The sequence below is a fragment of the Cygnus olor genome, chromosome 2, assembly GCF_009769625.2.
Source record: "Cygnus olor isolate bCygOlo1 chromosome 2, bCygOlo1.pri.v2, whole genome shotgun sequence".
NCBI classification, from domain to species: domain Eukaryota; kingdom Metazoa; phylum Chordata; class Aves; order Anseriformes; family Anatidae; genus Cygnus; species Cygnus olor.
This window is the reverse complement of record NC_049170.1, coordinates 148,686,891-148,826,481: the sequence shown is the minus strand read 5'-3', so window position 1 is coordinate 148,826,481 and position 139,591 is coordinate 148,686,891. Positions and strand designations below refer to the sequence as shown.

At 46.5% G+C, this 139,591-nt stretch overlaps 4 protein-coding genes and 3 long non-coding RNA genes across 34 annotated transcripts; 4 read left to right on the top strand and 3 right to left on the bottom strand.

Moving 5' to 3' along the window:
• Positions 1-924: 924 nt before the first annotated feature.
• On the top strand, positions 925-4,631 carry LOC121064875. The gene is made up of 3 exons (XR_005816746.1): positions 925-1,347; positions 2,510-2,818; positions 2,943-4,631. It is a non-coding gene; the product is annotated as an uncharacterized LOC121064875 (long non-coding RNA).
• A 19,624-nt stretch (positions 4,632-24,255) lies between these two features.
• Positions 24,256-49,555, top strand: FBXO32 (F-box protein 32). Its single transcript, XM_040547053.1, has 9 exons — positions 24,256-24,542; positions 27,789-27,901; positions 29,625-29,674; positions 30,370-30,462; positions 37,322-37,415; positions 38,290-38,474; positions 42,188-42,370; positions 43,538-43,681; positions 44,394-49,555. Exons 1-9 carry the CDS (start codon positions 24,427-24,429, stop codon positions 44,481-44,483), a joined length of 1,068 nt encoding a protein of 355 aa, XP_040402987.1. The 5' UTR covers positions 24,256-24,426; the 3' UTR covers positions 44,484-49,555.
• Positions 49,556-58,377: 8,822 nt separating this feature from the next.
• Positions 58,378-67,974, bottom strand: NTAQ1 (N-terminal glutamine amidase 1). 3 transcript variants are annotated; one of them, XM_040547050.1, is made up of 7 exons: positions 67,839-67,974; positions 67,527-67,626; positions 66,713-66,763; positions 65,268-65,416; positions 64,776-64,900; positions 63,644-63,718; positions 58,378-58,678 (listed from the first exon to the last, which is right to left on the bottom strand). In XM_040547050.1, exons 1-7 carry the CDS (start codon positions 67,913-67,915, stop codon positions 58,545-58,547), a joined length of 711 nt encoding a protein of 236 aa, XP_040402984.1. In that variant the 5' UTR covers positions 67,916-67,974; the 3' UTR covers positions 58,378-58,544. The 3 variants fall into 3 exon arrangements, with proteins under 3 accessions (XP_040402984.1, XP_040402985.1, XP_040402986.1); XM_040547051.1 differs by lacking the exon at positions 63,644-63,718; XM_040547052.1 differs by lacking the exon at positions 58,378-58,678 and having other exon boundaries at positions 63,644-63,978.
• Positions 67,975-68,022: 48 nt separating this feature from the next.
• ATAD2 (ATPase family AAA domain containing 2) lies at positions 68,023-100,741 on the top strand. 3 transcript variants are annotated; one of them, XM_040547049.1, is made up of 29 exons: positions 68,344-68,478; positions 69,408-69,699; positions 71,921-72,063; positions 72,553-72,599; positions 73,729-73,882; positions 74,954-75,032; positions 76,508-76,586; positions 78,756-78,866; positions 79,584-79,695; positions 80,519-80,644; positions 80,851-80,953; positions 81,174-81,289; positions 82,270-82,444; positions 82,823-82,911; positions 83,240-83,399; positions 84,262-84,352; positions 84,773-85,087; positions 86,396-86,522; positions 87,971-88,154; positions 89,711-89,896; positions 91,133-91,262; positions 91,398-91,594; positions 92,845-93,004; positions 93,363-93,476; positions 93,573-93,722; positions 94,789-95,043; positions 95,726-95,856; positions 97,559-97,687; positions 99,112-100,741. In XM_040547049.1, exons 3-29 carry the CDS (start codon positions 71,972-71,974, stop codon positions 99,151-99,153), a joined length of 3,654 nt encoding a protein of 1,217 aa, XP_040402983.1. In that variant the 5' UTR covers positions 68,344-68,478; positions 69,408-69,699; positions 71,921-71,971; the 3' UTR covers positions 99,154-100,741. The 3 variants fall into 3 exon arrangements, with proteins under 3 accessions (XP_040402982.1, XP_040402980.1, XP_040402983.1); XM_040547048.1 differs by lacking the exon at positions 69,408-69,699 and having other exon boundaries at positions 68,023-68,478; positions 93,573-93,662; XM_040547046.1 differs by lacking the exon at positions 69,408-69,699 and having other exon boundaries at positions 68,023-68,478.
• LOC121064873 lies at positions 75,546-92,832 on the bottom strand. The gene is made up of 3 exons (XR_005816745.1): positions 91,611-92,832; positions 77,990-77,993; positions 75,546-75,557 (listed from the first exon to the last, which is right to left on the bottom strand). It is a non-coding gene; the product is annotated as an uncharacterized LOC121064873 (long non-coding RNA).
• A 4,186-nt stretch (positions 100,742-104,927) lies between the features above and the next one.
• ZHX1 (zinc fingers and homeoboxes 1) lies at positions 104,928-132,369 on the top strand. 24 transcript variants are annotated; one of them, XM_040547033.1, is made up of 9 exons: positions 105,684-105,791; positions 113,737-113,873; positions 113,953-115,524; positions 115,733-115,875; positions 116,799-117,042; positions 117,120-117,404; positions 120,589-120,715; positions 121,883-121,919; positions 122,287-127,368. In XM_040547033.1, exon 9 carries the CDS (start codon positions 122,503-122,505, stop codon positions 125,128-125,130), a length of 2,628 nt encoding a protein of 875 aa, XP_040402967.1. In that variant the 5' UTR covers positions 105,684-105,791; positions 113,737-113,873; positions 113,953-115,524; positions 115,733-115,875; positions 116,799-117,042; positions 117,120-117,404; positions 120,589-120,715; positions 121,883-121,919; positions 122,287-122,502; the 3' UTR covers positions 125,131-127,368. The 24 variants fall into 24 exon arrangements, 17 of the variants coding, with proteins under 17 accessions (XP_040402960.1, XP_040402963.1, XP_040402964.1 ...); XM_040547036.1 differs by having other exon boundaries at positions 113,737-115,524; positions 116,880-117,042; XM_040547032.1 differs by having other exon boundaries at positions 113,737-115,524; positions 121,174-121,919.
• Positions 131,754-137,614, bottom strand: LOC121064870. The gene is made up of 2 exons (XR_005816744.1): positions 133,416-137,614; positions 131,754-132,982 (listed from the first exon to the last, which is right to left on the bottom strand). It is a non-coding gene; the product is annotated as an uncharacterized LOC121064870 (long non-coding RNA).
• Positions 137,615-139,591: the final 1,977 nt, after the last annotated feature.

The following is a 139,591-nucleotide window of genomic DNA, read 5'->3' as shown; positions in this document are numbered from 1 at the left end:
AGACCCGTTTCCAAGAAAAGCAAGGAGCAGCACATCTCGAGCGGTCCTGGGCCTCGAGGTGCATACCTCGTGGTGCTTGCCAATGCAAGGCATCCCCACAGCTGCCGGGGGCAAGCGATGGGGTAAAGTACTGCTGGAGGTGGGGAAAGGGGGCAGAATCTGCTCCACTTCTTCACCTGTTCAGGAAGATATCTGTAACCCATCCTCTTATATCCCATCTTCCCATATCTAGTCTTCTTCAGCTTATTTCTCGGACCTGATGAATAAGCCATGTTCCACCACACCTCCCTAAAGCAGACACACTGGGTCAAAGCAGAGGCACGTTGCTTTCCTCAGCTCAACCACAGCCTTAAGGACCAGTTTTGTCCAGGTCTTGGCTCCTTGCTGAGGTTTCTCCCTGCTCTTGGGCACCTTCTTAGGCCAAAATTCATAGCAGATGTGCTCTGCAGGTGCCCTGAGGTGGCAACGACTGCCCAGGACAGCAGGGAACAACACCGAGGACTCGACTCCTTTTAAAGGTGTTTTCAAGCTGATGGGATGCTCCTGGTCCGGAAAAACAGCTGAAACCAACCTGAGCCTTCGTGCTGAGTCCTGATACCTTTCTGCAGGAGCAGGGGGACAGCAGGGGAACATGTCCAGTTCAGAGGAGCGGCGAGCAAACTGTGTGGAGGCTTCTGCAATGTGCAGCTTGGCCATGAACCCTCGGTGCTGGGAAAGCGCGCAGTTTTATCCAGCTTAACAGCCAGCTCTGGAATTAATAGGGTCGATTAAACCGTTTTGATGTGCATGGTATGTGGAAATAAGGGCCCGGTTCCCAGGGGTTTCCAATGAAAATGAAGATGTTAACCACAGCAGATGTGACATCAGCTGACAGGGGTGAGGAAAGCGGCTGGAAGGCAAGAGGCAAATATGTACCAAGGGGGCAAAACGGGCAGCTCCGGGGTGAGTCAAAGTCACCATGCACTTGCTGGATCTGTTTTGATGCCGAAATGACGTGGACCCTGGCACTAGGCGGATCGAAAGCAAAGGAAATACGCCTGCTTTATGTTGTTATGACACATATATTTCCCCCCAAATGACATTAAAGAGTACCAGAGGCTCAAACATTGTTCTGTTTATCTGTTCCCCGGGTAGGGCTCTTACTCTTAGAGACAGCCTCAACACTGCAGAGCGTGGCCCTGTCAGGAAAATTCTGCCTTTGGCACGAGGAGCATTAGCAATTGTGACACGGGAAGCCAGCCCAGGGGGTCAGGGCATGAGTGGCCATTGCCCACTGCCACCTGCCAGAGACACGCAAAGCGCTGAGCCGCTGGAGGAGACGCCGCTGCTGCGCGCTCAGGTTCACAGGTAGGATGCCGATGGCAGAGGACAACTCCTGCTGCTGCCATTGCCAGGTGTTTTCCCGGGGTTCATCCTGGGCAAAAGGCTGGAAGGTCTCTTTGTCACCCAGGCTGTGCCTATGGGGCCTCCAGCTGTGGGCTTCAGGCCACGCTTCAGACCTTGGGTCATCCCTTCAGAGGATCTTGCAGCTGGATTAACCATTAATGGGATCCCACATTTCCCCACCCACAGCATGAACAAACACATGCTCGTGCAAGGAGTACACACGTGGGCAGGGCATCCTAAGGAGAAGAATCCCAGCAGCTTAACTGGGCACCAGGTCAAGCCTTGAACCAGCACATGGTTTAGTGCTGGGGCTCGGTAGGTCAGGTGGATGGTTGGACTTGATGATCTTGAAGGTCTTGTCCAACCTAAACGATTCTACGAAAACAGAGAGGCCGTACAAATGTTCTTCAAGACACTATTTTTTTTAATGGAGCAATCGTCCTTTTTGTAATATAGCAATCCTTGGGCTTGAGAGGTGCTAGCTGAAGGCTTCTAGCTGAGATACCCTGTTTAGGGCCTACAAGAGTTGTCTTTTTGCTCATTGTAACTTCAAACAAATGCCAGTAAAAGGAGTCTGTTGTCTGTTGCTTCTCCAGTCATACAGGGCTCTGGAAGTTTTCTCAGGAGAAAAACGCCCAGTGAAAGAAGGGGTGCTTGCAGAGTGAAATGCAACTGACAGAGAAGCCAAAAGCGTGTTCGCCCTTCCAAGCTTGATCTTATGTTTTTAAAGGCAGGAAACATGACGTGTACAGTTAATCACAGTTAATTCAAGCTGAGAGTCCATTTTTTTTTGTGATGGCAACGTAAAATACACTGGTTCTTACCCCAAAGATCTTGCAATAGACTCAGAGCAGAGGACACAGTTGATCCTCAGAGCATCATCAGCTGGAGTTTGAGAGCTTCCAGCTCATGCATTAGGCAAGAGCAACACCTTACACCTTAACCTGGGTAACCAAAGTACACTGAAGCCAAAACTCAGCTCTTCCCAGTGGCTCCCTGAGCTAGAGCTCTTCCCACAGATGAGCACAAAAACGGGATCAGACAAGAGCCAGGAGCGCAGGGAAGCACAGCATGTGGGGCAGCCAGACATCAGCTGTCTAACACCAACCTCCTCTCTCCCCAGGTGACCCACAGCTACCCTAAGGAAGGACACGGCTACCCTAAAACACACCTAGGATAAGAGATTTTTTGCTGCTTTTCGACATCCAGATTTTCCCCCTCCCCAAGAAAGGGTTGGGACAATTCCTGGAACTGGGAAAAAAAAATGGGAATGTAAATCTTTTCTGCTTTTAAAAACACGTCTTACAGTGAGTGAGGAACGCTCAGCCAGCCCAGGGCTCTCTGATTTCCAGGAACAAACTATAAAAGCCATTTAGGTTGTCCGGAAATAACTTTGACATTTCCCTTTCATATTTCCAAGGCAAATTCAAAGGTAAGGTGACAGGTAGTGCAGATAGATGTTCCTAGGCTTGTCAGGCAGGGAAGGGAAACGCAGCTGGGGAAGTGATTACACGAATCCATAGGGTTTTGCCTTTATCATATTTCCTCGGTTCTAGGACACGTTTTTCCTCTGCTGCTCTGTGGCTGGACTACTGCGAATACGTGCATTTTCATGTAAATACAACAGAGCACTTGGGGCTGCAGGATGTTGGCGAGCTCACCTCGATCAGGAGAAAATCCCTCGCCCAGGTTTCAGCAGAAATCTGCAGACACGGCCAGCAGAATCACGCTGCCAGGCTCAGCGGGATATGCACTTGCAGACAGCGTGAGTCACTTGCCCTGGAGCCGTAGGAGCAGAGAACATCTGAAGATCTAGATCAGATTGGTGAATCAGCAGCATCTGAAACAGTTTAAGAGGTTAAGCCTATTTATAGGCAAATGAGGGTAATTTTCATCGCTGAAGGGATTGGATTTTTCTTCTTAATAAATTCATAATTAACCATAGGGAGGAGAATACTGAGATCTGTACTAGTTAACTGCTCACAGAGCGGAGGAGGTTTGCCCAAGACAGGGATGGAGACAAAGGAACCAGAAACTCGAGAGCATTATTCTCACTTTCTTGCTTTTTATCCACCCACGGGATTAGATTATGCTTTCAGGACAGTACAAAGCATCCCTTTGGAGCCAAACATTAATCCCAGTGTCTGGTACACCAGTGGGACTCCCCTGACATCCATTTCTTAATCTATTTTATATTTTACTCCTATTATCACTACTAGTGGATGTGAGATTTAATTTGTCAGTGTACAGCAGCAGAGTTAGGTGGCATCATCAGTCAAGTGAGAAGGAATGGGACTTGCTGAGTGATCATGGACAAAATACGTTACTTCTTTCGTGTCTCTGTTGCCATGAGATTAAAATAAGGATGCTACCAACCCCACAGAGGCATTGCGAAGGAATCCATAGAGCCTGAAAAATGCCATCTCTTGTAAACTGCCAAAGGCATCTGCTGTACAGTCCCACTGCAGCTATTTGCTGTTTAGGAAGTAATCACACCTACAGAAAGAGTGCTGTGCTCTTACACGAGCATAATGATGAACTAAAACGAACTGATAATCTGCTGGATAAAGGCAAAGAGTCATAAAATGAATAGAGGTCTGATTTTGAGTGAGACTGTCAAAAATAAAAAAATAAATAAAACATTTAATGCTCCTTTAACGACCACCAATGTTAAAAAAAAAGCTTTTCTAAATAGCAGAGCTGAAGTTAGACCCCACCTCCTTTCATTACAATGCATTTTAGTACAGTGCTTTTCACAGAAATCAGGAATGGATTGAGCATGGAGTTACAGACCCTCCAGGAGAAGAACGGGCTGTATGGAAAGGACACGAACACGTGCAGCATCTGCAGGGGGACCATGCCTCGGCAGTAGGAACAGTGTTACTTAAGCAGGGGCTCTCCTGCCTGGAGGCAGTCTCTCAAGGAAACCAAAAGTCTCCCACCAGGTACCTGGATATGAAAACCTTCCCTTTGAGGTCATCTGAAACCTTTTTTAAAAATACAGAGTAACTTGTATGGAGCACTCCATAAACCTGTTTCATTTCCAAGTCTGCAATTGCAGGTCATGCCAAAACACCATATTTCCATAGCATACACTACTACATCCACGTACACAGGACCAGATCTTTGCTTTTTTCTTGAAAAAAAAAAAAAAAATCAGTTCTTTCAATGTTTTGCACCAGCCTTCCTGAGACGCCTTCCTATAACCTCCCCTCAGCATCTGTTTTATTTTAAAAGGATAAAAATGCATCAAAGTCTCACACATTCTTGACACTTTCAAGGTTATCCAATTACATTATTTATAAGAATTCATCTCTCCCCCCTTTCTTTTTTGGTAGTTTTCATTTCATATCATCAGTGGCAAGGACAGAGACCTGCAGGATGTGTTGTTTTTAAAAACCATTTTATTTTGTCTGTTCTGTGATGAAATCTGCCTGCAAATGGTGGATTGCGAGGATGTTTGGGCACCTGCCATCGCTCTATTAACTTTAAGCTGATTCTAGGAACTGGCAGTACTTGACTCTCCAGTTCCAAAGTAGCATTTGTGAACTGCAGGAGTCCTTCAACCTTGTCTTCCAAGCACCGCTCCCAAGGTCTCACCACCTGCCTTGGTAAGCTCAGCGCATCCTGAAATCTTAAAACCAGCATGAGGCATCTCCATACTTTGGGCTCTACGTGCCTGTCTTGGCGCAAAAAGGGACACTGAGTGGGGATGCCCCAGAGGGCACTGAAAAGGTTCAACAGCATTCACTTCGTCCACGTTTGCCCACGTCAAAAATTCATCATTTATCTCCTGGAGTTTGATGTGACAGCAGATGGGTGAAATGCAGCAAATCAGACTCAGGGTGCTGGTTAAGATTTCCAGGAGCAGCGTGGATCTCCGGGGTGCTCCGTGGCTTCTCACACCTTCCCAAAAGCAGCTCTGCTCAGCGTGTTTCAAGAGAGGCAAGCAAACCAATTAACTCCGTATGAAAATCCTGGCCTCGGTCTGTTATGCTGAGATCTTCTTGATAACAGCACTCCCTGGAGTGAGCAAAGAGCTTCCCTTGTTTTCTCTCAGTCCAAATTCAAGCAAACTTTTGCTGACCTCTTCATTTTGGCCATTCGATTTCAATGGGAAATGGACTACCCCGGGATCTTTGACCTCAAGCCTTGTATATTTTCTCTAATATTCTTTTATCTTCACTAAATAACATGTAGTAATATTTTAAGCTAATGTGTCTCTTCACAGGGTCACATGCAGTTCAGCGAGCATCTTGCATCAGAAGATTTCTCCAGATCCCTGTTGTTTCCTTTATGTTTTTCTAAACAGGTCAGGTACTGACTTGCTGTTGCTTAAGGGAGCAAGCGGAGCCCTTCTAGCTGACGGGTTGCTACATCCAAAATAACGAAAGGAAAACCGTATGTAAACCATACTTTCTGGGAATAAACTGTGCTATATTTACGAGGTCAGGAGAGTACAAGCGACCCCACATGTCCCTGTGTGACTGCCCAAGTTTCTGCATAGCAGGAGAGAACGGGTCACGCAGATGTAGTTACAGCAGTTGAAAGGGGATGCGGAGGAGATGAGGAAACGCCACCAGATTTACAGCAACAGGTGGTTCCCCACGGCACCCACAAGGGACAAGCGAAGCGGGGCGCCGCGGGGCACTCAGCGCTCCCCTTCCAAGGAGCCCGCGCGGCACGAGGTGGGTCAGTGCCTGGGGACATGGGGCACCAGGAAAAGTAACCAGAGGAACTGGCACCAGCAACATCAGCCCTTTCCTAGGATTGGTCCTGCAAGGAGTTTTGGAGAAACCCAATCCTGCGATAAGGGCTGGAGCTTAGGACTTTGGAAACATGGGTTTAGGCACCTGCTGTCCCAGACTGTGTGACTATCAACAAACCATTTGGCCATGGTGCCCAGATCCCAGCGAGTGCTTAAATACCTTTGTAGATGTGGGCGTTGGTGTCTCAGTTCTCCTGTTTCCTTTCCATGCCGGGGGGAAAATATCTCTTCCCTACCTCGCACATTGGAGAAGACAAACACATTCGGGAGTGCCAATGCTGTTTGAAATGATGCCCTTATTTTTGGGTGGTGCAGCTGTGAGCCTGCTCGACTCAGAAGAAATGACCCATCCCTGTGTTTCCATCCCAGCGTGGGTGTCCCACATGACCCTGCAAGCTCCTGGCCAGCAGAGGACAAGTCACGCAGAGGCAGTGACAGAAACCCAAGCAGAGCACTGCAGTCCAGAGGAGATTATCAAGCACTAGGCAGCTATGGGAGTGAACTCCTAGCAGGTGAAGAAGAAAACAAATAGCACAAGGTCTGAAACACAGTCCCTAGGAATGCTAGGAGAGGTTTTCCATAGACATTTCAGACAGCTTTAGGTAAAGGAAAGGGGTGTCAGGAGCTCCGAGGCATCTTGTGGACACCAACTTGATTCTGCACCATCCCGCCCCTCACACGGGCACTGAGACATCAAGTGCACATGAAATACCACACAGCTCTGGGTCATATTTTACTTCCAGTTTGTGCTCTTGAGTCTGTCCAAGAGAAGGAAGAGAGGGATTTTTACATACCAGGCTTACTTAGTTACACTGCTGCTATGCAGCTGGGGCTTTCAGCAGCTAAGGCCAGATGCAGCCAGGCCCTTCCTAGTCCCACTGACCTTTTCCCATCAATGACTAACATCAGGCCTGTCTGTACGAGCAGAGAGCAAACAAGTCCACAACGGCAGTTCCTTGGCAGGGACTTAGTTTATCTTTCAGTGCCATGTTTAATAACACTGGATGGCACTTATCAGAATAGATTTTCCAGCAAGTGGCATACCAAAGCCTTGATGAAATCAGGCCTTCTGTCTGATGTCAATCACCCACCCTTTGCCAGTTCAAAAGTGCTATCTGTGCTGGAAAAGCAAGACCCAAGGAGCACTTAGCCCTGAGGCGCACAGGTAAATCTGGCCTAGCAAAACACTGTCATAAAAAGAAGTCATCAGTCCGTAGACTTCTACCTGTTCTTTTACACTTTGTTTGAAATAACACCTAGCTACTGCATGTGTTTCCACGAGTCTTCATATCTTTTTGACGAGGAGGTGGAATATTTAATACAGGTGGAATATGTACCTAGGCACGGGTGTCTATCAAGGTGCAACCAGGTCAAAGTGCATCCACCACATATTTTGCAGACATTCCCCAGCCTTTACAATAGATTGACCCAAACAACTGATTGCAAATATGCGAAGATTTTAGGGCAAAGCTAAATTCTCAGTGCATGGCCCGAGCCTATCCTTGCTAAATATGCAAAAATGGACATTGTTCTCACCCTAGATTAGGTTATAGCTTTGGTTCTTGTTGTTCCCTTGCGTCAATAGGAATTATGTTCTCTGGCATCTGCATTAGGCCCATTTGCACCAGTCCCCGATGGCTACAGAGCTGCAAGTTCTGCTTGTGGGTGGCGACTTTGCCTCCTAGTCTTTTGTTTTCAAAATGCAGCTGCAGAGGAGAGGAACGTGGCATCATTACTGCTATGAAAGGTCTTTTCATCCTCTGTGGTTTCCGGGTTAGAGCTATGTTGGCTGAGGATTCCTCCCCCAGGGTGGAGGAGTAATGGAAATGCAGCCTAAAACAGGATCAGGAGGAAGATGTGAAAAGGAGTGCAAACGTACCATGTATGAGTCAGTGCCACAAGAAATCACTATCCCGCCTTCCTTCTAGCGACATAAAGTCAAGATCACACCTCCTCTTGGTACAGTAAAGCTGTTCCCACACAGAGAGAAGGCAGCGTGTGTTGTTCATCATCTTAAAAAGGACTCGTGTCCTGATTGAAAGTTTAATAGTGGGAAAATGTTTTCAGGTCAGTAGCATTGCAGCTTCAGAGAAGAGCAGGGAAAGCAAGCATGACATTCTGCATTCATTATCTTCTATAAAATGATATGGACTGGGTGCTGAGGCCAAATCCTCTGCATGTGCAAATCAACAAAGCCTCGTTGATGCTAAACTGAGGTTAAACGGACTAACTCCATCGGATGAGCTGGCTTTTGTCAACAAAAGCACTTCTAGTACCATGAGAGATCTCTCATGACATGTGATGTTTTTTAATTTTCATTAACAGCCTCACCTCGAACTGTTCTGAAGAATTTAACTAGTTTTAGCACAAGGAGTAGGCAAATTTCTCAAGACTCCCAGGTCGTACAGAGGCAGCTTGGGGCTATCAGTGGCTGAAGCTCAGACCAGAGCCCACAGGTTTTCCAAGGCAGATGCCAAGTCTATTGTAGCGGGGAGTATTTGTCCCCTGGAAAGAACCAGGACCCAAGCGAGAAAGGTCTTCTTGTCTTAGGTAAGTGTGAATATGGCAAAGCAGAGTCAAGCCCCAAATTTCCCAGAGGTCCAGGTGACTGGTGAGGCTGAGGGCCAATATGCAAAGAGGTGATTTCATTACCATTTGGGACCTGACGAGCAGGCTTCTACCTGAGGCAGAAGTGGGATGTAAGGAGGCAGGAGGGAGCACAGCTACATGGGGTGGGACTGCCGCACAGACATGACCACAGGGCAAACTCCCAGCCCCATTTCAGCTCCTCCTGGTGAAGTTTAGCAAGCCCTTCCTCTCCCAAGGAGCTAGGGGTGGTCAAGGAGCGGAGCTGATAACCCAGGCAGAGCCTGATGGACCTTCCAGCGGGACACCTGAGGACACATCATGCTCTTCACTGGCACACCACCTCTCAAGAGAAGCCCTGACACCAGGTGAAGAGCAGCAGCATGCCACACCGCCTGCTCACCCATCACGTGGCAGAGGGAGCAATGCCCCAGCCGTGCAGGGCTGAGCCTGCTCACAGGCCGCCTCGTAGGCCCGGGGGCACGTTGCATTCTTCTGCCATTAGTGCCGCTCGTCCGACTGCTCCCAGCTGCCTGCCACGGCCACACCAAGCACTGCAGAGCCAGCCCTCCTGCCAGCAGCAGTTCTGGGGGACACAGGAGGAGCTCTCCTAGGAGAGAAGATGTGCATAGAGGTGGTGGGCCACAGGTGTCACCCACCACCAGAGTGGACAGGCGGGTTTGGAGATGACCTCCTTGAAGGATGTGCAAGAGGAGGATGCCTTGGTCTCCCTGCAGGCTTAAGTGTCCTACCAACCTGGGAAGGGTCTTCCTGGGGGTCTGGATGGCACCCTGAGGACCCCAAGATGGGGGAGGTTGAGACCAGGCCCAGGAGAGTGGCCTGGGCCATTCCTATACCCTGGACAGCCATTTCCCAACCAGCTCCTCTGAGGTGTCCATGCAGTTGTAAACATGCACAGGAAGAAGGGACACCTCTGTCACCCCCTGGATCATCAGGATGTGGCCAAAGGCAGGTCCTGAGCCACAGTGGGTGCACATCTCTTATTCTGGGGGGCTGTGACGTGGCACACTGTATTACAAAAAGCCTCTGTGCAATTTCTCTTGGTGTCTCTTCTCTGCTGTGTTCAGTTTATAAGCACGACGACTTTTTTCCCAAATACTGGGCTGACAAACTCTGCTGGCACCCAAGGCTCAGGCTAAATTCCAGCCTTTTCCTGGATGTTCCCAAATAAAAATCGTGCTTCCAAGGACACATGCGCATCTTACTCTCTCCAACAAACTTGCATGTCTGTGTCTGTGGCGCCTGGTGAGCTGCTGATAAGGCACGAGGAGGAGCAGGAGGCAGGGCATTCTCTGTCCACGTTGGCTTATGTGAAAGCAGACCTTGCTTCAAATACAGTCAGGAAGCAGCAAATGTAAGATGCCATTCGTCACTCTTCAGAGCAGATTTTCACTGGAGAGGCCCCACTCTCATTTACAATAAATTGCCTCATAATATGGGGGTGATATATGCCGTTCTCGAAGTATAAATTATATTTACATCCACTTTATGGTCTCCTCACAGTGTTAAAGTGTAGTAATGTGACTGTGGGGTAAGTGATAGTGATTACTTGTCCACATGGGGAAATTCATCAGAATAACTCTGTGCATGAAGAAGAGTCTTCTCTTCAAAAAAAAATTGCTAAATATTCTGTCTTCTTAATGTGGAAAAAAAAAAAAAACCACATTCCCATCTCAGATTTGATCTGCAGGCATTGTTTCCCTTGACCAGAACACTGTGCAGATATGTGCTGTATCTCCCTCTGAAATGGGGTCAGGAATTATGAATCTCTTCTATAACTGACATTTTTATTCACAGTATTCATCCCGAGATCCCGAGCAGAGAGCAGAAAGCTATTCCATCAGAAGCAATTTAAGCTGTGAATGAGGATAAATTTGTCCTGTTTGCTTTTTTGGTTTGCTTTTCAAGCATCCAGAGAATATATTTCTTCCTATTATATGCTATTTTTCAAGGGTGGTTTTACTTACAGTCCAAAACGAGTATTGTGAAATCAACTGTTAAATTTAGATCTTCAGGCTGTTTTCATCAGAACAAAAACACGGGGATTTGTAGCTGTCAGCTTCCCTAAAACTGATTCATACAGAAAGACCGGATCCTGAGCTCGGTTACCTTAAGGTGGTTTCTAGTGATATAGAGCCACAGGCATAAGATCAAGGTCCCTCTGGACCTCAGGACGAGAGATCTTTTGAGCATTTGAGATCAGGAGAGGTAATTGGGAGTGAGCCATTTCGGCGGTTTCTCGGTGTTAGCTTCCTGCAGAAACTTTTGAAAGAAGAAAACATTTCTGGTTTCTCATTTTTCTTTCTATTTTGGGATACTGCTTGTGCTACAGTAGAAGATTTCTAGCTCTGAGAGCCAAATTCTGCCATTAGATCTGCAGGGCATTTTATCTGGGGGAAAGAGAAAGTTGGCTGGAGCACTAAAGGGGAGACCAGCAGGATTCCTCCACACCCCAAATCCTGGTCTCAGTGGATCCACGACATTTGTGTGCTTGGGATAATGTTGTAGTCTGCCTGAGCCAGGGGCAGTTCTGGTACCACCTGCAGCACTAACACAAGCTGTGACTGCATGTGCTAGGGGCTAACTTCTCCCATGCATTGTCTGATGACTTTTGGGGCCAGATTGCTTAACATGATAAATTACAGCCAATTACCTTATTATTATGGATTGGTTGTTTTTGTCCAACATGCCAGGGAGATGAACACTACATATCACGATGCCTCTGATGTTCACAATTAAGTTTTCTGAGAAGAGATGTCCATCTGGTTCACTGGTAAAAGTGACATCTTTTATCGCTTCCCAGCAGAGGGAATCAACCACTTACTGGGTGGGCTCCTGTACTCAGAACTGGGCTTTAGTCTTGGAATTTACTCCGAGAAATAAATCATGGGTTGAAATTCTGGTTTCTGCCAGTTGGAGTTTTTATCCTTCTCTGGTAGTCCAGCAAACCAGATCGATGGTCTCAGTGACACTGTGTCAGTTTAACTGCAGGAATAATGTTGCACCAGCTTTTAAGTGCAGCCTCATTTTATGCTGTTTTGAATGTCCTTTACATGAGGTTAGTTTGTCCCAGCCATGACGCTGTACATCAGCTCCATGTTGCGTTTCCTAGGGGGTACAAAAGAAAAAAAAATGCTATCAGACTGGCTGCTGCTGCTGGACTGTATAGGATAAAGTAAATTAAATCCATGTGAGATATCCATGTGCATATATCCAGTTAGTCAGAAAAACAGGTTTAGATGTAAAGGGGCATAATTCCAGAGCTGACTTTTTCACGTATGTGTTAAACATTACAGAACCTGTAGTTAATGCATTTATGCTGCCAACTCTTTGAGACATTTCATGGGTAAAGACCAAAACCCCCCTGGAGATGGAAAAATGTATATAAGGAGAGTCCTTAGTGCTGGTGAACCACAGAAGACCTTCTGTGGCCGTGAAGACAAACCATAGAAAAGGACAGAAAAGCAGAGCAACAAAAATGCCATAAAGTCGATTTTAACCTTTTCCTGCCGGAAACATTGCAGACAGCCCTCTTGCCTGCCAATAGAGGATGTCCCTTTTTTCTTTTTCCTTTCTTCAGTTAAAGATAGAAACATTTGTACATTGTATGGACAGTCAGAACAAGACCAAGCTACAGCTGGGGGAAAAAGAGGTGGAGTCATTGCATTTGGGAGGCCATGTCCTCTTCTGCCCTTTGTGCTTTCCATGCCTGGGGAACAGGGGGATATTTTTGGAATATTATTCTAAATAACAGGGAGGGGCTATCAGGTTTCACTTCATCTGTTGGTTCAGGTCTGCAGTGCCAGTCAAGCTGTAACTGTAAATTATAAAACGGACTTCTACATGGCGAGGAGGAAAGGAAGGGACAATGCCCTCTGCACCCGGGGCATACCTGTGGCGATCTGTGTTTTCACCACTAAGCCCGTGTTCCTGCAATTACTGCCTGCCTACGACTTATTTATTTGAAGCCTATTATGTCAGCTTAGTCAGATCAGCACTGTAATGCTCTGCTCTCCGTAGCTCAGCCCCTGGGGGAGAGAAAATGGGTTCCTCTTTCTAGAGGGAACCGTAGTCTTTCTGACAGCACTCAGTGGCACACAATCTGTGGTACAACTGACATCATCTAAACCCTAAAGTCTTTAGCAACGTCCCCTGCAGACCCCATGCACCCCAGTACAGGAGGATCAACAGGGAGCATGACTGACCCCCCATGTCCCTCCTCTCTGAGAATCGCTTCCATCTGCTCTTTCCATTCTGTCCCCTCTCCATAGCCTACAAATCTTTCAGCAAATCCATTTTTACACCAACTTCCGCTGCCAAAACAGCTGATTATTGTTCGGCCTGAACATGTAGGAAGGATGTCCCGGAGATGCACTGAGCATCTCTGTTTATATCCAGATAAGGCTGGGGATCTGGGGAGGGGATGGCTTTGAAGATCCGTCAAGATAAGGGAGTTGAGTGGTATATCCCCAGTTGACTTTTCTTGAGAAACATGTCTGAGTGTAATCCCACACAAACCCCAGCATCAGGAAGGGTGGAAATGGGATAAATGGGATCAACTGTTCTCATGGTTTCAGCTATTCCCACAAGCTTGCAGCTACAGTGAAACCACACCAGAAGATAAAGTGGCTTCCGACTCTGGTGATAGTAAAGATTGGGGGCTGATCTTGGGCCTGAAGATTTTAAGTTGAATTTACCTTCTCTTTCTCCCTCCAGCTCAAATATTTTCTTCAAAAGACAGCAGGAAGGCCTGTTCCAAAAATATTGTGAAATCGGTTTTATGGGAAAAGTTATAAATTTACTTTCTGGCTTCCAGGATTGTATATTGTGTACACTGTTACAATGCCCTAATTTAACTGGAAGAGTTATACCCAGGTATGATCACACAGCCTGCTTCTATAGTCAGCGATAGCTGCTTTGTACAAGGTGAGCACCTGGAAACTGGAGGAAAAGGCTGGGCTCAGGTAGTTTAAGGTAAGCAATTGCCTTCTCATGCATTTTTACAGCTTAGAGACCTAAAAACTTGTCTGTTCAGTCAGCTGTCACCTGTTCAAGGTTTCCTGTGCTATGCACACTACCTTAAACAAAAATTATTTTCCATGGACACACAACAAGACCTCAGTCAGGCTCCGTGTGTCATTATCCTCCCCCAGCAGAGCTAACGTCCTTCCCATAATGGGCATGGCTAAATGGACTTACACACACACCCCCTTCCAAAAAACTTTCCAAGTTTTTCTCCGTGAAGTTAACCTTGGTTGCGTTATCTGGAATTAATTTTGCCGCAGCGCTCGCTGGACATTCAGCAGAAATATGAATGAGCTCTTGCACCAGTTTCACATTCGATGGAATAGCTGATGGCTCAGCTTGGACCTAGAAGCATTTCCCTCCCCCGTGCTCCAGCTGGTGCACTTACAGTGGCCACACTTGAAAAGCCAGCACACCCTGCGCAGCGTTCAACAATAAATAGCACGGTATCTGCTGGGAAGTGCTCCGTGCTTGGCCACCAGATCTGCCTCCTGACAAGAGGGCTGGAGGAAGGAGACTACCAAGCAAGAAACTTTGTTCAAACCACCGCGGTGCTTCAAGTTAGGGTATTCCTTAGGGACACGGGCTGCAAATTTAAGAACAAAACCTTCTCCGCTAATATCAGTGGGAGAGTCGCCAGCAGCAGCTGCAGAGGCCACGTTAGCCGTTCTGGCAGCAGCAGAGTCTGGTTTGCACGCTCAGATACTGCTGCTCTGTCCCACCTAGGCTGGGAAAAACCTGCGGTGTGTTAGAGTAGAAGAGCCTTAAAATTAAATGCAAACTTAGGGAGACTCACTTTCTTGATGCAATATGGGTGGGAAATCACATTGGAGAGTTTAGCTCTGAAAAAAAAGGCAAGTCCTGCTGCTGGCGATCTGCAATCCAAAGACCAGGCTGGGACAGGCTCACCGACAGACTCCTTCCAGTGCATGGCTGAAGTTTAACAATTTCCTGCCTGCGAGCGGAGCCAAGGTGGCCCTCCCTGAGCACACTTCTGACCCTAGCGAAAGGCAAGACAATTTGACCGAGTTTAAGGAGTTTAAGGCAGGTTGCATCACCCTGCAGCCGGTGCACATGAAGAGCGTGGAGCCACTGTGTTGCTGCAGCTCTCATCGTGCACGCGGACTTGTTAAGCTCAGCTCAGCTGCCAAAAAGCCAAAGAAAGGGTCTGTCTTGGGCCCGGTGATGCATTTTGGATCAGGGGGCAGAATTTTCTCCTGAACTGGCCTATAGACCTAACACAACAGCTCACATATCTTACCACATGCCAAAGTGGGATGACAGGTAACTGTTTTTTCCCTTTAGGATGGATGTGTGGTGGCTGAGTAGAGCACCTAACTGTTTTTGCAGAGCTCAAAGACTCTTAATCCACACGAGCTCTTGCCAAATATATACATAAATATATATATATATATATATATATATATATGTCCCAGCCATGCAGGTGGCCTGCTTGGGCTTCTGAATTATGATCCTGCTGAGTCTGCTGAGTTACGCAGCCCCGTATCTCGGTTTTACTATGGCAGGGATTCGTTATTTTTCCATCAGCTCCAAGCACCTGGATCCCTGCCAAAGTCTAAAGGGGCCTTTTTGTGACTTCAAGGGATTGGTACAGCTTGTACCTCTATCTTTGGGAAAGGAACCAGCGATACTCTCCAAAACATGCTTCAGCCCATTGCCAAGTGTTGAGATGAGCAACTCAGCACAAGGTTGCGTTGTTACGTTTTTAACCCTGATTAAGAGAGGTGGCTTGCCTTTTGGATGGGAAAACCCTCAGAGCAAGTTGCATTTTTTACTGCACAGTTTTAAATATAGTTTAAAATATGGATGAAGCCACTCAATAGATATTTATAAAGATAGGTTTTATTTTGCTTAGATCTTCCTTTTGTTTTACAAGAAGAAGACTGCCTCTTTTCCAGCTAAAACTGGAAAAAGAGGAAACTACAACCAAAGAAAAATGGACTCCAACTCCTGATTTCATTTGTCCTGTTGCAGGTACCAGTGCGGTCCCTCGTCCTTGTAGCTACCAGCTCTGGGCTGATGGAAAACACCTTGGAGAGTATCACTCTTGTGCCGCCTCTGAGCTGCTTCCCTTCTTACAGCATCTTCTAGGGGCTGGGCTCCCACTACCTGGAGAAAGACTGTGAGAGCCTACAAGTGTAGTAGCTGCCCATCATCATTTCGGCACAGTGTGTGCTGAAAATCCCATCCTTGTAATAACAAAGATGCTGCTGTGACTCCTTGGCACTTTCTCTGCAAATCCACTTGCTTCCTGGAAAAATCAGGCATGCTTTATTCCATTCCTGGCCAAGAAAGCCCAGATGCTTTATTGCTTCATTCCCGTGCTGCCTTCAGTTTGTTCTTGCTTTCATGTGAAAACAGTGTGACACGTGGGAACCCGAAGTCGATACTGTTTGTTTCCTCTATAAAGTCACTTCTTGGTGAGAAAGTTAAAGGTTACAACCAGTGAGTGGCTGCTGACTCCGGGGGTTATTCCTATAAAGCCAACCAACACTGATTTTTATTTCTGTTTATCTGAAGCTTGCAGAACACTACACGCCATGTAAACATCACAAGGCAGCAAGGGGGAAGCTGAAGGGAAGGACTGACCGCTGTGATTACGTCTGCACACAGCAAAGAGAAGCACAGAAGGAGAATTAAAAACTGTGGTTGCTGAGCTACAAACTCTTTGCCTCTGCTGGAGCTACAGCAAGCCTGATGGGGTGAAGCCAAAGCCCTGAAGAGATGGCTTCATGTTATCTGCTGGAAGGGACACGCTCAGAGGCTCCGTGGTCTTCAGCAGTAGGGCTGATCAGAAAACAGCATTTCTCTTTCACACAGCTGGTCATCAAAAAAGGAAAAGGTTATAAAAATGTCTTACTTGTATGGATTTAGATGAAGAGCACTGGCAGTAAAATTGCCTGTGGGCATTGATAGGCAGGGCAAGGGAAAGGAGCCAAACCGATCTCGTGTCTCCTCCCTCTGAAAGGTGCTGGGCAGGAGTGGTGGCCGGTCAGCCCAGCACCGCACTCTGCCCTGCTCAGCACCTCCTGGGAGCAAAGTGGAGAACTTGTCGCCTGTGCCAGGGCACTTAGATCCCTGCAGTCCTGGATCTCAAAATCACGGGCAGCCTCTCCATAACAAGAAGGCCTGGCACAAGGACATCTCCCCGCGGGACTGCCAGTGCCAAGTACTCAAAAAACAGAGTTTAGTCTTAAATAAACATACATATATATATATATATATATGCATATATATATATTATTGGCTTCTTGTCCAAAGCACTGAGTGTTTTGCATTTGCCTTTTGCATTTTGAGTCATGGGTGAACACACAGGACGAACCTTGCAGCATCTCCCTGAAACTGTCAGGGCTGCAAATGTGCATTCTGGTTTAAACCAAACGCTGAGCTTCTCACCCCAAAACCATGCTCCAGAAACTGGGGCTGTCAAAAAGCAAGCCAGCTATCACAAGACTTACGATAAAAATCAGAAAGCAGGCAGTCGCCCTCCCAGCCAAGCATTCTTCGTGGCTGCAAGTAGCCAGCTGAATCCCAGCTATGTGGCTTCAGAGACAGGAATCAGTACCTCCTACTGCACAGCAGCAGACCTTAACTATACGAACCCAAGAAGGCTGCTCTGCTGTCCCTCCTCACCAGCATCAGTGCACAGCACCACAGAGAGCAGCAGTACATGCACAGCACCCGTCAGATGCTCAAGAAACAGAAAACGAGGCTGAAAGATTGAAAGCGTAAGTCTTAGATGTGAAGGATAAAGAATAGATAGTGATGGGTAAAAAATGACCCAAAAAATGGTAATTACGATTCTTCTCCTTGCCTGGTCCAAGTTCAAGCACATGGGCCAAGTGGCCCTGTTCAGTTAGAGATGTGTTTGGGAGAGGTCCCACGCGAAGCCACAGCGCTATTCCTGGCCACACTCTGGTCGAGCTACGCAGGCAAAGAATGTGTGCTTCAGGAATGCAGCTGGACAGGCTGTGTTTAGGAAAAGTTGTGCATCCTACCAACAGTCAGAATCGGAAATCTCTAATAACAACGCTCCCCTACTCACGGGAGCTTTTATATGGCAAATTGTCCCGCTGCCCTTCGCAGTCTGCTCCCATGGCTGTGTCAGTCGCTGGCCACCCACCAGAGCCTGCCGGCCCCAGGCAGCTTGGTACCACGCTCCCCATCAGGCAGTGATGCTCCTTGCACCCCACTGATGCTGTCGGGATCATGTTTAGGTAAGCAAAATACAGAGTGACCCAGGCCGGAGCCTGCTGCAGACGTGGAGGCGAGCATCCCGAGAAAATTTTGTGGGTTCTCTATGGAGACCAAGCAGTCAAGGCTTTGGCTTTTGTGGAAAGCAGCTGTTGATGCAGAGCAGAGCTGTCTTTGTAAGGAAAAATGAGGTGTCTTGTCAAATGGGTAGTTCTGGGTTAGCCTTTGTGTTAGAAACGCACAAGAGGCAAGAGGATCAGCAAAGGGACATGGTCAAATCCAGCCAGGAACGACTTCCTGATCTGCTTCCCCTGCGGTGGCATTTATAGCACAACCATGAAATCTGCATTTGCTTAACGCTGGTGAGAAAAACAACTCCTTCCCGAGCCTGTGGGATGGGGTAGATGTGCAGTGTGGTCCGGCAGGAAGGGCTTACCCTCAGGTTGCCCCGCCACCGTGTCGAAGGGAGGCTCAGAGCGGGCAGCGTGCCCGATGGGCAGGGCTGCAACCCCCTGGCACCTTCCCAGACCTTGCCTGGGTCCACCTTCGGAAAGTGCCCTGCCTCCGCGCAATGGAAACAGCTGCGTTCTCCGGGCTGCGGGGCAGACAGAAGGGTGGAAATTTCACACTCTGTTCCCTCCGTCTGTGTCCTCACCTTCCTTGTAAGACAGTAAGAGGTTGTCCATCCTTGGCAGCAGGCTTTGCCCTTGAACAGTGCCATCCTTCTGCCTCTGAAGGCTTTAGGAGGCAGGAAAATGAAAACACAAGGAAGGTTCAAAATTGAATAGCCAGTGGTAACAGGCAGCCAGAGAAAAAGAGCAGTGGGCAAAAAGAGGAGAATCTGGGTCACCAAGCTGGGCCCCCTGAGACTGCAGGCAACCAGGCAGCAATGCACAGAGGGCCACCTAACATCAACCCCAAAAGCCACAGCAAACACCACAGCGTGCCAGTAACAGCCCTCAGCCCCATTGCAGAGCCGCAGCGTGATGTGCCACAAGGGCAGGAGAGACGAAGGGCATGGCCACTGCGTGATGTCCCCCGGGTAATTACAGGAGATTATTGGTTATGCTAGGAAGTCAGCCATGACCCACACTACAAAGCCAGCCCAAACCAACCCCGCTACTGACTCGATTTTCGTAGGTGTGAGGGGTGCAGCACCCTGGGAGCTCAGCACCTTTGGATGCCCTTTGCTCCCCGAGCGTCTGCGGTGCAGCCCCAGCAGCTGACCCAGTGGCTGCTGTGGGGCTTTGCTGCCCCACAGAGAAACCAGCTTCCTTCAGGACCGTCACCGAGGCTCGGTGCAGGCACTGCTGGCTGTTTGCCACCCCAGTGCTCCGCTTCTGCTCTTTTCCCTTGTGGGAGTGGATGTCAAGCACTAACAGCTCCTGGCTACAAAACCCTGGGCCGAACCCAGCGGGAGGAGGCGGAGACACCCTCTGAGATGGAAAAGGTGTATTTTCCGTGAAATCAAATCACTCCTGCCATTAGCTGCCTTGTGCCCAACTTGCAACCAGCAAGCAAGAATTCCTGGGTACCCTTCTAATTCCTTCTACAAGGCACATGCCCCTGGGGCTCTGCCTCTTCCCAGCCAGTTTGCTGACATTGTTTGCTGCTGGCCGGTTTCAGACAGCACCCTGCTGCTTGTCCTGCCTGCGTGGGGAACTGCCAGTACTTCTGTGGCTTTCTCCTCCGTGTTATCTGTCCTAGCCACATCACTCTGTGTTGCGGGGTACGTTTCTTTCAACTGAGGTAAATCAAGGGCATTGTTTTGTTGGTGGTGGTGGTTTTGTTTTGTTTTGTTTTTGTTTTCTGAATGCTGCTTACTTTGGAGTTTTCTCACCAAAGCTGCTTGCAGGTGTTTGCCCAGGATGCTGTGCTGTTCGCTGCCCTCTGGTTCCTAAAGAGCCTCTGCTCCCACTTCACAGCAGGGTGGGCTTCTCCCGAGGAGATGGAGAACCTTGCGCTTGAGTCCTCTCTAGAGATGCACACCAACAGCCCTCTCGCCCCAAAATCCACCACCAAGACCCCATTCAGCAGGTGGAAGTCTTCAGCCCAAAGGTGACAAAGGTAACATTTGGCACCCAAATCCCACCGGGAGCCAATTCCCCCAGCCTTTCAGCATCCTCAGCTTGGCCACCTCCTTCTGCCAGGCTGTGCAAGCATCACAGGATGCACCCGGTGACTCGCTGGGGAAAACCAGTGCTGATCCCAGCTGCCGAGGGTGAGCAATGCCCAGCACCTCCTCCCAGGCTGCCTGACTGCTGCCACCAAGGAGGCTGGATCCTGCACTGCCGGAGCTGCCGGCTGCCAACCTGATGAGTACACAAGGTCTGACGGTCACGGGACAGGCAGGCGGGAACTGCAGTGACTTCATCCCTGCTGTGACCTCGCTCACCCTTTGACGGGCCTTCACCACGTCGTTAACTCTTTCTCTTTGCGGAGCGAGGTGTCACGAGACTCGTGCCTGGTATGAGGATTCATTCCCACCAGGTAATGCTTTGAAGATGAGAACTGCATGTGCTGCCTGCCGAGCACCACGGGCGTTATGTCCGACCTGTGCTCTGCCCACCTCACAGGCAGGACTCAGCGCCCCGCGGGGAGGAAGGTTTGTGCAGCTGCCGAGGCTTGTCCCAGCCCTCGGGAAGCAACCAAGGCTGCCTCAGCCCCCGGTGAGGTGGCTGTCCCCAGCTCCCAAGGAAAAACCGGCTCCCGTGGAGCATCCCTGTGGCATAGGCCTGTGAGATACTAAGACAATTAGGGGACGGGAGCACCTCTCCTATGAGGACAGGCTGAGAGAGCTGGGCCTGTTTAGCCTGGAAAAGAGAAGAGTGAGGGGAGACCTCCCCAATGCATATAAATATCTGAGAAGACGGTGTCGAGAGGATAGAGCCGGTCTCTTTTCAGCTGTGCCCAGCGACAGGATGAGAGGCAACGGGCACCAAATTGAAGCACAGGAGGTTCTGGCTGAATACGAGGGGCCACTTCTGTACTGTGAGGTGACAGAGCGCTGGGACAGGCTGCCCAGACAAGTTGCGGAGTCTCCTTCTCTGGAGAGAAACCCCGCCTGGATGCCATCCTGCACAACGTGCTCCAGGTGATCCTGCTTGGCTGGGGGGTAGGACCAGATGAAATTCAGACGTCCCTGCCAACCTAGGCCATTCTGTGACTCTGTGACTCCGTGAGACAAGCTCCTGCCACGGCCAGATGAGTCAGCCCTGGATGGCCTCCAGGCCAGTCCCTCTGGAGAAATGTCTACCAGGACCTGCATGTGGAGAGTTTTTTCAGGCAGTCGTGAGGTGCCTGTGCAGCCAAAAACAAGTTCCTCACCTCTCCCCATCGGGTGGTGGGAGCAGCCTGAGCTTGTGGCGTGGGCAGGATCCCGCAACACACACCAGGCCCTCACCTGTATGCCACGAACCCCTCGCTTTTCCTGGGGGAGCAGCACTTCACATTGCGAGAGGGTTTGCTGCCCAGTCTGCTGTGAAAGAGGGTTCCTGGTTTCAGTTCAGACATGATTACCCTGCTCGTGACAGGATTGCCACATCAGCGATTCCCCCAAAGCCCACTTACCTGCGGGAACTCGACTGACTCATGGCCAACAGTCAAGTGCCTGCTGCACTTCTGCAAAACAATGCTGCTGGGTTTTGTCACACACTGCCCTCGCGCAATATCCTCATGTGCTGCCTCGGTGCCAATCTCCTCTCTTGGAGCTGATCTCTAGTGTTAGCTCGGCCCTGTGGTGTCTGTAGGTGCTGACTGTGTACCCACAGGTACAAGTTGAGGTGCCACTGTGGGGAAGTCCTTGCCAGGTGCCCCCAGGCTGTGCAGTTAAAGGTTTAAGTTAGAGGTTTTTGGGGTGTGTGATCTCTAGGAGGAGGTGTAAGAGGCTGCTTTGATGCTATAAGGAGACACAGAGAGAGGGAGCTGGGACGGTTCAGCCTGGAGTAGAGGAGGCTCAGGGGGGGATCTCATCAATATGTACAAATACCTGAAGGGAGGGTGCAAAGAGAAGAGCCAGGCTCTTTTCAGCGGTGCCCAGTGCCAGGACAAGAGGCAATGGGCACAAACCGGCACACAGGAGGCTCCCTCTGAACACCAGGCAGCACTTCTATGTGCTGGGGCCAGGAGGAGGACGCTCTCCTTTCAAGGCTGGATGTCCCCGTTTCCAGCCTCTAATGCCATTTCTCAGATCTGTAAGCACGGAGCCATCATCAGTTACAAATGTACAAGCTCTAGACAAAACCTAAGCCCTGCACACCAACGTCCAGAGGACCAAAGGCAGAGTTGTAGTGCCTGAGCTACCTGTTGTAGGTTATCACCCTGGACCACAATGGCTTTTAAAAGAGACAAGACAAATCAGTCTGTGTCTGCTTTCCCGAGCACCCATTGCTCTCTCCGTCCCTTCCTGCAGACTGAACCTGACCTGCAGTGCAGATGCCAAGTGACCCTCATTAAAAGGATGAAGGTATGTCCAGTGGCATGGATCCAAACTGCCTGAACATTATCCGGGCAGGACGCGGACACTGCAGGCACTGGAGCACACGGACATGGTCCCACTGTTAGGAGCTGTCCTTGTCCCAAGTGGGCTCAGCCCCTGCAGCCTTCATCCCCCCAGGGCTGCCTTGCAGATGGAGGGCAGTATTGCCTGCAATGCTGCTATCACAACTTTGCTCAATTGTCAAAGGCACAGGATGCTTAAATCACACAAGAAACCCACTCAAAAATTATTTTGCAGCTCCAAGCACTCTTGTGGCCTAAACGATATCCCCTTTCACACATAAAAAATAGCTGGCACTGCCCATAAGGAAAGGGTTTTGCTGCCCCAGAGAGCTCAGTCCAGTGTCCTCGCACTTGACTTTTAGTTTCTGCCTGTGCTCTGGCTTGCCGCAGCTCTTGAGCGCTTTCTGCCCTGCTGTGCCGGTGCGAGCAGCGTGCAGATGCTGCAGGCATCCAGCACCACTCACGACCTGCACAGCCTCCTCAGGGCTTCAATGCTGTTATCTGCATCTTCACTGAGGGTGAATGCACAGCACCGGCACTAGCAAGTGCCAGATGCCCATGGCAGTGAGCAGCACAGCCAGGGAGCGTGGGCAGTGCAGGCTGGATTAGGGCAGCTGATCCTCCCCAGCCCACGTGCCTGTTGCTCACTCATTCCCTCAGCCCAAGGAGCAGAGCATCGGCCCTGTCCCCACCGCCACGAAATCCCTGTGTGGAGACGGGTGCAGCACAGCACCAGGCAGCTCCATTGCAATACCTGTACGAAGTGCCCTGCGTCTGCAAAACGAGCTGTGGTGCCTGTCAGTGCACCACCACGCATGGGCTTGAGTGCAAGGCGGCAATTTTTAATGTTCCATAACGCCTCTGCTAACAAGTACCCAATGAGCTGTGTTTATAGATGTCCGTACATATTGTCATATATAATCTTGGGTTTTGAATATTTGTGTTATGAATATTCACCTATATAGTATTATATAAACAGCTGTATATAAAACATACGTGCATAAAATATACATAAATAAAATATAATGTGATGATACAAAATACAGACGTAAGAAACATACAGTTAGAAAACATTCTGTATATAATTTTCTCTGTGAGGCTACACCTCGAGTGCTGTGTTCAGTTTTGGGCCCCTTGGTACAAGAAGGACATCGAGGCCCTGGAGCGTGCCCAGAGCAGGGCTACGAAGCTGGTGAAGGGCCTGGAGCACAAGTCCTGTGAGGGGTGGCTGAGGGAGCTGGGGGTGTTTGGTCCGGAGGAGGCTCAGGGGAGACCTCATTGCTCTCTGCAACTGCCTGAAAGGAAGCTGTGGGGTGCTGGGGGTCGGCCTCTTCTCACAGGGAACCAGTGATAGGACCAGAGGGAATGGCCTCAAGTTGTGCCAGGGGAGGTTCAGGTTGGAAATGAGGAGACATTTCTTCTCAGAAAGAGCAGTCAGGCATTGGGACGGGTTGCCCAGGGAGGTGGTGGCGTCACCGTCCCTGGGGGTGTTCAAGGAGAGGTTGGACGTGGTGCTTAGGGACGTGGTTCAGTGGGTGACATTGGTGGCAGGGGGATGGTTGGACCAGATGATCTCGGAGGGCTTCCCCAACCCCCACGACCCCGCCCCTATGCGCACGACACGAAGGGGGCGGGGCGTTGAGGCGAGTGGGCGGGGCCTGCGGGAGCAGGGGGCGTGTCTCGGCGCGGCGCTGGCCCCGCCCCCGGGAGGGGCGTTGCCCATAAACACGGCCACGTGCGGCGGTGGCGGGGGGGGGGGCCGGGCCAGCGCCGCGCTTCCGGCAACACGGCGCGCGCCGCCCATAAAGAGCGCCCGGCGCCGCCGCCGCGCTCGCAGCCGGACCCGGACCCCGACGGCCCCGAGCCCGATCCCGGCAGCTCCCCGCCGGCACGACCCGGTCCCACCCGACCCGATCCCCGCCGCCATGCCGTTCCTGGGGCAGGACTGGCGCTCCCCCGGGCAGAGCTGGGTGAAGACGGCCGACGGCTGGACGCGCTTCCTCGACGAGAAGAGCGGCGGCTTCGTCGGCGACATCAGCAGGTACCGGCACCGGCCGTGGTCCCGGCCCCGGTCCCGGTGTGGGTCCCGATCCCGGCCCCAGCCGCCGCCAGGGGGCGCTGGGTGCGGGGCGCCGCCGTTACGGCCCCCGGGGGGACCGGGGGGAGGACCCCAAAATGGACGGCGGCGGCGATTTGGGGTTGCCGCAGGGTCACCGGGGTCCGGGGGTTGGATATGGGGTGGGGAACCGGGGGCTCGACCCGTCGCCCTTCGGCGGAAAGCCCCCCTCGGTCGCCTGGGGGGCTCGGTTAGGGCGCTGCGGGCTGGGGGGGGGGGGGGGGTGTATTTGGGGCTGGGTTTCGTCCTGGAGCCGCTCGGAGAGGTGCTGAGCCGCACCTGGGGCTGTCGGAGCTTCCCCTTCTCCTAAAACCCCACCGGAGCCGCGCAGGCTCCCGGCTTCATCACATGCTGTAAGGCAGCCCTGAGTCACCAGGCAGCGTCCTGCAGCACGGGAAACAAATAACCCCTAAAGCCGCAGCCTGGCTGCCCCGGTGCTGGGGCCGGGGGGGCAAAGCGGCCCCGGGTCCCCTGGGGCTGTACCTGCCGGGCTGGGGCAGGGGGCTGCACTGACACCCGAGGCTTGTCTCATACAGAAACAGAGCTGCAAAGCCCCCCGTAACGCCTCTCTGAGGCACGCTGTAATTTGGAAGTAGCCCGAGCAGCAGCAGCCTTTTATTGCTCAGCCTGCGCGAAGAAAATGTCAAAACGTTCGCTGCCCCCTTGGCTCTGGGATTTTGCCCTTAAGGGAGTGCCACTGAAAATCTCCTGGCTCTGTGCTGCCTTCGCTGGGGAGCTCTGGAGGTAACCTGCCCTCCCCTCCCTCCTTCTCCGGCAGCAAGCGCTTCCTTAGGCTTCCCGGCTCCCCAGCTGGAGAAGTATGATGTGTCTGAAGCCATAAATCTTCCCCCAGATTATGAAGAGCTTGCCTTATGTGCGGCTTGATTAATCTGACTGCAGAGGGACTAAAACCCCCGGGATGGTTTAAGCGCTGTAACACTGCGTGGTTCAGGGCAGGAAGCCTCGGCAGCGGTATGGGTGTAACGATCCCTGGTCAGATCGCCCCTGTCAAAACCAGCCTTTTCCTGCAGAGCTACGTCTTGTTTTCAGCTCTTCCCAGCGAGGTCTGGGCTTGTTGGCTGCTAGGGGACAGGAATGTACATGACAGTGGCTTGGAGCGGAGGGGGATTTGCTGTGAGCCGCGGATGAGATCCTGTTGTGCAAGGAGGCTTACGCGGCGGTTCTTTATCTTTCCCTCCTTTGTGCAAGCTCTAAATCAAGTTTAGAATGCAAAACATCTATTTTGTAAATAGGTAGAAAAATGTCTGGCTGGCAGGAGTTAGCGCGTTGGGAGTACTGAGGTTTGGCCTGGGTTTAGGCATCTTCCTCAGTAAAAAAAAAAAAAAAGTGAGGAGGGTCCTGGACCGAGGTCCCGGTGCCTGACCGTTCAACCCGTCAGGGCTCCTTGGAGAACAATATGGAAATCTGTCAATACATAAACAGGGGAATAATCTGCCTCCCATGCTGGAATCCGTCCACCGCTGCTGTTATGAAGGCTTCGGGTTACAGAGTCATTCAGTAGGAAGTCAACAGCCCAGGGTGTGCTGTTGACATGTCAGATTTAAAGCAGATCCCTCGCGCTCCTAGGCTTGGGTTCTGCCGCTGCGCTGGGCACGTTAGTCTGGCCCACTACCGATTTTCGTGCAGCTTTGATAAAGCAGGAGCTTGAACTTCTCAAAAATGTTTTTGACTGCCGTGTTCTGCTGCCTGGTTTTGGTCCCCAGCATGAAGCAGCGTAGACAGGGGAAGCGAGCAGCCGAGATGTTTTGCTCACATCTAGCTTCTGGCCCTGGGGACTGCCCAGTTCAGCTGGTAAGAAGTGTCCAGTTCCCCAGGCTGTGAGCGTTGCCCACCTGCATTTCTGTTTCCCTGTCCGTAGTGGTGGTGTGACCCTGCTGACAGCCACCGACCTCCCTCTCCCGGCTGCAGGCTTGGGCTGGCGATCAGGTTTAGCAGCGGGGAGAAGCGAGGAGCCTTGTCCTGCAGGTTTCATTCCTTTGCAGGAGCCTGTGCTGAGTAGCTGTCAGGTGTGAGCAAGGCTGTGTGGTGCTTCTTTCTTTTGAGGCTAAAGAGTGTAAACAAGAGGGCTGCGGAGGAAGCAGCCTGGCTGCGTAGGGGTCCTTGTGGCTGCAGCACAGGAAGCTCAGCGCCGTGAGCAGCGGCGGGTTGCAGCAGCAGCCAGAGCTCCAGGGGTGTCCCGGGCTAGTGCTGCCACAGGTGAGGTGCCTGGGACCCTTCTTTTTTGATTTTGGGTCTGTAGGCAGCCGTCCCATCCTTTGCAAGCTGCTAGAGCAGCTCTTTTTCATCTCCCAGGTGTATTGCTTGTTTTTTTGCAGCACCTGTGGGGCATCCCTGCGCCCCCGGTGTGTGGGGGGGCTCTGGTGGGGGACCAGAGCTGGAGCCAAGAGCTCCTGGACGGTGCTGCCTTCCCCTGCACACCCCAGGCTCTGCGCTGCGGCTGCCCAAGGACTTCTCGGTTTCACATCGCTGCTCGGATCTGCTGATCTGCAGGCCTGCAGAATGCGGCGATCTCGACGCACTCGTTTAGCCTTTCATTGCCCTCAAAGAAAATAAGTGGTTACAGCTCCCTTTGCTAATGATAAAGCAAAGCTCCAGCAAATACAGAAGATGGAGTCTTAGATGAGAGATCCTAGCTGTTAATTTGTACAGTCACTGCTCTGTGGGCTTTGGAAAGCCACCAGTTAAGTCTGAACCTCAGCTGAGCTTTTCCTGTAAGCTTGAAAGCAGAATGTTTTGTAGGGACTCTGTTAATACTTTGTGTGTGAGTATGTGTCGTCAGATGTCTAAATATGTCCTGGCAGAGAAATCTGTCTCAGGGATCTACCACCTACAGTAGGAGGAAGTGATGTTACTTAAGCACAGAAACAGGTTAAAGAGGAAAAAAATGCTGCCCAACAGTGTCCCAGCCCTGATGTGCTCTGCCTGCTCCTGGCTGTTATTTGTGTTTTCTCCAGCAGAGATGGGGCGCTGGAGACTCATTTAAAAATAACATTATCGGATGCAAAACCTGCGTGCCGCCTCTAGAATGGTCTGCAGTGAGGTAGCTTCAGGATTTGTAATGAAAACCTGTGTATTTTCTCTCCTTGCAGGAAGCATAGTATTCAGCAGACAGCAGAAATAAATAGAATCCTTGCTTTGTATCATTCACAGCTTTTGTAAAAAGGAAGATCACAACAAAGAGAATCTCTTCAACAGCCTCAACTATGATGTTGCTGCCAAGAAGAGGAAAAAGGACCTGCTGAATAACAAAGCCAAGATTCAGTGTAAGATGTCTGCTTGGGCATTTTTTTAAACTAAGTTGTTGCAGGGGGAGAATGGAAAATGCTTCAGATCTATGGGTTTTTTGGATGGTGCTTGAGAAGTCTTCCAAACTATCTCAAAGGGCTTTGCGCCCATGTTTGACTTAAGTAGAGAACTTGGATACAGCTTAATGTGAAGATTTATGCCCCTGTTAGTAATCCCTGCTCTGAGGAGTTGTACTTGTTGTGTTCAAATTTTTGTCATTTGTATTTGTCAGAAGGAGGGTAATTTTTTCCTATGGTACATTCAAATGAACCAGTTCCAGTTTTTCCCCCTGTAGACTTCCTCGTGCACAACAGGCTAAATTTATTTTTCCTTCCATATGCACGCAGAGCTCTAATCGACATTACTGGAGGCTATAAGCCTGACCGTGAGCTTTGATCGTATCTCTGCGCACAGAGCGCGTGAAAAATGAACTGAGGCTTCAGCTTGCTCAAAACAACGGGAGGCTGGAGATCTTTCTGTGCACAGCGGGCGGCCGGGGTCTCAGATGGCACCCTGGGGGATAACGTGGGGGATCCTGCAGGGACCGCAAGTCCTGCGTTGGTCCGATTGCGAGATAGGTACTGGAGTTAGTGAAGGCTCCAAATGTAAACACGCACAGAGGAAATGAGTTACCATTCCCACACTAGTATTAGCTCACTGTGGATCCCCCAGGATTTTGGAAGCAGATGCCAAAAGCTGGCCCCTCTGTGCATTCGGTTCTCTGTGTGAACAAACAAATGTTACCATGACAGTTTTTGGCTGGATTCTGCTGTGACCTACTCGTTTAAAAGGGCTTGATGCAGGATCTGCATGCCTGCAGCCGAGGCTGGGTTTGTCCTTGGGCTCTCAGTACCAGGCAGACGTACATCACTGTGTCCTTAGGTGGAAAAGGATTCCAGGAGCACAGTGTGTCCTTCAAGGCAAGGAGTCTTGTAGGATGGAGTGTTCTTATTCGTATTACCTGTTGAATTGCCAGCGTGTGGTGAAAGAAGGGTCAAGAGCCCATGTGAAAGTTGGGAGGGAGAAGGGCTGAGCCACATAACTGCTGTTACAGTGAGGACTTTCCTGCAAACTGAGTGAGCAGCATGTGGTGGGTACAGGGAAGCTATTTTGGGGGACGGATGGGACAACTCCTATTTCTGAGGGAAGGGAGGGGCAATTAGAAATAGGATAATTTTGGTCCCAAATAGGTTTTTCTTTTTTAGCAAGTTAGCTGCAAGCATAAGCATGCTCCTCTGAGCCTGACCTCACTGCTAAAAGCTCTCTCCCACATGCCTGATGTCTCATGACATTTTTGCTCAACTTCAATTTTGACATTCAATCCCAAGCCTGTATCCAAGGTAATGAATAGTTAATAAAATCAATAACAACAAAACCTGGCTGTCAGCCACGCTTTGTTTGGTACCAAAGAAGAGGAGGTGCTATGGTATATCTGTAGCTGGCAGATTAAACATTTACAGTCTTGAGCTCTGTCACTGAAACATAAACCCTTTTTAAGGCTCAGGGCTGTCGTCTCAAATGAAGGAGTATGGAAACAAAGCAGCTCAGTAAGTTGCTAGTTTTGGTTTCAAGTTGAGCAGTGTAAACAAAAAAAAAAAAACTCCCTTTGTGATAAAAGGGCAGCGAGCGTTGCGAGCAGAACAGAGATGCAGCCCTCTGCAGAGCAGAAGATTAACTGAGCAAAATGTGTTTTTTAAACAGATTTCCACCAAGAGAAGTGGATCTATGTTCATAAGGGGAGCACAAAAGAGGTGAGTGCAACCGTAGGTTGTCTGTTCCCTTTTGCACTGTTTTTCCACACGGTGGAAGATAGCGAGCTGATATAAATCAGCAGAAGCTCTTAAGAGATAAGTGGAAGATCTGGCTTGTGGTTGGAATTGCAGTAATGATTTTAAGCCCTAATCAGGGAGCCAGGGCTTGCTGTGCAAGGCTCTATACATGTGTTTAAAATATGACTTGTTTGCTTCCCTCGGTTTAAAAAAAAAGCCATTTGCGGACCAAGCCATAATACTGTTCTTGGCCTTCACCCAGCACAGTCCTAACATGGAAAATCGTTGGAATTCATCACAACGGCTCGCTTGGGCTCGTGGAGGGAAGCGGCTGCATGAAACCACCCTCTGTGAACTTGGGCTGTATGTTGAGCCCCAGGAATGTCAGACTCCTTCTCCCTCGTAAATTCTGGAGGGATGGATCTGAGCTATCTAAGGGTCATGAATAGAGCTCGTGTCACTTTTGGGAAAATACCATAACCTACATTGAACCGTGCCCACTCTTGACGTCAGTAAGCGCGGCTCCATAGGAGATGGGACTGCCTCCTCTGGCTGTGAGCGAGTCCCATGCTTTGTACCCATGAGCTTGCTAAATTGAGTTCCCCTGGGTCACGTCTTCCTGATGCTGTCTGGATTTTTGTCTGCCAAAACATGACCCAGACTGTTTTTTTTCTTAGCGCCATGGTTACTGCACCTTGGGAGAAGCCTTCAACAGGCTTGACTTCTCCAGTGCTATCCTGGACTCCAGGAGATTCAACTATGTCGTGAGGGTGAGTGAAAGGCCAGGGCTTATCTTGCTGTGGTGGTGGGGAGGGTTCTGAACCGAGCATCAGTCGCTTGATGGGAAGCACCAGCAAGGAAGAGGTGCATGTAAGGATGTTGGGCCTTGCTATGTCAAGCATTTGATGGAAGATGTGTGGATAGACCCCAAAACCACTGCTCAGATCTGTTGAGATGGAGAGAGGGATGTGGTAGTGATGTAAAAGGTGGTTGGGCTGTCCTTATTCCAGCATTCCTAGTAACTTTCAAATATGTTATAGTGAACAGTTGATAGTTTCAGGTAATACATAATTTCAGTTGTGTATGAAATTCGTGTTGGAGAAATAAAAACAAGTTGTTGTTTCTAATTACTGTATTTTAAGTCCTGCTTCCAAATGCAGTTCCTATAGTCCCAGGAGGAGCATGGACTCTGCAGAGGCCACAGAGCAGTGGGGACCTCTTTGCACAGGAGGCTGAGATACCTGCAAGCATGAGTGCTGAGGGGGGGTGGCATCCTGTGAAGTGATAAAGGAGAGACTTCGGGGAGCTGAGTCTTTTGGGAATAAGAAGATGGGCTGAGCCTCACAGAAGTTGAAATGAAGGACTCAGGGATCATGGTTGCTCTTAATCCTGTGTGAGTGGCAGCAGTTTCAGTGGGTGAAGCATTCTGTTAGCACTGATGCTTTCAGTTGGTGGGAGTTGTCAGCCCCAGGTTTCTGCCTAGGTTCCTCATAATCTGACTTATCGTAACAGATCAGGGCTTCTCATTTCCCTCTGGGTTACCAAGAAATGGTGGTGTTCTGGGGTATCCCCTAACCTGAGGGCTGCAGATGGTTGTATGTTTATGCACATGTGATCTGCAAATTGATCTCAAATTTCAGAACGCTTATCAAATCTTGGAATTTAATAAGCTTAAAAAAAACATGTTATTAGCTTGAGGCTGTTTATAAACAGCTCCTTTTTACATTTTGTCAGCTGTTAATCACTGGTGAGGCACCAGCTGTTTAGGTTTTAGGTTCTGAAGCAAGCAGCAGTGGTATTGCTTTCCCTTTGAGTCAAGTGTCCTGAAAAGTCAGGAAGAAATGATCTGAGCAAGTTCACTTTAGTTCACCTCTTGGTTAGGTGACCAGGAGCCTGTGAAAACCCTGTCACCCTGGGAAGGGTACAGGCACTGGGGGGTGCTTACCCACTCACAGTGCAGGAAGGAAAATGGTAATTCCTTGGGTGAAGTGCCACGGTGGTGGTAAGGAGTGGGGACGATGCCAGAGGAAAAGCAGGATACAAGTCCATTGAAATTCAGGCTTCCACAGCTCTGTGAGTCCTGGGACAGCTTGTTTTCCTGCTTGCACAGAGAAGGTGGTTGCCAGGACAGATATTCACTGTTTTCTGATACTGAATATATACACCACCATGTCATCCTTAGGGCAGTTAGTTTGTGCCAAGGCAATAACCCTTTGGTTAAATATAAAGAAGGAAAAATAAAACATGTATTTGGTGCTCCAAGGATTACCTTGTTTTTTTTTACCTTATGACCATGAAAAACTCTGGAGACTTGTGCTAAGTCCAGCCTTAGGTCAGGCTCTGCCATGTGATGGGCTCCTGCTGCTCACACAATGTGACAGTTATCTCACACAGGGCTGAAGTGACTGGGCAGGAGGCCCATGAAATTTCTTAAAGAGCTAACTCAAATTTCAGTGTAGTTGGTGTGGCCTGGTGGGATGCTCAGGCTGACTTCTTTCTTCATTTTTCCTATGAGGACTTTTTCGTAAAAGCATACCGAACCTGCCACGTGTCCCAAATATCAGTGTTCTGTATGGAAGTCAACTTGTATCCATGCTTCTACAAATTGAGCTTCTAAGGATACAGCATTACAGAGAAGTATGAAGCTTTCTAATTGAGGCTGACTTGTGGTTTGGCAGATTAAAGAGATATTAAACCTGGTACCATGGATCAAATATAAAACTGACTTCTTAAATGAAGGGGTTGTATCGGCCAAGTCTCTGGTGAATAGTAGCTCATAAAATGCCTGATGTGCCAGATTCACTCATGAAAAGCTCTGCCTAGATGTGAATTCTGTTTATGGGTCTCTGCAAATTGCAGGCCTCCTAGAGCACACAGATGAGCAATCTGTCACATGGAAAATGCCTTGAATATTGGCAGGCAGAATTTTTTTCCCTTCCCTCCCTCTCCTTGTTCTCTTTGGTTCCACCCGTTGCTCAGAGGATCTGATTAATGTCACAGTATTTACTTCATCAAGCAAATGCTTTCCAAGGAGGGAAGCTGAGTTGGAATGAGGATGAGGATGCCCACAGAGAAAGAAGGGAGAGAAACAGCTACAGACCTGGGACTCTGCTGGCTATACCCAAACTTTCTCTGTAGGGAAATAAGATACATTACTGCTGTTAACACAGGCTTTCAGGCTGACCATCAGCTTCCTCTTGCCTTTCTCAAAGCATTCCCCTATGAATGTCTCTGAACATAAGTGGTGTGTTTTCAGTACTGATTTTTTTGTTGTACAGAAGTCTAAGATATTCCCGGATTAAGTTCTTAGTTCCTAACAGTGCACTGATGTGTTACAAAATGGGCTCTTTCAGGTGAGGTGGAAGTGTAAGCTCTGGAAAGCTTGTCAGGCTGTTTTTCATGGTCAGGTGCCATCAGCTGTAGCTGGTGAGTTCATGTAACTGAAGGAGGAGAAATCTTCCAACATCAATCTTGTCTTGACAGTGCCGATAAAGTACTGGAAGAGTAAGTACAGGTAGTAGCACCATGACCTGTTCCTGGCTTGACTGTTTGAATTATACCCTCTACATAGACATTACAGGAAAATGTTCCCTTTTTAGAGCTCATAAGGAAGGTGCTTGATTGATCCAGAAGATCTGAACTTTTTCATATTGAAGCAGTCCTGATTTCTCTGCTCTTGCAGAATTAACAAAGACTGGAAGTGTTCCTGTGAGCGTATGCAACATAAGCAGAGACAAGAGTGCCTGCAGCCCAGAAGTTGTTGGTTCTCCTCTGGGAACACTCTGTTCAGATGACAGTGAGGCTTCGCAGGCTGTTTTCCTTCAGAAAGATTTGTCATATGATGGTTGTGTAGTAATGTCTCAAGGGAAGGTGCTGTTTCTGATCATAAAAGCTTAGGTCAGGTTAAGCTGCATGGGCACAGCTCTTGGAATAACATGATCTAGACAGCATGCAGCCTGTTAAAGTAGTCTCTTAAATTTGTTTCTTCTTAAGTTTTTATAGCCCTTAGCTCCAGGAGTCCTGGATTTATGCTGTGCTGAAAGAATATCAGCTCAATGCTGCCTCATGGAGATCTGTCAGCACCTGCACTGTAAATCATTATAACTCGCCCTGCTGTTGTTCTACCTCCCAGCTTACAACCAATGTGACATTTCAGCCACAAAAAGTGAAGGGCTGTGAGAACTGGGGGTGACAGGAGGAAACTTTCATTGCAGTAAGCTTCTCCAAGCAGCTCAGGTGTGAGGAGCCCCAGCCCTGAGGAGCTGGGGGGGGGATCCCACAGGATGCAGTCCTCCTTACCTACGGCAGGTGTTTGGGGCATTCCAGTGGGGATTTACACTCCAGCAGCTTGAGGCTTGTGATTTTTAACCATTGCTAAGCATTGCTGGGTTTGAGGCCAAGTTACACCCTCCTCAGTGCAGTGCAGGCCTGCAGAGGCCTTTCTGTCTCTGTGGGCCATTTGGGGCTGGATTGCCTGCACCAGGAGTATGGCAGAAGTTACCAGCTGGCTGTGGGGTGCCTGTAAGTGATGTGCACAGTGATGAGTACAGAACACCACAGTTTTGGGGCCCTTGTTCCCTGCCCTGTGTCACTTGTTTCCTTTTTTCTCTCCTTCCTGTGGGGAGGAAGGCCTGTTGTGCTCCCCGAGCTATGTGGCTCACTGCACTGACTGTTAGTAGGGTTTGAGCAGGAAACCCCATCCTCTTGGTGTGGGGAGGAGAGCAGGCTCTTGCCCTGCTGTGGAAGCTGCTGTTTCCTGCCAGCTCTGGAATGACCTGCTGCATCTCTTGCCTTTTCTCCTTGGCTGTTGCATACCCCTGAGAGTAAACAAAATAGTGGCAAGGTGACAGGAAGGGTTTTCTGGGGAAGCTGACAGCCCACCTTTTTCAACTTCTGAGGATTTGAGGAATTAGGATCTAATGCCCTCTTTTCAGGAGGGGTTACAGACTCCCAGCTCCAATTAAAATCAGCTGGAATGCAATTACTTAGTGTTTTTGAAAAGCAGGCCTTTTAAAATTGCTCTTAACCTTTCCCTTTGTGCTCTCCCCACCATCTGTCCCTCTCAGCTGAGCGTGGGCTGGACTTAATGCAACAGCATCATAACATGCTTACAGTTCTCCACTGTTTTTACCCTACTCAGCATTAATCTGAACCCATCAGTCTGCTTTTAGTCTGTATTATGCAAGCGACAACATTGATTTGTATCAGGCTGTAGACCCAAATTTGGCAGTCCATTAAATGAGGCTGTACTCTGGGGCTGTGCCAGTGCTAAAAGACCCTCAATTCACTGCAGTGTGTGGGGCATGGATGGGTCAGAGCCCGGCTGAACCGTATCCCTTACCTGTTTTACATGTATTATATGAGGACAGAGGAATAAAAATGCCTTTTGGTTTGGAGGGCAAGCCAGCGGTCGCTGGGGAGTGGAGTAGTCCTAGAACTATTCACAACATAGTTTTCATATGGAATTTCATCCTGTGTTTATTGCTGCAGGGGAAGGGAGGTGACACGTGACATCAGAGCTGGTTCACTGAACATAAATTGAACCTTGATAAACACAGGCAAGGCAAATTTGAGTCTGTCTAGCTTAATTCTGTACCAATTTAGTGTTCTTCAAGGAACTGAGATTTTTATCTTTGGTCCTCGTAAAGAATGGCTCTGGCTTTTCTAGCTCTTACAGTGTTGCATTACGTGATACTTATCACTGGGTATATTTTAGTGTTTTCAGTGATGGGCACAGCTTCGCTAACACCCAGCCTGGAGGAAGCTGTCCCTGTGCCAGTTCCTGAGCAGTGCAGTCTGGAGGCAGCAGTTGTTTGTGCACAAGAGCTGATCTGTGTGCGTGTGTGCCTAATGTACAGATGGAGTCTGGCAAGTTGATCATGAGAATCAAAGGTCTGGAGGCTAAATAGGTTAATGTAAGCAGAGTATCGCAGGTTACTTCGGGATGCTGTTTCTTCTACTTCCTGCAGTATTTCAAGAAATGAGGAAAAGATTTAAGACTTCACAAGCATCTTGCAGACTGCCTTGTTTTTAAGAGTATCTGGGGTCTTCATTTTGCTGAGAGGCATCAGTGTGCCATCTTGTTATGTGCACCAAACACTATCCAGCTCTCCTGTATCTTGTTTCTACAAATGAGGCAAGAAAACAGGCAGCCTGCCCTTCACAGAAGTTAGTGTGAGCCTTTTTCCTCACTTTCTTTCAGTCACGCGAGGTGTAAGATATTCATGGAATGTAAACTCAAAGCCATCTGATGATGGCGTTGGCCTGGAAATTAAACTGAAGAAGGCAACTTCACTCTCAGCAACCTCACTGCTTCTAACTGGCAGTCACACGCCTGTGCCTGAGATGAGCAGAATGGGCAAACGACTGCAATAATTCTTCTCCCCAAGCTCTCTGCTTCATGGCAGGCTGACGGTAACTTTATGGATGCATTCCTGTCATTCTTAAAATGGGGCGAACAGTTCAGCTCATGACTTATCAAGTCTTATCAAAAAACATCTTAGTTACTTGACACAAGTAGTTGCACCTTCTCTGTACTCTCGGCAGTGCCAGCAATGGGATACCGTAGCTCCAGACGATAAAGGATTAATAAGCTAGTCATGTGGTAATGTGTTGATTGATTTGTAGCATAAAAGGTTTTTCCTTTCCCTTCTAAATTAAAACAGAAGGCTATGTACATCCAAAACAAATGGAACGACATGTGGACAGCCTGTATTTATATAATGCTGGGGGAAGGGAGGAAGGCTTGGAAGATCACAAGCCACATGTTCTGCAGAACATGACCCATAGGAAACTTCCACGACTCTTCTTGCACCAGTAGAGAGCCCAGGCAGGAGAGGGCATCTGTCCCAGGGGAAACGCTTCCTTCAGCAACTGCAGCCCAAGTCCAGCATTCAGCTAGTACACGAGTCAGGCGATCGGCGACAGGAAGCAAATCGCAATCGAAAGTAAAAGTGAGATTTCCCTGGTTCGACGGGGAGTAAACAGGACGAACAGGGAAAGGTGGATGGCTTGGGATTGTTACAGCTGCAAGAACTGCACAGAGGGGAAGAAATGTTGAGGGAATAGGGGGTTGTTAGAGGTGGGGGGAGGGATGGTTTGGTTTTAATACAGCCCTTAACCTTTCCATCGTGGTGACAGTGCTCTGACAAAGCCCATACAACCAAGGCGTTTGACGTAAATTGCAGGGTCTGATTCTCATTACTGCCCCATCAATAACATCCCCATCCAAACCAGCGCTCGCTTGCGTTCCCTCATGACACTGCTTGTTTATGCCCCAGCGAAGGACGGTGACGTCTACCGTTCATTGTTCCTCGGTGTGAATAGATGCTGTCAGTCTGAGCGCTGCCCTGTGGTTTCCCTGCATCTCTGAGCCATGAAAACAAATTTTTCTCCCGAGTATCATTAGAAGGCCTTTTTTTTTTCCCCACCCCTTTCTATGTGGATTTAATCATTTCTCCTCTGCTCTTTTTCTCCCCCCCGTGCATTAGTTTGCTGCCGTTCCATCTACCTTTTATTTTCATGCAGCAAACAAGTGCCCGGACTGTTTTGCTGTGTCATGTGACGGGAGTTAAGATTAGAAAGGTATCTCTGCTCTCTAAGGCTTGCCACTTCTATTTTTACCCACAGCTGCTGGAGCTGATAGCGAAGTCTCAGCTGACGTCACTGAGTGGCATTGCCCAGAAAAACTACATGAACATTTTGGAAAAAGTGGTGCAGAAAGGTAAGAAATGGAAACGAAGCGGGGGAGGAGGAGTTGGAATTAATGCGATGTACTCAGCATGAATGACATCCTCAGGAATACCCAGTGTAAGATGGGGGAAGAGGGGCCACCCCTGTTTATTCCTGTAGTTCAGTTCCACTTTCCTTTTTGTCAGTGAAGGACTATGTAGAGTGGGGGGAGTGGGAAGAAATCTCCATATTTTGGTAGGTATCTGGGAGGCAATTTCTCCTCCCACTTCCCTCGCTACCACTCCTCCTGCATCCTGCTGAGTCCTATTTCTGACTGCAGAAGAGGCTCCTGCCCCCCAGCCTGACACATCGGCAGTCTCTGCTGCTCTGTCTCCAGTTTGCAATATCAAGTGCTCCCTCTCCTCCAGGGGGAAGTAAAGCTTGAGGGCTGTCTTCGCCTCCCTGGGCTCCTGGTGGGGCTGGGTTGCAGCTGAGAGGTGCTGCTTCCCTTCCTGGTGCTTTAGCTCTGACTGAAGCCTGGGAATGGAGAGCACCCTGTTGGGGAGTGCATGCACGATGAGGCTGGAGATGCTGAGCATCTCGCTGCCCGTCAGCTGGGGTGGTCGGGGAGAGGCGCGCACACAACCTCTCACGTGTAACAGAGGGGAAAGCTGGCTGGTTTCCCAGCTATGGAAATGGGAAGTGCCCTAGAAAGGATGGGTACCTCATCTGCTTATCCTGGGAAGATCTCCATCTGTTCTCTTACCTGCTGTGCTTGGCTCATGTTTAAGTGCTTTACTGTCAAAAGCACAGGCTGGTTCTCTTGGCCTGTGAGATTACAGCAGGTAACTTTTCCCTGAGAATCATGTAGATTCAGAAAAGGATTTGGGCAGCTTCCATTTCTAACCTTTTCTGTTCCCCGAAAGTCCTTGAAGACCAGCAGAACATCAGGCTAATACGGGAATTGCTGCAGACCCTCTACACATCCCTCTGCACTTTGGTTCAACGGGTCGGCAAGTCTGTCCTGGTTGGAAACATCAACATGTGGGTGCACAGGATGGAGACTATTCTCCACTGGCAGCAGCAACTGAACAACATTCAGATCACCAGGGTAAGCGCAAATCCTGAAGGCTAAAAATAATGTGGCTTCTTCATGAAACCTTCTCATGTAGCAGCTTTCATCTGGGTGACTATATCTCACTGTACTCCCGATGCAGGCAGAGTGCTGGAGAAGGACCTGAAGTTGCCAAATAACTGGCTGCATTCCTGGAGTTACTTGAGTCCCTTAAATCAAAATAAAGCAATAGTAGCCATTACATGTCCCCAGGCAGTTCAATGTACACAGTGTGGGATCATGTTCACCGTTACTGGTGGTGTGACTCCTTTCTGGTCTTGAGGCTCTGTGTGAACAGAGCTGGGCAGGAAACTATCTCCTCCTCCTGAGAGTCTTTAGAGATGAGGCCTCAGTATGAAAAGTCAACTCAATCTTTCTAAATCTGAGAAATTGCCCTCAAAACTTGTTTATCAGATATTTGAGGTTTTTAGATTTGTTTAATCTGTAAATTAAATGCAAATTTCCAAATAGCTGCATAACTTCATGCTTCCTGGCTGAAAACATCAGTGATTCTTCCAGTAGTCTGGAGCTGGCTGTTCCAGCCAGACAAGTCCTGCTTTCACAACATCTGGTCCTCCAGCAGCAGCTGTGGAGCTTCGGAGAGACAAATGAGTTGATAAATTCCTAACCTGGCTTTGCATATGAATTGAAGGTGAACTTTCTCCACTTCACCTGGAATGGGTGCTCACTCCCCAGAAATGCTAAAGCCTTCCCCCTGCGCTGACCTCCCTGTCAATGTGTCCGTTGTAAGAGTCTTCTACAGTGAACTGAGCTGTGCAATTCCCACTTGGCCATACCAAAGCGTGGCCAGAGGGAATTTTAAAAACACCTTTTTCCTTAGTGGGTCAACCAGAAAGGCACTTCACAGGGGTTGAGCAGAGGTCCTGCTTTCATCGTTCTTCATCGCTGTGTTTGCTGGGAACATCAAGAAACAGTTTCCAGTCCTTCAGTTGTAAGGAGTAATACAGACAGAAGGATTTGGGAGAAGATAAACTCCGGGAGGTCCCAGGGAGTCTGAAGAACCGCAAAATCCACATCGCCTTATGTGGTGGTGGTCTCTGCCCTGCTGTGGGATGTGCCTGTCCCTGCTGGTGCCCAGCTCTGGGGAGCTGCTCAGTGCCGGGGAGCTGCTGGGATCAGCTCCACTGGGGTATCTGTTTCCCTGACACCCTAGGTTAGGACCTCCTGCTCAACTCAGTAAATACAGTACGGGTTTTTTCCCCTCACCTTTACTGACTCTCAAAACTCCCATAAGCATATCAAAGCTCTGCCTGCCCAGATAAAATTGCATCAAAATGTGCTTGTGAAGGGAACTGCCTTTTATGCACACAGTGTAGGTTTGCAGACGCTTTTCTAAAATATAATAAAAATATGTGGAGAGCTTCCAAAAAAAAATTCACACCTCTGAAGATGGCTTCAGGTCAAACTAGAGCAAAACCTGAGTTTGAGAGGAAGGCAGAACAAGCCCAGTTCTGTGCAGCCAGATGCTTACAGTGCTGAGCGTTTCTCATTTTTCTGGAGGGGGTAAAAAGCTTCACAACAGCCAAGACAGACTTTAAAAAAAAAAAAGCTTGCAAAACAGTAAGTATGTGCTAGAGTTGCATTAAAAAAAAAAAGGCACAAAAAACAACTGTCCAGAAAGTGACAACATAATGATCTGCTCTGATCTAATCTGTGTTCTTTCTCCAAAGAAAGTAATGTTTGAAAAGTCCTGGAAAGGAGTACTGAGGGAAAAGTAGCAGCAGATAAGTCTTTGGCTCTGACTCAGAAAACCTGTATGGAGTTGTTTCAGTCACGCTGGCTTCCTCAGAAATAAGACATTAGCGTGTGCTTGCTTGATTTTGCCTTTTTTTCCCCCCCCCTTGCTGAACCAAGAGCCTCTGAGCACAGTCCTGCTTGTTCTGCCCTGGTGGAGCTTGTGTGGGCTGCCTGCAGGAGAGGGCAAAAGCCAGTGTGGCGGGGAGATCAATGGGAGGTGATCCAAGGCTGCGGTGCGTTCCTCCTGCCCCTAAAAACGACCTCAGCTTGCACTGACGGGCGGGGACACAGTCCTGCATAGCCAGCGGGAGGCTCATGGGCTTCAGGAATGATGGAGTGCTGCTCTCTGCCTCCTCTTCCATTTCCAAGTACACAAGTGGATCGCACCAAGCAAACAGCTGCGTGTAGCCAGGCAGCGTGCTCGCAGCTTAACCCTCAGCACGCAGCCGTGCAGAGCTCCTCTTGTCTCCAGAGCCAGCTGGTGTTAGGGGACTAGAGGGGGAGGTGGGAATGGCTGAAAGGTGGAGAGGGGGAGGCTGCTTGGGGCTGGGAGATGGGAACGGGATCAATTGTTTGAGGTTGGCTTTGGAACAAATACCCTCTGGAGGTTCAGCTCTTCTGAAGGGGTTGAAACAGGCTTCTGCCTTGCTGCTAGAGCCGGCCAAAAACGATGCCTGGCTTCAGCGGAGGGGTTCTCGCAGGTACCAGGCAGTGCTGGGGGACCAGCCAGGCTGTATGGACCACCAGTAGTGCAGGCTGGTCCCTGGGGAAGGTGGGAACTATTTATGTGCAGTTGTGCTCCTCGTGCCCCTGCAGTCTCACGTGGCTGGAGATGGGGCCGTATGATTGAAAGCAGCCTCACACAGCGTTCCCCTGCTGCTGATGGCCCACGTGCTTCTTGTTTGAAACGGTTAACGGCCCTGCCAATTGCGAGGCGGGCGATGTGACTCTGCAACTTAAAAATAGCAGCATCTCTGTGCAGGGTAAACGATAGACTTGGCACATCTGTTGAACATTGTTTCTTCCTTGGGGCCCAATCCGCAAAGCTGCTGTTTGTCTTAATAAGGCTGGGGCTGATTTTGGAGCAGCTAGAGCCCGGGTTGTGGTCCTTGCTGATGCTTTGCTCCCGTGGGTACCTTGGATCGCCCCCGGGTGCAGGATCTGCTGATCCATTGCAATTGGTTTGTCCTGGAGCTGTGCTGCTGTGCAGACTTGTAAAATAATCCTGACCCGTGTGTAGACCAAGAAAAGGTGAATTGAGTGGGAGCGGAGGTGGCTTTTGGCGCTGCAGAGCGTGCTTTGATGTGGCTGCACAGCCTGCGAAGCCGCGGCTGCAGCTGGTGGGAAAGGGGCAGGTTCCTCAAGCGTTCGGAGGAAGGGTTAGCCCTGCCAGCACTGCCTTGGGAATCCGTGCAGGGAAAATCCTGCCGCGGGTATTCATCGGCCGCCGCTGTGGTTGCAGTGGGATCTTGTGACGGCGTGAGCTGAAACACGTGTTGGAAGAGCACGAGATTCCCAGCAGCGTGGGTAACAGAGGGCTGAAGTTGGGAAGCGATGCCAGTATCCCTCACGTTGGGGGGAGGATGGTTAGTGCCTGCTACCACGACGTAGCCAGTGTCCTGCTGTAGTGCAGGCTGGTGGTGGTGCTTTCTGAGGACAGTGTCTTTTGAGTATGGACGTGGGATAGATGAGAAGAGGGGGGAGAGGCTTGGACTGTGACTCTGCTTCCTACTGCTTTTGTAATACGAATGAACGGACCCTTCATTGAAGAAACCTCAAATTCTTTTCAGAGGAAGGTCAAATGTCTCTTTGTTCAGAAGAAGGAGCTACTGCTTATTTTGCGTGTGAAGTGCAATACTTAAAAAGTAGTAACTCTACTGCAAGTTAAAAGTACTTGGGTTTCCAGCTTCCTCTGAGCTCAATTTTGTCTTTTTTTTTTTTTTTTTTTCCAGCCTGCCTTCAAAGGAACCACTTTGACAGACCTGCCACTCTGTTTACAATTAAACATCATGCAGCGACTGAGCGATGGGAGAGACCTGGTTAGCCTCGGTCAAGTGGCTCCCGACCTGCAAGTGCTCAGTGAAGACCGGCTGCTGTGGAAGAAGCTCTGCCAGTACCACTTCACGGACAGACAGGTACGAGGAGAGGTGCAGATCGCTATCAGTTGCCTGTTGCAACCTGTTAGCGAGTGCGTCTGTATGGGTAGGACACTCTTACTTGACTATCTTCTGGACCCGTGGGCTGTGCTGCAAGCTGGTAACACAGGCTGGTATGAGAATGGCTGTAAAGATGATTTATGAGGAGGGTTCTGCATGCCACAGCAATGATTCCTGAAATAGGAGTCTAAGGAATTAGTCACAGGGTGAACTTCTTCAGCCCTAATCCAGGTGGTAACAACTGCAAGTCATGGTTGCTCGTCCCACGTGTGCAGGGAAAACGTGCAGCCAAGCTCCAGCCTTAACTGCAGTGTCCTAAGGACTGACACCCTCGTGGAGAATCTCTGTGGATGTGGTTTGTGAGCAATGTGTTGTACTCCCCTGCCCTTTAGAGCAAGAAATCCCCTCTGAGCTGTTTCGTGAGTGACAGGACAGTGTGTGGAAACCAGCCCTGCTGCTACCCAAGTTGTACCTGCGTAAAGATCTTTGGCCTTTTGCAGGCTGGTAATCATCTAGGGTCTTCTAAAATTAAAAACAAATGGAAAGAAACAAACACCTCTCTCTTTATGGATGATGTTTATGTGGGGGGTGTCTATATCAGATCTCTGCACTTCAGGAAACATGTGCCAGATTTCCCTGCTGACTTGCTTTGTTTGCTCGCTCTGCATCTGACTTTGGAAGTGACTCTGGGGAAGTCGTTTCTGTTAGAAAGTATATTCAAATCCAATTTCTGCAGCTAATGAACCCAAACAGAAAGATGGAGGCCTCACAAGCTAATGTGACAAATAACTGACTTGAACTTTGGAAACTGTTAAATGCAGTTCCACTTCCCTGCCAGCCCGAAACAGTGGCTAATGTAGTATGAAATAGCTCCCAGGGTTTCAGGCTTTCATACAGTAGTAATTGTGAAATGAGGCTAGACCCTGATAATGGTATCAGGTGAGGCTGTCGCTATCAGGAAGCCTGTTACAGCTGGGCATTCAGAGCAGGAATTTTCCTGGTGTTACACGGAAACTGTTATGTGACAGGCAGGGATGGTGCTTAACTTAAACTTAAAGCAAGAGAGAGAACAAGATGGGTGGAAAGAACAAACCATGATTTTTTTTTTTTTACCTGCTGCAATTACCATCATATTATTTTTTTCAGATTCGTAAACGGCTAATCTTATCTGACAAGGGACAGCTGGATTGGAAAAAGATGTATTTCAAGCTTATAAGGTGTTACCCACGGAAGGAGCAGTATGGTGACACGCTGCAGCTGTGCAGGCACTGCCACATCCTCTCCTGGAAGGTAGGAGGTGGTGGTGGGACAAACTTGGTTGGGGTAGGAGCTGCAGGGCACCCAGTGCTTCCTCTGATTACAGCATCTTAAAGAAGCTGCAGTTCCTTTGCCTTGCACGATCGGGTGTTTTCCTGCATCTTAATCCTCCCTCAACTATTAAGACCCTTTCACCATGCTTCAGAGATTCCCATCTTGTCTACGCTGAACAAGTTATTGCCATCAAAGCCAGAGGGCAGTGAGATGGGCATATTGTCAGGCTACTTGTAGCAAATTGCATTAGCACTGCCAGCAACCCCTGCCACTCGTTATGTGGAGGTGAAGGTCTTGGCAGTGGGATTAGCAAGAATGAGAGCTGATGGCTATAAAACAGCCCACAACACGATTCTGCTGGCCTCTGTGTTGATACCCACAGCACATCTCTAAACTCCTTTAGCTGATGGTAGTCTCTGACCTGTAGTGCCTCAGAGAATAGGAGGAAAGAGTGAATTGGATTTTTTCTGGTTTGATTTTTTTCTGGTTTTATTTCCCCGGACTTCACAGTAACCCCTAAAATATGAAGCCCAATTCAGAGCTGTCTGCTTTGGCAAGAGTGGAAATATTTTGGGCTCCGCTCTGTTTGCGAGCAGGATGTCTGGCGGAGTGGCAGCACTAAGTTGGCACTTAGGTGCTCTGGCACCCTTTCTGCAGTCTCTCTAAATGGAGTTGTTTTCTCCTTTCCCAGGGTACTGATCACCCTTGCACAGCCAACAACCCGGAGACGTGCTCCACCTCTCTTTCACCGCAAGACTTTATCAACTTGTTCAGATTCTGAACTTGGATCACCGCAGCTTACGCGATTCTTACAGGACACTTTATGCCACTGAGCTTGGACACTCCGTTTGTAAATAGTGTAAATACTCATGTTTGTGTGAAGCTCCTGAGTCAAGGAACAAGAGGATTTCGGAGATGAAAGGTGAAATTGCTCACTGACGTGCAGCACTTAAGGAATACAGAATTCCATAGGACTGGTATATAAATGCAGCATGTTGTACAGAGTCCCTTTTTTATGATCAGAGTACAAGATACAGGGCAAAACCTTCGTTTTCGTTTTTAGAAGTTAAAAATGAATTTGCCCCGCAACCATTTGAGAACTTTTCTGGTTTGTTTCTAATAATTGAGAGAAAGCAATATGAGGCTAGGACTGTTGAACTGTTTCTCCATCTGGTTTTATTTAGCATACATATTTATAAATATGATGTTTTTAAAAGTATTTATGAAAAATATCCCTGTGACAAGTTTAATAATACTTCTGTTTTTAAAAAGGAGACATCCTGAAATACTTAGCGTGGAACTCTAGCCTACTTACAAAAGAATCGCACCATACCACTTTCTACCTCTAATAGATTGAGTACCTTTCAAACAAAAATCCAGCGTACAATGTGAACTTTTGTATTTTGTACAATGATTTAAAGGGAAATGTTTGTGATAGTAAGCATCTTTTCTTGCATTAATGCTTACCTCTTTACATTAGTTTTCTTGCTCTACTCAGTGCTTGAATGCCTAGATGATAGGCACTGTATAAATACCTAAGACTTTACTCCATCCTCTTTTAATATGTTGGTTTTATGAAAGATTAAGTAAAAGGGAAGAGAAGTCAGGAGGATGAAGATTATCTAAAAGGGAGGAAGTTCTGTTATAGGGAAACAAAGGACTGAGTTTAATCTTGCAACATAAATTCATATCAACTCCGCTAGGTTAATTGCACTGGATGAATTCCCAAGCGAGGTTAGAATCTGGTTCAAGCCCATGTCTTCCTAGTTTTCCAACATACACACACTGCTCTGTATTCCCACTGCTGTCAAGTGAATTAAATCATCTTGGAGCTGGTAATTAGTAGGGAGATTAGGGCTGTTGAGTCTCGTGAAGCGATGCGGTTTTTATTCCTTGACAGACTGGCAGCGTTCTGTTTAATTTCAGACTATGGGAGTTCAGGGTGGTGAGAGACCATGAAGAAATTGGCCAGCATTTTGCTAAAAACAGCACTCAAGGCTGCGGAAAGTGAGGGATTTCTAATATGGCACTCAACCTCTTCTGTTATTTCTGTGTGCCAAGGAAACGAAGACCCAGTCTAGTCCCTTCGGCTTCCAGTGCTGACCTTCTTTATGGGATCTTTTAGCACTAGCCTAGAGCGAAGTTTTCAGTCCTGTGGAGCAAGTGGCCAAAGTCCTGACATCGTCGTGGCCGTGATTTGGCTCACGATCTCATGGTGAAAAGCGGAACCTTATGTACGTGCACCATGGTGGAACTAGAAGATTCCAGCTCATATTTAACCATTTGAAAACCTGCGGTGGAAAGGTTTTGCCATTTGCCAGTAGATTTCCTGTAATGCACTTTCTCTGTGCGCAATGGAAGCAGGATACCTCAGGAGGGTAAAAATTAGTGGGTTGTGTCTGACCATGTACAGAGAATTGAGGAAGAGGAGTACTCAGGACAATTCAGGAAGAACTACTTGAGTTAGTGTTGTTAAATATTCTGTTCCTTTTTTTTTAATGTTTTTATAACTGACTTTCAACACTTTTCTGCAGCTGTTTGTATTTTAAAAAATTGACAGTATTTGCGTTTTTGCAAACTAAATCACTTTGCATACCCTGGAAGAAACTCAAAAAGGGGAAAAAAGTTGCCTCTAGATGGAGCAGTGGGGAAGAGGGGAAGAAGACTGGGAAGGGGAAAGGCAGGAAAAAGTTGACAAGAACTGCTGTTCTACCTTCCCCCAGCAAACCCAAGTTTTTCCTTTTCTGGAGAGCTCTGTGAGCCAGTGCAGCCCTTAGCCATGGCCAAAAGCTTGGCAATATCCAGAGACAAGGAGAAAACCTGGGATAGGAAATACTATTTTGGTGTTGATGCTCTCTCCGTCAGTTTGCTGGTAAAAATAAGCCTGTTGATTATGTTCATGTCAACTGAAAGTGATTTAAAAGCTGATGCCTTGGGAAAATCATCTTGTGCTTGTTTTGGGGGGATGCTCATGAGTAAGGGAGGCTGGTTTCTGTTTTCATTCCCGCAGTGATATCAGCGGGTAGATGAGGCTGAAATCCGCCTTGTCGAAAGAGGATGCTAAGGACAGGAACCTGCAAGTGAATGAAGTATTGCCACTGTCTTGGGAGACTCTTGTTGTTGTTTTTTTTAGTAGTGAGAGGACTCGCATGGCCTTCACCGTCACCATCTTCTGCTTCCAGCTCTGACGCAGGAGTGGTTTGGTTTGCAGTCCTTCTGCCCCTGCCATCTGCAGTGAGTCAGCCTCTCGTGATGGAGGTGGCCTGAGCTGCTGGGGGTTTCTGTGTAGTCTGAGGCCCTACTTGCCAGGTGACACTTACCCAAACAATGAGATTGTTGCACTGGGTGAATTTTAAGCTTGGATTTAAATCCAGCCTGCATGACAAGACAAAACCCCAGAATTTAGCTGTGGTCTAGGAACACCTCAGCTCTCACCACTGCCTCTATGAGCCCTTCACTTGTTTTGAGCAAAGAGTCATGCCATGTCCCCTGCCCAGAGAGCACAGGTGATGCTGACAACTTACGTACAACTGAGGCTCCTGTTTGTAAAAGTTAATTTCAGTTAGTGTTCTTGTAGCACAGGGTAGATCTCAAAGGGTCAAATAACTGAAGATCAATGTGTTAATCCAGGCACTTGTGTGTTGCTCGTCCTGAATCCTGGGATGATGATGTTGGTGTCCCAAGTAGCAGAAGACCAAGCAGCCACTGTGCTGGAGAACAAAACTGTCTAAACAAAAAGCAGAATATGCCTCAGTCAGTTACTGCCTCAGTCACCATCTTACCGCTCCAGCAGCTGTCAAATCAGACCCTGATCTCTTTGGGAGAGTCATTGTTCCTCAAGTGGCTGGTACAGGGAGATACTGTGGGAGATTCGGTTCTGTTTTGTGCATTTAAAACAAAATGGTGTTGCATCCAAATACCTTGGTCTGACCACTTGAAAACAAAAGGATCAGTATTCAGCAGTGCAAGTGCATCTGCTTGGCTTTGGATGGCAGAGGAGCGAAACCAGCCGTGATAGCTCGGGACCCCAGAAAGGATGGTGTAAGGCTGCTCTCTTGCAAAAAGGACCTTTATTTTAGGACAACTCTGGCAAAGCCTACTGTGAATGGAAAACAGGCTTTTACTGTTCGTATTTTGGAAATCGAGTGTTCTTTTCAAACAGCATCTCATCCTCAAGTTGGTGGCTGCGTTTCCATTAAAAATGTGTCGGTTCTTATACTGTGAAAGGAGGTTCTTCCTCTCTTTGGGTTTTTTTTTTCTGCTGCCAGTGTATGCAAAGAAATATCTTTATCTTCAGAGGTTTTTAAGCAGTGCAATGGTGTAGAGCATGGCACTGTGGAGAGGAAAAACAGATCCATGCAGGGGAGGAGGCTCAGAAAGGGAGAGATCTTTCTGTTCCAGCTTTCTATAAGAGGCAGGTGTTTGCAGTTCACTTTCATGTGATAGCCACTTCAAGAGGCACCATTTCAGCTGTACATACCTTAAGCCATTTGTATTAACTATGGTATGGTAAAGTTTGATCCTAAAATGTGTGCACCTCCTCTTACGTTGTTTGGGTTTCTTTTATCAATTGTGAAAGCTTCTAGATCCTTCTGTTTTGTAAAGCGATGAGAAAAACTTCTATTGCTCTGAAGACATTGCTTTTTATGTAAACATTTAATTGCACCCTGCCACTTTCTGTGTATGAGAGTATCTTTTCTATCATTTTTCTTTGCCCCCCCCCAGGTTTTGAACTGTTTGTGTTCCCGTTTGTTTGATTGCTCTCGCAAAGCTCTCTCCTCCTAGAACATACACAGGTACTACACCAGCTTTTCCTGCCCAGAAAAATCCCTGGCCTTTAGTAGCTGAAATTTGATTTAGAGCAGGAACACTTCAGGTTCTGTTACGTAGCTAGTAAATCAGATGTGCTGTTTCACGCTTAGGCGCTGTTCAGTACAGCGAACCAGCGCTGTCCTCTGGGGTTGTTCTCAGAAACCTGTTGCACAGCTTCCCCACAGATCAGCACCTTGCCAAAAAGAAATAGCTTTAAATTAAAATGCCACTCTTCCTAGCTGGCCTGTTAGCAGAAACAGAGACCCAGCGGAGCTGATGTCTGCTCAGCTTGATGAAGACTGCCAGTTACAAGGTTGGGGACTCTGGTGTTCTGCCTGTGCTGCTGTTTGCAGCTCGTTGCTTGTGATGATGCTCATTAAAGGCCCCAAAGACACAGCCAGGTGTCCGTGTAACTGGCAGCATGTGGCTGCTGGGGCATGAGCTGCTTTTCCAGTGCCTGATTTCAATCCCCCATCTTCCTCCACTGATTTCACTGACAACAAATAGGCCTTGCAGGATTTGGCCCTAGGGAGAATAAATCTTGTCTTTGACATAGGTAGTCTACTGTATTAATATCATGAACACCAGAGAGATTCCCCCTCCGTTGGCCAAGCATTGCCTTTTCTCCCCCTGGGAGGGCAGCTGAGGGTAAACTTTGCATTTCTTTAGCTATTATGAGCTGTGCAGAGTGCTAACAGGTCTGCTACCGAGGGAGCATTTTAATTTGAAACGGCAAATATGCTCATCTTTAGGAACTATCTGCAGTAATTATAAATACTTGTATATGGAAGAGAGTGTGTTCTGTTTTGTTTTTCTTTAAAGTTGTAAGTAGAGATGATATGAAGTGAAAGGCATCCCGTGTATAATACGACTTCTGTTTAATATTACTGTGTGGTTAAAATCCTTCCATTATAAATTTGCACACTTTTTCCTCTTCCCTTGCATGTTCAACTCTGATTTTTACAGCTGTTCTGTGCAGACAGTAATGTATTTTTGTAAAACATTTTTTGACACTGAATTGCAATAAATGTTCAAACAATGTGAACCACAGAGTTGGTTGTCTCACTGCTTCCAAGTTGTTGACCTTATCGGCCTTGAGCTTCTCGTGACTGTAAGCAGAAACTCTTCTGCAGGAACATCCAGCACTTGGGCTGTCATGGCACTAGACACATGGGGAATGTCCAGGATAGAGCTGTTACTTCACTGCAACTCGAAGGAAAATGAGGTGAATGGAGCACTTGCTTCTAGTAAAACTAGCGGCCACCTGCAGCTCATGCACTTGAATTTGCACTCTACCAAAGCACAGGAGTGATTGTTCCAAAAGAGATCTCTAGCGCTTGCACTGATCTGATAGCTTCACTTCCTGGCTTACAGAAATGTTTTTCTAGCCATGTTATCCAAGTGACTTTGATTTATTTTTATTTTTGTCCCAGTTATTGCATCTGGTTAGTCAGCACTGCAATGCTCAGACCCAGGCTCCTGGCCAGAGGGAATGCAAGCGAGGAGCCCACTGAAGGGAGTCTCAGTAAATTGGGGAAGAAATAATAATAGAAAAGGCAAACATGTCTCAGGCTGGGACGGGATAAGTTATCTTGGTAAAACGGGATGACTTGCTGCATGGAAACCAGCTATGAAAACAAGAACAAAAAGCAGATGCTTTGTTTTTCAGTTCATTTTTACTGTCAGGTAGGGTGTTTGAGCAGTTGCATGTGTCTGCATGTGTCTTTTTGTGGTTATGCTGTATCAGGAGGGTAGTGAGAGGGTTGCATCCCCAGTCTTCGGAACATGGGACAGCCTGCAAGATACTGGTCTTAAGCAAGGCAGTGAGTAAGCTGTTCAAATGCCCTTCTTAAATTTCTTGGAAGTACTCAATTTTGCTTATTTTAGTAGACTAAATCCTTTAAAGGGGATACTTGGTCTTTTTAGGAACGGGTGGGTCAGTGAGCTCTGTCCGTAACCCTTTCAGGTGACAAAGGTCTGGCCGTGCCTTTTCCCATTTTCATAGTGCTGTCACCGTAACACCTCCAACCTTCCAGGAGCTCACCAGGACTGGAGCAGAAGCAAGCACTGGAACGGGCTGTCCAGGGAGCTGGTGGAGTCCCCATCCCTGGAGGTATCTGAGATGCTTGGATGTGGCACTAAGGGACATGGTTTGGGGATGGGACTCAGTAGGTCAGGTTGGTGGCTGGACTTGATGATCTTGAAGGCCTCTTCCAACTTAGATGATTCTGTGATTCTACGGATGGTCCAGCAGCCTGAAGGAGTCCCTGCCTTGGTCAATGATAATGTGGCACCTGCTTAGCCCTAGTGAAACAATTACTCAGGGAGCTCCTTGGAGTGCCCTCACCACCTGTCTTAAAGGCCAGTAAAGAAGTAGAGATGGGGCAAAACCATTCTGAAAACTACTTGCGCAACACAATTTCAGGTTATGACTCTTATTTGCCCCAACTTTCATTAACCATCATCTCCTGTTTCCCTTTTTTTCTAAGGGATATGGGGTGAGCTCCAGAGAACTATTTAGAGGGTTGCTTTATTTTTGACAAAACCTGAGCTGGTCCTTTTGTTAAATTGCAAAACTAGGGGAGAGCTGTTTTCTAAAAGGCTTTATAAATAACTCGCATAGGTTCAAAGGCCTTTCCAAAGCTGGAAGGACATCAGCTCACCCCTCGCATTTCTTGATGCGTACTGTATTGTGCTTTTTAGTAGAAAATAAACTAATGTCATTTTAATGTTTTTCTTGGATCATTTTGGTCCTGGTCAGAACAGGCCTTGAACTCGTAGCAGAGAAGGGGAGGAACCAAACACAAATTTTGCAGCCGAGGTGGCACGTCCAGCCCCTCACACCAAGAGATGCTGGCTGCTTTTTATGTCTCCATCGGAGTTTCTAGCTCAACTGTGTTTTGTCACAGCGGACTCTGTTGTTTGCTGCTGAAATTACAAAATGCAACTGTTGAAAATGGGTGGCTAAACAGGAAAGACACCCACTCCCAGCTCTACAAAATAAATAAACAAACAGCCCTCTGTGTTTTGCATTTATAGATGGAGAAATGCAATCAGCTCAGGAAATGTGATTTCCTCCCCTTTGAGGCACACCATGAATTTTGACTTATTTTAAAAGAGCTTTGACCATCGAGTTAAAAATGTCTGTAAGAGTAGGCTTATTCATCAAGTACATCAAAAATGATGACTCTGTGGGTAAGCTTTTGTCGGGGTGGTGTATGTGCCAAGTTGCTTGTGGCTGCCTTGAAACCTGCGTGCGCCCCACTGTTCTGAGCTCTGGGTCATGGATCAGCTGCTTGTTTTCTCTTTGCCTCTTCTCCTGAGGCAAAACTCACTCTTTTGAGAGGGCTTTGGACCATGTTACAGTTCAGACATCTTTCTCCCTCCTGCTCTGATATCACAGCCTAGGTGGTGTGAGATGCCTCTGAGGAGGCCACACGTCCAAGGGGAGATTTTCCTGGGCCAACGCTCAGCCCAAGTTTGTTGAGAATCCCGTTGGCAAGTGTATCCCATTCACAAATGAATGAGTGTTTAAATACTGTGGTGCACTAGCACCTTGTCCCTCGTCTTGCCAAATGGCTTTGGGTACTGCAGTAACTGGAGCTTTTGTCCTTGGGGCTTAGCACGCACTCCTGTGGGGCCTTTTGCCCGTGGATGACCATGTGTAATTTGGTTTCCCACCAGAACCTGAACATGGTTTTCAACACAGGCTCTCTCTCAACTTACTTTATTCCAGTCTTTTTATAGCTCTCTCGCCTAAGTGGAATTTATTCTTTTTTTTTTTTTTTTTTGGATGTGGCTGGAGGTGTAAATCCAGACGGCTATAACTCCTGATGGGGCATCAAGCTGTCTGTGCCGCTGCTCATCAGCACTTGCGTTGTCTGTGTGTAAAGCAAACACCACGATCCTTTTAAAAACCTCTGAAGCTGAAGTCATTTTATTTGTTGGTGTTTTTTTTTTTTCCCTTGCTTATAACCAATTAAATAGTTCTTGTTTAAAATAGCTGGCTCATGGCAGTAGGTAGAAACCTACAATCTTTCCCCTACTACACCCTTTTATATTTAAACCCTCTATTTTTAACCCAATGGTGGGACTCAGGGTTAATGCTCGTTAGATCTGTGTCTAGACGGTTGTGAAAAACAGGAAATGAATTACATTAGAGTATGAAAGGAGAATTTAACCTTTTCTCTCCTAGCTAACATGGGACGGGGTGAAGGCTTTTATAGCAGAGTATTTGTGAAAGTTTAAGGAAGTAGAAGATGAAGGAAAAAAAAAAAAAAACACCACTGGGTTTCCACAAGGCCCCGTGGGAATTATTTCGCAGAAAATAACGAGCCAGACTCTGCCCCCAGCTACACCCAGGCAGTAATTCTTTTCCTGTGCTCTCTGGGGAAAGTTGTGTTTTATTATTCCCTGCTCCTTGCGAACATTCGGAAGAAAAGAGTCCGGGTAACCGGTTTCACACACACACAGAGATAGCGCAGCTGCAGGTAGCACGGCCTCTGCGCGCTCAGTGCTAGGCCTCGCAGTTTGTAACACACCTGGGCACCTTAAACCCCTTCTCCTCAGGCTAGGGCCTCGAGGTTTTTTAGTATTTGTGAATTTAGTTCGTCTTTATTTGAGAAAGAAACTGCGAAAATGCAAATTTCCCTTGCTTGAGCCTTCAGGAAAACAGGAGCCCAACGCCTTGCTGGCCCCAGAGGGCAGCAGGGCAATGCCTCTGCTGAAATACAGGACGGGATCCCGTTTATCTCATGCTCCGCATCCCCCTTGTTTGAAATGTTTTGCCTGAGCCAAATGTCCCCGTGCATGCTGTCAGCCTGCCAGAAACCCCTGTCCCTGAGGCACAGCAGTGAGGCCTTGCCCTGCCACCAGCCTGGCCTGCCCTGCCTGACTGGTGGCAGCGGGGTTAGCGCCGCTCATTTCCTTCATTTTACTGTGATCCTTCTCTCGTTTTGAAGGCAGATGAGGCTGAAGTGTGCAAATCCCTGGAACAGTCCTGCAGCTAATTTTATGGCTTCTTTAGCGCCATCCAAAAAACAGCAACAACAACAAACAACAACAAACAAGCAACTTCCCCCGATGGAGCAGTCTAAAGAAAGGATGTTAAGCAACACAACATTAGCCTGTGCTTTTGTCAGTGTTTCCACTGCCAGTTTGTCTTCCTAAAGGAACCAAGCTTTGGCATGGAAAAAAAATAAAAATAATAAAAATAAATAAAAATAAAAATCTTGAAGTGTTTCCAAAGTGCTATGTGATGGGGTCACAATGGGAGTTAAAATGACTAACAGTGCTGCAAATTTTGGCCTAAAAGCCCTTAAATGTTGCCAGGTAGCAGCAGCCAAGGTGTGAGCATTTCTCAGCGGGAGGCAACTGCTTATGGGAGCCATAAGGGCACACGCACAGAGGCACACAGGCACCTGCGCACACATTATGTACACCTAATTAATAGAAGATGTCTTTTAGACGCCAGGCTCTGCAGTGTGAGTAATGGAGGTCAGTAATTTCTTGTCAGCAGCAGCTTTTCTTGAAGGCTTTAGGACATGGCTCATCGTGTGGTGGGGAAGAAATCTTTCTGCATTAATCACAAACTTTTCTTTTTCACAAATATACTCTGCTTGAGGTAAGTACACCCTGCCTGACCGTCTAAAGCAACCAGAAATGGCATTTGATTTCCAGAGGAGGTGGAAATCTGAATAGAAAAGGACACAGGTGTTCTGAGAGCCTTCATTTTAGTCCCCCTCCACAAGCACATGGAGACCCTTGAAGTCTCTCGGAGCAGGACACTGGTGGAGGAAGGCAGTCCCAGCCCATTTCTCCCAGCTGCCATGCCGAGCAGCGCAGAGGCCACAGGGAACTCCCTAAATGAGGGATTAAGCATCTCATTCCTCCCAGTAAAACACCACTGGTACATACGGCAGGTAACCCCCTCCAAGTCCCTTCTTCCCACCCTGCTGCTGGGACCAACGTGAGGGGAACACGGTGCTGCTGCCCCCTGGCCAAGAGCCAGGCTGGAGGCACTCGGCCTTCCCCAGGCCTTCGTACCCTGCACCTCAGGACCGAGCTGCTTGGGCTCCATTTACTGCGTAGCAGCTCCCTGGAACAAGGCGTTTGAAAACATCTTCTGGCTAGACACATACCTTAGCATATTAAAAGGTATTTTTAGTACCTCTGGCAGAAAGGATCAAACTCTGCTTTCAGCTCTACTAATATAACTCTGTGGACTTTGCTGGCATCACCTCGTATTCGTACCGAGGTAGCAGCTGGTCAAAGTTAGTTTACTAAATAGTTGTGTTTACTTCACACAAGACAAAAAAAAAAAAACAAGCACAGAAAAACACCAGTGGGGTTCCTGATGTACAGCAGGCTGGGGTTTTTGTGCTAGGAGCGTGACTCGGGCTGGTAGATGTTCCATTTGCTGAAGAAACAGCAGCACACAGCATGGGCAAAACATGCCGAACGTTGCCACCCGAGTTTGTGATGACTTTGTTGTTGTACGGGTATAAATATAACCATGACCATTTCATACAGCAAAGTACTCTGTGGTGAGTACATGAGTACAGTATAAATAGCCTTACTGATTACAGGGGCTATAAACACGGGCTGGAAACCCTTGTTTCCCCCCTGCAAGTCGGAAGCCATGGCAGTGGAGGGAGGTTTTACAGCTAAATAGTTAAAAGCCGCGGCAGAGCAGTTTCTCTGGAGGGCGCCGAGCGTGAAGCTGGTGCTCTGCCATCCGACCAGCCACGCCGAGGCGGTGGGAAGCGTGCCACCACAATTACACACTCGGAAGAGGGGAAGGCCGAGCTAACTACCATATTCTTACTGTGTAGGCCGGTTCAAAAAAAAAAAAAAGGTAACATATAATGATTCCTGCCTTATTGCAGCGTTCGGGTTCCAGATATAGCCCTGCATGGGAAGGCAGGTATGACGTTGAACGGAGCCAAATGAGCATTTCCTGCTTTTAAGTCCTGTAATGTCAGGAATCCGGCTCGCTGGAAACACCCTGCTCATCACACTCAACAATGCCACCGCCCTCAGGCCTTGCGAGCGACGGTCCACAGCTCGGGTCCTTTGCATGCTTATTTTCGGCGGTACGAAACCAAGCTCTGTGTGCCTCCTGCATGGGAAGTGGCTTAGCTCACCCAGAAACTCAGGGACTTGCCAGAGGCCTTAGATAACTAGGCAAGATTTGTTTTAGCTGCCCTCAGTATCCAAGGTATTTCCTACTGTAAGTATAAGGAAACATTGAGGACACTTGAGCTGCCATATTTGTTTATCTTAGGTCAAACCGGGGAGATTTTCCAGAACCACTGCTGCAGCTGCACTTTGAGAGGCTGCATTTGCAGTGAGTGTTTCTTTGCTGACTCCATGATCACAAAAAAGCCTTGCTCAGATCTTCGCCAAGCGCTGAGCTCCACGGGGAAGGGCGCGCACAGCTGCTGAGCAAAGCTGCGCGGATGCCTCCAGACACTCACTCTCCGGGTATGCTTCATTAACCTTGACCTCGGCTGGGCCAGCGCCTGTGCATGGGGGAAGCCAGGAGGGAGAAGAAAATCACCGGCGTTCGCTCCCTCAAATTTCTGAGCAGGTGATTACCGCAGGCGGACGTCGAGACGGGTTTCACGTTGAGCTTCCCCGAGCCTGCAAATCCAAAGCGCCCTAGAAGGGCAACCCCACCAAACGTGGAGCCAGCTGCTCGGGTGCTGGGGGCTACGGCAAGGACCCGGCGGGGTTTTCACACCTCCTGCCTGCTCCTTGCTGTGTCCTTCAATCCACCACCCGCGTTTGCTGGAAAGGCAGGGGGAAAAGGAGAAAACAACCACACGGCACCGTAAAATGGGGAAATTCGGCCCAATTCATTCTAACTACAGAAAAGCGGACCCTAGGGCTGACCGTTTTCACAGCAGATGGTTGGAGCAGCGCTGTGCTTTGCAGCACGCGTGAGGTCCTGGCTGGATGACGAGCAGGCGAGCAGGGAAGGGCCCCGCAGGCCAAAATGTTCCGATCCGGGCTCTGATCCTGGAATCTGATTCACACAAGTGCAGCCCGGTGCCTCCCAGCCGCTCACTTAATAGCGCGGGTCAGATTGCAGCATTCCGGGTGCCTAAATTTAGCCCCCAAAATCCATATATCGATTAGTTTGACGTTCTAAGGTGCCACGCACCCATTTTGGTAGGAATTACGAACGCCGGTCTGATCCAAAGGCTCGGTAGTTTGAAGGCCTTGGCACGCTCCTCGATGTCCTTAGGGGCCCAGGCAGTCAAGGGCAACGCATAACCCACTGCCCCAACCCCGCAAGACACGGATCACCTCTGCGCCGCTGTCGGGATGATTTGTTTTGAGCTGTAACAGCTCCTGGCAGGCCGCGCCGGCGGGGAGCTGGCCGCACGCTTGCTGCGTGCTGACTGCTCTCTCTGCTGGCCAACCGAAAAATTTTATTTCCACGAGACGTACCTGCAGAAATGCAGATATGCACCAAGAAAATGCATGTCGGGAAAAAAGAGCTTTTTTTCCCCTAAGGTCCCAAACAGGCAAATAAAAGAGGTTGGACTGAATAAATGATATTCTTAATGAAAAAGAAGCAGCAGAGGAGAACGAGGCAGGACAGACGTGGGTCTTCTATCCCGTCGCAGCTTACTGCATCCGTAGTTTGGTGGAAGTGAGAGGACCTACCTGTGGGACAGGGTGCCCCCAGCGTGGATGTAAGGCCGTCAGGGCTCACACGTTTCCAGCAGCGAACGTACTAGAGAATTTCCAGTGACCACCAGCACACACAAACCAGGAGAAAGTGGGACTGTGAGGAACTTTCTTCTGCTTGTTCAATGCCTAACTCAAGGGTTCAAAAAGTCCAAAAAGCCACCACACAGGGACTCTCGGCACATAAATACTGTAATAATAGTGGACAACAGAAAGTCAGGAGGACTTCTCTGTGGGAAAGGACAAGCTAAAGAGCGATTAAAGAGAGAAAGGAATGTTTCTTCACGTTGATTTTTAACTTGTACATTCTGAATAATGGTTGTCTCTGTTCTCCTTAACAGCCTTCATCCTGAAATCAGACTAAACTTGGCAAATTCTCATATCTGAGCCTCACTAAAGGGAGCGTGCCGTGGATTTCAGCCACCAGGAACCAGGTCAGGATGGTAGCTCACGAGTTTAACCAAGAGGCAAACTCATGTCTGGAGGGATGAAAACCTGATGTCCTGCAACAGCTTAATGGCTCTGTTGAGCGACGCCCAGGTGCTGGGTGCATCTGGCAAGGGTTTGGTAGTGGGGGGAGCTGCAGGGGTGGCCTCTGTGAGCAGAGCCCAGCAGCTGCCCCGTGGCAGATCAGAGCCAGCTCCAGCTGCTCCAAAGGGACCCACCCCTGGCCATATTATCTTACATTATCTTTTCAATTTTTGTATTTTTCTGTACATCCAGATAAAACGAGCCATTTACACTTAACACCTTCACTGTGCTTTTCCTCGCCAAGACTGAAACGCGTCACAAACGTTTGCTGTAGTCTCAGTCCTTCCATGGGGCAGCCCTGCACGTTCCCTTCCCCCCAGCCGTATGTTCCTGCCGATGTCCTTACGCCACCAACAGCAGCTGCCTGACCTCCTGGCAAGCTGGCTCAAGGAGCTAAAGGGAAGAAAAAAACCTTCACCTCTTTCTCTCAGTTTAGCTCCCTATAAAAACGTGGCAGCAGTTAGCAGTATGAGCTACCTCGTTCAGTAGTTTATTTTTTCCCAAAGCTTTTCTTACAGCATTTAAATGCTCTTCTCAATGCGGGCATAGTAGGTGGCAAAGCAATACGTTTATGGTGGGATGTCAACCTCTGATTTGACGTATTAAAAAAAAAAAACAAGTTCACTCTTAAGTAATAAAAATAAAAGACTTTATTCAGTTCAGGGTACGTCGGGTATTCTATTTACCCAAATGTTTATTCCATATAAAGAAATGTAAACCATTCATAAATACAACGTAAGAGCAGCAAAACAAAACAAACCGACTGAAAACTGCAGCAGAACGAACTTCGTTGTTTACTTCACTGTCCTTTCAAGGAGTAGCTGTAATTAGTCTGCCTGCCAAACCGACGCACAAAGTCCGATAAGGGGAGCACTGAGCCCCAGCCCACTTTGGGATTCATACTGATGAAATCATCCAAGTTCATCTTGGAGTCTAAAAAAAAAAAGGGAAGAGAAGCAAAATGTCAGAGTTCCTGATTCAGCTTCTGTAGCACATACAGCTATCACGAAAAGCCCACGAAAAAAAAAAAAACATTTGAAAGTTTAACTCAAAGCAGTTCATAGCACGCTTGCTGAGCAGCAGTCCAACAACTCCGCAGACCGCACGGTGCTAGCAGAACCTCTATTTCCAGCGCCTGCACTGTGGCGTTTGTCCCGAACCCCCCCTCCGCCCATGGCAGTAATCCCATTACCTGATCGGTAAGCCTCATTAGTCTTTAGGAACAGTGTGCGTGAGAAAAGATTTTATTTTTCCCTGCAACAGCAGCCTGGAAGAGTTGAGGAGCATCAGAGAACTGGAGTGCAGGCAACAACCGAAACAGGGAGCTGCGAAGCACCAGGTGCCTCACAGTCCCTGCCCTCACACAAACCTGGCTGCTCGAGGCAGGGGAGCTGTTCCCCCGCAGCCAGCCGAGTCAGGGAGCTTTGCAGCGACAACAACAACCGGTCACAGCAGCAGCCACGACAGGGAGCTGCCTGGCGTCTTTCAGAAGCCTCTTGGCAAACCCAGAGTTTGTTACTCCCCAGGCTGCTTACGTCGGTGCTTTCTTTCCTTCCAGCCCCAAACTTTGTCTTTGCTGCACGCTGGCCCAGCCCCGCAAGGCAGGGAGAAACCTCTGACACAGCCCAGCCGGGAGCCTAGAGGGAGGCTCAGGCTGAGAGGGCACAAACCTCAGCTGGGGGCAAACGCTTTTTTTTTTGTTTTTCTTTTTGACTCCTGAACCACTTCGGGTCGTCAGAGAGGGAAAGGTTAATTGCCGTGTTTTCAAGAGAAAAGTAATCACGGCTGCCTTTTGCAAGGAGTTTGGCCCCTCCCTGCAGGAGAGGCAGAAACCATTCTGCCCCAGCTGTGGATCCCGCACTGCTCAGCGGAACGCGCTGGTCTGTGGCTTGGGGTTTAGGCACCTCGTGTGTCTTTTTTCTGGAGCTGGGCTGGTGCAAGCTGCTGACTCAGCACCATACTGATCAGAGATTTTCGACTCCTGAGCCTATTCAACTCTAACAACGATCTGTGGGTTTGTTGTTGTTATGTTCTCACTGACGATCTGTGCAAATAATCTTTTCTAATAGACGTTAAAGAGAAAACTGGAAGAGATTCAGTTTAAAAAACAGAGTGGGGGAGCCCATGGGTTTACTGCTACAGCTTTTCTGCTCTATTTATTTAACACGGGTGATTCCTGTGCACATTTAAGGATTAAGAACCAAACTAGAGCGGGCTCTAATGAATAGATTAGCAATGGAATTTGCTTCAGCTGCAAAAAGCCTGTGTAATTAGGCTTACCGTTACAGACAGTGTAAGCAAGGAAGGGAAGACGACTTCTGGGAATCCCATACCCAGCGGTCCCAGCCAACGCCCAGCCCCTGCAGCCCTCTTGTTTGCACCACATCTACCCTGCGGCACAGCTTTGTGGTTTTCTGAACCCCAGCTCTCACCGCTTGCAAGGTCTGTCCCCTAACTCGACCTTCTCCTTGCCAGCCTCTTTGGGCACGCACATCAAAAGCTCTCCAGTCAAGCACGGTCCTACTGCTGCCACGAGTGCCAGCACAAGGCCACTTCCTACTCTACTGTGTGGGGATTGAAAATAGCACAAGCCCAGCAACTTGCTGTTGTAACTCCAGAACAATCAGCAGAGGCTAACGGTTCCAGCTTGCAGGTAGCCTGGTAAGCTCGTTTTCCAGTTCCCAGTTTGTCCTTTCCTCCCAGATGCTTTTATTTTACAATTAATGTGATTACTCATGTAGTTTAAGATTTGAAAGATAAATAAACTTCCTGCTTTATGTGCACTGAGCACAGCAGAAGAATAATTTAATTAAAATGTTCTGTGAATGGTGAAGAAGCCCAAGGGGGATTGTTCCAGTAGAGTCACAAACACAGCTGCTGCTGTTAGCAACTTGGAAGCTGCTGTCACACTGTCTGTAGGAAGTGAAATATTCTCTGACATTCGGAAGGGTGGTGGCAGGGCATAACACAGCGCATCAGAAGTTTAATGAGAGCAAAACCTGTTGTAACAAGCCAACGAGAACCATCCCGTGAAGAGCGGATGGTCTAAGGACCAGTCAGTAGGTGGCACTGAAGCGGTAGGACAGCTGGGTAACTACCCCTAGGAAAACACAGAAGAGCTCTCCCATTTCATTCCGTTCAGGAGATAAAAGTCCCCCCATGTCATCCTTATTATTCATGTGTTACATCTGAAGGCTGTGCATGTTATGCTAGACCTTACAGCTTTAGGCAACAGCTCAGCAAAAATGCAGGAGAACACCACAAAAGCCTTTTTCTGAAGCAGATGAAAACCGGCAGACAACAATAATAAAAATCTGCTGTTTATTTTTAAGATTTACAACACGCTCCCAGTCCTCCTCAGGTGCTGTAGGTGTTACACTTGTCTGCATTTGGGCACGCACAGAGCTAAGGCTTCCTCTTTGCCCAAACTCACTTTGTTTACAGTCCATGAGGCCTACCTGGTGCATCCTGAGATTCTTGCATATATCTATTTCTTTTTGATCAAGGCTGACACTTTTGCCCTGAGCAGGGACAAAATAAAAGTCTGATGGCATTATCAGCCACGGTACCTGTGGCGTCTGCCAGCAGGAGGTAGGGAGCGATGTTTCAGCCGAGCCTCGGTTTGGCTCACAGACCTTGGATGAACTCTGCGCAAGGACAGCTGCCGAAGCCCTGCTGGAGGTGAGCGATCGGAAACAGTCTCCAAGGTTCCTCAGAGCGTTTAAATTCTTCCAGACTTCCTTTAATACTTCATATAGTAAATAACTAAGGGTAGTTGTATACTCATCTCCATCCTACTTGATTCTTTACTTACTCAAAAGCTCATGAAGTGAGGACCTAACTCGACAGTTTTATTTTCAAATGAGGATCAGGTTATAGTGCACGAGCTACTTAGATCCGTATCAGTCTTTTTTTCCTTTCGCTAAGATCCTTCCACTACCTTGTAGAGAAGGTACAGAAAGAAACTGCAGACATCTGCCTGCCCTGTGTAGCAGCTGCCTGTTACATAAATACATCACACACGGCACCTCCACAACTCCTCAGCTGTCCTACTTGCATTCTTCAAACACTACAACCCCGTAATTTATGGCTTCTAGGGACTGTAATAATAATAAAAAGAACAAATCCATCCCGCCTGTGTGCTGCCAAACACCTGGCGAGAACTGAAAATCAAACTGAGGCTTTTCAGCGTTAAGAGCTGGTGCTACCAGTTGTATCGAAGCAGTGAGGCCCGAGTAACTGTGAAACGCAGCGTGCAAGCTGGATTGTACACAGGCTTGCAGCAAGGAGGGCTGATCTCGTCGGGACTCAAACTACGCGGAATCAAACCTCATTCATTTGTAGAAGGAAGACTTAAAAGAAAACCCCAGGCTGGGCTAGCCAGTTCTCGAATGGTGAATCCACACCTCAAATCCTATCTTGTTTGTTTTGCTTAAAGAAGCAGGATGCACCCAGCTCCTCGGTTAGGGCACCCAGCTCCTCCGAGCACCCACATCAGAGGAACAGAGGCCAGAGCACTGCCAACACGAGACTTATTCCAGCACAAGAATTATTCCTTCTGAGTTAGTATTAGGAAAAAAAATTGCTTCATTGGTTCCTGATCGGAATTGAAGCAGTAAACCTAAAGGAATTTCACAATCATTAAAACACTTGCTGGTATACTTCATAAAAAGGCATCACTGGTCCCAGTGTCTCATCCCAGCACCACAGCGGGTATTTACATTACCCTACTCAGCCTACATTTGACTTAGATGCTACAGAATTTCCTTGCCCAAAGCGCTCTATTTGGGCTCAGCAGCTGCTCTGCCCTGGAAGAGGCGATATTTCAGTATCAAGAACAAAACCTCCTGTCTTTTTAAAGTTTACTAAAAGCTTTAAAACCCCACGGGATAAGAGAAGCAAGCTATGCTGAGTGTAACTAACATCCTTTAACACGCAGCAGGACCAGAGTGCTGATTATCTTTAAATACCCCAAGTTCACAGGCTCATTTCTTTTTAACAGTACAATGCTCAGACATCTATAAAAATATATGTATTTATTGTATTTTTTCAGTCTTCAAGCATTTGTTTAACATCAGAGACAGAGCAAATAGACATAATGTAAGTCCTTGTACCTGATTACCTTTTGTAATCATCTTCTCAAGAGCTTATGACTTTGGCTTCTCTAAATGACAGCAATATAATAGCAAGGAGTAATGTAATGCTCTGATCCCGACGTGCCTCACAAATAAACAGGCACTAAAATATACATGGTCAGTTCTGCCAGCTGTTAAATTGCAGTCTCCTCTAACCCAAGAAGTGAGCAATTTAATCTTAGACAAACACAAGTTCACATGGAAAGGAGAGTACTCTAAGTGGGGAGGAAACAGTTATCTGTAAAGGCATTTGGCATGGATGAACATTTATGTCCCAGGCTCTTTTACGCTAACCAAAGGTCAGCCACCCGGCTTTCTATCGAGTTTGAAGTCAGGTGCTTTATGCCTGATGAAGCCGTGCTGGAAATTGCCAGCGTCTAAAGGGAGAGAATTACCAGTTCCTTTTTGAGAGTGATGCTTTCTAAATCTGCACATCGGCCTGCAGGAGGCCTGTCGATCTGCGACCCGCACCACTGGAGCACAGGACCTGGATTCAGCCCAAAGTTAACCACGTGCTTGCTCCCCAGCAGCCACCCCTGGACTCCTCACTGGCTTCTGGCATGGCACCCACTGAAGCACACACCGTTCCAAGGTAGCTCAAGGAAAGGAAAAACAAAAACAAAGCCTGAGAAACTTGCACTGAGTGGAAGGCAGTCTGAACGAGATGTCCTCGATCTGACAGTCTCCTCCTGTTCTGACCCAAATCTCGAAGCTACCCGGTCAGCGATCTTCCACCTTGGGTGGGCGCAGGGTAACCAGCTACCTTCCTCTGCAACACTCAGGTGACTGCCCAGATGACAGCACGTCACCACAGATGCACTCGGAGCCTTCCAGGTGTCTGGCGACAGGACAAGAAGCAAAGCACTCGAGCGGGAACACAGGAAATTCTGATTACATACCAGGAATTGTATTTAATCCATGGCTGGGATCAAATACTGGAACATTGTACCTAGAGAGGTGGTGCAATCTCCGTCCCTGGAGTTGTTCCAGGCTAGACTGGACCGAGTCCTGAAGCCCCTCAGTCTAATTACACCTGCTTCGCGCAAGATCTGCGCTGGATATCTTGGGGATGCTCCTTCCAGCCTGGCAAGGAACAGGCTAAGGAATGAAGTACAGGAGCAATGAGAGTCTCTGTATCTTTAGATACCTGCCAACATCCCAAAGACGATCTGGAGGTTGGCTGAGATAGGTGTATCTGTGCTCCTGCCCCCACTCATAACTCATTTACACCCGTGTGAAACACCAAACTTTCTTAGAAGGCAATACAAAGACTGCGAATTCACTCACAAATGGTTTAAGAAGCTGTGCAGACTAGTAGAGATGGTAGCTCTTCATTTCTCTGCTCGGACCACAGGCTATTACCTAAACCACTCAGGGCTCTGGGAAAAATTTGCAGCTTGCTGCTTGCTTTCGAAGCGTCCTTCAGTCCATTCACCCGGTAGAGAAACCTCAAACAACTCACGCAGGCAAACTGACCACACCCAGCTGAACCAGAGAACTTGGTCCTGTCAAAATAACATGCTCTGGCAGGACGGAACCTGCCCGCTAAAGTGTGGTAATCGCCGTGTTAAAAATTCATTTTCTGACCCTAAGCAGGTTGCTTGGCCTCTGTTTCAGCTCCGCATTAGCGATGGGGGAACAACATTTCATACCTCTTACTCTCCGCTCAGTTTCTGAAGATCAGTAGTTCATGTCTGGTAACGGCAATGGCAGCTGCCAGGAGGCATGCTAGACTTTGTATGTTTGGAAAAGGCAAGCACTGCAGAGCCCCATTTCTTCCTGACACGCTAAGCCAGCTGGATACGCTTCCACATGCGTCTAAGAGCACTTTTATTTATTGCGCCCACCGCTAACTAAATCATTCAACTCTGGAAAAAGGAGTTCTGCCGGCCTACCTGCTGTTTCAATGCAGGGGTACGAGGGAGGAGGTTTCTGCCATTCCCCATTTGCATCTTTCATGTGAGATCTGTCTGAAGCAAACGTCTTCAGGTACAAATCTGCTCGTATCATTCGGATTTTCCTAAACAATAATGCAAAATTATATCAGAAGATACATGTACGTAATGCTGCATTAGTCACTCTGGACAAGAGCCCTTTCTTCCTCCCAGGGAGCCTTAACTTAAATACTTCACTCAGAAATACTGAGCCAAGCTGCTGGCCAGTTAAGAATAAACTACAGCAAGGAAGGGCTTTTGATCACAGATGATCAAAACAATGATTAATTGATAATTAAACAATGGCAACTAAAGAGCTTTAGAAAAATAATGCAGTGCATTTAGTTTCTTAGAGTATAACAAAAGACTTCTATCACTGTATATCCACAGAGTGAACTTCAACTTGGACTTTGTGAAATAGCATTCGCGGTCTTCATCTTTTTTTGTCCTCACCTGTGAAATTCGGGGTGAAGGCTGTCATCCAGCCTAAAGGCCTCCATGCTGTACACGTCAAAAGGACACGGGAATGGCAGCACTGTGTCAAGATCATAAATGAAGTTCTGCTCCCCGCTGGAAACATGAAGCAGGATAACGTGGTAGTCCTGGGAAGAACGGTAATTGTCATGAGTTGAACAGTTGTTAATCAGAAACTGGCAAAGGGAGCAGAAAAAAAGCCTCCTAAAAGTTGAGGCTACAGCTCCTCTTCTTTAAATCCTGCTTTCTACCGCTTGGGTATCAGGCCTGTGATGTTCCAGCACCAGCAGAGAGGTTTCCTAATGCCTGCCTCAGCCCTCGTGCCTTGGTATTCTCCCCATTCCTTTGTACCCTTCTTTGATTTCAGCCTGGGCAGCTAACCTGAAGCATACGCTAGTCCTAATACCACATCTTTCATTCCTTAACATGCAAGAAACATAGGTATGGTGGGGGTCTGGAGAAACTCGAGTTACTGTTTTCAGTATTAGCTACTTACATTGCAGTTTTCCAAAATTAAATGGAAGGTAGTTGTTAACAGTTAACTCCTACTCCTCCTCAGATCATCTTGATAACGCTTGGACCTCTTTTTAAACCAAGCCTTTTTTACAATATAAAGGCACTGATATTTTTCCAGAAAATGATTCTGCAATTACAGAATTTGAGAAATTCAGATTTTTTTTAAACACAATTTCTGAAACAAATTGCCACACAACATTAATTTTTTTTTTCCCCATATGATATAACCATAACTACACATCTTTAAAAGGAATTCTGTAGTGGCAACTACTGAAGTATAGTCAATCAAATGACATGCCAAAGACACCAGAACAGCTTACATACATGCTGCCACCTGAAGACATGTATGGCTTACGTTTTTCAATCCCATGTCAGACCTATATGGATATTTTCATCCATCAGCTTCTTACAAGACATCTATTTAACACCCTACAAAGCTGGTGGGCCCCAACAAATCCAGACAGGAATTTTCACAGAATTGTTGTGCACTCTTACCGATGCTAACTAAGCTTTGTCAGCTGTCGGTTTTATGGGCCATCTCACTGTTATTTTCCTGTGAACAATAAAAGGAGGTCTGAATTTAGGCTGCTGTAGAAGAATAATAAACACTAATACAGAGCTACAGGAAGGCTGAGGTTGGAAAGGACCTCCGGAGGTCATCTGGTCCAACCCACTGCAGGCTGCAGCTTTTGGACGTCTCTGAAGAGGGGGACTCCACAAGCACCCTGGACAACCTGTGCCAGAGCCCAGCCAGCTGCACAGTGAGAGCGCTTCCTGATGTTCAGAGGGAACAGAAACCTAAGTTCATTACAGCAGAGGTGCCTAACGCTGCCCACGTCTTATCCTGCAGATCTCAACTGCAGAAGCATGCACTTAAATACTGAGAAAATAAGAACAGAATGCCTTACCCAGACGACAGGTTCATCTCCATGCCCTGACTTCTGTTTCCAGAGTGGGATCTGAAAGTTAAGTAATTTGGCATAAACCACTTCTGACTTACAGAGATTAGTTTCAGGTTGAGTAAGTTCTTTGCTGAACTCTGTTTCATCAGCTTATATCAGTGCTGCTGTCAGAAAACCTGCTCCAGTTTCTATCTTTCAGAAGCATGAAGCTGGATGCTATTCTGGACCATATAATTATCCCCCTAAACTGGCGGATGACAGGGAAGAACCGCCCCACAGCCCGTAGGGACACCACGATTCTTTTTTCCCCACAATCCAAGTGCATCAGATAAGGACAATCATAGAATCGATTGGTTGGAAAAGACCTCTAAGATCATCTAGCCCAACCTTTAATTATAATCAATGTTTGTCCCGCTCTGTTGTTTTAGGGTAACTTCGTTTAAGTTTCAGAAGAATGCCACGAACCTTTTGTTCCCCTTAGGTTATCCTTGGGGCATCCAGAGGAGAGAGCAGGGCTCTATTATGGTGTGGCAGTTCTAGCTGTTTGCTTTTACTGTTTCTCAGGTTCTGGTGTTGCCTTGATATCTAACTTGGAGCAAATGCTGCGTGGGGTTTGGAGGCCAGAAACAAATGAAATTCCTCGTACTCCCAGGTGGCGTTGCCTGCACGCCTCTGAGCCTACCGAGCTGCTGCAGGAGGGCCTGGGGCCAAGTCTCATTTACCCCAGGCTGTAGTTAAAAGGCCTGGGGCCAGCTCTCGCCAACCCCTGACTGTAGTCTAACAGCCCCAGCCCCACGGAGCGCACAACTCACCCACTCACCATCCTCCTCTCGTTGGATATGAAAACCGCGTAGAACTCCTCCAAAGGATACTCGCCCTGACCCCTGATGTAGTCACACAGCTTCCACACGTTTTCCTCACTGCAAAACACAACCGTCGACGGTGCCGTTTTCTTTTCAATCCCCCTTTCACCTTCACCTCCAGCAACCCAAACCGGGTCGGGAAGGTTTCCCGGGGGGGGGGGGGGGGGGGGGGGGGGGGGGGGGGCTTTAGCTCCGTTTCCAGCTCCCCCCTCAGAGCGCCTCCGACCTCCAGTCAGGCGCCGGCCGCCATTTTGTGGCGCCTCCCTTACCAGTAGCAGCCGGTGTAGGCGCAGGCGGCTCGGGGAGGCACCGCCGGCCGGTACCGATCCTCAGCCGGCCCCGCCATGCTCGGGGGAAGGTTTCCGTGAGGGGACGCGACCGCGGGGCTGGGCTCCTTAGGGAGCCGCGGAGCCGCCTCAGGACGGGCGCGGAGCCCGTGAGGAGGCGGCGCCCATGCGAGGGGGCGGCACGCGCCGCTTCCTGCCCGCCAAAAATCTCAAACAGTGCTGCGCCCCGCTGCGTGTAACCTTGCGCCGGAAAGTTAAAAAAAAAAAAAGTTCCAAAGGAAAAGAGCGGGCGAGGGCCGGTCTCCGTGAGCGCGGGGAGCCGGGCGGCGGCGGGAGAGCGGCGGCGGCGGGATGGAGGAAGGAAAGGAGAGGAGGAAGAAAGGGGAGAGGAGGGAGATGGCGGGCTCCGTGTGAGGCGCAGGGATCCGCAGAGGTGCACGGCGCCTCCTCAGCCGCCTCAGTGGGCGCCGCCCCCGCGCGTCCCTCCGGCGGCGCCATGGTGGTGCTGAGGCGCAGCGCAGGGAGCCGCCGGCCGCCCCTGGCCGCCATGGACGTGAGCTCTGAGTTCCTCTCGCTGCAGCCCGGCGGCAGGAGGACGAGCAGGGAGAGAGCAGCCCCGGCCGTGAGTTCCCGCGGGGTTCCCTCCGAGCGAGCCCGGGCGGGGAGCTTTGGGGGCTGCGGGCGCTGAGGGGGTTTCTTTCCCCCCCGCCCTCAGCCCCGCCGCCCTCAGGCGCCTGTCAGGCGGCCCCGTGGGCAGGTGCACGCGGGGGATGCTGCGGGGGCTTGGAGAGCAGCGCTGAGAATCAGCGTTAATTAGTGCTTAAATAAAAACACTTACTTATGGGGCGTAATATGGCTACAACGTTCCTTAAGGTTTTGATGGTGTTAGGGAAAACCCTAATTTGCTCTTCAGGGCAGCTTGCGTGGCTGCAGAGGCCTTCTAGTATTCCATCCACACCGTTCCCAGCTCTGTCTTGCTGCTCTCGTCCCTGCTCGGCATCACCTGGAGGAGTTGGCAGCTCTCCAGAGGTAACGCTCTGCCCTTCGCAAGGCAAGCCAAGCCAAGGCAGAGCAGAACCCCCTCACAGCTCTCGGGGCGAGCCCTGCCTCCGAGGGATGTTTTCAGTGCCCTGGCGCCCCGTGCATTCAGCATCCTCAGTTTTTTGGATTCAGGTTGGGGTTTTGTTTTGCTTTTTCTCTTCCCCTTCCTCTTTTCAAGACTGCTGAACTAAGAAGGAAGAAGTCCTTGGGGTGTCTTTTTGCAAGCAGCCACTGGAGGCCGTGTAAAGATCGCGGCTTTGCTTTTGCAGTGTACACAAGAAACGGTTGTCAAAGCCTGCAAGGACTTGAGCTGCCTGTGGCAGGTGAGGGAGGGCTGTACAAAGTCAGGCAGAGAAAACAGCTGGCCCGCTTTGGTTGTGGGAACAGGAATGAGGAAGTTAAATATAAAGTTTTCACTGAAGTGAAAGCAGAATCCATATTATGAAACGGGTTGTAAGGGTTTTTTTGTTTGTTTTGGTTTCTTTCTTTGTGTTTTTCCCCTCTTTGCAGAACTTTCCCATGCTTCGAGGCATAGAGTCATTCTTGCTTCGTTTGTAGGACAGCCAGGCTTTGCTGAAGCGCTCAAATTGCGGAGACATGTAGAAGTGCCCTAGATGACAGATGGTGATCCTGCTGCTAGCTGCATGTTCAAGTCCTAATGTCTCTTCCCTAATTTTCTGGTGCGCAAAGACTTGGCGGTAGCAGCTTTTGCAGTTTCCCCAATATCAGCAAGCCGTTTACCTCCAGTTATTCGGCATGTTTCATCCATCTGGGTTAAGGAGCATACAGCAGAAGGTCTAAGGTAAACTGGAATCTGATGGCTTTGTCTTCTCCCAAGTTTCCAGTCCCAAGGAGTCCCGTGGCAGACTGTAAGCGGCTGCTGTCCCTCTGGAGGCTGTGCATCTGCAGCTTTACAAGCCCGGTGTAATTCCTCAGGCCGAATGAGGTCGTTTTGTTGTGACCCGTGTGCTCCAGAGTTCCCTTTTTGTTTGGGGAAAGTGGAAAGTGGCCCTTTTCTGTGCTGAGCCTTCCTGAGCCATCTGTGTAGGGACTCGGCACCAGAGCTCCCAGCCTCGTAGCCTAAACACACTTATCTGTTTGGATGGCACTTGGGCATCTGCTTACTTCCTTAGAGACACCCAACAGCTAACTTTTTAGAAGCAATTGCTGATCGCTTCCCATAGTAGGAGGAAAGTAACTTTCAAAATACAAACTACTTCACAAAATTCCTTCCTCCAGTTTCTTTGTTGTTCTGGTTTAGCCACTTGCTTCTGCTGAATTTCACTTCTTGAGTGCATTTTTTCAGCCTTGTATGGTTGATACGAGCTAGTTCTGCCCTGCTGGCAGCTTGCCGCAGTTAACATAGCGCTTCTCAGTGTCTGCTGGCTCACTGACTTGGGACGCCTTCGTAGGAGCAGAGGATGGTCAGAGTTAGCAATGTCCGTTGTTCCTGCTTTCGCTGTGCCCTCGTTTGAGACAAGGTGAAGATAAAAGGAGAGCTGATAAAGAATAACACAAGTACATGGCACTGTGCTTGTTGCAGAGAAGTCAACAAATGAATGCATAACTATACGTACAGAGATTTCCCGACTTACTCCACTTTTTCTTCCCCGCTAATATCCACACTGGCATTCTCTAAGTGTTTCTTCTTTCAGTCTGGAGTTTAGCTTTCCTCAAACAAGCTCAGGGTGATTTTCAAGAATGACATCGGAGCTGGTTTCTTTGTCCATTCCCCTCGTGCTTTGTGGACTGGAGTAGCACTCCATTTGTGTCAGGGAATGACATTTTGTCTGGGGGCTTGCTTCCAGAAGCGGGCTGCGTGTGCGGGGCTGCCCAGGCGGCCCACGCTGCGCACCGCCCGAACCGTCCCGGTCCCCGCGTGCCTTTGGCCAGAGCTCAAACCGAGGCAGTCCGAGCCAACCGGTGTGCTCGGGGCAGCTGGCAGCTCCTGGCCTTGCATTTCAGCCTGGGGAGCACGGTGTGCAAATAAACGCACGGGGAAAATCCTAAGAGGCAGTAAAGGTTTATCAAAACTTGATTTCTTTCTCAAGCCTCCCAGAGGAAAAACGTTAAACGTCGCTGTGACAGACCAGGCTGGCTCTCCTTAAGCTTTAGGTCTTGTTACATCTCTGCTGGATCTGGGAAACAAAAAACGTCTTAAAAAGTTGTTTCGGGTGCCCGGGTTCAAACACGTGCTAGGGCAAGCATCTCGTGAGGCCCCTTTCCATCAGCACGGAGAACAGGAGGAAGAAGGGCGCTCTCCCACGTGCCCTTACCGGTGCCCTCCTCTAACTTCTTCATGCCTTTGCTGTTCTCTTGAGCAAACACTAACTAAGCTCTTAGTAAAGTTGGTGCCGAGGAGTAGAAGAATCTTGTCTATTTTCTGACTTTAGAGTGAAATTTGGTTTGATGTACTCTTAATGAAACTTCATTTTGTAAACAGAACGAGCCCCACCTCAAGGTTATCACTGCTTCCCTCCTATACTAAAAATGATAGTAGTCATCCTTGTAGGAGCAGCGATATGACAAAGGTCAACAGCAGTAAGAAGGGTTGTAAGCTCTGATATAACGAGCCTTGCTCTTTTTTTGACAGAGCTCCTAATAAACATATATAGCGAGGTCTGGAGATGGGAGAAAAACTCTTAACTAGATTTTAATTCTAGGATGTATAATGTCAAGCTTGACCGTTCCTCTGACCAATTGAATTTAAAGTTTTTGTTGTTGTTGTTTTTTCACGAAAGACTAAGTTTATGTGAAAGGTTTTGCTGCGATATCTTTTTGCCAAGGGTATTAAGCGTAAGTTATCCACAAGAAAATGGTGGGGAGAGGGGAGCCTTAGTTTTAAAAGCTCTTTTTTCTTTTTTTTTCTGTTTTTTTTTTTTTTTTTTCTTGAGCACAGCAGTGGTTCAGTGTCTGCCCCACTGCCAAGTCGGGAGGGTTAACTAAACTTGCGTGAGGCAGAATTTCTTTATGTGAACCTACGTGGTTCACATAAATATATTCACGTTTCCTTCTTTTCATAGGATTATTCTTCTGGCAGTATTGAATGTTTCAATGGACACTGTTTAAGATCAATGAGAAAAAGCATGCTGCGATGTTCAGGCTCCAGCTTTGAGGAAAGTATGGCAATATTGAGTGAAAATGTCAACAGAGGACACTTTTCAAGGTATTGTATTTCTATATGTTCAATCTCTGTTCAATTTATAGATTGAAAAGCAAGAGTGAAAGCGTGTCCAGTGAGTCATGGCCTGATAAACCTCCAGCTAAAATCAGCAGAGGCCTGTGAGCATGCTGATGTCGGTACCAGTACCTTAAAACTAGAATCCCGCTTCTCAGTGAAAGTCTTCTGCTTTTCTAAAAACCATGCGTGTTTTTCCCAACCCCTTCGAGGTGTCTTTTCCACTTTGGCCACTGAGCTATTGCTCATACTTTTGAGAATTCACCGTGAGCAAGTTAGGAAATGTGGGTACGTATAGAACTGTGTGCATGTGGTACGCGACAGACTTGGGATCTGGATCCTCCGTGTGGTGCACAGGCTTCTCTTTGTATACCATGGAGCACTGGCTTGTAAGCCTGGTGAAATTTCCCATTCTTGTTGGGTCTAATACAAGAATTCTTTTCCCCCTTCTCTCCTCTGTCCTCTTTCTTAATGTAGGCAGTTGACAGAGCCGAAATCAGAAAGAAAGAAAGAATATAATGCAGGTAAGTGGCTGTAACTCCCTAGGATACCTATTTGTGCTGGTTACTGAAGGGGATGGCACTTGGTCACTCCATCGATTTCATTTGGCCCCAAACCTTCTGAACTCATCAGCTCCTTCACTCATCAGTGACTTTTCTGATGTTTGGAAGCTCTCGCTGAAGTTGAGCAGTTTGACTTGAAACCAAACTGCAGTGCTGAGTTCCCAGGCACGCTTGGCGCAGTGAGGCCGCTTGCTGATGAGTGGAAAAATCTCTTAGCTGCAGGCAGTGTCCTCCCAGCTGTGGGCCAAACGGGGGAAAGGGGCCTGAAAGACAGCATTTCCCGTGCTGTAATTCAAGTTCCAATCGTGCAAAGTAAATTGTTATTTAGTGAGCTCAAACTTAGTCAAACTTTAGTGAGCTCAAACTTACAGTTGGCAACCACAAACGTAAACCTTAGCTGTGATCCTACCGCCACAGTGGTGTAGCTCTTCCCTTCCCCTTGTCCTCTTGGCTATTTTAATGCTAGTGCAAGCAACAAACCTGTGCCAAAGGATGCTGTATGGTAAACAATGAGCAGACTTTTTTTCTAAAAAGCAAGAGTTTGAGTTATGTGGTGTTTGGGTACTTCTCTTGAAACGGTTCTTATCTCCTTGAGCTGTTAGATCTTAATGCAGGAAATGAAAGTGCTGCATGCTTAAACAGGGTAATAAAGCATACATCTTAGGAAGAGACTTAAAATGTAATAGTTTTTTTAAACACTGGTAGATACAGTTTTACATGAATGGAGTGAAAACGCCTTAGGGAAAGGTGTTGATTGTTTTCACTTTTTCAAGACAGAAGTAACTGGAGTAAACTTCCCTCCTGCGTGGAACAAAAGTTGCACGTGTGTTTTTGTCAGACTAGCTTTCAGTCTCTTAAAAAGTTTCTCTACAGGTCACGCTTTTAAGTAGACAGTTTAAACGTTCAAAACGGTAAGTGAGTGGAATGCGGTGGTCATGACAACAAGTTCTAATTCAGAATTTAACGAAAAAGCAATCCACCTCAGGGCGTCTTTTTTGCTTGTCCCTTTACATTTTACAAGACCAGTGGTGAAATCAAGAGAAGCCCATCTTTACTGTCTCAAAATACTGTATTCGTTTCTGAATTTCAGTCACCAGAACGCTGAGGACCAGAGCTGATGTAAAATCTGCGAGACGAGTCTGTGGAGAAAACGGGGATTTGGAGCTGCGCCGAAGCTGCAGAGTTCGACGAAGTCGTTACCCTACTACAAACTCATCCATTCTGTTTGACAAACTTATAACAAAGTAAGTCGTCTTTTCTTGCAGACCTCCTAAAATGATCTTTCTTAGCCAGCCTTTGTGCTATGGCATGGTGTTGGCCTCGACTTGCTCTTTATTTTGACAGCAGAGAGGTACGGCCACGCCTGGCATTGTGAGTTCAGTATATTCGGGGGTAGGCCGAGACTTCCTTACGTGCCCTCGTGTTTGCGATGCATCGCCACTGGTAACTGCTGGCCACCAGTGACTGGTACTGGTCACGTATCACAGGCTTTGGGTTTAATTTGCCGCTGAGGTTGTAGTTCTGGGATTGGCATTTGATGAGAGATCTTCATACCGAGCGTCTTTTATATATGGGCCTAGTGGGTTTCTGGGGTGTCTTCTGAACCCAAACGATTACTTTACCTGTGACTTTCATTAGATTTAACTTTCCCCATTCAGCAATTTTCTTAGTGTCAGAAGTGCCTTCACTTTTAGTGAACTTTTTGTTCCATACTTACAAAAGCGAATGTAACGCTTGGTTAAGAAACTTAGGACAGTTTGATACGGTCAAAGTGAAGTAGTCCTAGCGATTCCGCGTTTCTGTCCGTGGTTTATTTCTGTTTCTGAAGCCAAAATTGTTTTCTGCTTCAGAATTTCATTTCATTTCATTATTTTCTACAACATGAAACTTAGATTACCATGAAGAGAAGAACAAACAGCCTTTCCGTGGTTAACAAAAAATGACTTAATGCTACTGTGCACAGCAACTTAAGTAGTACTAAAAGCTGACATAATTTCTTTCTAATGTCTTATTATGATACTCAGAATTCTTATTTTCCTCCTGCATTTAAATATATGTATATTTTTAATGTGCTCAGTAAGGGGTGAAAACAAACAAACAGTGTACGTTTGCAAATCCTCAGATGTTTGTTCTTAAATCTCTATCAAAAATAAAGATTTCACCTAATTTTTTGGTAATGTCTAAAATCTTGGCTAAGTATCAATGACTTTTGCTTTGTGCATACCATATTAAAATGTCCTGTTGGTTATCTGTACTGTTTAATTTTTTTTCATACATGCCTAACTTTGCTCTTACATGTCAACTTTCTATCTTAGTACTGCAGAAGTTGTGTTGCAAAAAATTGATGAAATGGAGCAGATCCGTAGATACCAAAGAAGACGTTGGGAAGACGAGGTGCGCAGCAACCCAGAAGCAAATACTCCTTTATTTTGCCATTTTTGTAGAGTATTTCACGTAGGGAAGTAATTTAGTTGTGATTTTAATTGAACTGAAATAACTTCCTTCCAAAGAATAGTGTGGTCTAAGGTAACATACGGTCTTGCTCTCTAATTACAACTTCGTGTCTTACTGATAGAGTTGTGCTCCAGGTATCTTAAGAGTGGAGGAAGTATCTTCTGCAGAAGATGTGAGATAACAGGGGGATGCTGAAATGCATGTCTCATACTCCAGTTTCTGAATTGCCTTCTGCTTTTTGAGTGGACACTGTTTACAAACAGCGGTTTCAGACTTGGGTTTTTACTCCAAATCTTACTAAAAGCTCTGACTGGGGGACTGAATATGTAAAAAGACTGGTGCTTTCCATCACCTTGGCAGTTTAAGCTGTTTTATCTTTTTATCCTTAGCTACTAAATCATATTTCTCATCATGCTCGGGAACGCATTTACTTGGAAAGCTTAACAAAAGGCAGTGCGTAGCTTCCTGTGTTTGTCACTCGCTCGAATTTTGATTCCTGTTAACCTGTTTTTTTTCTTGAGAGCTCACAAAGAATCTCCAGTATCATGTAGTTTGAATCATTTGTTACAGGCAAATGGAACTGTTTGCATAAATTGACCGAACTGGCATTTTAGAATACATCCTTCGTTGCGAGCTGCTCCCAGAATTTTCAGGAACTTGAAGCCTTTCAAATTTCGGACTGAATTAACTGATGGCTACTTTATGTATATTTGTTCCTGTGCTGGCTTGGCCATGAGCTTAAATGATGCCCTGTCTCTAGAGGAACTCCTGTTAAAGTTGTATGCAGCAGTTGTACTTCCTCTGTCTTAGTTTTGCTCTATTAAATTAAATTATTCTACCGTTCTTTTGAATGATAGACACATCATTTAAAAACTTCCTGATAGCCTGCCTTCGTAGCTTTTTGTTTAGATCTGAATTCCTTTTTTTTTTCCCCTCTCAAATCTCAGAATAGTTGAGGTTAGAAGAGACCTCTGGAGGTCATCTGGTCCAACTGCAGGGACACCTAGAGCCGGTTGCTCAGGGCCATGAAATTAAACCAGCATTGTCCACAGTACTTCTTATTAGCATCTCTCACATGCCAGTATGATTTTTTTTTTGGTATGTCTGCTAGGAAGGTAATTCTTTTTCCTCGGTTCTGTCACGCTGTAGGTTATTAACCTATGATTAACTAATGCACGCAGCTTTGTATCTGGGCAAGTATTTAACCACCGCGTGTACTGAGCCCTAGTTTTGAGCAGAAATTCTTGTTACTGATTGTGGGTGTGCGCAATCATATTCCCATTCTCTCCTCCTGTGCATTAATTTATTTTTTTGTGTATACGGAGTGCCTCGATAATGTTACTGTGTAGGCAACAAGTATGCACGTCTGTTTTTCTGCACATTTGTGACCGATCTTTCTTGTTGTTTTGAATTAGGAAAACCTTGATATCTTCACCTGTGTGAATCCAGACTTTCAAAGAACTGCTAAACCTGGCAGTCCAGATGAGATTGTTGGTGAGTTCTGGTTTTAAGTTTCCTTTACTCTGTTCTAACCAAAAGCCTTGTCTTAAACAATTGAAACAAGCTAAATTACTGGGTATTTGTCTTCTATAAAAATTCAGTGTTGCTATTGACTTTACAAGCCTTAGTTATGGACTCTAGGGCTGTACTGTAGTGAGCTCAGAACGGGTGTTTAAAAAAAAAAAAAAAAAAACCAATGCATTTTTCCAAACTGCTTTCAATATAAAAGGCAACAGATGGTTGTAGACAGGTGGGAATGGAAAGAAATGGACAGTATCATTCAGCATGCGAAACAGCGATACCGCTACAGCAGGAGCGTGACAGTTTTCATGGTTTTGAGCAGCACAGCGAGAATTTTCAGGAAGCAAGATAGAGAGGCTGCCAGATGTGTATGAAAAGCTCCTCCCAAGCGTGAAGCTCAGCAGGAGAGAAGATAGCGTTGTGCATTTTTGTGTTTAGAAGGTAGCCAGTGTAAGCTGCTGTCAGGGCCTGTAATTAGGAGCTGTCATCTTGGTACTCAGTGACTTGTGGAATGAGGTTAAGCCACGGAAGGCCATATTAACTTTGAAGTGATGGGAAAACTTACAGTTTTTAAGAGGAATGTTAGTTGTGATGAAAGCAATAAATTAGATCATCCTCGTAGGAGCTTTCTAAACAGATCAGGACGGGGCAAGGCTGTACTTAAGGACAGAAAAGGATGTTGCGGTAGTTGAGCTGATAAGTTAGATTATGTGGTAGAGCTCACCTGTACACCCGCAAAGGAGCTCAGAGAGACAATGACAGGAGACAGAGCCCCAGAAAATACTTCGCTCCTCCCATCAGAGGAGCAGAGAGATGCACAGTGGCAGGTGGGAACCCGAGGGAAGGACCCCAGAGGAGCAATGACTTGGCCATGGACTAGTAAGGGAGAAGCAGAGTTGACTCATCATTTGGAGGTTTAGTTAGGAAAACGTTAGCTTAAGGTCTTAATAAGAGTAGCTTGAATACAAGGCGGGGGCCGGTCTAGAGGGAGAAGCTTGGTTAAAGTGTGTGGGTTTCAGGGAGTTGTGCAGTAGAGACTTGTAGAGAGAAATTTTAAATAGCATGTTGAATGGTAAATGAGCCTAGGGCAATTAATCGATGATCAAAATACAAACTACAATTTTAAATTAGGAAAAAGCTAGAATATACTTTTATAATGAAAAATAGGCCAGAAAAGAGTGAGAAAAGTGCCAGCGTTGTTATAAAAGAAGTTATTGGAGCAAAGGAAAGGAAAGGGTTGGAGGAGCAATAAAGCAGAGAAATTCATGCTTTTGCGATAGGAGTGTGGGAGCACCAAGGACTGAAGATGGCAGTGATCACAAACTCATTTACTTATTTCTCAGTTTTCCACGTGCTATCTGTATACCCCACGGCACTTATCTTGCATTCAGAAAGCAATGCAACCTTTCGGGTTAAAAAATAAAAACCAAAAAGGGCAGTGCTTTCCAAGAAAAAAAATGTAATTCTTTTTGGCAGACAGGTAGGTGAATGGAGTATGTACGTTCCTTCCTTGGTGTCCTGCTGTTAGCGTGAGAGGATATTCACCAGAACCTGGTAGATAATTGCACTCTGGTTTTTGCATTTTTTACCATCTTTCATGAAACAACTTCAAGTTACTTGACAGAAGCTAACGGCCTAAGCTTATATGCATTTGGCGTTGTTTTCTCATTGGTGAGCTTCAAGCCTGTGACTGGCCCATTATGGCTCATGGAATTTGTGGCAGAGATACACTTGGACCTAGATTACTAGGCTTAGTCTTAGCACTACAGACTATTAAAACCATTTCCATGAAATACTTTCTCAAACTAAGAAGAAGTGACTTTCTGAAATAGCTGTTTTCATAAGATCTGCATCTTAGCTAGGCAATATGACAGAATTTTGCCTGTTGTTAAACACCGAGGCTGATGACAAGTCGATCAGCAGTTTCAGAGAGGACGGAGCAATGTCTAGGTGCATGCTCGTCTGTTAGGATTTGTGATTTCTGAAACGTGACTTGCATAAATTCATCTTAAGGTTTTGCAGGATCCACTGTGTCATTAAGATAACGGTAATAATAAAACCTACAGGCATCTGCGTAGTGCATTTTGGATTTAATATAATTTGCAAAAGTACTTAACGATTCAGTGTCATTTTGTGGTACAGTACAGACATCAGGAGAAAATGAGAACAAAGAAAATGATGGTGAAGATATTCCAAAGCGTTACAACCTTCGACAGAGGAAACCCGCTGAGCGCTATCAAGCTCCATTGGAAAGTAGGTTAAACGCACAGTTTCTCTTAAAACCTTATTTCTTGCACATAAGTGAGATAAAATTTTTGAATGCAAGTACACATATATTTGCGCACACAGTTCTCTTTCAGTTCTGTACCTTCATTCTGCACGTAAACTTCACTGTTTTTATCAGACGCACGTGTCCTGTGCACATTCTGTTTCTTTGCTCCTTGGCATACTTAGTGCTCTTTTTCATTTGGTGTACGCACTGGTCTGTTTCTACTGGCTGTCAGTGCTGTATTACAAATGCAATGCTGACTGCTGTAGTGTGACTTCACAATGCCCATTTTCTACTCCCATTTCTTTTTTTCTGCGCGTAATTTACACTTTATATTGCCACTGTTCCTTCAGTGCACTGTTCTTTTCATAGATTTACAGAGTAAGTTTTCCTGTTTCCGTATCAGAACTTTTAAGTTAAAGATCTCCACTGAGAAGTAAAAAAAAAAAAACAACGAAACTATGTACCTTGATATAACAGTAGTTAATCATGCTTAATAATCTTGCTTTTGTGATTTTTCAGTTCACCTTAAAAAACAGGTGCATTTTTCCATTTGTACTATGCATTGATGAAAAGCAAAAACAGTTAAAAATTCCTCTGGAATTAGGGATGAGTGAAACACGTGGCATTTCCTTTATCTTTTGATATCCTCCTCTCTCTTAAATGTATTTGTATCATTATTCTAGATTCTTTCCTTTCAGTAAAACCAAAAGAACAAGAGAGAACTTACCCGGACCAGCCCCCTTCTGTCAGACAGAAAGAGTCACTTGAAAATGCTGGGTCACAAAAATCTTGCTATAGAGGACGTACCAGGTTGGTGTACGCCTAGTGATAGCTCTTATTTATCTGTAGAGCTGTCAGTCTTGTTACTGCATAATGCTTCAAAGGGTTTTCAGTTAAGTGGTAATTACAGAGTAACTTTATGATGAGTACTGTGGTAGTCTGAGGATATAGAGGAAACAAATATTTGGAGGGGAGGAGGTGGATACTTTAAGTGTTTTTTGTTTGTTTGTTTGTTTTTGTTTTTTAAATCCAGTATTTGTGGGTCACTGATAAGATTATTATGGAGATAGCGTCTGAGTTTCTGTAACTGAAATTCTTTTGTTCTTGAACTGAAGCCAGAATCTCCCTCTAAAAGTCTTAGTCAGACTATTTAATCTTGAAGGATACAAATTATTTTCTTAAAACGGAAGATAATTTCATTTGATTTAGAGGGAGAGGTTTTATGGAAGTTTTGTCAGATTTAAAAAAAAAAAAAATACCACTCAAATGCTGACTCTAGTTTCTCATTGGAATCAATTAATGTTTCTCTATGAAATTTACCTTAAAAAAGAAAAGATCTAAATGAAATCATAAATTGCCGTATAATGATAAAGGCTTTTTGGATTCTGTAAGCAGTTAGTGCGTAGAGAATGCTGTTGATTGCCAGATGTTTTGTTGAGCATTCTTGAAAGCAGACAGTTGTCACAAGGAAAATCATGTCGTGTCCTTTGAACTCAGATTCCTAAAGAGTACAATGGCGTGGAAAATAGATCTCAGAGTAAATTCTGAGTTAGAATTACGCCTTGATTTTTGGCATTACTTAGTATCTGCTCTATTTTCTTTTTAACTTTTTGGTTTATATGCTTGCTTGCAGACGGAGACGCGCAGCCCCCAGCAGTGATTCTACAACCTCTTGCTCATCTCTCTCACTTGGTAGCACATGTGATACAGAGGAGAGTGGTGAGAGCAGTGAGGACAACGAGAGCACATCTTCAAGAAGGTTGCTGTCGTTAGAGAATAGGGGAGGGATGAATCTCCTTCAAATTAATATTTAATTAGGTTTAAGTTTATGTCAATTAGTAAGGTCTTCTTTATATTAATTAATAAGGTCATCTACATTTCCTTGGCATCGTTATAAAAACAAAAATCTTCTAGCTGCATCTTAAGTTATGAGGCTTCTTTTTCTTTCTCCTTAATTCAAATCAGGACTATTCCAGTGCAACTTCAGAAACATGACCTAGAGAGAGTTCAGAGGGATCAAAAGAAAGTTGGAGGAAGTCAGGGAGATCCAATGCAAATAGATAGCGCGGTAAGTCTTTAATTCCTTGTGTCAGTGAGTGTTTCCAGTGATTATGAAAGCTCTCAGTAATGTGCCATCTACAACTACCTTTGTTTATGGTTTTCTCTAAAGCAATTTCAAAAATCGCCCAGAATGTTTCCTTTGTGCTGACATAATTTCTGATGAAACCTGTATCTAGGTTGCTGCTTTCTTCAGCATATAAACTGTGTTGTGTTGAATTTCTCTTTAGATTGGATTTGATAACGTGGGTGGTCTTTCAGAACACATCACAGCTTTGAAAGAGATGGTGATTTTTCCCCTACTGTATCCAGAAGTCTTTGAGAGATTAAATATTCAGCCCCCAAGGTAACTCCTTAAAGCGATTAATTGTAAGTCAGCTGTTTTCGGGAGAATGTTCAATTAAGGTATCAATATGCTTCCGTGCTTCAACATTTCTGGCAGTGTTGAACGTTTGTTTTAGTAGTAGTAAAAAGTAATTTCTTAAAAATGGATAGAATCCAGAATATATGTAGATTAAAAATATAAGCAATGCCTTAAAGTTTTAAGTTTTACTGTCTGGTGTTTTAAAATGAGAAAATACTTCAAAAGTGCCTGGGTTTTAAAAAGTTGGGTTGGAGTGGTTTTGTTCCGAGTTTTATGTACGAGTCAGCTCGATTAGTTTGTAAGCAAGAAGGGATTCTCTAGTGGAAGTCAGTTGTAATATGCTGCTTGGAAGCCCAGTTGTTTCTCCCACCTACTTTTTGCTTTCTTTTTTTTTTTTTTTTTCCTCTGAGTGCTAAGGCATCACTTTTCCTTCCAGCTTTAGACTTCCTCACTTGCCATCAGCAATAGATGGTCTGAGAGACCAAACCCAGTAACTTAATGCTTTTGAAGGGAGAATTAAATGCTTTACTATCAGATTCTGCATTTTGTGAAAGCAAGAATACGCAGTTTATCACTGAAGAATGAACTGGTGATTTACCATTGAGCCCATTCTCAGATTCTGTGCTGAAGTTTGCTCGTTTGGCTCCGGTTTGCTCTAATCACCCTGTTTGTCAGCAGTTTTGGAAGTGTCCTTCTGGGACAGTACGCTCTCTTTTGAAGGTTTTGTACACTTGAGTTACCCCCCTTATTCATTTCTTTGGGTGAAAAAAATAAATTTTCCTGTGAAATGTTGTAAAAACGCAGAACTTCTGTCTGTTCTGACTGTACCCACACTTCAGCTGTTACTGCTGTCTTATACATGACGTGTTTTGGTTAGGGAAGAGGAATTTGTTCTAGAGACGATGGTTGTAAGAGGTACTCATCATGATGTTTTTTTCCTATCTGCATCTTTTCTATTGCAGAGGCTGTTTATTCTATGGTCCCCCAGGAACAGGAAAGACACTGGTTGCTCGTGCTCTTGCCAGCGAATGTAGCCAAGGTGACAGAAAAATATCATTTTTTATGAGAAAGGCTTCAGACTGCCTGAGAAAATACGTGGGCGAATCAGAACGTCAGCTTCGTTCGTTATTTGAACAGGTAAGGTTGAAATGTGCAGTGTAGTCTGTCAGAGTTGAAACCGTCATTTTCTATGGTCAACATTTTTAAGTAGAACTAGCTGCTTTTTTTTTGTATTTTGATAGATTTTTTTTTTCCCACTGAAATGGAAATGCCAGTGTTTCTGCTGTAAATGTCAGCTGTAAGAACTACCGGTATGATTTGTTTCCTGTCACCCAGTTACAGTGGGTTGCCACAGACTGCCGTCTTCGGTTAGTCATGCCAGATACTCCATTAGCTGTTTAAGTAGAGGTCCCAGATGCTGAAGTGAAAAATCTAGTTGAGGTGACATTCTAACCATGATGTTTTTGTGCATTTTTTCTTTACATCATTCTGTTTTACTCTGTGTTTTCATGCTAGGCCTATCAGATGCGACCTTCAATTATTTTCTTTGACGAGATAGATGGTCTCGCTCCTGTGCGGTCCAGTAAACAAGACCACATCTATAGGTATTACATTTTTGCACCTACATAAAATCTGCTTGATCTTTGGGGAATAACAAAAGGATGATGACCTGTTTAATTTACTGTAAACACATTGATTTATCCTAAAAACTTGTAACTCAATGCTAAAACAGGTGATTTTGAACAATAGTTGAAACCAATTTACTAAGTCTGATATCAGCACGTGGTCTGTGTTAACTTACCTATTTTTTTTGTCTTAAAATGAGTCCTGCCCTTAAAAAGCTTGTCCTTTTTGACTACCCTTGGGAGAAAGTCATGTGGAATGTAACAAAATTTACTGAACTAGTAAGTAAAAATTATGTTTTTCTATTAGTTCCATTGTCTCAACTCTTCTGACGCTTATGGACGGCATAGATAACAGAGGGGAGATTGTGGTAATCGGAGCCACCAACAGACTGGATTCTATAGATCCTGCTTTACGAAGACCAGGACGCTTTGACAGAGAGTTCCTCTTCAACTTGCCAAATAAAGAGGTGAGAACTTAAATTCAACGTTAACGCTAACGTGGCAAAGTCCAACTTTATAGAAAAAAAATAAATTACAACTTGAACAAAAGAGTGATACGTGGAGACACTGTGTCGTTCCGTGGAGGGCAAATCTGGTACTGAGTATATATGGTCAGGATGATACCGCCAAGTAGTTAGTTCTATAATCAAATCTTTCATTCCCAAAGTTGTTCCCGTTTGCTTAATTATTTAGTCCGCTTAGACGCTTTCATCTTGAAGTCGTGTTTTTGGTCTCAGTCCTTCATTTCTGAATGAATAGGGGACGTGTTTGCATTTGATTGTTCCCCAGATCAGTGGTAGTAGTTTGAGTCATAATTGTTTTCTTCTTTATAGTAATTGCAGCAATTTGAAACATTGTGCTAGAAGTGCTTTCTGTGAATTTACTGACTGAAAAGCAAATGTGATGGACTAATGAGACTGTCACGATGAAAGTTTGCTAAATTTTAGAGAAGTTTTTTGGAGAAAAAAGATCTGTTTCTGGATAAATTTTTCATTACAGTATTTTCCTCTGGGTCGTTAGGTCTCATATTTTGGAAACTTGTTATTGAAGCTATAAATGCCTTTTCTTTCATTACAGGTTCCTAGAAAAAATTCAGTGTAACAAATTTAGAAATATTCAATTTCCTGGTTGAAAATGCAGAGTGTATATTAAATAACTGTAAAATACTTGAAAGTTGAGCAAGTAAGAAAAGTGTATTAATATATATGAGGGGTTTTGAGGGAGGGTTGGTTTTTTGGTTTGTTTGTTTGCTTTTTGGTTTGTTTGTTTCTTGTTGGTATTTTTAAGGAAAATTTAGGACAAGCTAAAATGCAATGATTTTGCTTCCAGGCTAGAAAAGAAATTTTCAAGATTCATACTTGTGACTGGATCCCTAAGCCAGCGGACAAGTTGCTTGATGAGCTAGCTGAGAAATGCATCGGTAAGACTGCAACCAAAATGGATTCATGCTTGTGACTAAGTTGTAAAGAATCTTCGCTTGCACCAGGCAGTACCCAAGCTCTCGTGCCTTGCTGCACAACTAGTCAACGGGGCAGCTGGCACGCCTTCGTAGCGATCAGAGTTAGATGCTTTCATCTATTTATTTTTTGTTGTCGTTCTTGTTGTTTGAGAACATTGAATGGTTCTGGGGCATCTTTCTCAAGAGCATAGTTTTGATGAGGAGTCTGCTTCAGCTTCATAAGCACAGGATATCAGGTGGTGAGCAACATAGCAAAACTTCCCTGCAGAGCGGTAGCGCTTTCAATTCCCTGTTAACCTGGTCGGTTTTGGCATTACAAATTCTTTAAATGTTGCGTATTGTAAACTGGGCCTTGACTCAGATTTGATTTTTGTTTGTTAGGATACTGTGGTGCAGATATAAAATCCTTATGTGCTGAAGCCGCGCTGTGCTGTCTGCGTCGATGCTATCCTCAGATTTATGCAAGTAGGGAGAAATTGCAACTGGATGTTAATTCTATTAAAATAAAAGCAAAGGACTTTTTTATGGCTCTGAAGAAGGTTGTTCCAGCATCAAACAGGATTGTGGCTTCACCTGGACAAGCACTACCACGCATTTTTAAGCCACTTTTTGAAAATTCAGTAGCAAATATTTTACAAGCTGTGCAGAAGATCTTCCCGCATGCGCAGCTTGCGCTAAAGAAGGACCGACAGCAAGGTATAGCCACAGCAGCCACTTCCTTAAAATTCTGCCAAAGCAAAAACTTCTGGTTTGTGCAATCAGCATACAAAAACCTTTCAGACATAATGATGGTAGAATTTTATTATTTCCATGCGTGTGTCCTTATTTTGGGAATATCTGGAATATAATGCCTAGGTTTTATTCTGGATTCTAAACTGAAATGCCAAATGGAAGCTCTGAATGACTCAACACACGGTAGAGGACTATGCGTTCTCTACTAAAGCATCCTGCTTCTGACAGTAGCTAAAATAATTAGCATTTGTAGAGGTTGACTTAAGGTTTGAAGTATAAGGCAGCTCTTTTCCTTTAAAAATAAAAACTCAGGTATTTGGAGGGGAAGCATTTCTAGGTCAATGTTTTTAATTCCTTTCTGAAGAACGTCAGGATCAGGATACAAGTATAACTGGTTTAAGCTGAATATTGTTTTAGCTATCATGATTTTTAACCAGTCTCCTAATTTAAATGTTTGTGGATCATACTGTACACTTGCACGTGAGATCAATCAGTATTGATACTTACTAGTGTGTACTTTGAGGCTTTGCTTGCATAGTATGTGCGAGCTGACTCCTGACTGCCTCAGGCCTGATCAAGTTTAGTCTGTCTGTTGGTGAGAGCGAATAAATTGATAAGCTCCTTCCACTGCTGGTTAACGGAGATCCCTGACTAGTTATGTACCTATTCCTTGAGAATATCTTACTAGCATTACTCCCAGCAGAGCTGATAGATTAATTTGCGTTGGTAAAATAAAGGCAGGAAAACTACCAACAGCATAAAAGCGGAGGGGCTAGGGGATTGGTAATTGCACTGCCCCTCTGCTCTCTGCCTCCTGTTATCTTCTCCTTCAGTGATCTTTAAGGAGCCTTACTTAGAAGATACACTGGTCTCTGTCACATCTCAGTAGTCCTAGACGAATGGAATTCCGTGGCCATCACATCCTTAATCCCCGTGCTTTCATTGTGGGAACCTCCTCCAGAAAGAAATGGTCTTGTTTTTTTAGCTATTTAGCAACTACAGAAATTGTTCCTAATCTTCTATATTCTAAGGGGGAAAAAAATCACCAACAGAGTAGCGTACCTTATACATACACATCAGTGGGACTTAGGACAGCTTTGTAGAGCCTTGTGCAATCTCCTTAGATCTGTCGTGGGATGAACTCTAGGAAATAGCATTTAGTTTGTGCCCTCAAATGAAGAAAGGGTTTTGGCACGGATTTAGAAGTTGTATTAATGCAAGAGAAAGGCACAGGCTATTCAGGAAAGTTAACAAACCTCTTTTGTCTTTCAGACAATTTAAATCCTATTTTACAAGATGATATACTTGACAGTGATGACGACGCATCCTCGGTCTCTGGAGATGAACTAACAGATAAAATGCCTGACAGACCAGAGAAAAAATACCTCTGTTCCAGCAGGTAAAGAAAGATAGGTCCCCGTTATGTTTAAATTCGTAGGACTGCTGAGTCTTTGTAAACAGTTTCAGCTGTTAAAAGTGAGAGGGGTGGTAGATGAAGGGGTAACATCAAGTTTGTGTATTGAAGGGGTGCTCGGTATTCACAAGAAGAAAGGGTGAAGGGAATAAAGTTCTAATGAAGTAAGTTGCTCTAAATGATCAAATTGAGAAGCCCAGGCTTCTCTTCCTAAGCCAAAGTGATCCGCAGGCTACCAGAACATGTTGACTTAATCCATGGCATTCTTTGAAAGACTCAAGACCACATTAACGTGCTGTCTGACCTTTTAGCTAAAAATAACCAACTTCATGGGTTTGTGTTGCCACCTTTTGCCTTTCTGTTTTCCAGGATTGTTAAACCAGTAGTGAATTATGTAGCAGAAAGAAAACTGAGAAATGGCGTGTTAAAACACCTTGAGAAAAAATCAAGTGGTGTCTTTGTTACCGTTAAGCCACCAAGTTGTGTTAATCTTTTGGTATTTTAATATGGAAGTCACGTAAGCCCACAGTTGGAAAGTTAGATTATGTTGCCACACTTGGGCCAGTTATTTTTCTCAGTTTCTATTGCTGTGCCGTCCAGAAGATTTTCTGCCCTTTAGGGCAAGGCTAAGTCTCTAGCGTCTTTGATTTAAGCCAGCAAAGGTACAGCCTGATTGTAGTGGGAAAGAAGCAAATGCTTCTCGCAAATTTATTTCCTAGTAGTAAAGCAAGGTTGCCAATATTAATTCGCAATCTTGGTTTAGTAAAGAATAGGAAACGTAAGGGAAGAAGATGAAACAATTGGAATGGCTGAATAAATTAACTGGAAGTCTTACATGTATTTAATGTACCGCTGTCATTTACCCAATCCAGTTGTGTGCTGCTTTAGATACGGCCAGTGTGGTTCAGTGCCTACAGACATTTTTTTCTAGAAATATTGTTCTGCTCCTTTCTTGCTACCTTCTCCAGTAACTAGGGCCACATTTCAGTTAAACTTGACAGATGTAGAGACCTCTCAAGTATTTAAACTTGAGACCTTCTGAAGATTGGTGTATATGGGAAGTGGTGAGATCCAGACTGGTGTGTGCTGAGAGAGAAAGTTGCTGTGCTCCCCCGTATCAGGTAGCAGACCAGTTGTCGTCTGTGTATTCAGTTAGACAGTCTGCGTGCAATTTAGGAGTCGTTGCTTAGCCCAGCCAAATGAATAGCAGACACAATAGAGATGGGCAGGATTTCTTAGGGGGAGGTATGGTGCAGGGCTGTAAGAAAATGGGCTCTGATAGTCTTCCCGATCACAGAACAGTTTATTACTTGCTGGAATACGGAGATTATTTGGGGAGGGAAAAGAAAGCATATAGGAAAAATACTTGGAACATCTGTGCGTCTATTCAGCACCTCATTTATAAACTTGTTTTCTTATGCCTATTGTTCTAGGAGTGCTTTCTGCGAACCGACGTCGTGTCGGCCCCATCTGCTAATAGCAGGAAAAGCAGGATATGGCCAGGTTTCTTACTTGGCACCCGCGGTGTTGCACGCTTTGGAGAAGTTTCCCGTTCACACCCTGGACCTATCCAATCTGTTTACAAACGTTGCGCCGCCAGAAGAAATATGCGGACAGGTATATTTTTATTCTCATAGGATTCATTGACTCTATGTAAAGGATCGATTGAGTTGCAAGTGAGGTGAGAAAAATTCATTGGTAATGGAGGTGGCCTTGTTTTATTGTGCTGTTATGTTTGCTTCTGTCTGAAAATCCACTTTTCTTTTAGATAAAACCATAAGCAATATGGATGTTGTACATGTCCACGTTTTCCATACCCAATTTTACAGTGAGGATGTTGCTAGCAGCTCAGGAAGCTGGGAGGTGCTGCTAATAAACCTCTCTTTGTGGAAAGAAATGCTGCTCATCTCAGTGGGATCCAGAAAGTAGATTTCATTGCCTCCTAAGACTGTGTGCTCCCAGTAGATGGCTCTGTATCAGACTGCACGTCATGTACTTTTTGTAGCCTTTTTTTATTATATTTGTAAGGCAACCAAAGTTTAGGGCTTCTGTTTGTTTTGTTTTTACATGTACATATACAGCTTGTGCTGTTTAAAAGTGTTGTGGTTTAGCCCGGCTGGCAGTCAAACACCACACAGCCGTTTGCTCACCCTCCCCCCTCCCTCTCCGGGATGGGGGAGAGAAACGGGAAAGTGAAGTCTGTGAGTTGAGATAAAGACAGTTTATTAAGACAGGGAAAAGAATAACAACAATAATAATAATAATAATAGTATTAATAGTAATAACGTGTACGAAATAAGTGATGCACAATGCAATTGCTCACCACCCGTTGACCGATGCCCAGCCTATCCCCGAGCAGCCGGCCCCCCCTCCACCCCGGCTAGCCACCCCTATATATTGTTCAGCATGACGTCAGATGGTATGGAATACCCCTTTGGCCAGTTTGGGTCAGCTGTCCTGGGTCTGTCCCCTCCCAGCTCCTGCTGCATCCCTAGCCTGCTCGCTAGCAGGACAGAGAGAGGCTGAAAAGTCCTTGGCTTGGTGTAAGCACTGCTCTACAACAATTAAAACATCAGCATGTTATCAGTGCTCTTCTCATTCTAATCCAAAACATAGCACCCTGCCAGCTATTAGGAGGAAAATTAACTCTGTCCTAACTGAAACCAGGACAAAAAGCATTAAAATTCACAAAATGCTTCATTTGCACACTGATGTGGTTTTAACTAGAAAAAAAAATTAAAGAGATTTGGTGTTTTTACTTTTAGGCGGGAAATCCATTTTGTTGTTCGGCATCACTACCTTAAAATATTTTTACCTTTAGTAAAAACATTTGAGAGCTGTACAAGTAAGGACAGACAGGTTACATGACTGGGTACTGATGTGTCACATAAGAGGAACATTTCCTTTTTTTTGTTATGCGATGATTTTATCTGTGGCCATATAGCTACAGTGTCTAGTCACTGCCTGAATATATCCTTCCCATCTCCTGACTAGAGTTCCCCGAATACTGATAATTTGAAAGAGTGCACAGAGAAATTTGTCATGTGAAAGGACACTTGCCGCTCTGTTCACGTAGTTTCATTTCGTAGGGCAGTTAGATGGCTATGTAGCTATGTATTACCAGGCTGTTCTACGTGTTTTAGTTTTCTTATCCAAGCTTTCCTTTTCACTAGCTGATCCGAAATGCTCAGAAGACAGCACCAAGCATAATTTATGTCCCAGATATCCATTTGTGGTGGGACAACGTTGGGCCTGCCTTGAAACTTACTTTTCTAACTCTACTGCAGAACATTCCAGCATTTTCTCCAGTTTTGCTGCTTGCTACATCTGATGTGTGTCACTCAGATCTCCCAGAAGAGGTATTTCTGTCAATGCTTTTCTTACTATTTCTTCAGTTTCTTGTTAATTTAGGAATGCTTTCAGGATCAAAATGCTGTGCTTTCTTAAATGCATACTGTTATTACTTAGGCACCTTAACAAATCTCTTAAAATTTGCTTAGAGAAAAAGAATACTGTGAAAGCATTTGCTTAAGGTTTTTTCTGAGTCTAGCAAGTGACTTTGACCCCCTTCTCACACACACAAATAGTAAATTTACTTAAGACAATAATTCCGGTGGCTACAAAGTGGTTTAGGCAAGAATATGCAGTGCTTGAAATGTAAATGACGAAAGGATATTTTTACTGAAGAGATTTCTTCTGACAGTCTGCCATTTCATGCTATGTTGGGTAAACTGCTAATAATGCAATTTAGTAGAGAATTGAAACGCTTTCATAAAAAATTCAGTTTCTTTCTTCATGTAGGCCAAAGCTTTCCAAGCTGGAAAGCTGAGTTCCAATTTTTGCTTAAGTAACTTTGGAATCAATTTTTAGTTGTATTCCTAAACAAACTGTAGTAGAAGTACGTGCATAACTTTGTTGACTTCTGAGAGTTTACGTTAAAGGAAGGTGTTCAAAACAGGAACACGCTGTTCCCATTCGGATTATTTTGCCCCAGTTATTGGGGGAGAGAATGGGCCTTACCTAGACGTGTTTATTATCAACTGCTTTGAAAGTGCTTAAGTTTCCACAGAAGTTTTTGTACTGGTTCTAAATTCCTTCTAAAATAAGTATTGAAATTCCTTACGTACCTTTTGATGCTAGAAATTGAAAAATGGAGGAAAAACAAGAAGTACTAGCTCCTTCAGACACCTTCTTTTGGTACAGAAATAAAAACTCAGCAAAAAGCTCTCACTTGTCTACTGAAGCCTTTCTCTTCCCTCTATAGCCATAAAGTTTCTAACTAAAGGACACAGCAAGGCAAGTGAATACTAGGGAAGCGATCTTGGATGTGGTGAAAGCCATTACTTTATCAGGGTATCGTACAACGCCTTCAGTGAGATCTAATTCTACAGGTGTTTCTTAAAGGTGATGTTTGAATTTGCCGTGCCTACTTGTGAAAATGTAGCCTTTTAAGGCCAGGAAGATAACTTTTCAGTTTGTCTTCTTCAGGTTATCACAGAATCATTATTAATTTTAAAAGGTACTCGTCTTTTTGGAACAGAATATGATTTTTTTGTGGCCTTAAATCTGAAATGTCTTTTCTCCTTCTGCTTTAGATCCAAAAATTATTTATTAAGGAATTTGGAGAAGTTTGCAATATCAAGTTGCCTGGTAAGGAAGAGAGAGCAAATTTTTTTGAGGACATAATTCTAAATCAAACTGCTAGGCCTCCTGTAAGGAAAGCAGGTGAGGATATAAGAAATACATCTAAAACTTTCCTGTCTGTAAGTTACTAGCTCTTTGGGATTTGCTTTGGTGGTCGTTTTCGTATGCTTGTATTTGAGTACTGTAAATTGGCTAATTTTTCCTGATTAATTGAAGTTCGTCAGACATTTGAAGTCCTGCCTGTAGCATCATCACCTGAGCCTCAGGAGCCACCAGAGGAAGAAGTAGGGCTGCTGGAGGAGGAAGAGGAGGATACCTTGCGTGAACTTAGAATTTTCTTGAGGGATGTTACTCAGAAACTTGCCACTGACAGACGTTTCAAGGAATTTACAAAGCCCGTTGACCCAGTGAAGGTAAACTAGTGTTGACCTGTGTGTATCTGTAATTTCTCAGTGTTTGTATTTCTCAGCGTTTTGGGGAAGGTTCAACTTTGTTTTTAGGACTGCACTGTTAGGATTTTGCAAGAAGCAGAGGCAGTGCTTTTACTTCTGCTGACTCTCAAATGTCTATTATCGGCTTATTCGCTGAAAGCCCTGGTTTCATTCTAAAAAGCCAGACCAAATGCCAACACAGTTTGCTCGTGAAAAGGCTTTGATATTTAGGCATGTTACAGCACTGAAGAGCACAGAGATCTTTCTTTATAATTACAAACAGTATTTACAGGACTATTTTAATGAAGTCTAAAGCTCTTTATTGGACTGTCAGTTTCTGTGGGAACAGGAATAGGAGCAGCAGTTTGTAAAATAAGTTTTCACAGAATCATCTAGGTTGGAAGAGACCTCCAAGATCACCGAGTCCAACCTCTGACCTAACACTAACAAGTCCTCCACTAAACCTTATCACTAAGCTCTACATCTAAATTCTGTTCTCTGTTTCATCTGGAACTCCTCAGTATGAATCAACCATAAGTGCTGTGTGTTTTCTTTTTCCTCCCATTTGCTGCGTAGGTACCTTTTTCTCCTTCAGTTTATTCGATAAGTCTAAACTAGGGGCATATACTTCAAAGACAGATGTAACTTGAATATACCCGCGTATCAGCAAAGTCCTGTTCACGTAGGCATCCACTGACTTTTCTTCCCCTTTTCTCCTAGGTTCTTGAGCTGTGAAAAATCTAGACAGATACATATGTCCTCATCCAAACTAGTCATTAAGCTCCTCTTATGGTCTGAGGAAAGAAATCAGCACCTCTGGGCCCAGTTATCTCATTCTAAAGTAGATGCCTGGAATAGATACTTCATAGGTGCAATTCATGCACGTTTTTCTCAATGTCAACAACAAAGAGAATGTCGGATGGCTTACTCAGCTTTCATTGTTATGATTTTCTGAAGCAAAGTGAAATGAATCTCCCACCCTCGGTGTTCCTTCTCTACCATGCACATCCTTCTGACCTCCCTACTTCTTTTCGTCCTCTCGTAGCAGCTGTAACGCCAGTTGAAAGAGCCCTTCCATTTTTGAAAAGCGAACTGGTTAATTTCAGCATCTTCTGATGCATTACAAATATTCAGGGTTTTTAAGAAGTCATTTATTTAAAGTTTTCAAAATAATTTTGGTAGACAGTGTGCAAGTTTAAGAAAACCTCTGAACACGTGTATTTGATCTGCAGGTACCTGATTATGCAACAAGGATTAAAGAGCCGATGGATCTTTCAACAGTTCTGACTAAAATTGACTCGCGCCAGTACCTAACTGCAGAAGACTTTCTGAAGGACATCGATCTAATCTGTAACAATGCCTTAAAATACCACCCAGATCAAAGACGTGCAGGTGAGGATGTGCTTTCTATCCCTAGTTTAAAAAATCCGTCAGGTGTAGAGATGGATAAATGTTGTGTGCGGATAGTAGACTTTGGATGGATTAGATGATTTTGGACATCCACAGAGAACATTTCTTACCGGATTGTAAATATTTTAGCATTTTGCTACTTGGGCATGGAATTGTGATATAAGTGCTCACAAGGAACTAGTGCTTTTGTTTCAATAATTAACTTCTATGTTGTCATGCTGAAAATATTCACTGAGATAACCTTTCAGAACCAACCTATGAAGAGAGCAAATTTTTTCTGTGATCAAAGCAGTTTCATTGGTTGGTAGACAATATCCAGTTAAAGTCTGTAAAATTTCAGATCGTCACAGAGCCTATGCTTTGCAAGACACTGCATATTCTATGGTGAGGAACGAAATGGATGCAGATTTTCGCCAACTTTGTGAAGAAATTAAAGAATCTCGTGAGAAAAGAGGTATGTGCTGTGACGCTAAGGATTTTAAGACTTGTCTCTGCATTTGTAACTGAAAATGCAAGACAAAGATCTTTGGTATCTATTCTTTATTGCAAGGTCGCACCTCTCCAGCGCGTGCTCCATGTAACGACTCCAAGCCACCACAGCAAAACCCTGCGACTGAATACAACAAACCAGATCGAGAGAGTAATGAAAATGCAAAGACGACAGCGGTACCCGTAGACGCCAGTACACCCCTTTCTAATGGCAAGTTGCATTTTATTCAGTTGCTCTTGTCATTCATACCTTCTCTGCTCTTGTGACACAACAGGTTTCTCTGATCCCTGGCTCTGTATGCCAGAGGTATTATGTTTTCAAATTTACCTCAAAATGTGAGAGATAAATCCGGAGGTCATTCATTCAATATAGTTATGAATTAAAGTTCAAAGAAAGTTGGTTTACAATATAAAAAAACAACTTTGATGACCCAACTGACGTTTAATAGCCCCTAAATTGCTAATTGTTGAGGTAAAAAATGTTGTGGATGGCAGTTTCTGAATACTCAACTAGTTTTTAATTATGCAAAATGGTATTTTTCCCCCACTCCACCCTTCCCTTCCCCAAATGCTAAAATCTTCGCTACCTCATACCGTGATTTCCAGTTGAAGGAGAGAAGTCTAACTAGTGTGAGTGGGAATTTTGCCACAGACTTCACCCACATCCTTTTGCAATACTATGTGAATACTACGAATGTTGGGCTTTTCTGTTGGGAAAAACCACAAAGTTTATTTTTTCACAAAAGGTTTACTGAATCAGGAAGCATATGAGGTACAAGTCTTTACATTTTTTTTCTCCTTTGAATATTCCCTTAAAATTGTCTCTTTAATTAAACTCTTCCAAACACATATTCAGCTTTTGAAGTCTGCAGCTTGATAACAGACTCAAAGAAGAGCTTATTTCCAAAGGCTTTTCTGATGTTCATCTATATTAGTTCACGTAGTAAGACAGTGACTTTATCAAATAACCTCACATTGTATTAATACTCCCCATCCAAAGTAAGAATCCTCTGCATGTAAAATCCTGAAGGTGATTGTTTTGTGAATGAAATTACGTAGTTGTGTGTGTTTTTTTGTTTGCTTGTTTGTTTTTTAATCTAATAGCAAACTGACCCCGTTAACTTTCAACTCTTTTCTCAACATATGTAGGGATATAGGCAGTGGTAGCTCAGTTCCTTTGTTTTTCTTGTCAGTCAAGTAAGATGAAGATAATGGATTTTGAAGAAAGAATTCTTTTGGTAATGTTTTGGATTACTTTTTATGCTGTCTCCTTGTAGGTGCGTCAGAGAGAAAGCGCAGAAGGAACAAATCTGCACATGGTGCAGCAAAGAGAAGAAAGAGTTTTCAATTCGATAAAGAAAATAGAGTACCAACAGATGACCAAACCGGTAGCAGTGAAGAAGAGTTTCTGGAAAACCATGTTTCTGGCATATATCAAGCTGAACTTAATGCTGAAAAGGAAAGTGCTAAGCTTCCTGAATATTCAACACTAAGATGGGAAACTCTAGCTTCTGAAAAGCAAAGTTCAAATGGTAAGTGAAAAGTCCAGCAGGTCATTTAGCACCTTATTCTTGCTGAGGAGGATTACGCTATTTATTAGCTTTAGCCTTCAATTTCACTCTATTTTTTCTGTTACAGCTCTCAAAAATCATCACACGCTTTATTCCGTAATGAAGTTGCTCCTCTAATTATGCAAGCCAAGCTCATGTGTTTCTGTAGGTGCTGTTTTTTTGATTCTAAAGTCTGTTTTTTTCTAATGGTACCTAACTGAAAAACAGCAATCACTGACATTCTTTTATTGTACGAGGCACTTTCCAATAACGTGCAGCTTAGGTTAAAAAGCTGCACTTCAGGATGCAGGGCTCCAGAGTAACGTGGAATAGGAGACGTACGCCCTAATGTTGCAATGTAAGATGTGTTCCCTAACCTGAATTGGCAACATGACTATTTTTTTTCGCTATTACCCTTTTTTCTAGTGCTTTTTGTTTGTTTGTGGGTATTTTTGTTTGTTTTTTTTTGTCTTAGTTTCTAATTTTTATGGAGCAGTGACTTTAGCTGGAAAGAAGGGAGAAGCCAACTGTTTCTCAGTGAAGGTGATTACAATTCTGTCTCTGTATTTGTAGAAAGAGATTGTTCTGCAGGTACGGGATACTTCATTGAGACTGTATTCTAGATAAACAGAAAACCTGACTGAAGAAATTTGTGTCATTCCAGATCCTTGGACACTTCAAATGACTCCTACTGGATGTTCTTGGGTGGAACGGGAACAGATGAGTGTTGAGAAAAATGTGGAAGTTTCTCCAGAGCCAGACCATGCAGTTATTGTGGATCGCTATGAGCTCAAAGTATGTCTAATTTCAACTCCTTTTTAATACTCAAATAGGACATATTCCTGCGACATGTACAATTGCAAATTAAGCCCATTGTTAACCAATGTCAATTAAAACAATTAATTGGAAGGACATACAGATTGTGAAATAATTCAACCTATAATGCACTGTGACTGTTTAGTTTCCATACCTCGTGTAGATTTCTGTAGGCTACCGTTTGCTTTTGGTCAACTGTAATTTAGGAGACAGATTCTTTGCCTGATTTTTAAGGTAAAAGGCCTTGTTGAATTTTAAAATACTGCACTGACGACCTGCTAGTACTGTTGGTTATGAATATTGTTTTAATGATTCATAATTTTTATGATGGGTTTGAGGGCTTTTATTTGGGGATTTTTTTTCATGCTTTGATGTATTAGGAACCTGAAAAGAATCTTTATTTCTTGCAGTGATGATTTTAAACCCGAAGATAGCAGGTTGACATATACTAGCTAGCCATGGATAAGTGACTACTTTTCTGAAATGCCTTCAAAATGCAGTATTAGAATTTCACACCCATACTGTTGCAGTGTAATAAGGGTTTGCCAGTCCCTCATGGGAGGAAAGTGGTTATCCTAGGCTCCAGCGGGGGAAATGGGTAAGAGTGGCCCTAGGTACGTGAGGAAAAAGGTTCCTTTGCGTGAGTTGGAGAGGGACCATCTTGAGGGGATAGCAGAATGAGGGAAATCAGAAGTTGGGAAAATTGCTAGGAGTCATGGAGGTTGGCCCAAAGCAGATACGGGTTGCTGTTTATGTGCATGAATCCTGTGTGGGGAGAATATGACCAGATAAGAATCCCCTTCGGTAAAGGGGCTTGCCAGCACAATTTTTGTCACATCCTTAAGCTGTGACCTAACTTGTAGAGGCAATACTAACTTTTTAAAGCTGGCTTCCGAAGGAAACAGATTCCAGGTTTCTATGTTGTCCATGTCTGCCAGTATATACGGAAGAGCCATAGAGGTTTTTCACAGAGTCAGCTAAGTAAACCTCAAGAAGTAGTTATCATTATCATCTCTGCATCTTTGGTAATAGAAGCAACTGTGTGAGAGAGAGGTGATTGCTACAAGCAGTCACTTTGCTATTTATCCACCCCTGAATTTAAAGGTAGGATTGAGCAAACTAATCTAACTTTGCCTTGGGCGCTTGAGCAATCTGTTCTGCCAGCAGAGTTGTAGGCATGGCACACATGGGCAAAGGTAATCACCTAAGGATGCTTCCTTTTCCAGCTGGCACAGCTGTGTCTACAAGATGTGCAGCCTAGCTTCCAAACATCCTTTTTACAGTGCCCTGCGCTGCTGCAACAGCTTCTCCAATGAAACGCAACAGTGGCTTTGCTGTGGCAGCAGCTATCCTACAAAGAGGATCGTGTCATTCCCTGCTGCTTGGGAAGCAGTTGACTTGCAGTTATGACCATTGATGTGATAGATTGATTAGTAATAAAAGACTGTCTGAAATTAAAGCCTTTCCTTTCTCTGAAGTATGAAAAATTAACTCATTTTCTCCACTGAAATCTCATGGGATATTCAGTCTGTTCTCTGAAGTGTCACATTTCATTTAATAGTGTAAGAAAAGTAGGATGTCACTTGTGTTGTTACTGTTTAACCTCTGCAAACATAAAGAGCATATTCAAAGGATCTCGTGCTATTCTAAAGTTGTTGTTTTGCTCCATTGTTTTCTTCAGAAACTGTTCCACGCTGTCGTTGAGCTAACTAAGGGATTTGACATATTTTACTTGGAAAAAGTATATGGCATCATTAATCAGTGTATTTACAAACATCGGGAAGACTATGACAAAACCGATTTGGTGGAGGTAATTTTTGTTTTGTTCTAACACTGTCTGTAGCTGTAACGCAGTATTTGTGCATTCTGGCTATCGTGGTTATTTAGCATTGCTCTTTACTGCTTAGCTGTCGGTGCACAGACAACAACAACAGTAAGACTTTTTCGTTTCAGTCTGGAAGACGTTTATCCATATTGCAAAACCATTGTTATATTTGGCATAATTGTTGGCAGTTTCAGCAGGAAAAAGCTTGAACTTGAAGACAATGGGTCCACCCACACAGCCCTTTCAAAGCAGTTAACCTTAGTCTGTCAGTAGTTGTTCTTGAGAACCATTTTGGGGGCGGGAGGGCTATGAAAGGAAGGTGCTTTTCTAAGTCTTCAGCTTCCTCTCTCTCCCTCTACAGCCAGTCAGGCATAGTAATATTGTTGTTCCATCCTTGAAGAGAAATTTAAGGATATAACAACAGTTTGAGACTTCTCTCTAGTCACACTCTAATCTCTTTTTAACTAATGTGCTTGAACATCTGTAATTTGGGAGATTTCTGCCTGTGCCAGTTTTACACTAATGAGTCAAATTCTCTGGTCTCTTCCTGTAAAAGATGATTTCGGAGTTGCCAGAACTCAGCAGAAATCTGCGTGAGGCGTCCATGGTCCAAGTCAGGTGTTCCCAGTACACGCTGGATATTCAGTCTTCAGATTTAAGATCCTTGAACCCATTTATCTTGGAGTTGCTTGTGCTTGAGAACAGATAAAATTTGTTGTGCCTATCAGTCTGCCTTAAAAAGAGAGTGCCTTTTTTTTTAGGCACTGGTCATCTCGATCCCTTCTTCCACATCTGATAAAGAGTTAGAACGGACACTCTGTTCTGCCTATGAGAGGATTATTTGGATTCAGGGAGGCCGCTGCTGAAAAAAAATGAGATCTTTTAGCTTGAGAAGGGATTTATTTATGTTATCTCATGGCCTGTGAACTTTTGTAACTTAACTTTTAATTTAAGTATTAAAAGTTAAATAGCTTTCTTGGTTTTCTATTTCTTCCTTTAGCTTCAACAAACAAGTCTCTCCTATTCAGAGCGCACTGTACAAGTTAGTCAGGAGCGTGTTCTACTGTATGAAGAGAGAGAATTTAACAAGTAATTATTCAAAGTCTAGAAATTAACTTCTTGAGCTTGTTGTGGCTTTTCAGGAACCGTTTCCTCTTTCTAATTGTTGTGAAACCACTGCTGATAGAGATCCATATAGTTTATACTTATCCATATAGTTTACTCTCTATTTTGGATGCATAAGGATGCATCTGAAGCTAGAAGGTAATAGGTCATTGTGATGGTGGTAGCACACTATTTGCTAAATATTACTAATTATGTATTACAAATTCTTTATTTTTATAGTAATAGAAAGTGTTCTTAAGCTTTCATTTGTGCTTACTGCTATTTTGTCCTTTTTTTTTTATTAGGAAATTAAGAAAGAAATCGCAGTCTTCCAATCTTACAAGTAATGTGATCCTCAGCATACTTGGTTTCTACGCTCCAAAGGTTTTTGTTGCACGCTGTTCTGTTATTTGTGTACAATTTAGTAAAGAGTATCATATACAGGTATATAAAATTTCATATATAGGTATTTAAAATAAATTTATCTTAAAACAAATTTAAGTGTTTTTATTTGATATTTTTGTCCTATATATATAGCTCTCTATTTATGACGCTATGTATATATATACATGTATACGGTTATGTATATAGCATGATAAATAGCAAGCTTGCACAGAAGGAATGGAATATACACAGTCTCTTGAGATCACTGGGTATAGTTTTCATTTCCATTACGCAACACCTTAGTTTTCTGTCTTCTTTTTATCGGAGCTACTGCTGACAGTGCCTTTGTAACAGTGTAGATTTGAACATCTTTCAGATACTTCCAGTACCTCTCTTTAAAATAAAATGACTGAAAACTTGATAAACTTTTAACATACTTTGTCAGCTATTCAGAATGTATTTTTCTGAAGTAATCTGTAGTGCTCTTTATTCCACTGGACATTACATAAAGGTCTTAAAACAACCTATATATGAAATGCAAATCCTTCAGAAACCTCTTAGTGCAGTTTAGTGCAGGAGGTATTTTTATGTCCTTTAGAAACCTGTAAACCTCCTTTACCTTAGTGCAGGAGGTATTTTTTTTTTTATAATTTACTGATAGCACCTTAAGGGGCTTTCATAGAATTAACACCTTAGAGAAAGTATGTGGGAGAAACACTTTCCACAAACATAAGATTTTTGCCTATTAAAAGTAAACGACACAAATAGAAGCAAAGCAAGATTTGCTTATTGAAACTTTCTAATGCAAAGCGTAGTCTTGCTTCTAACAATGACAATCTTACTGATACCAGAGAATACCAATTCAATATGAAAAGCTAGTTACAAGAAAGCCTTGTAGTTGAATAAATTTTCTACTGACCTGGAGATAATTATATTTGTTTATTTCATAAAAATGAATATATTGCTGGTGATAAATATATTTAAGTAAACGGAAAGCAATATTGAAGATGGATACCTCTTCAAACCAGCAGAGAAAAATTTCTCTATGAATTTGACAGACTTTTAAGTTAAGGATAAGGCAGGAAAGGTTTATTTTTTCGAAAATAAAATTCTATATCAGCTGTGCTCAAATATGCAGCAGGATATGTTGCTGTTATGTCACATCTCGTACACAACACCTAGTGATACCGAATACCTAACTGTGCAATCCCTGCGTCTGTTTTTCTTACGTATGTTTCAGTTTTCTTAATATGCGGCTTTCTAGCATGTGTCCAAATATCTGTGTACTATGAAGAATTTTTTCTTTCATCTGTGGTGTTCGGATATGTATCCGTAAAAAGTGAGCCACCATTTGTTTTTGTTGTTGTTGTCGTTTTTTAATCTTACACTTAAAATGGTATCAACTTTAAAAAAAGTTTGTGATCGGCTTACCCCATTCTTGTCTTCTTGGTTATATGTCAAAAGCAAACACAGGAGGAAGAAAAATATATATTGAAAATTTACATTTTAATGTATTATTACATTGAAAACGTAATAAAGGAGTCAACCTCATTTTTCCCTAAATTGTTCTTCAACTCGGTTAATGTCACAGATTTTCAGAATCACAGAATCATAGAATATCCCGAGTTGGAAGGGACCCATAAGGATCATAAAGTCCAACTCCTGGCACCACACAGGTCTACCCAAAAATTCAGACCAAGTGACTAAGTGCACAGTCCAAACGCTTCTTAAACTCCGACAGCCTTGGTGCAGTGACTACTTCCCTGGGGAGCCTGTTCCAGTGTGCGACCACCCTCTTGGTGAAGAACCTCTTTCTGATACCCAGCCTCAACCTCCCCTGCCTCAGCTTGACGCCATTCCCTCAGGTCCTATCGCTGGTGACTAAAGAGAATAGATCGGTGCCTGCCCCTCCACTCCCTCTCTGGGTAAAGAACTGGCTGGAGGGCTGTGCCCAGCGAGTTGTGGTTAATGGAGTTAAGTCCAGCTGGCGTCCCATTACAAGTGGTGTCCCCCAGGGGTCGGTACTGGGGCCTATCTTGTTTAATATCTTTATTGATGACCTAGATGAGGGGATTGAGTGTACCCTCAGTAAGTTTGCAGATGACACAAAGCTGGGAGGTAGTGTCGATCTGCCTGAGGGTAGGGTGGCCCTTCAGAGGGATCTGGATAGGCTGGGCTGATGTGAACGGGATGAGGTTTAACAAGGCCAAGTGCTGGGTCCTGCACTTTGGGCACAATAACCCTATGCAACGCTATAGGCTTGGGGCAGAGTGGCTAGAAAGTTGTGAAGAGGAAAGGGACCTGCGACTGTTGATCAATGCTTGGCTGAACATGAGCCAGCAGTGTACCCAGGTGGCCAAGAAGGCCAACGGCATCCTGGCCTGGATTAGAAATAGTGCAGCCAGCAGGTGCAGGGAGGTGATTGTCCCCCTGTACTCAGCTCTGGTGAGGCCACACCTCAACTGCTGTGTTCAGCTTTGGGCCCCTCAGTACCAGAAGGACATTGAGGCCCTGGAGCACGTCCAGAGCAGGGCTACGAAGCTGGTGAAGGGCCTGGAGCACAAGTCCTGTGAGGAGCGGCTGAAGGAGCTGGGGTTGTTTGGTCTGGAGAAGAGGAGGCTCAGGGGAGACCTCACTGCACTCTACAACTACCTGAAGGGAGGTTGTGATGAGGAGGGGGTCAGCCACTTCTCTCAGGTAACTAATGATAGGACTAGAGGGAATGGCCACAAGTTGTGCCTGGCGAGATTTAGATTAGATATCAGGAAAAGCTTTTTCTCTCAGAGTGGTCAGTCACTGGAACGGCCTGCCCAGGGAGGTGGTGGGGTCACCATTCCTCGCAGTGTTCAAGAAGCGCCTGGACAAGGTGCACGAGATATGATTTAGTAGCTTAGTGGGTAGTATTGGTGATAGAGGGACAGTTGGACTAGATGATCTTGTAGGCCCTTTCCAACCTTGTGTTTCTATGATTCTATGATTCTTTCATGAGGAAGCTGTAGACCATGACGAGGTCTCCCCTCAGCCTGCTCTTCTTCAGGCTGAACAGGCCAAGTGACCTCAGCCGCTCCTCATACGTCTTCCCCTCTAGGCCCTTCACCATCTTCGTAGCCCTTCTCTGGACACTCTCCAACGGTTTTATGTCCTTTTTGTACTGTGGTGCCCAGAACTGCACACAGTACTCGAGGTGAGGCCTCACCAGCACAGAGTAGAGCAGGACAATCACTTCCCTCGACCGATTAGCAATGCTGTGCTTGATGCATCCCAGGGTACGGTTGGCCCTCCTGGCTGCCAGGGCACACTGCTGGCTCATATTCAATTTGCTGTCAACCACAACCCCCAGATCCCTCTCTGCGGGGTTGCTCTCCAGCGTCTTGTCACCCAGTCTGTACGAATAGCCAGGGTTGCCCCGTCCCAGGTGCAGGACCCGGCATTTGCTCTTGTTCAACTTCATGCAGTTGGTGTTCGCCCAGCTCTCCAATCTGTCCAGATCTCTCCGCAAGGCCTTTCCACCCTCAGCCAAGTCCACAACTCCTCCAAGTTTGGTGTCGTCGGCAAATTTGCTCAAAACACCTTCTAGTCCTACATCCAAATAGTTTATAAAAGCACTGAAACGAACTGGCCCTAAAATGGAGCCCTGGGGGACCCCACTGGTAACCCAGCCACCAGCCCGATGTAACCCCATTTACCATAACCCTCTGAGCCCTACCCGTCAGCCAATTGCTCACCCATCGTATGATGTTTTTTAATCTATGCTGCACATTTTTAATGGGATCGTGCATATGGTTTGCTTATCTTGTTCTCTAAGACAACTTTTTGAAAAATCCTTTATATAATAAACATGAAGTTGAGGAATCACAGACAAGACAGCTGAAAATAACTTCTGAGGTGCTCAAAAGAGTGCACACCATAAAAATATCCATTTGTGCTTCCTAGCTTCTTTCCTCATCTGTTATAACTGCATTGTCATGTTTCTCCTGTGACTGCAGTCTGCAGGCCTGAGTTTTTGGGATGCTAGCTAGCACTCCTGAGCACATCACTTCAGGTTTCTAGGCCAGTCTAATAAAAATCTTCCACCACTGAGGCACCAGTATGAATATGAACCAGCGTATTAGCTCCTTTCTGTTAGAATTGTAGGGGTTAGAAGGGACCTCAAGAGATCATCGGGTCCAGCCCCCCTGCCAAAGCAGGTTCCCTAGAGCAGGCTGCCCAGGTAGGCGTCCAGACGGGCCTTGAATATCTCCAGAGAAGGAGACCCCACAACCTCCCTGGGCAGCCTGTTCCTGTGCTCCGTCACCCTCACCGTGAAGAAGTTCTTTCGCATGTTGGTGCGGAACTTCCTGTGCTCCATTTTGTGGCCACTGCCCCTTGTCCTGTCCCCACAAACCACTGAAAAGAGGTTGGCCAAATCCCTCTGTCTCCCACACCTCAGGTATTTATACACATTAATAAGATCACCTCTCAGTCTTCTCTTCTCAAGGCTGAACACACCCAGGTCTCTCAGCCTTTCCTCATAGGGAAGATGCTCCAGGCCCCGTATCATCTTTGTGGCCTCCACTGGACTCTTTCCAGGAGATCCCTGTCTTTTTTGTACCGGGGAGCCCAGAACTGGACACAGTACTCCAGGTCTAACTTTTCTAAATTGTTGCAAGATCTATCTACGCCACATAAAACATGGAGCTTTCTAGGCAAACACTGGCAAATCATGAGCCAGGTACGACTCAATGCTGACTTTTCAGTCAGTGTGTTAGGGGTGGCAGCTTTTTCCAAGATTGACCTACACCTGGCACCTAATCTGCATTTCAGTAGATGTACAGAAGGGAACAAAGAGCTGTGTTGTTAGCACTGTATTTGAAAAGCTACTGTGAAGATGTCTGTGTTCAGTGGATAACAGGAAGCTTTCATTGCATCTCCAGGCAAAGGGGAGGAAAAAAAAAAAAATCACTGAGGCAAAAAGGTGTTTCTTCTTATCCACTTGAAGACGATGTTGAAAACCTGGTATCCTAAATGCATCTTTACCTATGGAGCCACAGTTAGCTCATTGCATTACAACTAGAAAATTTCATACTTAAATGTAAAATGAATGACAGGAAATGAGGAAGCAGGAGCATTCCTGGCATCAAAACTTCTGCTCTTCAAAGTTTTGGGCAAACTTCTCCCTGTTATTAGTCTCAATAGAAAAAGAATACCTTCACAGTTAAATAAATATATATATATATATATAAATGTGTGAATCTCGGTCCTACATGAACAGCTGTCACAGCTACCGGTTCCCAGAAGCCACATTCTGATTTTTCTGACTTGGGGAAAAGATCAAATTTTAGTGTCCAAGCCAAAAACATCGATAAAAGAATCGATATGTAGAAACACAGCATATTTAAGAGAGGTACGTAGTGGGAGTTAAAACTAAGTATCGACTAAGATATCTGGATATGTATTAAAGGAAGAGGTCCTCTTTATTCAGCTTGGAGGTGGAAAAAAAGGGCTTTGTGGGTGGGTTTTTTGTTTGTTTGCTGTTGTGTTTTTTTTTTCTCCAAAGGTTTTGGAGGTGTCCCAGCCAGCCCCCGGAGCACGCAGCGATTTCCCCCGTTAGCGCCAGACGCCGGGCACCTGACGGAAACTCAGGGGTGGAGAAAAAGCTGCCGGGTTAGGGAGCGGGGCACCGTCAGCGTCTTTATGCCCGTGGGCGTGCACAACAGCAAGCACTGGAACCTAGCCCAGGGGCAGCCCCCGCCGCCGAGCCGAGCCGGGCCGGGCCGGGCCGCCCGCCGCCTGCCGGGCGGAGCGGCTCCGCCCCGCTCCCTGCCAGGGGAGGCTGAGGCACCGCGGCCCGCCGCTGCCCGGCCCTCCCCGCTCAACCCTCCCGGGGGGCTGCGAGGCGCCGGGAGGATGCGAGTGGGCGCCGCGGGCGGCGAGGCGAGGGCCCGGGCGGCCGGCGGCGCTGGGACTCGGCGGCTCACCGCCCGCCCCGCCGGGAGCGCACGACTCGGGGAGACGCAAAATGGCGGCGCGGCCGTGAGCGGCGGCGGCGGAGGCAGGCACGGGGCTGAGGGGGCGAGGCGGCTCCGCGGGGCGACCCCAAGCGGCGACGGGAGACCCCCGGCCGGCCCCGGAGAGAGGGCGAGGTGCTCCCTCCGCCGGCCCTGAGGAGAGAGGGGCGGCTCCGAGCCCCCCTGAAGGGGGGAGCCGGGGAGGGGGGAACGGGGCGCGGTGGGGCGGCAGCGCCCCGCCCGTCGCCTCCTCCTCATTGTCTGGCGGCGGCCCCCGGGGGCCTGGGATGCCTCGGGGATAAATCCGGGTGTGACAGAGCGGGGGGGGGGGAAACGGGCAGGGCGAGCAACTTCGCTTTCCGTGCCTTGAAGCGGGACGGAGCCGTCCGTGACTGGGCTCCCCCCCCCTCGGTGTGGCGGTGGGAGAGGGAGCGGGGCCATGTCCCCATCCCTGCCGGTGGGTTTTGGGCTGTCGGGGTGCGCTCTGACGCTCGGCTCTCCCCTAGATGAGGCGCAGCACTGGAGATCGGCAACTGCTCGGATGAGGCGCGTAATGGAGGCAGCTGTGGGGCTCTGAGAGGGAGCGGAGCGTCTGCGGTTGTCAACGCTGGCTGGTAGGTGCCCGGGCTCCCCGTCGGGGCCGCTTTTGCTTCCCGGCGGGTTGACGTGAGGATGGAGGAGTTTTACTTCGTGTCTGTCACGCGAAATGATAAAGGCTGAGGTGTCGGTCCGCGAGCCGGGATAGACGCTGGGAGAGGTGCCGCTTGGTTGCCGAAGAGAGACGAGCGCGGAGAGCGCGTTGGGGATGTCAAAGTGCATGCAAGCAGTGTATAAATAAAAAGTGGGCTTTGTTATGAAACTTGTTACGTGAACACAAACATTCCACTAAAGGTAGAAACGAGAGGGGAATTTTGAAAGCTGTGCTGCTGGTTTTAAGCAGCAGCCTGTTTTCTGTTTGTGTTTGCTCAGGGGGATTTCATGCACAAGAAGCTCGTGGGTACGTAGAGAAACCCGGTCCAGCTGTTGAGAACAACCTGTACGAGGCAAACCCTGGGACCCAAATACTGTAGGCCCTAAGTCAAAACCTCTCTGAACAAGCAGACATCACTTAGAAAACCCATTTGTTACCGTCTTTAAACATTGCCAGCAAGGCAGCCTCTTCCAGTTACACTGTTAATTGAATTCCCCAGAGCTCGTTAGAAGGAGATGCCATTTTTTATAACCGAGGTGACTGACCGCTAACTTCAGGCTAGCGGTCCTCGTAGCTTTGCTCGGCTGAGAAGCCCTTTGTGTTTTGGTAACATACCTGTGCACTGTGCTTTTTTAACAAAGACAAGTTTGGGACATAACAGTTTGAGGTAGGGCACGCGTTCTCTTTGTGAGGCATGCTTTCCTACTCTTTTAGTGCTTCTTGTGACTCTTCTGGGTTCCCTCCTGTCTCGCAAAGCCCTTGATGACCTGTGCGTGCTTCAGCTGCATCCAGCGTTCCGGTGGCTAGCCTTAATTGTCATTTATCTCTGCTGGTTACTATTGGAAAAGACAATGTTTATCGCTGCGTGTCCATGTGTCATTGGAGACTGTTAGAGCTGGCTTTTGAACTGTTCTGCCTTTTGTAAATTTCTCCATCCTGAAGAATTTCTGTCAAATGATGGACTTTGTACTGTTGTTAGGATTCCTTTTGTTCCTAATGTACCGAAAAGGCTGTTTCCTTGTGTCTTTTGCTTCCCTTAGCAGTTTGTGGTGTTTCACTTAGGCTAATTACAATCCTTGAGCTATTTTTTCCCCCAGTCTCTTAAAAAGTCCGAGGGACAGGATTATTTTTTTTATCTAGTTACCATTAACACAGATGGTCTTTTATTTTGGATGTGACTTTTGAATTCAGAAAAGCCTTACTTCAAACATCTATGACTGTTTTTTAAGTCTGATGCTTTCTTCAAGTTTGAGTTGAGAATTTCTTCCATCTTTATGGAACTAACTTCTAAAGCAGCAAGTCAGTATAAACTGTTTTCCTAATTCTGTTTGCACGTAATAAATATAACCAAGGCATATTCACTTGTGGCTAAGCTATGGCTAATCTTTATGTCTATGGTCAGTTTCTCTTTGTGTGTCAAGGCTGAAGTCCAGCTGAGAATTCCCCTGTGCCAAATGCAGTATTTTTATATTATGAAATTAGCTTGTCTAATTTTTAGAAATCCCGAGCCTGTTGCAAAATTGACAGAATGAGCTCTTCGGTGTCTGTTTAGTGAAAGTCCTATATGATAACAGTTGTGGGGTCACGAAGGGAGGGGACGTTCTGGACACTTTCAGCTGAGTGCAGGAGGGCCTGGACACGCTGTTCCCTTCTGTGAATTAATGGCCGGTATTCCCTCTCCGTCCTGTGCTTTCGATGTGAGGTCACTGATCCATAAATGCCCAGGATGGTTTGCCTCTGAGTTGTCAGTGACTTGTAAACAAGTGATGCAATTTTCAATATAGCACCGTTTCCCCTCTTTCCTTTGTTTCCTCGCTATTTCCCAAACAGGTAGCAATATCAGTGTTCAAGTCACGTATCTGTCCCGCTGCAGGTCAGTTGTATCACCTTTGCCGAATGTGTGCTCATAGAAATCCAATTTTATGGTGTCATTAATTAACTTTCTGATACTGTCACATCAGGCATTAAAGGCACTTCCTCCTGCAGTCTATACAAGGGAAGTGATTATTTAAGTTTTCAACATCTTAATTATTATTAGTATTATTAATTCTGATTTCCATCTTTGTTGCGATTCATCACGTTAGTTTTGTTTGGGTTTGGTTTGGTTTGTGGTTTCGTTGTTGTTTTTTTGGGGTAGTTCAGGGCCTCCCGAAATACTCCAACCACTTTGCGGCATAAACAGTTGTTGCTTTCTCTGTGGAGGTGGGAGCCACCAAAAATGCTACGCTTCCTTATCCTGCACCAGCCAGATGGCGTTTCGTAATGCTGCGCCGTGCCTCCCTTTAGCTGATGGTTCGTTTCCAGTTCTCTTGTCTTTCTGTCAGGGAGCTGGAAGGAACCGCACCGGGTCCACTCGCCTCTTTCTCGTACCCTTCAGAGTTCAGTGAGCTGCAACGTGTTGCAGAAAGCAGGAGCTCTGCTTCCAGGGGATCCTTTCTAACCAGCTGCGGAAGTCAGCCCAAAGTGAGCACAAGTCTGCTGTCGTCGTTTGTGGGAAGCTGTGTGCCACTTGCCTGTCCTTAAGGGCTTTGAGATCACGGTGATTGTTGAAGTTTGATAGAATTTGGTGACAAAAGAGCGTGATCGAAAGGGGGCAAGGACAGGAACGTGGTGTGGAGCACTTACTGTATTGTTGGAAATGCAGGAAGGGCAGCGTCACGCTCCGGCACAGAAACTGGGAAAGCTGCAGAGCAGTAAAAGAGGAGCAGATATGGCGAGGTGGGAGAACGTGAAGGGAAAAACAGGAAAGAACTCGGAATATGTTGCTACTAGTTCTTAAAAGAGCTACTAGTTCTTAAAAGATCTTGGAGATAGATCATGGAGAACTTAACGGTGCAAACACGCTTTGGAAGTTGGACCTCTGCTTGCGCCTAACAGGTCCAGAAGAGCTCAGTTCCAAAAATACAGGCTTCCAATTGTGTTTGGAGCCGTTCAAGAAAGTCGCTTGGTGTTGCAGGTTCACGTCGGGCGACGGCCTTCCCCAGCGGTGTTTTGCGGGCTGCTGCTCACCTTCCTGTCCCACTGGTCTTGGGTGAAGGAATTTCACGTGCGGCCTGGGGGACCCGCAGCTTGAAGCCGCTGCTGGAGCGAGCCTTGGAGGAGCGGATGGGTTTAAGCGGTGGGCAGACAGGGCTGTGTAATGAGGCGTGCGCAGCACCAGCCCTCGCTCTTCGGCAACGCCGGCGTCGTCGTGCGAGCGCCAAATGCCCCCCAGCGGGCAGGAGGACGGGAGGGAGCTCTTGAACTTTGCCATGGTTATGGCAAAAGCTGCACGTGTTCAACGCCCTGAATCTTCAGAGCATCTCTCAAGCCACATACGGTTTGTGAGACCAGAAATAGCTGCCAGCGTACAATGAGTGCTGTGACTTAGGCACGCGGTTTGCGGAGGTTTTAAGGCTTGATTCCTCGTTTATAGGTTGGGAGTCTTAGGATTTTGATGTTGCCTTACCTTAGAAAGGTGCTGAGAACTTTATAGAGGTAAATGTGGGTTTGTGTGGTCCCAGGCCATTTTGGTGGAGGTGTCTAAGCTTGGCTTGCCTAAAAATTGAGGTGTATTAGCCTAAGGAGAGCACGGTACTAATGGGATTTCGTTCCTCCCTGTGTTACAAGGGAAAGACACGCTTCGTATGTCAGCGTGCCATTGCATTTAAAACCCTCCCAAAGGACTAGTGCATGAGTGTCAGGCTCCCGTTTGGTCACTGGGACAAAACGAGATCTGGGAATGTTGTGTGCCCTAAAAAGAGTAAAGGGGAGACAACCGGGAAGGAGACGGGCAAGAAGAGCCACTAGTATGTGGGGTGTAGAGGGGCTGGTGGTTAAACCTTACTTACAGCTGCGAGCTTCTGCAGAAGGTCACAATTCCGAGTAAATCTTTGGAATACTTTAAAAGTAGGAAAATGGTGATTTTTGTTTTTTGTATATATGGGTCAGCTGCCAGCAGCAGCATCTGCTGGAGTCAGGGCGCTGAGCAAAGCGGGGCTGTGTCCGGAGTAGCTGGGTTCTTAGCAGCGGTCGCAAAGGGAGCTGAGCGAAGCCCGCCTGAAAATTCAGGGGGTTCTGCTTCTCAGCACGGTTCCCAGCAAGACGAAACACGTTTGTAGCCGGGGTGGAAGTTTTGGAGCGTTCAGCACCGCGCTACCGCCAGCCTGGTTTGTGGCGTCGAATATTACGGCTCCCCGTCCCGCATACGTGAGGATGAGGACCGAGGAAGGCTCACCCTGCCCGCAGCTTCGTGCCAGGTCAGCAGTTCTTTGTGAGGGGAACTCTTGGAGGAGCTGGTGCCTCTGGAGAGCACCCGTTGGTGCTGTGGGTATCTGCTGAAGTGTGATGCAAACCCACGCAGCTCTGCTCCTTGTATCTGACGAACGTTTTACAACTTCGACTTCTTCACAGGTTTTACTTAAATTTGGTGGAGGAGGCTGTGGCTGAGCAGAGAACTAAGTTTTTTTATTTCACTAACAGGAATAATTTACGATGGAAGGAAGCCTTTTTTTGGTTAAAAGATGATTACAACTTCGGCTGTTTTACCTTACGGTCCACAAACGTTCTTTTTAAACCTGATTCCTGACAAGTAGCTTTTCTCAATTCCCTGGTTCTTGGATTCCACCGGGGGAAGAAGAAGGCCTTGCTAATGTTGGTTGTTTGTTTCCTTTTGGAGGAAGGAGGGGAGAGTTGAGAAAAAGAGTGATGAAGTAAAACAAATTTACTCTTCGCACACGTACTGAAGAACTAGGCAGGTGTGCACGTTCTTAGGAATATATCATTTAAATCTCTGCGTACGTATTTCGAGAGGATGCGTCCTCACCTCGAGGAGTCAACATCCCATTTCTGGACCTCATCCTGATGAGGCTGGTATCTGTGGGTCACACGGGCTGTTCCGAGCAGGGCTCTTCCTACCAGGGGAGGCCGAAGGCTGCAAGCTGCACGGAGCCGAGTCCCGAGGGAGCCGGGACGAGTGTGAGAGCTTGCTGGAGGCTCGGGGCTGCCGGGTGCCGCGCACCAGAGCCGCTTCGCTGCGCTCCTCTGCGTGGAAAGATTCGGTCATTTCCACCCAAAGCGAGGAAATAAAAAGCTCGGTCAGCCATTTCATTTGGAGATACCCCGCCCTCCTTAAACAAATATTAAAAAAGAAAATGTAGGTTTGGGCCCTCGCGCGTCCCGGTAATTTCCACTGGCTCGGCTGATGCTTGCGATTGGGATCGGGGCAGGCCGTGTTGTGCAAAATACAAGTTGTCTTTTTTTTTAATTTCGGTAGAGGAAGTTATAAGGTTGATGTAGTCCCTTTGATATTTGATTTAACCCACTAACTGCCCGGGAAGGAAGGAGTCTGTTTAGTTTACCTTTGTCCTAGATTCAGTTTTAATATCTCATGTTTAAATGGGGGGCGGGGGGGGGCTGATCTTTATTCTTAATGATTCATGCTGCCTCAAAGCACAGTGGTTTCTAGTTGTGTGCTGCCTTTCCCACTGGGGGATGCAAACAAAAGAACAATAATTTCAGACTCCTCCTTCAGTTTCCAAGAGAACCTTAGCTGCTCAGGGATAGCTCTGAATTTTAAAAGCATTTTTTCTTCCAAATTATGTATTGATTGCACATAAAATAGCAGGACTGTAATATGCAATTTAAAACAAATGCACGACGGTGCTCATTTGCTTTTAATGCTCCTTTTTTATTTTTTTTTGTTTTTTTTTTCCAGCAGAAAACAAAAAGTGGATTCTGTTCCCATAAGCCGGTCTTGCAAAATCCGCACAAACATTTATTAGTCTAGACACAAAATATTCTCACCAGGCCTCAGCCTGACGATGGCAAAAAAAAAAAAAAAAAAATAATAAAAAAAAAAGGCAAGCTAATATTGTACTTGGCTGTCAAAAGGGACGGGGGGAATCATGCCCCAGGCCAGTGAACCAGTAACATTTTGCTGGGGCTGCCTACAACAACAGATGCATCTCATTCCCCTGGGCTTCCAGGCCTGCCTATTCTCCTCTGCTAAACTTGGCCACTCACAAACATTCTCTGTGAGTACCACACCCCAGGCTTATCCCGGACTCTTTTGATTCGATTTAATAATGGCACTAGGCATGCTCCTCTTTACCAGTCCTTCTCTTCTGCCCCAGAAATCATTTAACCGCTGCACTGAGTCGAAAACATTCAAAATAGGTGGGACCTGGGCTGACTGGTAGAAGTCAAAAGGGTTTAAAATAGGTGATGTGATCGCAGTTTAAATCTGCAGGAAGGGAGCATCGATTTGAATGCTTTATTCGAATCTGGAGCTGCAATTTTCATAAATAGCAAATGCTTCTCCTTGTCTGCTACCGTGGCAGTTTGCAGGCTTTTGCTGAGTTAAAAGGATAAATCGTATTTGTGTGTTTATTTTATCAGTCCTTTACCTCAACGCTCCCGTACTCAGACTGCTGGTTTTTATACTTTGTCATTTTCTTAGAAAATGGTGAATTATGCATGTCCTGCCTTTCAGATGATTAGTTCCTGTTACTCCCCATTTGTGTCAGGCTGCGTTTGGTTGGGAATTAAAATTTAATTGAAAATTCCCCTAAACAGCCTAACATGTCTGTATTATTAATTAAACTACTGTAAATACATAGAATATCTAAGAATGCATGACTGTGGTTTTTAAAACCTACAGAGGAGGCAAAATATGATATTTATACTTAGTAGAGTAAATATATTGCTTCTGTGGTGGCAGGTCCATGCCTTAAGATCTTAAACCTGGTAGAGCTCGTGCTCAAACCTTAAAAGGAAACGTTACATAGACAATAAAATGTCCTGCTTTTTCTGGGAGGACACTTCTCAGGTCATTCAGCCTTCACTCAGTGCAACTCTTACGAAGTGAATGTCTTCCTATGAGGTTAGTCACTGGAGGCCACTCATCCCATGTTTTCAGCAAGAATTTCCGACTTGACCGAGACAACTTGCATCTAAACAGAAAAAAACTGTATGGACCAAACCCGTCCCTTTTTAATACTTACTTTTTTTTTTTTCACATCACTTTTTTTTTTAATAAGAATGTATCTGTTCACAGTCAGTATTTCAGCCAGCGACTGGTGCTCTCCGAGGAGGATGACTGCTGTAATGTTGATAAATCAGGTGTAATTTATGAGGCAATGTGTTCCTGAAACGTTAATATAACTTAACGAAGTATTTCTGATTAAAACTGGTTCTGAGTTTCCTACTCGAAGCTGTAGGGTGTTTAAGCAATACTGATTCTTCTCTTCCTGCCCCCCCTCCCATCCTATCTTGTTTTGGGCTGGGCAATTTTGGAGGCTTTCTCTTGCTTCTTAATGTTTTTCTTAACGCGTACAGTATTTTTAATACAGTTTTAGTGTCCGTTCTCATTTAAGCCAGTGAGAACGTGATTTTGACCACAGTATACACGTGAGGCTTTGAACTACCTATGTGGTTTAAAACAGAAGTAATCGGATTTTGATGGCGTTTAAACTTAATTTGCTTTAAGCACAGCGTTTTACTTAACGACGTACTTCTCACTTAAACCCTGTTCTGCTAACTTTCCACGATGATATTACTAAACGGGACAAAAAGTGAACTGGAGTAGTCTGTTTTCTGCAGTCCACTTCTTTACTCCCTGCCAGCGCCGGCCAGCGGAGGTGAGCGCCTGGCAGGAGGAGCCCAAACATCCCTGGCAGCCCCAGGACGCGGGGGAAGGACGCAGCCCCCTGTGCTGCCTCGCTCAGCGCCTCCCAGACCCGAGCTGCTGGTCGCAGCCGGGGCTCTGGGCAGTGCACGAGGGCAGGGTGCGCGGTGGGAGTGGGGCTCGCGGTCAGAATTTGGGGCGTGGGTCTGGAAGGGGTCTTAACTAAGGCTTTGAATTCGCGGCTTCGAATTTGGATTTGCAGACCCGCGTTTAAGGCGAGCCCGGAGCAGCGCGGGACGGCGTCAGGCTGTCGCTGGCCTCCTCGTCTGGCGGCACTGGTGAAGCGAAACAAGTCAAACGCTAAGTGCGAGCCTCCCGCTCCCACCGCAGTGAGCTGAGGTGCTTGTTCTGGTCCGGTGGCTCTCGAAGCCCCCGTGTCGCTCCGTGGTAACTCGAGCACGCCGTCTGGCTCCCACAGGTGACCGTCCTTCCACGGCCAGCCTTTTATTCCGCATGCTGCGCTCGGCAGGCTCTGCGTTCCCACGTCTTCCACCCTTTTTGCCGCCGGCCCGGTTGGCAGCGAGCGGTGTTTGCGCACCCCGTGAACGTGTGATGGTGGGGAGGGGGGGATCAGACCTCGTCGCGCAGGATAAGCCGCTATCTCCCGCGGAAAGCAGCGGGAGCATCCGAGCAGCACAGTACGGAGCTCAGCGGGAGGCTGGGGTCAGGGCACTGCTGCGAATGAAAATGCTTTGCTGGCTGCAGAGGCTAACTGGGTACGCGGTGGTATTTTACTACGGGGTGGAGACCTGCGGAGAGTGTTTCTGCAGGCTGCTCAGTCTGCCCTCCTGTTTAGCTGAAACATCCCCAAGTTCTAAGGGAAAAAAAGAATAGAAGGGACTTGTGGAGATCGTCTGGTCCTGCCTCCTGCTCAAAGCGAGGTTAACTTTGAAATTAGATAGGGTTGGTCTGGGTCTTGCCGAGTTTTGCGATCTTCCAGGGATGGAAGTTCCTTAAAAGTTGCCAGCAGATCTCCACGGCCTCTCCGGACAGCTGCCTGCAGTCCCCAGCCGGCGCGGAGATGCCGTTACTCCTCCACCGCCCTGCCCCAAAAGTGGTGGGGTGATCTCCAGGAGCAGGCCGAGAGCAGGTTGGCCTGGCAGCGAGGTGGAGACAGACCTGAAGCATCCCCACAGCCTCTCCTGGCTCCTGGCAGAAATTCAGCGCTGCACCGGATCCGCTGGCATGAATGGCAGGGACCGAGCACCCTGCGTACGGAGAGGGAAACTCGAGCGTTGTGCTGCTGTTGTGAAAAGTGCTGCTGCCGACCCGCGTTGGTGGGATCAGGCCAGAGGATGACGTCCTGAAGAAATTGCAAGCGTCGACCAAAAAATACATCTCCCCAGTACAGAGGAGTCTGCCGGTAGGGTCTAGGTGAAATCTGCTTTGGTTTTGTGGTTTAATTCAGCTTACAGTTGCAAAGCTGATGTGGGACACTGGGAGGCACCTTCAAAAAAATCTGAAATGTCAGCTCCGGAGTCACATTTTTGACTTCCAAGCAGAGAAGCAAATCTTGTGACGAAGGCAATAAAGGACTTTTTGTGCCCTCTGCAGTCTTTGACCTTCGCCCGAAGCGGCAGCGGACCTAGGATGCTGGAGGCGGCTCTGAGGAGGGTGCGGGGTGGGACGCGGGTGGCTCCGGGGCGTGCAGAGGAGGCGCTGAGGAGGTGCCGTGAGCACCAGCCGCAGTGGCCGGAGTGGTGGAGGAGGCTCTGGAGAGGAATCGCAGCCTGGATGCTGCAAGTCTTCATCTCGACAAGCGCTAAGCTAGGTCCCTGCAAGAGAGTCTCGTTATTTTTACCCGCTCAAGTGACACTCCACGTACGTGCTTTCTCCCAGAACGCTGGCTTCTGCAGGCACTGCATTTATGCTCTTGGATCGAGTATTTTGGGATCTTTTACGAGCTACCTGAGCCTCAGGTCTGGGTCGTGGTGTATTCAAGTCCGCGTGTGCGTGTGGAGTCTGTAGCAGAGCGTGTTAGTGTCACCTGGTGAGTCCGTTGTAAGTCCTCGTTTTCACTTTCTTCTGATCTTCAAAATGCCAATTTCTTACTTGTTCCTGTCTGAAGGCTGCTTTTGTTCCCCGGGCCTTGGATTTGGGGGAACATCCAGCTGGTTCAAGAGCAAAACGCGAGAGCGAAGCAGGGAAGAGAGGCGCTCTCCGTGCACAAACCACGTTATCTTTCTTTTTCTGAGCAGCTCTGTGCCTTGGGGATCTGACATAGGAACTTGAAATTTGGCAAGGATCTAGCCTGAGCTCTGACAAACGCGTTCCGCTGCTTAAAGAAAGGAAATTGGCAGAATTATGAGTCGCAGTTTATCGCCACCTCTTTGTATCCAAGGTAGGATTTGCAGGATATTTTGTTACCCGCTCTCGATGTGCTTTTATGCCTGTCACTCGCACCTCGCAGGCTGCTTTAAACCGCCGCTGGTGAATGGATTCTCCTCCTCCCTGTCTGGGTTGTCACCCCGGCGTGGTGTTAAGCTCCTGCTGCTGTTGCTCCTGCCAACACCGCCGGCCTGGCTTCAGGTAGAGAAGCAGCCTTAAGCCCCGAGACGTAGTGAGACCTAGTCCCACTTGTTTAAGGACGGGCAGAGAGCTCCCCAGGCTGCTAATTGCCATCGAGCCTTCCTTTCACAGCTGCTTTGAAGTCTTTCCCATGTGATGAGGGCACGTAGGGCTGGCGGGAGGAGGAGGGAGAGGAGAGGCAAGCTGTGCCGAGCTGTGTCACCTCGCAAAGCGGTGACGGTGACGGTGACGAGAGGATGAGTCGGGGCCGTCTGGCGAGGGAGGGACCGTCTGCAGGGCTGCAGCTCTCCTCCCTGACAGCGCTGAGAGGTGCCTGGGGACACGAGCTCCCGAAGCGAACGGAAGGTTTTGTACTCCCAGCCCTACGCCAGGGCCTGGGAAAGCTGAGGTCTCTAGAAATTTTTTCAGCTTAGGGGAAAAAAAAAAATAAAAAAAAATAAAAAAATGGAAGTTGAAAGGAACATTTTGTGAAACGGTGCCTGTGCCAGACTTTCATTTTAAAGGAGGAAATCCCAGGGGAACAAAACCTTTTGTTTTGGTGTTTTAAGGAGAAACTTTTTTTTGATAAACAGCTTTTGAAGTGAATCAATTTTTACCGTTACCTTTTGTAAAAGCCGATGTGGAACAAACATTTTGGGGGTTGAATTAAATGTTTATTCAACCCCAGAAACGCTCCGCAATCTTTTCAGGTCAATAACGTTATTTCCTCTTCCTTCCCATTTTTCTATGCAACAGCACAGCAAGCAAAACAAAACAGAGCTGTAACTATGCAAAAAAGAATCCATCTCTAACTCTGCCACCATTTTATTGGCTAAGGTGAAACGTTTACGTCGGTGGTCGTGGCCAGGCCTGATCCTTTAAAATTCTTTAAATCACGTCGGGTGCTACGAGCACTGGGTGCTCACCGCTTGAATTAAACGCGCTGGAGGTCCAAAAATGAAGACCTGCCTGTGTAAAGTCAAGCTGCCCAGTTGAGCAGGTGAGAGAAAATAGGTTTAAACTGAGTTTCGCTTTTGTTCTGGAGTCAGAAGCGGTAATGCCCTCTGAACTCCCCAGGTAATGGACAACGGAAGGAAGTGGCTCTGTAAAACCAAGTCCTTCGCCCTCCTCAGCTAGAAGCAGCAGCGGCAGCACCCGTCAGAGCAGAACAGGCTGCGCTGAGCTCTGTGCGGAGTAGTTCTTGATGTGGATACAGCAACGCAGAGTGAATGTCAGTCCTTTGTGTAGCCTGCTCCTAAGCATCACCAATTCTGTATCGTTGTGGACTAATTGGGAGCCGTAAGGAGAAGCCAAAACTAAGCTTTCTGGGCTGAGGAAGATTGCAGACACCTACTAATCCAGGTGATTTTAAAAGTTGGAAGCAGGTTCCTTTCCCCAGACTTCTCCTGAGCCACCCTGTTTGGGCACATCCTTCCAGTTACGTTGAGTTTGGGTTTTTGTTGCCTTTTTTTCTCTCTTCTTCCTGCATGCTGGATAGAAGTGTCATACAGCAAGCAGGGAAAAATGACTTTTCATGAAGCATATCACCTGAACGCACAGAGAACACTTTCTGTAATCCCATTTCGTGCGGCATCAGCTACTCCTGTCTGGGGCATGGAAGGACGAGGCAGGCAAAACTTTAGTCTTAGAAATGTGTTCTTTTACTTGCTTTCTGCTGTCAGCCATATATCTTTTCCTCCTTAAACTTCAATCAAAGAGGCAGCGTTTAGGAAACATATAAGTCTTCATCCAGATCAGCTACAGAGATAACTTTTAAGTGTTGAATTCCACTCTGGAGAGTAAGTCTGTCGTAATAAAATTAATAGTGAATTGGTATTATTAACTGTTTATGTTCTACTTCTGAAGAGCAGTGTCCTGAGCACTTGCCTGTTCAGAGATAAAAATATAAGCTCCTGGGCTTTTGAAAATGTGTGCCTGCGCTTATTTTATTTCCCTGGGAAAATATCATGGGCTGGCTTTGCTGGGAATGTCACTTGTATGAAGATCTGAGGTAAAATTACAGAAGGGCGTTGCAGTAGCGAATGTTTGAGAGCTGAAGGGCAACTACGTGGAAGTTTTCCTCCAGAGTCTTCCACTGAAGAGTCATGGAATGGGTTGGGTTGGAAGGGACCTTGAAGACCATTTAATTCCAACCCCTTGCCCAGGGCAGGGACACCTCCCACCAGCCCAGGCTGCCCAAAGCCCCATCCAGCCTGGCCTTGAACACCTCCAGGGATGGGGCATCCACAGCTTCTCTGGGCAGCCTGTGCCAGGGCCTCACCGCCCTCAGAGCAAAGAATTTCTTCCTAACATCTAATCTAAACCTACCCTCTCTTAGTTCAAAACCATTACTCCATGTCCTGTCGCTACGCGCCCTTGTAAAACGTCCCTCCTTGTCTTTCTTAAAAGCCCCATGTGAGTACTGAGAGGCTGCAGTAAGGCCTCCCTTCTCCAGGCTGAGCAACCCCAGCTCTGTTTCTCTGTAGGAGAGGTGCCCCAGCCCTCTGAGCCTGCCCGTGGCCCCCTCTGGACTCGCTCTTACAGATCCATGTCCTTGTGCTGGGGGCCCAGGGCTGGGTGCAGGGCTCCAGGTGGGGTCTCACAGTGGTGGCACAGAGGAGGATCACCACCTCCCCGGAGCCGCTGGCCGCGCTTTTTTTTGATGCAGCCCAGGATATTGCAGGCTTTCTGGGCCGTAAGCACACACTGCTGGCTCTTGCTAGGTTTGTCACCCACCGGGACCCCCAAGTCCTTCTCCGCAGGGCTGCTCTCAATCCGTTCATCCTGCAGTTAGTAATCGAGTCTTAGATGCTGGGCTGTTGACTGCAGCTCTGTGGATGTAGCCACCCAGCGAAAAATGAAGCTTTTGACATGGTGCAAACGCCTGAAATGCTTCCTGACAAACCAAATTGCACAACGGAGTTTCTGTATTGTAGTGAGACGGAAAAATACAAAAATAGAGTCCAGATAGGAATAGAAAATCTTCGCTCATGTATTTGACCTGAAAGTATTTAAGGGAGAAGCCAAAGCAACCTCTGAACCATTAGTGGTAGTCTTTAGGAGTTCATGGAGGATGAGGGGTGGTCTCAGGGGAGTTGGGGCAGGCAGACATAATACCTGGTCTTAAATGAGGGAGAGGCACGAGCAGAGGAGGAGAACACGTAGGGAATTACGGGTCGGTTAATGGAATCTGTTCCCAGAAAAATACGGGAAGAATTTACTTTAAAAAAAAGTCTGTAAGCACCTAGAGAACAAGATTTTATTTTTAAGACAGGTGGATTTGTCAAAAAGCTATCCCAAGCAAACTTGCATTCATTCCTTGTTAGTGGAATCTGCCTCCTGGAACGGGATGTTGCAAACCCTCCTGAAATCAAAATACATGAGAAGGTCGCACGTGGCATCCTCGTAAGCAGAACAGGAGAGGTGTTTCAGAGGAACTGAAGTACTGGGGTGGTGCGTAATTGCTTTGATCTACTGCTCAAGTGTGAGTTGTCGTAATTCCCTGGTAAACTGAAAGGACATCATCAGGCAGCGTGCTACAGCTGCACTAATCCCATTAGTAACCGGTACAGGGGTTTCTGGAAGGTTTGTAGAGGAAGGTAGGCTGGGAAGGGTGGCAAACATCTGGCTTTGGTGGGATTTGAGAATAGTGAATGCTGTTATAGCTCTGAACTAAACAGGGTTTTAAAATCACGATGTCTTTTAAAAAAATTGTGTAGTGAGAAGAGCGTAGATGTGGCTTTCTTTTCCTGAGACCTGCTTGCCTCAAAGAAACGCATTGCTTGGTCAACAGTAGAGGGCTGGGACGGTCTGCCTGGACATGGTGAGCAAAACCAAACACGGGAACCAGGGCCGTGTTACAGAGACTTAGCTCCGAGGGCACGGGTGATGCAATTAATTGCACGTGGGCTTGTAGGGTTATAGGCAGCTGGGTAAGTGAGGGCCTGGGGAAACGCTTATTGATCTGTTGGACGGGGTTCACATTTTCTTCTTTACCTCAGGCCTTATCTCGAGCATGCTTCAACGCTGCGTGTCAGGTCAAACACTGCTTCCACTTGCGCTCCGGGCCGCCCCACGGCTTGACCCGCAGCAAGCCCCGTGCTCGTCGGGCTGCCCCGAGAGCCGGTCCTGCGTTCTGCTCGGCGCACGGGGCGCTGCAAAGCACCTCAAGTCGCGTCAAACTGCAACTCCGGCCAGCTCTGCTGGCTGCTAAGCAGCTTCTGACAACTGGCATTTCTGGCATTTCGGAAATTTTACTCAAGATCGCAGAAAAATTAGGTAATACCACCCAGCTCTTCCCCAGGAGAATTGCCCAACATTGCGTCTTGGCAGTTGCCTGTCTTTTGTGAAGAGCCCTCCAGCCCCGCAGAGGAGGGGCACAGTTAATGATGCTCTACCTCTCGTCCCTCAGGGCAGGGAGACAAATGGATCCATTTAGCTCAGCTTCGTGGCTTTCTCACTGCGAAGATAAATGAGACAGTCTGCAGTGCACGCTTTGTATATACTTTAAAATAAATATCCTTTACACCTCTCTGCAATTTTACAGATTGCCAGCGTTGGCTTGTCGAAGAAGGGTGCCTTTCAACGCCAGCTCTATGAAATAATTATGATCCTGGAATGATGATTACCTGAGATTTATGGAGCACTGTCGGTGTCCTTAATGCTGTGTAACCGTATCCTTGGCATAAGGAGCCTGTCGTCCTGGGCTGCACACTTCAGGTGTAGGCAGAGAAGCAGCGCAGGGAGATTCGGAGGGTCACTTAGAAGCACTTGGGGAGGATTTTTGCAGAAAAGTGCAGTAAGGCACAGTTTCAAAAGGAGAGCTTGCAGAGCAGCACTGTGTCATAGCTAGGGATGAGCGATTTTGTCTTTTGCCTGAAGACAAAATGTGAAGTTCAGAATTATTTGCCTTCCTTCCTAGCCACAGCCTCTGCTCTCCCCATAATCAAAAATAAAGGACTGTGTTACTGTACTGTGGGAAACAGTATTTATTTTCTCCTTCTCGTTTCTTTAAACTGCGCTTCTTCCTTTTACACTGCTCTTCTTTTAAGATTCTTTTAAGATTTTGTCAAGAACAAAGCTGGCCTTCTGTTTTTAACCTGTTACATGCCTTATAAACCTTCTGAAGCAGCTGCTTGAATGTTCCTCTTGCACATGAGCATGCCACCGCTTCGGGCAGTAGATCATGTTCCCCTGTCTACAGACTCGTGTATCTATGGGATTTCTTGCACGAGAAATCAGCGTCTTGCTTTTATTTCAAGAAGAAAACTATTACAGAGAGTATAACCCGCTGCAGAAGTTTGTGCATCATTTCCAACAGCCTAGTTGTGGTCTCAGTGGGATAAAACTCACTCCAGTCTGTGCTATTTAAGAACATATTTATTCTCTGAATTTATGTAGCCCTCAAATTGGATTGGTACTTCTTTAGTTTTTCTTAGAAGTGAACAAGGAATTCTGAATAGAAAATACATAATTTTGTTTGGCTTCTGTTTGCTATATCACTTTTTAATGCTTTTTTTTCCTCTGGCAGAGTTCACGCAATCAATCATGTCCCCGTTAATGCATAGAGCCATGAAAACAGATTTTAGTTAATTGCCATTTGTTAACAATCAACTTTTATTGGTCTGGGATTGGCCTTCACTGGAAGAATGACATTTGGGGAGCTAGGAAGAAGGGATAGTCATCTTTTGTCTGTCAGAGCGCCTTAAAAAGGCATTTTTTGCCTAATTTCAGACTGGGGAGAAAGGCCCTGTGCATGCTTGTACCTACATGTGTAATGAAACAGAAAAATAGGCTAAACGTGCCTTTTTTAAGGTCCTTCACAATGTCTGGCGTAAAAGACAGGATGGAGTCAGCAGCACAGATGTCGTGCTGGGGGTGAGTTTGTGATGGGGAGGACTTGAGCTCACAGAGCGGCTGAGAGGAGTTGTAGCTTACACAAAGCAGTCCAAGAGCAAGGAAACAGAGGGGAAACAGAAGGTTGCCTTTTCTGTACTATTCTCTGTCTTGCACCTCTCACTGCATTGATGTGAATTAAAACAAGTTCCAGCCTGTAATAACTGAGTTGGAATTCGTCTTTCTTGCCTTAGCTGTGAGGGTCTCTTCTTGGAACGGGTCTGCTGGTTTCAGGGGTGAACAGTGGTGGATGGAACCCCAAAGGGCTGCGTTACCTTAAACCATGCTATGTAGCAGAATGGAAGTTAGTCTTTAAATTGAACTAATTACACTCTCTTCTTTGCTACAGGTGGTGGATGTGGACTTTTAAGACAGTGTCTCAACATTTCATCCTCAACTGTCTTTTTTTAATCTGATTGCACTACAAAAGAAAAGCTGCTAATGGGATAAATGTTGAGACGTTACAAGAACTGACTTGAAGTACCAAAAGCCATTATTACCAATCAAGAAGAGCTCGAAGCTAAGTCTGTAGCTGACCGGTCAGTATCACATCCACAGAACAGGCATGGCAAGTAAACGGAAATCAACAACACCGTGCATGGTCTTAGCCAACGAGCAGGATCCGGATCTAGGAACGGTGTCAGACGTGGAGGAAGGACCACCCGCAGCTGCGCCAGCGGAGAATAACCCTACAGCAGAGAGCATCACAAGCGAGGAGGACGTTCACGAGTGTGTGGATTCAGACAATCAGAAAAACACAAATAAAGTAGAAGGTGGCTATGAGTGTAAATACTGTACTTTTCAGACTCCAGATCTCAATATGTTTACTTTCCACGTGGATTCGGAACATCCCAACGTCGTACTAAATTCATCCTATGTTTGTGTGGAATGCAATTTTCTCACCAAAAGATACGACGCTCTCTCAGAACACAACTTGAAGTACCACCCCGGCGAGGAGAATTTTAAATTGACCATGGTGAAACGTAATAATCAGACAATCTTTGAACAGACTGTAAACGATCTCACTTTTGATGGGAGTTTTGTTAGAGAAGAAAATGCTGAGCAGGCTGACCCTGCCGAGGCCCCCTCGTCAGGGATCTCCATTAGCAAAACTCCTATTATGAAAATGATGAAAAACAAAACCGAAACTAAACGCATTGCCGTTTTCCACAACGTAGTCGATGACATTCCTGGCGAAGAAAAGGGAACGGAAAAAGAGCCAAACTCGGAAGAAGTAGTAGAAAACCCACCACCGTCGGTTTCTGAGTCAAAAGCGAGCCACTCGGCTGTTTGCAGCGCAGCAGACGTACCGAGCACGGTGGTGACTCCAGCACCGGTGCTTCAGCCTGGGGTGGCACAGGTTATAACAGCTGTTACAGCTCCACAGAACTCAAACCTGATCCCCAAAGTCCTGATACCTGTAAATAGCATTCCAACCTATAACACTGCTCTGGACAACAATCCTCTTTTGCTCAACACTTACAACAAATTCCCGTACCCAACCATGTCAGAAATCACTGTTCTTTCCACCCAAGCGAAGTACACAGAGGAACAGATTAAAATCTGGTTTTCTGCCCAACGTCTGAAGCACGGTGTGAGCTGGACGCCGGAGGAAGTGGAGGAAGCGAGGAGGAAGCAATTTAATGGCACGGTGCACACCGTGCCGCAGACGATTACCGTCATCCCAGCACACATTTCTGCCGCTAGCAATGGGTTACCTTCGATTTTACAGACGTGCCAAATAGTCGGTCAGCCAGGACTTGTTCTCACTCAAGTCGCAGGTGCAAATACGTTACCAGTGACAGCCCCGATAGCCTTGACTGTAGCGGGAGTCCCAAACCAAACCCAGCTGCAGAAGAGTCAGATTCACACTGCTCAGCCCATGGCAGAAACCAAACAAGTAGCTGCTGTTCCTGCCCCTCAGCCTATCAAAAACGAAACCACGCTAATGAATCCCGATTCCTTTGGCATGCGAGCAAAAAAAACAAAGGAACAGCTGGCAGAATTAAAAGTCAGCTACCTGAAGAATCAGTTTCCTCAAGATTCGGAAATTAGCAGGCTTATGAAAATAACGGGCCTGACTAAAGGAGAGATCAAGAAGTGGTTCAGTGACACGCGCTACAATCAGAGGAACTCGAAGAATAATCACGGGATTCATCTCAACAGTGATTCGTGTGCCACCATTGTTATTGATTCAAGTGATGAAATGAACGAGTCCCCAACAGGAGCCGCTCCGCAGAGCAAGTCATCGTGGGGTGCATTTCCTGATTTCACCCCGCAGAAGTTCAAAGAGAAGACGGCTGAACAGTTGCAAGTCCTCCAGGCAAGTTTTCTTAATAGCCCTGTCCTTACAGATGAAGAGATGAACAGGTTAAGAGCCCAAACCAAACTTACCAGGAGAGAGATTGATGCCTGGTTTACAGAAAGAAGGAAGTCGAATGTCTTAAAGGAAGAGGGAACCGATGTGAATGAGAGCAATGCCAGCAGCTCAAAAGAGGAGGCTGGAGAAACATCCGTGGGAGATGGAGCAGCAGGACCAAAATCAGGGGGCTCCGCTTCCAGCAAAATAGGCAAAAAATCCCCAGAGCAGCTGCACATGCTTAAAAGTTCCTTTGTTCGTACTCAGTGGCCATCCCCGCAAGAATACAACAAGCTGGCAGAAGAAACGGGGCTCCCAAGATCAGAAATTGTGAGCTGGTTCGGAGATACTCGCTACGCCTGGAAAAACGGCGGACTGAAGTGGTATTACTATTACCAGAGCGCCAACGCGAACAGCTTGAACGGGCAAGGCTTTGCGAGGAAGAGAGGGAGAGGAAGACCAAAAGGGAGGGGGAGAGGGAGGCCTCGAGGGAGGCCTCGGGGAAGCAAGAGGTTAAATTGCTGGGACAGAGGCGTGTCTGTCATAAAATTCAAAACTGGAACAGCAATCCTGAAGGACTACTACATGAAGCACAAATTCCTTAATGAGCAAGACCTCGATGAACTTGTAGCCAAATCTCACATGGGGTATGAGCAGGTCAGAGAGTGGTTTGCAGAAAGGCAAAGAAGATTAGAACTTGGAATAGAGCTCTTTGAGGAGAACGAGGAAGAAGATGAAATGCTGGAAGATCAGGAAGACGAGGAAGAAACAGATGATAGCGATACTTGGGAACCTCCCCGACATGTTAAGCGTAAACTCTCCAAATCAGATTGACGCACAGTTTGGGATCCGGGAGCCAAAAACCTGTGAATTAGGTTTGATCTTACGGTGAAGAGCCACACAATTTTTCCTGGCCTTCAGTTTTAGCAAGCACCTGCAAAGCATCTTACTTGCACCCGAGAGAACATGGGCAAGATGCTACCCGTGCAGGCGACGAGCATTTGCTTCCTTGCTACCAGAGATGGACATCCTCAGGCCTAGCCTAGGACATGGGGTTATAAATCAGCTCTGGTTCAGCTCCTCCTCTTCCGCATTACCGATGGGAAGGTTCATCATTCACATGACTGCTTCTCAGTATTTGATTGCCTTATGTTGTTTAATTCCAAAAAAACACAAACCACCACAGATGCATTTTTTTGTTGTTGTAGGAGAACATTGCCTGCTCACGAAGGAGGAAAATACAAAAACCTGGGATGTGTTTTTGCAAACATCACTTCACCTGAAAGGTTTCAAGGCCTGGGTTTATTTCTTAAGGAAAGAATTCAAAACAAAAGAGAAGGGGAAAAGTGTGACAAAGGAATCAATGAACCTAGGGGTGAGGATTGCTTGGTTTAAGAAAACGAGGTGATATTGCACCTTTTGCATATCTTCAAAGTGTTTTGGGTTTACAGAGCTTGTGCTGAAATGTTTCTTGCTGATAATTGTGAGCTAACTGAATGAGTTTAATGCTAGAAGATGCTTTTCGTTAAATTTAATCAGTGTATCCTACATCAATTTAATTTAAATGCCTGACAGACTTGATGCAGTTGATAGCAACATTCATTTTTAGCTTATGCATTCTTTACTTTGTTGGAAAATGGTAAGAAAAGTATTTATGTTTCTAGCTAAAAAGACTAATTTCTTGAAATCTTACACTGTATTTTAAGGTGAACATGAGGCAGAAACTGCCTGTTTTCATTGTTTCAGCATTGCTTACGGTTTTGTAAGAATACACAGATACAGAGGCGAAAAGCGTCTTCAGGTGCTAGTAAGAAAGGTTTTCAAGTAAGTTGTGGCAATGACCTGCTTTATAATTCTCAAACAAAATGAAGTTATATGGCTTTTAGATGGTTAGGAATGATAAACACACCGGTGTTTAATTGTTCTTTAGCGATAGCCCGGTTGAATGTTTCACGTGCAAGTTTAACCTAAAATTCAGCCTAATGGATTGAGCTTGCCACTGCGCTGATTGCTCTTAGGGCTGCTGGGTGAACACACGTATTTATAGGGATGGTTCGATCTACCTGAACCCCAGAAGTAGTCGAATCGGATAGGGAGCATCTGCATCTTGGATGAGTGTCTATATTAAAAGAAAAGAAAGGAAAAGAAAGGAAAAAATGCCATTTGGTCTCGAGGCAGTGAAGTCATAGTAGCGTTTGGATAACCAACTTAAAAACGGTGGGCCAAATTCACAAAAGTTTAGGCAGATACCTGGCATTCTAGAGTAGTGGTACTCCAAGGAAGAGTAGTTTGTGTTCGTGCTGCTGTCGGTCTGCATTTTTTAGGGGTAAGTTACTCTATATTTAGATGTCTAAAGATGGTAATGAACTGGTGCTGCTGTAACCAGCATTGTCTGCTTTTACATGGGCACTAACAGAAAGTACGCTAGCGATCTCCTTTCCAAATCTGTCGACATCTTCTCTGTAGGCATTTGCATCTGTTGACCTGTGAGGGAAAGATTAGCATAGAGAAAATGTGTCCTAATGTTTCCACATCTCCAAGAACCTAATCTAGAGTTATTCTTTCTTCCTTACTGTGATAACTGTCAGAAGATCAAGGAAGTCTTTTCAGCGATGATTTTCTGAAGCAGAGGAGTTCATATTACATCTGATTTTCTAGCCAGATTGTGGGTGAAACCCAGGTCGGAACAAGAGAGGGAATAATGTCTGACAAATGTCTGTGAGGTGGTGTCAGAGAGATCAGGATCTGGCCTTCCCAGCAGGGGCTGCTGCAGGTGGCTGGGAGGTATGGTTTGGCAGGTGATGGTGTGGGTGAGGCTGTTGGAGGTAGCAGCAAATCAAAGAAAGATTTGCATTAGCTTCAAGCTCCACTGGGACTACAGGGTCAAAAATCAATGCTTGATGGGTGGGAAAGGACAAAACTAGTAGGGAAAGAGGTGCTATTTTTAAGTTTCTGAAAGTATTAAAGCAAATCCTTAAACTCCTTGGGAATATGCCTCCAGCAAGCGAATTCTGGAGTTGCCTTAAACCTTAAGGGTGAGCCAGAATTAATTAAAGAAAAAAACAAAAAACACCCACCCAAGCAACCCGTATAAGCATCTTCATTTTTGTTAGCATTTAGTTCATCACTAAATCTAACCTTCTTTAAAAGATGCAAAAAAAATAAAGTTCCAAGTTAATTGTATGATCAAACTGGGAAATTTTCCATTTTGGCAGTGCTCTGTTAAATAACACTCAGCTACAATGTTAGGCCTTAGCACATCTGGTCTGAGAAACGCAGGAAGAGGAAATACATTGTTTATCAGACTAAATATAGTTGGATTGGATGTCTTCTTTGAGTAAAATGATCAGGGAGGATGCCTGACGTATACTGGACCAGATTTTCAACTGCTGTAAACACTATAGTTCCACGTATTGCATAATATTGTTATAACAGCATTCACAGCCCATCTCATCTCTTTGCAGAGTACAGAATTTAAATTAAACCACGTGCTGTGGGCCGGATAACGAGAGGTGCAGGGTACCCCCATTTCCCTTAGGCTAGATGCACGTTGTAAACCTTTCAGTTGTGCCAAGGACGAGAAAAATCTGGGTAGGTTCAGTCCTGAAAACGCCGGTCGTATGCACTTATATCACTCACAGTCTGCTATTTTTGTTGGCAAAAAAGAGCCCAGTTTATTTCATGTTTACAGCACGTGTGTATTTGCACTGTGGGAGACGCTCACCAGAGGCTCCTGCATCAGAGCTGATAGGAAGAGCACTGGAAGGAGCTGTTGGCATGCTGTTGGCTGTCGGGATGCTCTGCTTTGTCTGTAGACCCTGGTCATGGCTGGCGGCAACCCCAAAGTGCTGGTAGCAGGGGTTTAGCCCAGATTCATCTCATCTGATCTTAGGCCACTGTGCTCCTTGCCATGGTGCCCCAGGCACCTGAGAGAAACAGAAATTGTGGAGGGGGTACGGCACGTTCTCGTTCTCAGCTGATGAGGAGTCTGAGCAGCGCTGTCCTAAACACCAGATCTGGCTCAGGGCTTACCTCTGGGTTGCTGGTTTGTTCTCGGCCTTCACTGGGAGCACTGTTTCAGGATCCAGCCCTGAGCGTCAGTTCCTCTGGAGCTAAGGCTGAGCTTTTTTTTCTTCTACTGTTTCTGGTAAGAGCACCTGCTGTTACGATGCTGGTTAATGTTGTCTCTGGAATTCAGATGAAGCCAGGGTGAAGGTAATCCTTTGCTAGAATCGAGAGGGAGAAGGGCTAAAAACACGCAAGCAGTGTCACAGCTGCTGAGGCACTCACTGTCCCTGGATCATGCTGCTTCACGGCATGTTTTACTCTTCCGAGTACAATGAAAAAGCACAGTTCTCTCTAAGCAGTGCTGAATTCCCAGTATCAGCCTCATAATGGCCCTAGGGTTGGTGTTAGTTGTAAAGAAAGTCAGAGACATCCCCCCTGGGGTTTGAATGAACTAACGGAGAGCTGGCTTGGAAGGAGTGGGAGAAGGGAAATGCAGAATCTTGACTCCGCATTTTCCTCGCCCTGCAGAATTCACTTACCTAAAACTTGATGAGCAAGATGAGTTTTACTCGTGCTCTTCTGACAGAACAAGTATTGCAGTCACTCATGTTTAGCATGCACAAATCCCTGCTCTGATCTGAAAGCAAAAGAAAGATACCTGGTACCCCGTGACTAGAATTGAGTGGGTTATCTCTAATACACTATAGTAAATCGGGCCGTTCCATTTTTGAACCTTGTCCAGTACCATTTTTACTGTTTTTTCACAGCATTATGTGCAATATGGTTGCCAGCTGTAACTTTGATCATCAGTAAGGAAACTCATGCAATGTCCACGTGTGACGTGAAATAATTTTTCTAATGCACAGCTTGCTGACTTTGGGTAAAAAAAGCCTATTGTCTTCCTGCTCACCAAGGAACTCTGAGGCAGGCGAATGCTCTCCCTTCTCCTTCAGAGCAGAGGGAGGATTTCTGGAGCCCATACAAAGGGATTCAAAGCCTGATGCAGTCCCGTGAGCTAGAAAGCCCCAAGATGCAGACACTCTCCTCCTCCTCCATCTTCCTCAGAAGTGAAAGCACAGCAGAAACTCAGACAACAAGTCCCTGGCTGCTGAGGAACTAAGCTGTAGTTTAAGGTGGGGAGCATTTTCCTTTTGCACTTAATGGAGTGCTGTGTATCCAAGTTGGATCTCAGTGTTTGCTCCTGTAAATACGGCAGCCCCAAATTGTGTGCTCCACCACATCCTCCTCTCTATGTTCCTATCTCCCAAGGAGAGAAGATAATCGTTAAGCTTCTGTAATAGGAAATATCCCCGCCCTTACCCGAAGGCACAAAGGTAGAGTGCAATGAAATGTAGTTACTTTCTTTGATTTAATTTATTATTTATTGGAAAATACTTTTGCCTGCATTCAGTAATAATGAGGAATTAGTATCAGTGATGAGGGAGCAGTAAAACTGCTGAAAGTTGTTGAGAACGCCTGGGATGATCGTGTCAGCTGGGGATAGGACAGGCAAGCGCAGGGCTCGGTTCCCTACCCTGAGCAGTGCTGGCTTCCGCCTGTTGTATTCCCCGTCGATGATGTACTGGGATGCTTTTGATGTACTGGGATAAATATGTTTGGCGAGCAGCGTGACACAAACTTAGCGGGTCAAGTGACTGGAGGTTTGGTGAGGTATTAAAATGCTGTAGGAAAAGATTGGAAAATGAAAGATGCAACAGTGAAAAGTCCTCTCAATAGCTATTTATACACACTCGATAGCTGCGACTTCTGTGTCATTATCCCACTTGTGAAAAGGGAGGTTTTGAAGCACGGGCAGGTTGCCGACAGTATTTTCGAGTCTAATGGTCTGAGCTTTTCTTTTGTCTATTTTTTTTTTCCTGCTGCAGTGAAGAGCATCTGCACTTTTTCAGTGGATACTCATAGAAAAAAACTGACTCACCACAACGTTTGAAATGTTGGGTGGTGGCTGAGGATCCCGTAGCACTTTTCCTGAGTTAAGGGGGGATTCGTCTGGCCGTGCGCGCGGATGCCTGCAGTTGAGCAGGACACCACAGCAGCTGGTCAGCGTAGCTGACGAGTGCGAGTCGGCTCATCCCGAACGCCTACAGCCGGTCAGACGAACTGCGCCCCAAACCCCGCTGACTGTGACGGGCGGCTCGCAGGCAGACACTGATGGGATGGTGCGGACATCTGAAATTCGGGGAGATGAATCTTCACCTTGGAGCGTGCTGGCTGGGTGGCAGCACTGGTCTCTGTGTCCTGTCGGGCTTCCGTTGTGGGTAGCAATGGTACTCGCCTCCACCCCCTACCTGGCACGCGTGGGGAAGTGTGAGGTCTTAATTTTTGGTTTTGTTCTTTATTCTAGAGCAGATAGCACTACAGTGGCGGATAAAGTAACTGATCCTGGGTTGGCGTGCTGTGGCATAAATACGGTTTTCGGGTTGCCAAAGTATTTTAGAGGGAATGTTACTGTCTGAACATTGGACTGTGCATACCTAAAAATGTGTTGAGGCGTAATATTTGTATCCCAGTTGATCAAAGCGTTTCCTTATGCTTATTCAATACTAGATACCTATCATGAAACTTACCCTAAAGAATCTGCTAGAATGACAGAAGATTCAAGCTGCCAAGTCTTCACTTGTGATACGAAACAATCAACCACGAGAGCTCCACTCTGATTTTGCAATGTTCCCCTTGCCTCCAGTTCCAGCTTACAGAAGTGTTCCCAATCCTGCTTAGTTGGTTACCTGCATGTATGCTTACAGTTTGTACAGAAATGCACTAAAATGAGTTGCCCTACCTGGGAAGGCTTTATATTGTACAGAAAATGTGGCACTAGGTACTGCTCTTCATGTGCACAGGAGAGTTAACAGGTGTCGATCTCGTTTACAGAAAAGATGGAGCTTTGCAATTTTCTATAATATATTGCAATATATTTAAATGTCCTGTTTGACATGTGAAATGAAGCTAAGTTAATGCGTTGTTAATGTATTTGAAGTATGAGGAAGACGATTCACTAACGACCAGCAAGGTTTTTAGAAGGTGTCCAGTATGTAGCAGTCTGTGTGATGTCTGGTGTATGTGCTGTTGTTAACGGAAGCAACGATGCTATTCGCGTTTAGAATGAAGAGTTTCTTATGAATGATGCAATAGCTTACAGTGTCTTTCCTTTGTAGCTGCCCAACGTGGTGAAGGGGAAGCAATTCTTGAAAAAGTTCAAGAAAACTGGTTAACTGTGAATGGGCCTAAACTTTCGTGAAACCAAGAAAATATTTGGACACACACAGGACTTGAATACTCAAAAGGATTGGAACTTAGTGTTGTGCCAAAGTTAAAACTACTGCAGTTGGCAGAAGTTCTGCACTGTAAATAGAAGACTGATTAAAAGACAGCTTGTAAAAAAAAAAAAAAAGAAAAAAAAGGAAAAAAAGAAAATCAAATTTTAATACAGTACATTTTTATTCTGATACATAATGGAAACATTCTGTTTTAGACCTTTTTTGAAGAGGCTTCAGTGACCACTAGATTTTGTCCTCTTATATTTTGTTTGGCCTAATACTATATGTTCTAGTAAGATGGGCTTTATTGCCTGTGTTCTTTGATATGTGATTAAGCTTATAGCTTGGAGTGACCAAACATTTTACAGAGTAAAAGTTCTTAGAAACAGTATAATGTAACTGATATTTCTGTGTCTTATTTATCAGGCTCTGCACAAACTTGGAAAGTTGTGCCGGACTTGTACAACTCATATATGGGAACGCAGCATACTTCTTGATATTACAAACCTAAGCCTTTGTGGCAGTATGGATCTCGTCTTTGGATTTATTTTTGTTATTTTTTTGAGGCAAAGAGATGAATGGATGCTGCTGTAAAATATTTGTAATATTGCCATTATTGCTTTCTGTAGCAATTACTGCTTTTGCTTCAACAGATAAAGAAAATAAATCAGAGAGAGAAAAATCCTACAAGAAGCTGGTAGAAGAAAGGATCACGTGGGAACTTCTGAAAATAAACTTTGTACCAAAAAATTTGCAAACAGAAATAATGGAATAAATGTCTCCTTACTGAGTGTGTGTGTTTTTAAAGGGCTGTGTGGAAAGCAGAAACCATGTTTGTCTGAAAATGCCACGAACCAGATCTCGTCAAGTGCCTGTTTTTTTTTTCCTGTCACACAAAACCGAATTTCACTGGTGCCTCGGACGCGATACAAGCGGAGAAGTGGCTTGGCTGGAGAGCCAGCACAAGGTCAGCTTCACGTGCGGGTCGGGGCAGCAGCTTGTTGCTAACTCTTCCGCCCTATCAGCAGGGACGTTCCTATGGTTTCTCATTAAGGCAGACGCTCTTTATTATCACGCTGAAAATATTTGGGGTGGGAGGAGTAGGGGCGAGTAGGAGCCTCCCTGCTGAAGGCCCTGTCAGTTGGACGTCACGCTTGGTGACCTCAGGGCTGGTTTAAAAATGTGCGTTTTCCTCAGGCAGTGGCTGAGGTGGGCGTTTTGTTGAGCCCTGCGTCTCTCTGGCAGCCCCAGAAGGCTCCAGGAGCGCCGCTGCCTTCCGCCAGCCTCCCTCACCTACCCAGCTACGCGCGGTGCCCTGCTCCAGCCGCTGGGCCGTGGCCAGGGGTGCTCAGGACCCCGCTGTCCCCACAGGACCTGGCATCGCTCCCACACGCCGATCCCTGCGAGAGAAAGATAGGTTTAAGGCAACAGAGCCGTTCCTGTGCCGTGGCTTGTGGCAGCCCGGAAAAACTCCACCGCGAACCGAAGTAGTGACCTGGAGGCGAGCGCTCGTGGTCAGGACAGCTGGGCGTTTGCCCAAATAGTTGTACTCAGGTCGGTGAAGAAAAACAGGAGGGGAAAAAAAATGCTTGTTCAAGATTCAGTCGGCTCAAGAGGGAGTCAGGAAAAGCTGCACACAACCACCTTTTTTTTTTAAAGTTACCTTTTTTCGGTTGCTGCGTTGGCAGTGACTCCAAACTCGGACCGCACTTTCAGAGGAGAGCGGGCGGCCTCGGGGGCTGCGTCTCCTCTCCCAGCCTTCTCCTCCCAGCCCCTCCCGCCTTCCAGTTGTTTTCGCACCGACAAGCTGCTATTTTTAATAATTTCAAGTACTGAACCACTTAGGGCAGCGCCTTAGTTTTCTCGCTGCCCCAGAAAGTCCCCTCCGGAGCGATGTCACGTTGCTCCCCGTGGGGGTTGCTTTGCTTTGGAACACTGCTGGTGGTCTCGGGGCTGCTCGATCAGTGTTTCCTGGCGTTTGGGGCTGCGAAATGACTTGTTGCACTTCAAGTACTGCAAACCGAAAGCTTTGACTATACGGCTTTCCAGTGCAGCAAGGTGGAACTGTGAGCGTTGCGACTAACTCCTTCCCGTCTGTGTCTCCTCGCAGTCTCGGTGCTGATGTGCATTACCTTAAAATATTTATTTGGTAGAAGGAAAAAAAATTTAAAAAAAAGACAGGAAAAGGGGGAGAAACTGGTGGTCTCACCTAGTTGGTGCGTGTCTTTGGGTGAAAATAAAAGTCAATGCTGGCAGCAATGCTCTTACCCTTTTTCAGTTTTCCTAAATGAAAACCAAAGAGGAAAAAAAAAAAAAATTCAGCCAAGTTTGTGTTAAGAGACTAACATAAAAGAGGCCTCCCCAGAACAGCCCCCGTTAATGCCGTGCTCCAAAGGAGATGGTGCAAACACTACCGCAGCCGTGACGCTCTCGGTCCTGCAGCTCCTCGCACCGTGGGATGGAAATGGCCCCTCCTTTTTCTCAGCGACCCCACAGAGCTAAGCCCTGCACTGCTGATGTATGCTGCAGGGCGTTCTTTGCTCTAAATTCATTTCATTTCCAATAATTTGGGGGAAGGGGGCAATTGTGGGCAAAGCCCGTTCCGGATTTCTGCATTTTGTTTGTGTTTCGTAGAGCTTTTCCCCTGCTTTTTCTTGCACTTCCTGACGCGCTGGTACCTGTACGAGGTGAGCGTGGAGCCACACAAGCTACATTCAACAGCAATTTTCACCGGTCCTTTCCAGCTGTGCAGAAGCTGCACCGGAGAACCCAAAAAAGCAGTTTGGTTGTTCCCGTGTGGAAGCTCTGTCCTCTGCCAGCGTCCATATGGACAAGGAGAGCGGGACTGAAAGCCCACGAGTTGTGAGGGGCACTCGAGGGCAACCCCAAAGCCCTTTGTGTATTTCTTCGGTGTAGCTTTTTGGTTGGTTGGTTGTTTTCCAGTTCTTTAAGATTTATTTCTCTTTGTTCCCGCAAGGCAGCAATATCGTAGGAAGCCAGCTCAGTTTTCTGGATCACCAGAGGCTTGCAGCAGCCGGACAGGGCTTCTTCAGCCGTGTCCTACAGGAGCAGCTGCCCAGTGCTTCTCAGCCCTGCCCGGCCCCAAGCGAAGTTTTAACAGGGAGCAAGTCCGCTGCGGTCTCCACACCCTGGTTTCGTCACGAGAAGCAATTAAGCACCAAGCACAACTGTGGCTGGGGGAAGATGATGAGTTTTCAGAGGCTAACTGATAAAACTGGGGGGAAAAAAGGCCCAGGAGGAGGCCCACGAACCCCACTGCAAGTCTTGGGCCCGATACCGCCCGCTGCGATGGCTTTGGTGCGAGCGTGCGCCCCCCGAGCATCGAGCTGCAGCCTTACTGCCCGCAACAGGCATCCGAGAGAAGTGTTGGGGGCACGCGGTTCCCCCCGGCGAGGTGCCGGCTTGCAAGGGAAGACGACTGACTGCTTTAGGATTCTCCCAGGCACCTCGTCACCTTTTCCTTCCTTTCCGAAAAGCTTTTTTTCCCCTTTCCAACGACGCTCCGGTCAAGCCCAAGGGCGTGCTCGCTCCGTTCCTCATTTGTCTTACCAGACATGAAATAGTTGCGCAGCCCGTTAATAGCTGAACACGGCTGTGCTGAGCGCACCCTTTTGGCAGTAACGACTTTATTGGGTTCTGCGAGGCCTGCGGGGGAAGGATTATGGCCTAGTTAATACGGCTTGCCAGGGGCTTGAAAGGTTGCACTGTTTTAAGGTAGATCAGGCGAATGAGCCAGCTTTGGGGGAGGGGGGTGCATCCTCTCTTATCGAGGTGTTCCTAAAAACCTTCCGGGTTCTGCTCACAGCAAGCAGTTCTTATCCTGACTTCTGTGACGCGCAACCCCTCATCTCCCCGTTCGTTTTTGTGTCTTTTTAGAACCGTGGCTTGGCTCGCCGATTCACAGAGAAGCCGAACTCCATGGCTTTGCTTCCTTCTGGAGAGGAGAGAAAGGAAAAGGAGGCTCCCTGCCCGCCGGATTCGCTGCTAAGGCAGGCTGGCCGGAGCACTGCTGCAGCTCTGGCCGTCTGCAGCTCACCGCCACCTCTTCTGCCCGATTTCTTGCCTGATGTTGTTCTGCTCAGCCCCCGGCCTCTGCATCCCCCTGTTCATGCCGCCCTGCTCTCAATTTACCGCCCTCCTCCCGCAGCCAGCGGAGGTGCTGGAGCACTTTTTGCCCTTTGGGAGGAAGGAATCGTGTCGGCTCCCGTGTCTGCCTTTGCTCAGTGCTTTGCCTTCCTCAGGGACGGACGTGGATTTAGCGAGTGCAGCTTTGTCCGTGTCACGTTTGGTTTCTCACCCAGCTTGAGGCAGATGGAGGCCCTTCCCGGTTCTGCCGGCACTTCCTTAAAGATGGGCTGAGTTTGAGCCGAGTGTTATTTTTCTGCAATTTCGGTCGGTGGCTTCTGGGAGCTTTGGCTCAGGGGTCAGCCTTTTGCCACGCTCAGTGTGACCACTTCTTGTTCAAGGACGATTGCTCTGGGGATCCGCAGCTGCATCTCAAACCATCGTAAGATTTGCTAGGGCTCATCCGAGCTCAACTGCAGTTTTGTTTGTCGGATCGCCTTCGTTTGTCTTTGATGGTTTGTACCAGCGATAGCCTCTGTATGCCCTTCGGCATGCAATGCTGTTTGTATCACCCTCCTGTGGCCGTCGTGGACAATATGGCCTTGTTTGGCACCATGCAAAGAGGATGAAAGATGGCTGCTGCTGTAAAGAACTCGCCGGCTCAATAAAAGGAAGGAGACAATAAGTAGAGGGAGGCAAGGACATCAAGACAATGTCGGTAAATAAAGAGCTCCTCCTCGTCTTTTCGTGAACGTGTTTAGGGAAGAGCCAATGTTATGACTGTCAAAAAAAAGCAAACTAATCTCCCCTCAAGGTACAAATGTTTCACAATGTCTGGAAGAATCCACTTAAGATTCGGGAGCCACCCACCCTTTGAGGAACGCTGCCTGTGGGCCCCGCTGCCCTCTTCTCTGCAGGCAGCACGCCTGGCTGAGGAGGGAACTGGTCTCTCTTTTGCCTCCTTCCAAGGGCAGCTCCTTCCCAGTACGTCTCGCTCAGCCTGTAAATGATGTGAGAGCTGCCTAGCCGACGTGTGTGGGTAGTGCCGACCAAAATAGGGCCCTGGTTGCCAACCGAGGTTTCTTGTTTCTCCTGTGTGTGCTCGACGGTCTCTTGAAACCTTTGTGGTGTGTGTTCTCCTCCTGGCACAAGCGTGGCTGGGCTGTGGTATGCACCCACGGAGGCTATCACAATACAAATAATAACACTCAGTAATTAAAGAAACTCCAGGGGGCAATTCTTTCGAATTAATTTCGCCTCGGAATAGACTGGGAAGCTGGGAGAAGAAGGGCTGTCGGGATTCGGACAAGCTCTGTCTGCCATGCTGTATTTTCTTTTCCTGGCCGAAAGGCTCAGGCGCTGCGGCAGCAGAACGAATTCCTGCCTGTCGTTTGGGCTGTCCTGGGTGCCCGGGCTTCCTCTGGGCTCACCCTGACGGCGAGGTGAAGCACACGAGCTTGTCCCCAGCTCACTGAGGCTGGAGCTGGGTCCCAGCACATCACAGCTGGCTCATGCTCATGCCAGCAGCTCCAACAGCTTTGCTGATGCGCAGGAACTTGCGACTGCAACTTCTCAGAGCCCGTCGGTGTCTCTGGTCTGATTTTCATCCGCTGAGCTGGTGGTTTCGGCTGGCAGAGGAGTAAGACCTCGTCTGCCTTGAGGAAGAGATTCATCTGTGGCTTTTTATCCTTGAAGCTGCCTACACAGAGCAGCTGTGGCAGCACAGGCTCCCATCAGGCTCACGTATCTCTGAGCCCCCTCAAAGCTGCCTCTTGCAGAGCTGTTTTCTCCTGCGTGAAGCCCAGGCTGACAGCACCATGGCAAATCACGCCGTGCAAGCTCAGGCAAACAGCTTTACTCAAGTGCAGTGGGAATTTGCATGCTGGCAGCTGCGCCGATGACTCGGGTCTTGCAGGAGAAATTGAGCAAATCTCCAGTGCTGACAAGGCACAGGAATTTCCTTAAGTTGCACTTTTTTTATTTCAGTAACTAATACACGAGGAGCCTTTTAAATGTCTGAGGGGAGGCGGGGGAAAGGGAGAGCCAGGGAAGGAAGGAAGAAGAGAAGCGATATTACGCCTGTGACTTCTGACTCAAAGCATGCAGTCAGCTGCTAGGCCCCCTGCGTGGTGCTCAGGAATTGCTTCCCTATCATTGATTTACCAGACAAAGGCATGCTCGGCGTTGCAACACAGAGCCTTTGCAGACCACGTTGGTATCCTCAGAGGCAACGATGGCTGAAACCCTGAGCCCTGGAGGACTCCGCAATCCAAGCTGGCAGCCAACTGGCTGCTCTTGGGTTTGCCCCTGGGAGCGCCTTGCACTTCGTGTTTTACTTTGAGCTGGGGCCACGTTTCACTTTGCTTACTCATGTTCCTTTTTTTTTTTTTTTTAATGTTCTTTTTCATTTGTTCTTAATAGTCCTGCTGGATTTTAGTGCTGTACTCATCAGACTTGTGTTTTGCAGCATGACCGGCAGTCCTGGAGGAGTGGGAAAGGAGCACGTGCCCAGCATATGTGAGGAGAAGCGCAGACGCTGTAACTGTTCAGACACCAGTGCCAACCTCTGCAGATTCATTCCCGTGTCCTCTGCCTGTCCTGCAGGAGCTCAGCACACCAGTCTGCATGCAGAGAGGAGACAGATGGTTTTGCTGTGCGCATACAAGAAGCTCTGACTGTGCTCGCCTACCCTGACGCTTGTAACGAAAAGACTGAAGCATCATGTGGAGCAAGCTCTTGATTCTCTCCAGACTTGCTTGTTAAGCAGCTTCCTATGTTCAAGAGGGCTTGTTTGCCAAATGGTCAGCTTAGAAGCAAAAGAAACCTCAATCCCCTTTCATTTTCTAGTCAAATCTACTTGCCAATGTTTAGTTTCTACCCAAGGATTTATACCAGCTGATGCTAGTTCCAGTCATAGCTGTGCTGGTATGGAAGATATTTTGAGCATGTATCCACTTAGAAAGAACAAGAAAAAAACCACAAGCACCCTCCACCCCTTTCTCACATCTCTACTAGAAGGAAACCTTTCAAATTATCCATACAAGCAGTGGTTTGGCCTTGAAAGCTGTTCCGGTAGGCACAGGTTCATGAGTCCATTTTCAGGTTAGGGAAGTACAAGGACAACTTTTCAGCTCACCTTCTCTGAACTTGTGTGGTGGTTTGGTGGGAGGAAATGGATTTCCCTGGATGAAAGGGCCAGCAGGGCAGAGAGAGGAAACAGCGTTGCAGTATGCTTAAAACAGGATACACGTTCTGTATGGTAGTGGCATGAGCCAGGACAGACAGCTGAAATAGCTAAGCTTTGTTAATCAGCAGTGGTATGTCTGAGCCTTAAAGTCTTAAATAAGCTCTAGGATCAGTCTTTACTTTGCTGCGTCCCCTTTTCCCATAGCACAACAATGCAGAATGCTGGGAGATTTGGGAAGTCCTGTCTTCTGAAAGCCTGAGATTTCAAAAGTTCCCCATTCTGCCTTGGGCGAGAACTGAAATCAAATGGAAAAGTTACTGAAATACTCTCCCATCCACCCTGGCATGCACACTGGACCAAGATACCAACAGAATAACTCCACAGTTATGCAGTTAATTCATCTAAGCACAGGACACTTAAGTTCAAGTATTTCTTATGGTATCTTTCTAAATTTCCATTAGGATGACTCGTGGCCAGGATCTTCAGCAGAGCAATGGGAAATGCAGTAGTCCTGTTCCAAATGGGAGGGTAAACTTTGCCCTCTTACCACCTGCCTCGTAAAACCAATGCACAAACGCTAGGAACAGGATCACAGAATCATTAAGGTTGGAAAAGCCCTCCAAGATCATCAGGCCCAACCACCCCCCTACCACCAATGTCACCCACTGAACCATGTCCTTAAGCACCACGTCCAACCTCTCCTTGAACACCCCCAGGGACGGTGACTCCACCACCT

Coding starts and splice junctions, on each gene's coding strand:
- ATAD2 (XM_040547046.1), top strand. CDS start 68,023: ATGCGAGGGGGCGGCACGCGCCGCTTCCTGCCCGCCAAAAATCTCAAA. Junction 73,883..74,953: donor TTTGACAAACTTATAACAAA/GTAAGTCGTCTT, acceptor TTTCTATCTTAG/TACTGCAGAAGTTGTGTTGC. Junction 76,587..78,755: donor CAGTCCAGATGAGATTGTTG/GTGAGTTCTGGT, acceptor TTTGTGGTACAG/TACAGACATCAGGAGAAAAT.
- FBXO32 (XM_040547053.1), top strand. CDS start 24,427: ATGCCGTTCCTGGGGCAGGACTGGCGCTCCCCCGGGCAGAGCTGGGTG. Junction 29,675..30,369: donor ATAAGGGGAGCACAAAAGAG/GTGAGTGCAACC, acceptor TTTTTTTCTTAG/CGCCATGGTTACTGCACCTT. Junction 43,682..44,393: donor GCCACATCCTCTCCTGGAAG/GTAGGAGGTGGT, acceptor CTCCTTTCCCAG/GGTACTGATCACCCTTGCAC.
- NTAQ1 (XM_040547050.1), bottom strand. CDS start 67,915: ATGGCGGGGCCGGCTGAGGATCGGTACCGGCCGGCGGTGCCTCCCCGA. Junction 67,627..67,838: donor GCCTACACCGGCTGCTACTG/GTAAGGGAGGCG, acceptor TGTGTTTTGCAG/TGAGGAAAACGTGTGGAAGC. Junction 64,901..65,267: donor CTTCACCCCGAATTTCACAG/GTGAGGACAAAA, acceptor ATTATTGTTTAG/GAAAATCCGAATGATACGAG.
- ZHX1 (XM_040547026.1), top strand. CDS start 122,503: ATGGCAAGTAAACGGAAATCAACAACACCGTGCATGGTCTTAGCCAAC.